General features: G+C 36.3%; 15 protein-coding genes and 1 long non-coding RNA gene across 27 annotated transcripts; 8 read left to right on the forward strand and 8 right to left on the reverse strand.

The window, feature by feature from the left end:
- Window positions 1–2,220: 2,220 nt before the first annotated feature.
- On the reverse strand, window positions 2,221–18,826 carry LOC101895430 (protein wech). 2 transcript variants are annotated; one of them, XM_059131158.1, is made up of 5 exons: window positions 18,154–18,826; window positions 5,623–5,846; window positions 3,663–5,547; window positions 3,436–3,588; window positions 2,221–3,366 (listed from the first exon to the last, which is right to left on the reverse strand). In XM_059131158.1, the coding sequence occupies exons 2-5, from the start codon at window positions 5,808–5,810 to the stop codon at window positions 3,196–3,198; spliced, it is 2,397 nt and encodes a 798-aa protein (XP_058987141.1). In that variant the 5' UTR covers window positions 5,811–5,846; window positions 18,154–18,826; the 3' UTR covers window positions 2,221–3,195. The 2 variants fall into 2 exon arrangements, with proteins under 2 accessions (XP_058987141.1, XP_005184339.1); XM_005184282.4 differs by having other exon boundaries at window positions 5,623–5,887.
- A 5,559-nt stretch (window positions 18,827–24,385) lies between these two features.
- LOC101895257 (uncharacterized) lies at window positions 24,386–26,406 on the reverse strand. Its single transcript, XM_005184281.4, has 2 exons — window positions 25,611–26,406; window positions 24,386–25,337 (listed from the first exon to the last, which is right to left on the reverse strand). The coding sequence occupies exons 1-2, from the start codon at window positions 25,822–25,824 to the stop codon at window positions 24,478–24,480; spliced, it is 1,074 nt and encodes a 357-aa protein (XP_005184338.1). The 5' UTR covers window positions 25,825–26,406; the 3' UTR covers window positions 24,386–24,477.
- A 1,447-nt stretch (window positions 26,407–27,853) lies between these two features.
- On the reverse strand, window positions 27,854–30,613 carry LOC101895083 (mesoderm induction early response protein 1). Its single transcript, XM_005184280.4, has 4 exons — window positions 29,665–30,613; window positions 29,150–29,598; window positions 28,908–29,084; window positions 27,854–28,837 (listed from the first exon to the last, which is right to left on the reverse strand). Exons 1-4 carry the CDS (start codon window positions 30,416–30,418, stop codon window positions 28,403–28,405), a joined length of 1,815 nt encoding a protein of 604 aa, XP_005184337.1. The 5' UTR covers window positions 30,419–30,613; the 3' UTR covers window positions 27,854–28,402.
- Window positions 30,614–37,171: 6,558 nt separating this feature from the next.
- Window positions 37,172–38,987, forward strand: LOC101894922 (elongation factor Tu). Of its 2 annotated transcripts, none has more exons than XM_005184279.4 (5): window positions 37,172–37,261; window positions 37,330–37,785; window positions 37,855–38,391; window positions 38,461–38,689; window positions 38,745–38,987. In XM_005184279.4, exons 2-5 carry the CDS (start codon window positions 37,345–37,347, stop codon window positions 38,945–38,947), a joined length of 1,410 nt encoding a protein of 469 aa, XP_005184336.1. In that variant the 5' UTR covers window positions 37,172–37,261; window positions 37,330–37,344; the 3' UTR covers window positions 38,948–38,987. The 2 variants fall into 2 exon arrangements, with proteins under 2 accessions (XP_005184336.1, XP_011292839.1); XM_011294537.3 differs by having other exon boundaries at window positions 37,186–37,254.
- Window positions 38,988–39,451: 464 nt separating this feature from the next.
- On the reverse strand, window positions 39,452–47,672 carry LOC101894659 (unconventional myosin-Va). Of its 4 annotated transcripts, XM_005184277.4 has the most exons (16): window positions 47,268–47,671; window positions 45,823–46,636; window positions 45,635–45,759; window positions 45,405–45,518; window positions 44,853–45,341; window positions 44,699–44,792; window positions 44,398–44,624; window positions 44,249–44,278; window positions 43,656–43,769; window positions 41,253–43,596; window positions 41,056–41,182; window positions 40,869–41,000; window positions 40,283–40,805; window positions 40,075–40,206; window positions 39,919–40,011; window positions 39,452–39,852 (listed from the first exon to the last, which is right to left on the reverse strand). In XM_005184277.4, exons 1-16 carry the CDS (start codon window positions 47,292–47,294, stop codon window positions 39,715–39,717), a joined length of 5,523 nt encoding a protein of 1,840 aa, XP_005184334.1. In that variant the 5' UTR covers window positions 47,295–47,671; the 3' UTR covers window positions 39,452–39,714. The 4 variants fall into 4 exon arrangements, with proteins under 4 accessions (XP_005184334.1, XP_058987139.1, XP_005184335.1 ...); XM_059131156.1 differs by having other exon boundaries at window positions 39,452–40,011; window positions 47,268–47,672; XM_005184278.4 differs by lacking the exon at window positions 44,249–44,278.
- A 1,255-nt stretch (window positions 47,673–48,927) lies between these two features.
- LOC101894499 (DNA replication licensing factor MCM4) lies at window positions 48,928–52,105 on the forward strand. The gene is made up of 7 exons (XM_005184276.4): window positions 48,928–49,119; window positions 49,172–49,476; window positions 49,534–50,462; window positions 50,533–50,904; window positions 50,980–51,346; window positions 51,409–51,861; window positions 51,930–52,105. Exons 1-7 carry the CDS (start codon window positions 49,053–49,055, stop codon window positions 52,023–52,025), a joined length of 2,589 nt encoding a protein of 862 aa, XP_005184333.1. The 5' UTR covers window positions 48,928–49,052; the 3' UTR covers window positions 52,026–52,105.
- A 330-nt stretch (window positions 52,106–52,435) lies between these two features.
- Window positions 52,436–55,126, forward strand: LOC101896764 (protein inturned). Its single transcript, XM_005184288.4, has one exon. The coding sequence runs from the start codon at window positions 52,519–52,521 to the stop codon at window positions 55,057–55,059; it is 2,541 nt and encodes an 846-aa protein (XP_005184345.1). The 5' UTR covers window positions 52,436–52,518; the 3' UTR covers window positions 55,060–55,126.
- Window positions 55,127–55,560: 434 nt separating this feature from the next.
- Window positions 55,561–57,835, forward strand: LOC101896579 (zinc finger protein 43). Its single transcript, XM_011294536.3, has 4 exons — window positions 55,561–55,997; window positions 56,057–56,260; window positions 56,326–56,685; window positions 56,748–57,835. Exons 1-4 carry the CDS (start codon window positions 55,638–55,640, stop codon window positions 57,687–57,689), a joined length of 1,866 nt encoding a protein of 621 aa, XP_011292838.1. The 5' UTR covers window positions 55,561–55,637; the 3' UTR covers window positions 57,690–57,835.
- A 644-nt stretch (window positions 57,836–58,479) lies between these two features.
- On the forward strand, window positions 58,480–61,980 carry LOC101896399 (GPI ethanolamine phosphate transferase 2). Its single transcript, XM_011294535.3, has 10 exons — window positions 58,480–58,740; window positions 58,798–59,176; window positions 59,249–59,428; window positions 59,496–59,626; window positions 59,689–59,900; window positions 59,963–60,168; window positions 60,237–60,816; window positions 60,876–60,932; window positions 60,997–61,451; window positions 61,522–61,980. Exons 1-10 carry the CDS (start codon window positions 58,592–58,594, stop codon window positions 61,951–61,953), a joined length of 2,781 nt encoding a protein of 926 aa, XP_011292837.1. The 5' UTR covers window positions 58,480–58,591; the 3' UTR covers window positions 61,954–61,980.
- Window positions 61,981–62,060: 80 nt separating this feature from the next.
- On the reverse strand, window positions 62,061–65,429 carry LOC101896229 (origin recognition complex subunit 1). Its single transcript, XM_011294534.3, has 4 exons — window positions 64,142–65,429; window positions 63,781–64,082; window positions 62,699–63,713; window positions 62,061–62,636 (listed from the first exon to the last, which is right to left on the reverse strand). Exons 1-4 carry the CDS (start codon window positions 65,230–65,232, stop codon window positions 62,153–62,155), a joined length of 2,892 nt encoding a protein of 963 aa, XP_011292836.1. The 5' UTR covers window positions 65,233–65,429; the 3' UTR covers window positions 62,061–62,152.
- A 1,997-nt stretch (window positions 65,430–67,426) lies between these two features.
- Window positions 67,427–71,923, reverse strand: LOC101894334 (troponin C-akin-1 protein). The gene is made up of 3 exons (XM_005184275.4): window positions 71,712–71,923; window positions 68,008–68,327; window positions 67,427–67,911 (listed from the first exon to the last, which is right to left on the reverse strand). The coding sequence occupies exons 1-3, from the start codon at window positions 71,724–71,726 to the stop codon at window positions 67,737–67,739; spliced, it is 510 nt and encodes a 169-aa protein (XP_005184332.1). The 5' UTR covers window positions 71,727–71,923; the 3' UTR covers window positions 67,427–67,736.
- A 36-nt stretch (window positions 71,924–71,959) lies between these two features.
- Window positions 71,960–76,817, forward strand: LOC131806554 (uncharacterized). Its single transcript, XR_009344079.1, has 3 exons — window positions 71,960–72,099; window positions 73,475–73,598; window positions 76,685–76,817. It is a non-coding gene; the product is annotated as an uncharacterized LOC131806554 (long non-coding RNA).
- Window positions 74,628–77,285, reverse strand: LOC101896073 (epidermal growth factor-like protein). Its single transcript, XM_005184284.3, has 3 exons — window positions 76,855–77,285; window positions 76,672–76,779; window positions 74,628–75,192 (listed from the first exon to the last, which is right to left on the reverse strand). The coding sequence occupies exons 1-3, from the start codon at window positions 77,241–77,243 to the stop codon at window positions 75,075–75,077; spliced, it is 615 nt and encodes a 204-aa protein (XP_005184341.1). The 5' UTR covers window positions 77,244–77,285; the 3' UTR covers window positions 74,628–75,074.
- On the forward strand, window positions 77,075–85,885 carry LOC101894039 (LHFPL tetraspan subfamily member 2a protein). Of its 7 annotated transcripts, none has more exons than XM_011294533.3 (4): window positions 77,075–77,214; window positions 84,277–84,818; window positions 85,138–85,251; window positions 85,339–85,885. In XM_011294533.3, exons 2-4 carry the CDS (start codon window positions 84,311–84,313, stop codon window positions 85,479–85,481), a joined length of 765 nt encoding a protein of 254 aa, XP_011292835.1. In that variant the 5' UTR covers window positions 77,075–77,214; window positions 84,277–84,310; the 3' UTR covers window positions 85,482–85,885. The 7 variants fall into 7 exon arrangements, with proteins under 7 accessions (XP_011292835.1, XP_019892566.1, XP_011292834.1 ...); XM_020037007.2 differs by lacking the exon at window positions 77,075–77,214 and adding an exon at window positions 77,293–77,432; XM_011294532.3 differs by lacking the exon at window positions 77,075–77,214 and adding an exon at window positions 79,057–79,255.
- Window positions 85,610–88,013, reverse strand: LOC101893865 (dnaJ homolog subfamily C member 21). Its single transcript, XM_005184272.4, has 2 exons — window positions 87,291–88,013; window positions 85,610–87,234 (listed from the first exon to the last, which is right to left on the reverse strand). Exons 1-2 carry the CDS (start codon window positions 87,894–87,896, stop codon window positions 86,134–86,136), a joined length of 1,707 nt encoding a protein of 568 aa, XP_005184329.1. The 5' UTR covers window positions 87,897–88,013; the 3' UTR covers window positions 85,610–86,133.
- A 547-nt stretch (window positions 88,014–88,560) lies between these two features.
- On the forward strand, window positions 88,561–106,815 carry LOC101895907 (uncharacterized). The gene is made up of 11 exons (XM_011294529.3): window positions 88,561–89,844; window positions 90,137–90,687; window positions 95,869–96,405; window positions 96,472–97,470; window positions 97,535–97,727; window positions 97,808–98,228; window positions 98,404–98,712; window positions 101,628–102,068; window positions 102,130–102,330; window positions 102,390–103,108; window positions 106,088–106,815. The coding sequence occupies exons 3-11, from the start codon at window positions 96,070–96,072 to the stop codon at window positions 106,378–106,380; spliced, it is 3,912 nt and encodes a 1,303-aa protein (XP_011292831.1). The 5' UTR covers window positions 88,561–89,844; window positions 90,137–90,687; window positions 95,869–96,069; the 3' UTR covers window positions 106,381–106,815.
- Window positions 106,816–142,496: the final 35,681 nt, after the last annotated feature.

The following is a 142,496-nucleotide window of genomic DNA, read 5'->3' on the forward strand; positions in this document are numbered from 1 at the left end:
GAAGGAATATCCTATCGGGGTTACAAAATCTAATCTGTGCCAATATAGGAGGCTATAGGACATTTGAAACAACCATACGTATGTATCGTGTGTGGACGAACGTATGTTTTGGGAATTTTGTTATTATTGCCGGATTTGGATGATTTTGACAAGAAAATAACAAATGATAAGACAATAGTTAAAATGCTAGGAATATCCTATCGGGGTTACAAAATCTAATCTGTGCCAAATTATATGAGACTATAGGACATTTGAAACACCCATATGTTTGTAACATGTATGGACGAGCGTGTGTTTTTGGAATTTGCTTATTATTGCCCGATGGATTTGGCCATAAAAAATACACCACATATTTAATATGTTTTGCGGACTTTTGCCACACATCATTTAGACGATTTTGGCAAGAAAATAACAAATGATGAGACAATTATTTCTGTTACATAGTATTGATATAAAATAAAATAAAAACATAATGTTAATGAATGTATATAAATTAAAAATAATAAAAATAACTGAAAACACTAATAATTGTTTCTTGTTGTTGTTGTTGGTGTTTATAAAAATAGATGCATGTAATTCAAGTAGGTTTTACGTACAAATATTTTTCTTCATATAAAAATATTTATGTTATTTAGGTTTTACATATAATAATATATAATTTGTTTTATTTGTTCAATATTGTTTCTTGTGTTTTATATTTTTTTATGTTTTGTTTTTCTATAAATTCAACACCAACATTCGCTCTCGCAGAGTTTTAAATGAATGATTGGTTGGCGCATTAAATGCAACTTGCTTCGTTATGTGGAAGGACTTAAATTACAAATACAATATATATAATTATATATTTATTTATGTATAATATACGTAAATTTTTCATCTAGTTATTATTTATATGTTTTGTTATTTCTCAATATATAATAAAGTTGATTTTTCAGTTGTTGTATTTTTACCCAAAAATAAAATGTTTGGTGGTTTTCGTGTTATTTTCCTTTTCTTTTTTTCTTTTTCTAAAAAATTGTATTTATTTAGGTGTGGTTGGTTGTTTATTCGACTAATGCAAGTTGTCTATGATGTGAAATGCTACATAAAATAGCATTTGTTTATAACTCCAATGATTGAACTAACTAATACTAGAGTCACCTTTCATTGTTGTTGTCCTCATATTATAATACACATGTAAAATAAGAATGATTTTTTTTGAATGGATTAGTAAGAGTAACCCATAATTTAGCTAAAGACATGCTTAAATGGCCATGTATTTTTATATTCTTTTTTTGTTTTGTTCAATAGATGAGACCAGGAACCGTTTTGTATTCTTAATGTGTTTTGTGTTTTATTTTTATATTTGTAAAAATCTAAGCTAAAATACGCCAAGGCCTATATTTAAATATAAATCCTGGTTTCAAAAACTCTCTGTTTAGGTTTGAAGAGTGTCACACAATCATTATACACACAAATCTCACTCTCATTCCGTCCGTATATATTTTTGCTATCCCTTGCTAAACTGCTAAATCCTTTCTCTTTTTTTTCCTAGTTAGTTGCACGTTTACGCGCCGCCCTCTCTTTAGTTTTACTTCATGTTCTTCTTCTCTTTCCTTTTTTCTCTTTAATAAAATCATGGATTTTTTGAAGTATTGCTCTTAAATTGTTTTGTTTTTTATCTGTTTCTTATTAATTTAACTAAGTTTAAGTGTATCATTTGTTTTTATTATATTTTATATATATGTATATGTATAATACTAATGAACACATTTAATAAATTTGTTTTTGTTTTAATTTTCTTTGAAAAGTTTTGCTTTCAATTTCTAGTTTAGGTTTTGTTGCTTATTATTTTTCTTGTTGTTTTTGTTGTTATTATTGTTGTTGTTTTTAGGTTTCTAGCTGTTTTTTTTTTTGTTTTTGTTGTGAATAGTTGGTTGGGTTTTTGAAATTGTAGTTTTGTGTCATTTTTAAGTCGGTGTTATTTAGTCACTTTGGTAATCAGTCTTACTAAACAAAAAAAAATACAAACAAATAAGTTTTTTCTTAAAAAACAAACAAAAAATTGAAAATGTCTAACATAAATGTAAATGAAATGAATTTCCTTGAGCTCAGTCTCAATTATTAAACCTAAAACATATGTTTAAAAAATATAGCTATTATGTTTTAAAAAACACAAAAAGTCATATCTAATTGTTGTTTTGTTTTTCACTCTGTGTAATATCGGCCTATTCGACTAACTTTGTTTTGTTAAATGTATTTTAGTTTGCTGCACTTGGTTTTTTGTTAATTTAAATTGTAAATATGTTCTCTTGTTATTGTTGTTATTTTTTCTTAATTATTATTTATGTTTTTTAGCTTTTTTAAGCTTGACTTAAATGTGATGCTTTAATTTTTTTTTTTCTTCTGTTGAACTTTATTTTTTTAGGTTTTTTCCTCTTTTTTTAGGTTATAAAAGTCTGTTAGAAATTGAGTTTTTAACTTTTTCACTTTTTTTATACAATAAATCAGTCTATTTGAAAAAAAGAAATTAATCTTGGATTAATAGAGAATAAAAAACAATCTAAAAAATAAAATAATAATAAAAAATTAATAATTAATGAATTTAATTTGTATATAAGTATGTGTGTATATGGATGTGTGGTGGGTGGGTGGTATATAAGTAAATATATAAATATGAAAACATAATGAATGTAGATGATAAAACACAATCAAGAAAGTACCATGCCTACCTCTTCCATCCATTAATGTATGGCTTCAAGGCGGGCTAAAAATGAATTTATGGATTTTGGTGGTAGTGGTGGTAATGGTAATGGTGGTTTTCAAGTTAATTTGTATTCTTTCAATGGAGTGTCTTCGTCTTCTTAAGTTGAATGTATGATTCATACTAATAACTGATCCCTAAATTATATATATACTATATGCTATATCTTTTAACGAGGTAATCGTTGTAACTTAAATACTAAAAATGTTTTTTTCTTTTTTTGTTTTGCTATGCTTTGTGTTTTCTTGTTCTGCTTTCTTTTATAATCATTTTTTCAAGAAGATCGATGAGTTTTCTAGCTCACAATTATTTGCAATGACATTACCCATAATTATGAACGTGGTATTGGAGGAGGAGGCGGGATTTCTTTCCTTTGTATAACATGATTCTGTAGTTGTAGAATTAGTTGCTGTAGTACCTGATATCCATCCCCTAGACGGATATGTCGATCGTTAGAAGACATGCACGAAACGTTTGTAGGGATTTGATCCCTCTTTAGAGTCTGGTGATAGCTCGATAAGGAATACAATGCGACCGTCTGGCATTAGGGCCACATCGCATGTGCGATCCTTTTCATCGAGTGTGGGAGGCATTAATGGATTCAAAGATGGTCTGATTTCAATCTGGAGGAAAAATAAAATAAAAAATTAGTTTTTTATTACAACAAAAAAAATGCATTGACTTTTACTTACATCCCACAAATAATCCAAAGTCGGACTATAGACCACAATACGTTGATTCTTGGAATCGGCTACTATAATACGACCATCATCGTCACAGCAAATACCTGAAGGGCGATTAAATTCTTGGAAACCGGAACCTTCATGACCCTTGGCTGATAATATCTGTAAGGAAAATGAAATCAAAATCAATCAATCAATAAAGGAAAATGTAACCAATTACGAGATCTCACACTTACATCATTTATGTCAGGATCAATCAGGTATAAACAATGATTGTCAAAGTCGGATACTATTATATTGCCCGTGGGCGTGTAACACACACCACGTGGCGAGGCTATGCCCTTATTGGAACCATGATTATCAAATACAATTTGCCGTATAAATCTACCCTCGGAATCGAATTGTTGGACGCGATGATTACGTGAATCGGTTACCACTATTTGACGTCTCGAATTAACAGCCACATCCCAGGGATATTGAAACTGTCCGTATTCCTTGCCATAGCTGCCGAATTTCAACAGGAAAGCACCAGTCGAGGTGAATATTTGCACACGATGATTATCCTTGTCGACGACAATAATGCGATTGTCAATGTCGACACAGATGCCGGCGGGCAAATCGAATTCGCCATTGCCCACTCCTTTGCGACCGAATTTGAATTTGAGCGAGCCATCCGGATTGAAGACTTGTACACGATTGTTGCGTCTGTCGGAGACCAGAATGTGACCCATTTTGTCAACACACAAACCCCAGGGGCGGCTGACTTGACCATCTTCATGACCCTCGGTGGCAAAGGATAGCGACAAGGCATTGGAGTTACGTGCCTTTACAGGTTCTGTGGTGCCGGGAATTGCTGGGGTCGAACGTGGGGCACCGAAATGTAAACCCGGCGAACTACGCATAACACTGAGCTCCCAGTCTAAGCCTGGGTTGGGCATGCTGCAAGCACTGCCACCTCTAACTTGCATGACTGGCGAAGGATTGCGGAATGAGTTGTCGCGCAACAGAGGACGTCTCATATTAGCCGGAACTACAGCGCCATTGGGCATGCCATTGCCAGGCATGGAGAGTACAGTGCCCACCGACTCGACAGCACCGGTGCCACCCACAATTGTACCACCACTAATAGTCATCAGTGGCATATTCTTTTCATCGACCAAGACAATGCCGCCCTGATTGCGAATGTCCTGCAGCAATGTGTAATCGGGAGCTGAGAATGCAAACACTTCTTGCTTAGGCTGGAGATCTTTGTAGATGGCAGCGAATTGTTCCAACTGACGTTGACCGTTGGTCACCTTCATGGCAATGTCAACCTGATCCATACGAGCACCGTTCTCGGCTACTTTATGCAACATTTCTGAGGTCTCAGCCAGGCCGGCCAAAGCGGATTTCAAACCAGCCATTTGGTCGTGCAACATGGCCAGGCGACGTTGGCGCAGTTTCTCAACAAAATCCAAAAGGAAGCGTTCACGATCCTCCAAGGCAATGAGGAACTGGCGGAAACCCTTGCGAATGTTGTCGCTCAGCTCGGCACAATTGCGCTCAACGTGGCGTATAAAGGCCAGCGCTTTGTCAATGCTGCTCTTAATGCATTTGGTGCCCATGCGACTGCTTTCCAATGCCGACTCAATCTTTTCCCTGGACTCGTCGACAAAGTTCTGTATGGACGAGTAGCAGTGCTCTTTGTGTTCGTGCAGAGTGCAGCACTGGCAGACGAGCTTCTTGCAGTATTCGCATACATAGCGCAACAGCTCGTTGTGTTGATCGCACAAATAGTTGGGACTGGGTACAATGGGCACACTGGTAGACATGCCGCCTGTGGGAGAAGTGCCAATTGGCGTGGGCAAGGATATTATGGAGTGGTTCGAGGATAGCGGTGATTTGCGATGTTCTCGGAGACAGTCGTTGCACATGAACTCATTGCACTCCAGGCAGCGTATGGAGGCGTTCACCTCACACCAGCTACAGCTGATGCTGGAATTATTCGAAGATTCGGGGGACATTTTGGGGGGAGCCCTCATGGGTGCCGTGCCAATGGGAGCCACACCAAGACTGAATTCATTTGGTGCCTCCAAGGAACTCAGGAGATTGTTGAAGAAGAAGTCATTACGTGGTGGTGAACTGTAAGCAAGGAAAATAACAAATTGCGGTTAGGACATGTCGTCGTCTCGAAATCCAGTGCGGCGGAATACTTACTCATTGCGTGGATTGCTGCCCATTATGCCACCGTTTAGTTCCCAAGCTGGAAATGAGTCCAAGATACCGGCCAATAGACGTTCGGCCGTGGTTGCCTGGCCGTTTTGATTTCCGTTCGCTGCTGAAGTATTGCTGGTTGCCGAGGCCATCTGAGTTGGTAGGGAGTTGTTTGACAACAGTTCCATCATAAAATAATCGCTAATCGTTTAAACAATTTCACGGCACTATTGACGGACAAAATAAAGCCGCAATAAATTACAATACACTTGGTGTTCGGAAATTGAAAGAGCAGCCGATAAAGGAAAAAATTGACAATTTTTTTTTTAAATTAATTTTCTTTCTCGACGAAAAATACAAAATATCCCAGGGAGTATCTTGCTGTCGTAGTCGTTCGGTTGTGTTTTTGAAACTTTTAGTTTAAGTTAGACTTTTTTAAACTCGTTACGAGATTTGCCTTAGTTTGTTTTTTTTTTCTCCAGGAAGCGTTTAGAACGCACGCCTTGAACAATCGAATTGTTGTGGTCTTGGTGATAAACTCTAAAGAGATGATGATGACGCCAGATGAGACTGATTGCAACTGATGCCAAACGGGGAAGATGCAATGCCTTAAGTAGTGAAAGAAGGCAGCTTAGAATTTCTAAAAATAGGATCTGTGCTGTCTCAGACTAAATCTTAGGTAGAGCGCAAAGCATTGTCTAAGTGTGTGTGTGTGTGTGTGTGCGGACATGGGATATTGGTCCTGCTGACAGAGTAGGTGCGTTGTGTGTGTGTTTGTGTGGCATGCATCATAAAGGTGCACAATAGGTAGGAAAACTGATCGTTTCCTTTGTTTGCCTGTGTGAGTGTGCAACGCTACACTTTCCGAAAATACATGAAAAACCCATCAACGGCTGCACAATTTTCTTCCTTTCTCTTAATTTACAAACGGAGCAGATGTGTGTCATATTGTATCCTAACAACAGGATATTCTCTGTGGATCAACTACAATGGCTCGAGTAGCAGGTCAACGATTTGGAAACGTTTTCCTTAAGATTTACAGTCGAAACTAAAACGCAACAACAACTGTAACTAATTGATCGAGTTCAAAGAAAAACAATCTTTAGATGACATTCTGAGCACTTTGTTGCGGCCGGAGTGGGATTGAGTATGGAATGGGAATTAAGGATATCCTGAGGATTTCGTAGTTTTGCCTTTCCAAAGAAATATCAACAATTGTTTTACGGGGCCTTTCTTTTGGTTCGTTGCATGTTTAGGAAAAAATGGAAAAGTAGAAAAGAAGAGAGTGAAGGAAAGAAAGCATCTGCCGTCGATAAATCAATTTTTAAACTAGACTCGAGTTTTATGGAACGTGCTTTTCTACATTTGTTATATTGTGGCTGTAGACGATCCGGTTTGTGGAGAAGGGGAGCACCGTTGATGAATTTTCAACCCCCCCAAAAAAATGAAAATGAACACCAGATGTTTATAATGTTCACTACCTATGCTAGAGAGGAGGAAGTGCTGCTTAGGTATGTCTCAAAGAACTGTCAATTAGGGTTCCTCGGTTCGATTTAATGATTGTCTGTCTATCTGTCTGAGGGCATGGAAATAATGTTTCTTTTTTGTTTCTAAAATTAAATGTCCATTGTTAATTAAGTGTAGAAAGTCATTACATTGTCGAAGAAGGCAAATGTGCCCCAACTCCCCTCTCTCTCTCTCTCTCTCTCGCTCTCTCCACGAGTAATAGCACGAGGGAAGTTTAGAGGAAACTCGTACTTAACACTGCTACATTTTTGTCACCTTGGTTTTACGTTTCCAAAAATATTTCCAAACTTAAGTTCGGAGATATATTTAGAAATGCAGAATTTCCATATCACTGATGTGTCGCCGGAGTATTTGCTTATCGATTGATTTAAAGTAAAACACATAAACTGTTTACAGGGGGAAGAAGGGAGGATAGGTGTGATTTTCATTTCGAAATCTGTTGGTAAATATCACCTAAAGACAAATGGAATTTAATAATTTATGTTACAGTAATAATCTCCGACATATCCCCCGGGAATTAAAGTCATTGATCTTAAGAGGAAAGAGAAGGGCATCTGAGAATAGTTTATAAATTTATTTTTAGAACGTGATCGCAGTTTGACAACAGAATACATGGACGAGAACTAAAAAATCGAACTAGTAAACTATGGCTTTTGAAGTTTGAAAAAGTAAAACGACTTCTGAATCATCATTTAATCGACTTTTTGTAATGAAAACCCGAGTAAACCCGTGCTAACAACAGCAGTCCACTTTTCGTAATAAATTTTGAGATCAATAGATTTTTGGCTAATTTTTATACCCTCCACCATAGTATCGAGGGTATATTAATTTTGTCATTCCGTTTGTAACACCTCGAAATATGCATTTTAGACCCCACAAAGTATATATTCTTGATCAGCATAAAATTCTAAGCCGAAAATTAGCGCCGTCCCTCCGTCTGTGGAAATCTCTAGCTTCCGAACGAAATGAAGTAGGTTGATAAAATTTTACTCAAATGTATAGTATATCTGCAGGACTTTTGGTACTGAAAATGGGCCCTATAGGTCCACGTTTTGGTATAACCCCCATATAACGGTACCCCCCACATTCAGTATTTTTATGATTTTAGCGACATTATTCACCGGAATTGTGTCAGATTTGGTATTTGAAGTTCGTAATGGATACTAAAGCCTATGACAGAAAAGTGTCCGTGCAGATCCACGTCTTCTTATAGCCCCCGTAAAATGGTACCTCAATTTTTCGGTATTTTGATGATTTTAGCGACAGTTTTCACCGGAATTGTTTCAGATTTGGTATTTGATGTTCGTAATGAATGCTACAGCCTATGACAGAAAATTGTCTGTGCAGATCAACGTTTTGGTATAGCCTTATATAATAGTACCTCCCTACATTCGGTATTTTGATGATGCTCTAATATAACGGCTACATTCGGCATTTCTAAGATTTTAACAGAATTTTTAATGGATTTAATATTTTTGAAAATTGCCAAATTCGTTTCAAGTGGCGGAGGGTATTCAAAGTTCGGCCCGACCGAACTTATAGCTTTTTTACTTGTTAATTTTCATATGACTACGCAATATCCATTTTAAATTTTTAAAATGACCACAACAAACCTTTATTCTTCCCAACATTTGTCCCTAAAATTATACATCATCTCAAATCGACTTAAGTCAATTTTGGTTTGAGGAGTTCAAATGGAAATTTGATTTTTAACTTAATCGATAAATCGGATAGTTGGCTTTTTTGCTGAAGACAAAAGTCAAAAAGTTCCAAGGTTGACTTTTGCTCTCGGCTAAGTGTCACGAATATACCAAGGAGAACCATATTCACAGACAATTTTATAATTTTGAAAATCGAAATGATTCAACTCAGGAGCGTACTCCTTGCAAATGAATTTGCGTATGCCATTCCAATTTGATGAAACTAGAAAGCAGTTCTCTTATCCAAAACGTAGTAGAATCTATAGCCAACTTTGAAGAACACACAACAAATATCAGGTTCTCTTCAACTGTATTTTTTTCAAATAAATTGAGACGAGTAAATAGTTAGAACATGATTGGCATCTTTAGTGCTCTGTTATAGAACCTGCAAGATTGTATAAATGTTACTATGATAACATATTGTTTCTTTAGGATATCGAAAAATGGATTTTTCAAATTACCACCTAGTTTTGACACTTTTATCAGTTTTCCCCTGCTGGCAGAAGAAGTATTGCTCTCCAAGTCCTATATAAGGTCAGCCAAGAAAACTTCTTTTGGCAACAATTTGACCATAAATTTACTAGTTTTTGCAAAATTGTCTTTTAGGAGTAAACTTATGCTCTCTTCCAGAAACTGCAAGAGTCTACTATAATAGCATTTTTTCGATATCATAAAGAAATTGTCGGTTATCGTAGTGAAAATATTTACATTCTTGCAGTTTTGGAACATACCATTAGTGTTCATATATAAGCCATGATGTAAATCGTTGTAGAATCCCTTGCAACTTCCACATTGTTGAAACCATTTCCAAAAGAAAAGAAAAAACTATTCTCTCTTCGATGTTTCTTTTTTGCATTCAATTTTTGTTTTTTGCCAAAAAATTTTCATTTCCGGAATTTCCTTTTTTATTTTGTGCCAACAACAATTTTGCCATATTGCAACATTTATGAACAGCATCTTCATTTGTAATGGTCGATCGTAAAATGCGATTGCACATTTTTTTACCTGGAAATTATTTTAAATTCTGAAAATATGGACAGGTAAAAGATTTAAATGTCTATAAATAGCAGATTTGAAGAAGTGATTAGAGCTGTGTAAAGCATTAGAAGAGATATTGTAAAATATTAAGAGATTTATTTTACAGCTCTCTTTAAAATCAGCGGAACGCAGACACGAAATTGACACACAGATGTCATTGGTTGTCAGCAGTTTTTGTGTTATAAAATTATGTATGGTAACCCTTTTTTTAGCTCCATCAAAAACAAGTGGTTTTGGGAAAGTTTCATTCGTTTGCTTCCTATCACTAACAAAAATACCTCTCGGAAAATTACGTTCGAGTTCCTTAAGTTATATTTAAACAAGTTAAAAAGTATCAGTCGTTGACCCTTTATGGTGGAAGTTCCGAAGCAGTTGTACAATATAGACCAAATCGAATCTGACCTAAAACTGGCAGATTTGGACTATTCCGACTACTTCCTATACTTTATTTGAAATATCTTCAAATTTTTGGAAAATGTAGAAACATGCGTGAGGTAACAGCTATAGAAGACCGAAGTATTCCATTTTTCATACTTCATCTACTACAGATAAAAATAGTGGTATGTGCAAAATTTGAAGGAAATCGAACATTTATATGCGAAATCATAAATTCCGATAATTTGCATATTCATATCAGATATCTGATTAGGAGAAACCTTGATATAGCGAGATGTAAAGAATCATCGATTGTTTCGCAAGTTATGACAGATATAAATATTGGAAATTGTGACCCATTGTGGGTGAGGTACCAGAAAAGGTTGGCAGATATATATATCATCTTCACAAGAGATCTTGGGTTAGCAAAAATATTTGAATACGTTAAATTTGAAGAGAGTTGGATTTTTATTCCGCTTTCTTTGAACATTTGGTTTTCAAAAATCTTGAAACCAATGTGGGGAAGGTGCCAAAAAAAAGTGGACCGATATATTCCAATTTCACCCCAGACTTTGGGTTAATAAAAATATTGTGATGTGTGTAATTTGAAGAGAACGAGATGCTTATTTCGGATTTTATGATCGTTTTCGTTATTCAAAACGTTGACTTTTTGTGGGGGAGGTACCAGAAGGAATGGTCGAATCTCTAACGACCTTATAATAGATTCAATATTGATGAAAATATTCAAACACCAAGTCTGAATGGAATCGGATGCTAATTTCTTCATGAATATTCAAAATTTTGACGCTTTGTGGGAGGAATGGACCGATATATTTCATCTTCACACTAGACCTTGGGTTAATCAAAATATTGTGATGTGTGTAATTCGAAGACAATCGGAAACTTACATCAAATTTTATAAGTATTCAAAATGTTGAACCTTAGTGGGTGAGGTACCAGAAGGAATGGTTCGATATGTACCTTCTTTATAACGGATCTTGTGTTTCTATAAATTTCTATATTCAAAATTTTGACCCTTTGTGGGGGAGGTACCAGAAGGAGTGAACCAATATTGTCCATTTTAGCACCTGATCTAGCACTGATGCAAATATTAGAATTTACAAAGTTGGAACAAAATCGGATTATCCTTTCTCTTTCTGTGCAGTAAATTATTTTCTTTGAATATATTGACCTTTTTGTGGGGGACCTGCCGGAACTATCTCCGAACTCGATCTCTGTTTGACAACTATATTACAATGTACCGAGTTTGGTTCAAATCAGATACTCCATTCGAGAGTTACCGTGCACACAACTAAGTCTAACTCCTGAAGAATAAAAACTTCTATAAAGACAACAATTTTGATAAATTTGAAAGTATTTTGCCACAAATTTAGACTACCACCAAAATTTATGTAAACGCTTAACATCCATCTATATAATGTCCATAATCATTGATAATTCACTCTATATTATTTGTTATTTTCAATATTATTATTATTGACTTGACGTTATGTCTTCCTCCCCTCAACGCTACCATCCACCAAAAAGTAATATTTGTATATATACTAAGTTTCCAAAAAACAACAACAACCGACAAACCCCTACCTATTCGTACGCACAAAACAAAACAACCAGACGGCAAAAGGACTTGCAGACAGACGAACAAATATACGCATTACTTGGTCCTGCAACTGTCTTATTCCAGTCGTTATGAAAGTGCGTAGCCAAGGATGTGAGGATACATACAAACAACACAAAAAAATGTGTGTGTATGTGTGAGTTAGTATGCCGAAGACCGTTGTGTTACAAAAACATTCCTACCATCGAGATGTGAAAAAAAGGAGTAAGAAACCCAAACAAGGACGGTCTGTGAAAATGAATTCAAGATTACCTTTTTGATTTCTTTCAGAAGCGGCCATACACATTGCTTGCAATTGTGGTAACTTCTTTCGGCACATAAAAATACCCTCCAAACAAACGTACACCAACACACACGCACCCATACTATGACAAAAACAACCCTCCCCAAATGTTTTTTTTTTTTTTTTGTGTTGATTTTGCACTTGAGCGCAGAAATAAAAACTCACCCTTCTGTGTTACAAAAACTACAAGAATAACACGCACAATGTCTGTAATTTTTGTAAATGGCTGAGTGTCTGCGTGTGTCTGTATTTGGGTTTTCTGAACTTTTTTACAAAGGATGTATTTTCAACATCTTACCATTGTAATACAATACTACGTCTACTTGTCCTTACAGGCGAGTAATTTGCAGAAATAAAAGTGTTCTCTTGCGTTCGAGAATATTTTTTAAAACCTATTCGCTTGGTTTTTGTTAGGTTTTAACTAAATGATACATTTTTATTACAAATTAGGGGATTAAACATGTGTATTATACTCAATTTAAATAAATTGGTCAAAAAAAAAAAAATAAATATGTTTTCCAGATCAAGTGGATTGACAAATAAACATGTTTCACATCCAACCACATTTATTTATTTCAATTCAGGATATTTAAATGTAACCAGTTAGGCCACCAGCTGTTTTCTATTTACGTTCATTGGCAACACTATTTTAAGGCTTCAAATTAATTTGGGTATCAGTCCACTCGGCGAATTGAATTTCTTATATCCCCCCATGTGAAAACTGAAATCAACCCAATCATAAATAACAATTCCTTGCTGATTTTCCCTTTTTTGATTTCATAAGCATTTTTAATGTAAAATTAAGAAGATAAAGTCATTTCAAATTAGCATTCGCAGCTCTGCATTTTCTGTAATTTATTTTGTCAATTTTCACTGCATAGAAAGCAGGTTCCCATCTATGATATACATTTTGACAATGAGATGTTGTCAAATGAATAATTTTGAAAAAATTGTAAACATGACTACCTTCTTAATTCTAACCATGGTACAATAAAAAGGTAAGGTAGAGCCACCAGATGATTACAATTTTTTTCGAAGTGTGCCCAACTTCTGCCGACTTTGTGTATTTAATTATTGTTTTGAAAAATAAAAACAAAATATTTTCTAAATCAATTCAAAATTACAAGGTGAGATGAAAAAACTGTAACCAACTTCAGACTGCTGTCATTTCTAAGGCACTCGTCCGACAGCTGTTAAAATTATTCCAGTGACTAACTCACGTGCCACCCAAGAATGGTTACAAAATGAAGTTCCTCGCTTCATTTCCAGCGCACAATGACCACCAAAATCTCCGTATACCAATTCGTTGGACTATTGTGTCTGGAGTATTTTGGAAAGCAAGGTTGGCAATAAAAAATACCAAAGTGTCGATCACTTCAAGCAAGCGCTTCGCCGCTTCTAAAATTTGATGCTATTTCCGGCCTTTTTTTGCTTTCATTCAATAAAATTTAAAAAAATGTAAACATTATGTCGTTTAACTTTGTTGTAGCTTTTTTATCTCATCCTGTATATGGAAACAATGCCAAACTACTTTTGGCAGTAATTTGACATTTGATAAACTTAGTACTTTTTGCGCTATTGTGATTTGACTCTATTTAAATTTCAAATCACTCACTCACTCTCTTTGAATCATATGTATATTGACAGCGAACTTTGTTGTCAGATGGGCTTACTGGCCGACCTTATATAGGCTTAAATGTCAAATAAATTTAGGTCTGGAAGTAGTAGGTAGAGTTTCATATAGTTCAAAAAATATTCTGCAAAGGAACGATTGAAACTATGCGCAGTTTTTACACTGATCTATTTTCTTTAGTTTATATCGTTCAATTTAACTTCGCTCTTTTTGTTTTGCAAATCGTTTGCTTTTAGAAATTAAATAGAGCACTGCTGTATCTATTTTTAATTCTATTATGAAAATCATAATTTAAGGTTTGATGAGTTGCACATTTTTCGACTCTAAAATTGTTCAGAAAAAATTCAAATAATTTACTATGTTCCAGAATTTGTACTAGTTTTGCATTTTTTTATCATAAAGAAAAAATCGGTTATCGCACTAAAAACTTCGTATCGTACTAAAAACATCCTTCCAGTTCTGGAACAGATTGTAATCAATAAATTGTATGCAATTTATTTTACATTTACCAGTTTAAATTGGGTTCTTGAATATAAAAACCAATAAAAATGCTGTCCTTCTTCTTCAGAAAGGATAGAAGCATAAGGAACGATTGAGCTAAAAGCACCAATTTTAGGAACACATTTTTAATTTCGCCATCTAAATATTTGTCGAGCATCACTAAAATAAATAAGCTTCCTCCATTTAAGACTCCAACCTTGTGAAAATGTTTGCTGACGATTTCATAAAAATGATCAAAGTTAATAATAGCTTAGCAAGCTATCGAGACCTGAATTTGGGTACATGTAATTACGGGTCTAACACAACATATAATACCTTACCTCTAATGTATTCTATGGTATAATTATATCTTAAAGGTGCGAGTACATAAAAAGCTTGAAGTCGTGGTTATCATATTAATGTCAAATTATAATGGAAAACGACGGCAGGAATATAGTGCGGCTCTGCAATCGCTTTATGAAATGTCACAGAATATGCCCAGCCATGACTTCAAGCTTCTTATGTCACCCTAAGGCTGGAAATACATAAAGCGCATATTTGGCTGGCTTAAGTCATCGGCTGGCTTCTTCATATATGAACAAAGGAGTTTTAGGTTGACCTAGTTCGATTTTGGCCCCAGGGTCCTTTTTCATTTCCGAAGAAGCCAGCCAAATAAGCGTTTTATGTATTCCCAGCTTAAGGGTGCAAGTACATAAAAGGCTTGAAGTCAAGGCTAGGCATATTAATGTCAAGTTATAATGGATAACGACGGCAGGATTTAAAAAAGAAAGTGAAAAGAAAATATTAGGAAACAGCTGATTTGCTTGGAAATTGTGGCTTTTATTTTCAAAATACCCAAGTACAGAGTTACCGTTATGTAGGGACTACACCTAAACGTGGATTGATATAGTCCATTTTCAACAAGATCGCAAAATTTCATTCATTTAAATAAATGACTCCTTAAATATTGACTCCTCTATTTTAATTTTATGAAATCGAAATAGAATTTTAAGCTAACCACGAAAATATAAATCTGAAGAATATTTCGTTTGAACTTTTGCGAATTAACATACCCTCCACCTTTTTTTGTTCAACTGTTCACACTTTTGTTTATTTACCAAAATGATCCCTCACATATGAGTTTTCTTCATTGATTGGCAACACTGTGAGCCACCGTGTAGATGAGAGCGCGTAATGTGGCTGTGTTATGCGTATGCGTAAATGTGTGTAATTGTATTTACAAATACAAATATACAACAAAACATACACACGTACATATGTTGGAGTATCTGGTGCGTGTGCATGTCATCTAGAAATTACCAACAAAAACAACTACAGGATTTTCAAGTTGAACGGCTGAACAACGGCAGTAGCCGTTGACAACGGCGATGGCGGTGGCGACAAACGGCGGCCAAAGAATAAGAAAGAAAAACGAAATGAAATGGAATGAAATGAATACAAACAAAATACTATGTACATACATACAGACACACATTCAACCATAAACAAAGTCCTTTTAACTGTCTCATGTCTGTCTATATTTTATATATGGGTATGAACGGACGGTTGTAGCCATGAAACTTGTTCTCATTCCTCCTCTTCGCCGTCTTGTTCATCTTCTTCTTATTACTATTATTATTCTGACGTCGAATTCGAGGATATGTTTTTTTTTTGTGTTGTAGTCATGTATTTAATTCACACAAATTTGTACATAGATACGTATGTGTGTGTGTGGAGAGTAGTATTAGCAGATGGATTTTTAGGGGATGTTCTTCAACCAAAACTAAACTACCTATAGAAATTAATGTGACAGAAATAAATGCAATGCAGCCCCAAGCTTGATACATTTTTTCGTTATTTTCTTTTGTTATTTTATTGGTAGGTTGTTGGTACTTGAAAAATCAATATTTTCATTGAAATAAAATTTGGGCAAGAAAAAAAACAAACAAAATAGGCATTTTATTTTCAGATGCATATCCATATTTTTATTTTAAGTATCCATCTGACGTATAGTTAATAGCTACTATCTGTATGTCATTCTGCCCGCCCGTAGTGTGCTTCTAATAGGTAAACAACAACAACAATATCGTAGCAGCAGCAAGATACTCTCCGTTTGAATGGAAAGTGTTTGAAAATAATAAATATTTGTATGTAGCTATCTATGTACATATGCACGTATGAGCGATGTTCGTATGTACACTGGTGGCCAAAACTAAAGCAACTTAAATCGCAAAGACAATAAATGTCCTGTAACTTTTACAAAAATAAACAAATCGTAATTATTTTTCCAGTTTTAAATGAGGGGTTTAATTCACTTTTAAGAAACTAAAAATAAAAATACAAAAATAATTTTGAACGAAGAATAATATGTGGAAATCTAAAATGACCCAATTTTTGCCTGGTCAAAACTAAAGCAACTTTTGATTTTTTATTTTTAAATAATTAAATTTTGGGTAGTAGTCGATAGCATAACCATTATTTTTGATAGCAGCTGCACACCTACGAGGCATTGAATCTATAACACGCTCAATTTGATCCTTGGGTGTGCTTTCACAGGCACCCCGAATTCTTTAGAAAATGTTGTGCTTATTTATTTCCGAATCTCTCTTGATCTTTCTATCTACGATACTCCAAAGGTTTTCTAAGGAGTTTAGGACTGGTGATTGTGCCGGCCATAACAAAACATGAATTTTTGACTTCCGCAACCAATATTTGACAAGTTTTGATACAAGTTTGGGATCATTGTCATGCTGAAACACCCAAATCAGCCAAATATTTTACTCAGCGTAAGGGAACAACGTGATGTCCAACACATCTTTGTAAACAAACCGATCCACAACTTCCTTTAATTTATGGATAGGCCCAAGTCCATAGAAAAAAAAAGCGCCACGCCATTTTTGACCCTCCCTCATGCTTCACTGTACCTTTGCAACACTGCGGCTTGAGTACTTCATTTTTTGGTCTTCTCACCGTAAAATTTTTCACGTCTGAGCCTTTAATATTAAACGTAGACTCATCCCAGAAATAATGTTTTTTTTTCCATTGAGCTTGATTCCACTTAATATTATCGTTTCCGAAAGCCTTTTTGATGTTTTCAGATATAAATGGTTTTTTGATGTCTTACGGGCATGCAGACCAGCTGCCACTACTCGTCTACGCACTGATCTCGAGCTTATATCCAATGATTGCTCTCTCACCAATCCAGTTGAACTCTTATATAGTTGTTTTTTATTTCTCTCACAATTTGTGGATCAGTACGGGCTGAAGTTTTTCACGGCCTTCATCCGTAATAGACTGTTACTACTGATCCAGTTTCATAAAACCGACTTAGTATACAGAAATAATTATGAAATCACATAAATATTTATGAAATATCATTTTCTGTGATATGTTGTTTTGATAGTCACTGATAATTTGCTGTTTTATTCAGGTACTGTATTTGCTTCTAGCCATTTTTAAACTTTTTTTGGCCAGTACTTAAAAAACGAAAAGAAAAACACATGCTGTTGTAAAAAACTTCTCAAAAAAGGAAGCAAAAAGCGATAAATATCACAGTAAAAACAACTGAAATTGCAGCAGTTATATGAATGTACAACAGTTGCTTTAGTTTTGTCCAAGCCAAAAACGGGTTGATTGACTTTACCAAACATTATTTTTTATATAAAAATGAATTTTGGTTTTATGTTTTAGGTTTTTAAAAAGTGAATAAAATACCTAATGTAAAACAAGAAAAACTTTCTCATTTTCTTAATTTTTGAAAAAGTTACAGGGCTTTCATTCTTCTTGTAATTTCAGTTGCTTTAGTTTTGGCCACCAGTGTACATGCGTCTGGAGTAGTTTTGGAGTTAATTCTACTTACACTTTGTGGCCCAGGCATACGCTGTAAGTGTTGTTTTTGTTGCTGTGCCTGGTTGCTGCTTTATAGGTGCTCCTACGGCCTTGATCTAAATGATTTTAGTTTTGTCTGTTTTTATTTGGTTAATTTTTCTTCTATTTTTTTGTTGTTGTTAGTTTTGGTTTTAATTTAATCTAGATTTTAAGTCTTTATAAGACTCGTAATTCAAATATATAAAATTGTTAACACTGTTTAAATCACAAATTAATTTCTATGAATATTTTGTTGTTGTTGTATTTAGTTGCTTGGTTTTTTTTTGTTTTTTGAAAAATGTTCTTGGCTTTTGTTTTCTCTGCGTTACTTTTCTTTTCAGTAGTTTCATTCAATTCATTGGGGTTGTGGTTTTTGTTTTTTCGTTTTCTTTAGTTGTTGCTTAAATCATTTGAATCATTTCTTATCATTTTCATAGAATTTTGGATTTCCGTGTGCATTTGGAGTATTCCGCTTTATTTTCTTTTACTTTTTGGTTCGATTAATGTCACATAGATACTTAAGACTGATTGTGAAGAGTCTCAAGTCACAAAATGTACCGCATGAATCCGTATCCAATCGTCTAAACCAACCAACACACCGACAAAGTTGCGATTACGTGTACTCAGATTGCAGTTGATGAGAGCGACTGTTTTCTTATTTTCTTGCTGCGTTCGTTGCGTGTGTGTGTTTGTTGTAAATAAATACGAATTAAAAGTGGCTGGCAACGCAACAACTCAACACACTCAGGTTGGCAACTAGACAGAGGGGGCTAATTTTAAGTTCCTCAATTTTCTCCCGTTCGCAGAAAGAGATTCAGAGGAGAAACCAAGAAAAATAGTGCCAAGTTCATGAGGGATCTAAATAAGAATGAGTAGGGAATGAAACACAACGAAAAACAAAAACAAGAGAGAGTAGAATGAGTGAAGGAGGGGAACAGTGGGGACTGCTACCAAAATGAATTGCGCTACCATTGCAGCTTTAATCAAATTTTATTTTGTTTTTGTCAAATCGTTACTTGTTTTAAATCATAATTTCGTATGTAAGTTCTGTAATATCATATCTATCATATCTGAAAGCTGCAAGTTTACTCAAAAATCAAGTAAAAAGGAAAAATAGCAAAGCTGGAGCTGGTTCCGTGCTCTTTTGGTGAATGTGTTTGTGTTGTCGGCCGTTTTGTTTTGATTCCTCTTGTGTTGTCCGCCTTTCCCTTTTGATTCCCTTATTATCGATTTTCTCTCTGTGCTGTCTTTCTTTTCTGTGTTGCCATATTGTAGTGTCCTTTGTTCGTTACTTCACTTTTTTTCTTTTCTCGGTGGCGTTCGGTTGGTAATTCATCCAATTGATTTAATTTTTTAATTTTTAAACGTATTTCTATATATAAATATCATAAAAATCTAGAAACATATAGAACAGATGTGTATATGTGTAATTTGAGATTGTGCGTGATTTAAAAACTTAAAAAAACAATAAACAAACCCGACCGCCAACATAACCTCCAATGCGTGGATAAAAAACAAATGGATTAATGGTCCATGGATAGAAAAGCCATATATGTGTCTCCAGCAACTCGATGATATTTTTTCCAGCTGTATTTATTTGTACCCTGATTCCAGGAAAGTATTTTTTCTTGGGGGACGGATTCCCGAGCACGTATATTAACTCCAAACGCCCCAAACGACGGGTTTAAGTCCCGGGTTAGAACCGGATCTGCAGGTTCTGTTCCAGAGCAAATGTATTTCCTATCGCATTGGATACATGAACACGCAATACCATCAGCACATTTGAATTCAAATATCGGAAATTGGAAATTTGTGAAGGAGAAGGGTAATTTGCGTTTTGTAACATTCTGAGTCGATTTATGTATGTCCGTCTGTCCATATATTTTTGTCAACAAATTACAGTTCGCATTTATTACCCGATCCAGATGAAATTTTGCACAAGTCATTTGTTTGGCCCAAGGACGAACCCTATTGAAATTGTTGGAGATAATCTGTCAAAATTTAGATATAGCTCCCATATATATCCTCGTCCGATTTGCTTTTTATTGTGCATCAAACGTGTAATATCAGTCCATATATATATATTACTGATCAGAAAAAAGTTATTGTACGATTTACCGATGTTCACGATAAAGTCCACCTTATTTAGTCAAGAGCTTTAAAATGTAGCACAAAGGTTTAAGTTATAAGTTATTGAAACCAAATCTTGCAAATTTAGTTGTAGTTCCCATATATATCTTCAACCGATTCCGACTAAATAACTCCCACAAACAAGTACGTCAAATTTGGTGAAGATCGATTTAGATATAGCTTTAGCTCCCATATATTGTTCATCCGATTTGTCATTTGTTACCCACAGCCGTAATATGCACTCCGTAACAACGAAATATATGAAATACAGCTCAGAAATATCTTTGCCAAATTTTATCGAGATCGGTTCCGATTTGGATATAGCTCCCTGTACAAAATACTTTGTACATACTTTTGAGTGCGGTTGAGGCGCTGGGAAAAACCAGCAATAAACAATAAATATTCAAAAATTACATATTTCCCAGCCGCCATAAAATACCACATGTGAACAATTCGGTGATCTTGTGCGCTGACGCATACGATAATGTGTCAGATAATAAAGGTTATGACCCACACGCACAGATATCGATGCGCTCAGTAGATGCACAAGATCACTTGAATGAAATGTAAAGCAGCCCTGCAATGTTCTCCATTCAATATTAGAATAGATAAGAACAATTGTGTGGCTGCGACTAGGTTAAGTTAGATTAGTTTCAGTAGTACGTAAGGAACATGAATTTTAAATAAAAACAGAATTGAATCAACAGCCAAACCTTTCGGTTGGTTTTCTCTTCTCAATCACTCCCATATATATCAAATGGGCAATACAAGTCCGAATTTAAAAGATACAAATGCTTCGGAATATTTAGTCTTTAGAACTTTAAATTATAATAATATAATAATCCTAGCGTGTATGTATGTATGTATATTGACAGAAACAGAGACATTAAATCAATACCAAATATCCCCAATATCTAATTGGTGGAATTTGTGGTCAAAGGTCCAATTAGACCCACCAATTGAAGTGGAAGTGTAATAAGAAAGTATATTAAGTTAGAAAATAAAAGGAAGAAATTGCGCAGTGCCAATCCAGTCCATCTGCCTCTTCTGCCGGTTTCGGTTTACACTCAGGCTATGCCTGGGAAGTGATTCAATTAAGTGCATTATCTTAATTATTTAATGTATAATCCGTATTGAATCTGTGCCGTGTATACCCTAATCTGCAAGCACACCTTGATACAAATCGATTTGTAAATGTGTTATCTCCATATTTCCATATTTTCCAAAATGAAAATATTATTAGGTTCTAACATAAATTACTGGTTGTTTTGTTTTTCCATTTTTGATGTTCCATTATGTCTAGAATTCGACAGTGCTGCGTCCCTGGGTGCGAGAACTCTCTCATTAGATTTTGCCCCCAGGAAATAAGTATGCATGGCATAAAGGATGCATGGAAGACAATTCTATTAGAAAAACATGGAATACCAACAAAAAAGACGTCTCGAATATGCGGTAGGCATTTCAAACAGAATATGCGGCTTTTAAAATGTGAAATATTGGTTTTCTTTGCACAGACACATTAGGTCTGTGTGGTTACTTTTCCTGCAGGATTGTCCAGCAACTACTTTCTAAGAGAGTAGACTTCTTTTGCAAGAAAAAAAAAAAACGGACGGAGTCCCAGCAAAATCAACTGATTTATCAAAATAAAACATCTGCAACCAACTTTAGACTGCTGTCATTTCTAAGCCACTCGTCCGACAGCTGTTAAAACTATTCCAGTGAGCGCTCATTACATTGTTTACAAGCGTACAAAATTTTCCAGAAAAAAGTTATTTGTAATGGAATTCAAGCGTCATAGTGTGACTTTGTTATATTTGGCTGGAAAACCACAAGTGGCTATCGTTAGAGCACTCCATCATTTAAATAATCGATCGTGGCATCAGAATAAATGCCGAATATTATCGAGAAAATATTCTGAAAAATATCCGCAGACATCCCAACAGGACTCAGCACCATCGCAGTCGGCATGCGCCACCCAAGAATGGTTACAAAATGAGGTTCCTCGCTTCATTTTCAGCGCACAATGACCACCAAAATACCAATCTGTTGGACTATTGTGTCTGGAGTAAGGCAAGGTTGGCATTAAAAAATACCAAAGTGTCGATCACCTCAAGCAAGCGCTTTGCCGGGAATGGGCCAAAATACCGCAGAGCAACATTCAGGCAGCTTGATTGTTTCATTGGCCGTTTGAAGGCCATAATTCGTGCCAAAGGTGACCAACTGGAACAAATCTAACTCTTTATTCAATAAAATTAAAAAAAATGTAAAAATGATGGCGTTTGACTTTGTTGCAGTTTTTTTTTATCTCATCCTGTATATCTTTGTATGAATTACCTTTTTAGTGTGTTAATTGTTCCAAATAACAGACTATAATAGATGTAAGCTATTTAGGAAACTGCTTGAAATTATGTTTACGAATCGTTTAAAAATGTATTAATCCTTAAAAAACACCTTAAACCGGATAGTATTCTCTTGTGTGTGTGGGACTTCACAAAAACCATGCGATAGTATAAATAACCAAAAAGTTTACATGTCACATTCGACCCCCTCCCCCGTTTGGGTGGTAAGAAGGCTCAGATGACTGATTGTTAGATCCACTCATTTTAACTAGCCGACGGAACAGTTATACATATATCAGCCAAACGAACATATTAGTTGTCAATAAAATAAAATAATTGGTTATAGAACTAAAGTAAATGGTTATAGCATAGAATATTCCATTTTTACTTTGATAATCAACTATTTATATATATTTCTCACACGATTCACTATCACTACAAATGCAAATATTCGATGGAAAATTTACTTTTTTGATGTTGAACTTGGGATGTACAGTATTAAAATAAAATCTTTACACTCTTTAAAACTTCTTGTTTGTTATTTTACTTTTATTTATTTATTTTTATTATTATTATCATTATTTTTTTTTTTTTTTTTTTTTTTGTATACGTTTGATTATTTTAGTACTTTTTTTTAACACGGCATACGAGAAAACACCACTTTCTTTATTGGATTGTATTTGGCAACTAACCAATGACTTCTTTTCTAAGTAACCCTTATGTTTGGAGCACTGTTATTTGTTTGCTGATTTTCGGGGTGGGTGTTTATTCCTTCGTCCGAATTTGATAAGCGAATTCGTGATGGTGGTGGTTGCATTATTCCAAGGGGGTTGATTAAAACTCTTATACTTCTTAATGTGTGTGAGTAATAACGGATAATACTTTCGAATAAATTTTCAAAAAATTAACGTTTTGTAGGCCTATAAGTATACCTTAATAACGGGTGATGTACACAACATTAGTCTTGTACGAATACATTAAGTGTGTCTGGTTTTTTATATTTTTTATGAAAATACATTTTTCTATGTTTGAGGGGAATTATTCTTGTCTTAAGAATTAATACAGGGTGAGATAAAAAAAACTGCAACAAAGTCAAACGCCATCATTTTTACATTTTTTTATTTTATTGAATAATAGCAAAAAATGTCGGATTTATCAAATTTTAGAATAAGTTTAGATTTGTTCGAATTGGTCACCTTTGTCACGAATTATGGCCTTCAAAAGGCGAATGAAACCGTCACACACTGCTCGAATGTTGTTCTGTGGTATTTTGGCTCATTTTCGGCGAAGCGCTTGCTTGAAGTGATCGACACTTTGGTATTTTTTAGTACAAACCTTGCTTTCCAAAATACTCCAGTCACAATAGTCCAACGGATTGGTATCCGGAGGTTTTGGTGGCCATTGTGCGCTGGACATAAAGCGAGGAACCTCATTTTGTAACCATTCATGGGTGGCGCGTGCTGAGTGCGATGGTGCTGAGTCCAGTTGGAATGTCCAAGGTCTGCGGCCAAAATGTTTGTGCTCAAGGCTTTAAAACACCCTCCAGAATACTTTCGCGGTAATATTCGGCATTTATTCTGATGCCACGGTCGATTAATACGAGAGCCGGCGCTTGAGTTCTGGTGGCCAACCAAAGGTGCACATTTTCAGCTGACCTTTTTGGCAAGTAAATTCGATCATTTTGTTTGTTTACAAATCGCTGGACAACGAATGGACGAGTGTCTTAAAAATGCCAGCAGTCTGAAGTTGGTTGCAGTTTTTTCATCTCAAAATAATACTTTTCGATATGCCTACAATAATTAAACAAATACCATTTTTCTTTACAAATACTTCGATTTCGGATTATCTTAGCCGAATTCCTTAATAAAGACATCCTGCAGCTGTTGTCTAACCTGTAGTTTTCTTTGTTCATTCACCTTTCTTAGGTACGGCAGCAAACTTAACAAAAACATACGATCCGAATCTTCTTCGAGAGAATCGAACCCAGGCTCTGTATTTGTGGCCATTTCTTGATGCATTTTAAAATTGGCAATGGTAATTTTTTTCATCGGCTTTTCATCGTTGACATAGTCTAGTTTGTCCGATTGGTTATTCATCTCCTTGCTATTATCGGGATTATCGGGACATTGGAGATTTTCATCTGTCGAAACGGCATCTTCATCAAACTGATCGTCATCATCATCATCATCGTCGTCGTCTTCGTCGCCGCAACCACCACCGCCACCATCGTCATCTTCCTCATTGGCGGGCACACCGTTTGAAGCCATACGTTGTCCATAAAATTCAGTCTTATCGTCTTTGTGATAGGACATGGAGCCAGCCATTGATGTTTCCGAAGATTCCGACACCTCAAGTTTTATACGTTTATTTGCTGTTGCAGTATTGCCTTGAAATATGGCAGCAAACTCGGAAAAATTAAATTGATTTTGTAGCGTATTATCGTATTGTGTTTCAGCCGGACCATTAGTGGTGTTGGTGGTTGGCCGATGCCCCTGACGCTGTCCGGCATTGTGCAGTTCTTGCCAGTAAAATGATTGTTCTCGCAAGCGATGGTGTCGCATGACATTTTCGGCCACTGCTGGTTCCATGAATCGCATGTCATTATAAAAACGCCATGTGGTTGGGGGTTCCGACGACAAGGTGTTGCGTATGAAAACCTTGCGAAAGTTATCCCGCAGATGTCCCCATTTAATACGGCATATGTCGGCTGAAAAATGAACACATTGATTTTTATAGAAACAAGCAAATTACAAAACCCCCATTCGATTTAACGGTACAAATTGCAACTCTGAGCCATTTCAGTTTAGAAGTTTGGAAGTACGTACTTTGTTGTTTTGTACCAGCAGTCAGATGTGTTACGTTTTCAAAACAACAAACGTAGCGACACGGTTTACGGTTGTTGTTTTTGTTTGTTAAATTCACATACGTACACATGCTCACACACACACTCACACTAGCGCACAACCAGACTCATACATACCTGGAAGATGAACTTCTGAGCTAACTTGTTGCCATAGCAAATTGATATCGGATCTCTTCTGGCCATTATTTGTGCGTATCCAGAGATTTGGTCTTTGCGAGACGGATGCAATTAATTTCTTCACCACTTCGATGGGCAGCTTTGCAGTGTTGGTATGAGGGGTAAAGTGGATGTATTTGCTTCCTGTTGCTGTTGCATGATGATGTTGTTGCATATTCTTCCCGTAAACTAACTAACTAACACTTCACTATTCGTGATGATGTGCTGTTGCTGCTGCTGCTGCGAATGCGGCTGTTGTTGATGCGTTTTCCGTCTTCCTGAGTAACAAACAATGCTCCGCGCACATTCACTCTGACACTGATGTCGAGATCAGTTGAAAACTTTAGCTAAGCCCTCATCATGGTCGCGGCGAGCTCACCATGCACAACAACAACAATAGCGAATAGTTTAACCGCTTGCGCTCTATTTGCCAGAGTGAGCTGGGAGAGACGAATAGTCGTCTTGCTTTTTCCGGATACGCTTCCGTTAAAGTTTGGTTTGTTGTCTGTATACGCGAAATACACAGGCAGATTGTTTGTAAAAGCAACTTGTTTTTATTGTTTGGCATTCTTTTTTTTTTGTTTCTTCTTTCCTGGCTAAAGTTACACTTCAGTGTATGAATGTATGTCTGAAAATAGCAAATATGAAAACCGTAAAATCAAAGAAGCCAAGGGGATTCTTTCCAATACGTTTTCAATTAATTTTCTTCCAGCTGCGAAAAGAGATGACTTCATTTCATTGAAGACAGAAAGTAGTGGCTCAGTTAAAACAAAAATAGCCATAGGTTGGATAGAAACTTACGGAAGATCTAAAGAGGTTTACTTTTCGTTGGCAAAATTTTAATATCCAGAAAGTTCGTTATAACAAAAGTTTTACCTATGGGTTTACCTTGTACTGCATGTTCCACAACTAAATAAAAGTTGATGTGTAAAAAACCAGCATCAGAAATACAGGGTGAGATAAAAAAAACTGCAACAAATTCAAACGCCATCATTTTTACATTTTTTTTTTTAAATTTTATTGAATGAGAGCAAAAAATGTCGGAAATAGCATCAAATATTAGAATAAGTTTAGATTTGTTCGAATTGGTCACCTTTGGCACGAATTATGACCTTCAAACGGCCAATGAAACCGTCACACGAATGTTGCTCTGCTGTATTTTGACCCATTCCCGGTGAAGCGCTTGCTTGAGGTGATCGACACTTTGGTATTTTTTAGTGCCAACCTTGCTTTCCAAAATACTCCAGACACAATAGTCCAACGGATTGGTATACGGAGACTTTTTGGTGGCCATTGTGCGCTGGAAATGAAGCGAGGAACCTTATTTTGTAACCACTCTTGGGTGGTGCGTGCTGAGTCCTGTTGGAATGTCCAAGAACTGCGGCCAAAATGTTTGCGTGCCCAAGGCTTTAATACACACTCCAGAATATTTTCGCGATAATAATGCCACGGTCTATTAATACGAGCGAAGAGCGAGTATCGGCTGTTATGGTACGATGGTACGAGACACAAAAGATTTATTCACATTTAAATGCTGCAGTACTCTATCACGCTTAAATTCCATCACGAATAACTTTTTTTCTGGAAAATTCTCACCAAAATGCTTTTGTACGCTTGTAAACAATAGAATGAGCAGTCACTGGAATAATTTTGGATTATCGGACGAGTGGCTTAGAAATGACAGCAGTCTGTAGTTGGTTGCAGTTTTTTATCTCACCCTGTAAACATAAGTATACCAGCGTCACAAAAGCACCACGAAACGTACCATATAACTATTAACAAAGAACTCGGAATTGAAAGTCACTTATAAGGTAATCGATGGAAACCGATTCGATTTGTGGAATCAGAATTGGGTTTATTTCAGTGCTCCTATGGCAGAATGATCTTATATTTTTAAATTTCACTTCCAATTTCCATGAAGGAATCACTCATAACTGAGGTATTGTAAATTGATTTACTTTTATTTTGACATTTTTCGGTACTTATTTATGTATAAAAAAAACCTTAAAGCAGCAAAAACGCAAAATCAATATGGCATTCCTCACGACTTAATAAAATATTTGTCATGATTTTTTACATGGTAATTTTTAGGTCACAAGTTGTCTTGCCAAAGTCCAATGATTGGCGGATTAAAAAAAAAATCAAAGTTGCAGTTCCCCAAAGAAAAAGCTTGTATTTTATAAATAAAATCTTCGGAAAATCATTTTTTAAACACATTTTTTCTATCGCTTTATTCAAAAAAACTCTGTACTACTACTGCAAAAAAATAAATTCATTCATCGAAGCTTGCCACAAAAAGAAAACAAATGTATGTTTCATAAAAAAGTCAAAACACAGCTTCTGTGACATTGTCATTATTTTACAACACTCTTCAAATAAACTTATTATTTCATGTGTACCGATACACAAAAGTATGTATAATAATTACAAAACGATTATTTGAAAAAATAAAATGAAAATCAATTTCACTTTTACACATCCATTACAAACTGTACAAATAACAAAATAAAGATTGTTATAACGCACATGAAATATTTCTTTTCATATTTGAGCGATTTCTCGCCTGGGAATATTCAAATTGTTGCTATACTAGACTTATTACTGCGACATTTCTTCTTATTGCGAAAACATCTCTGCACCACTACGACCCGTTTGAGTCTTCGCTGAAGACGTTGATTCTGTTGCTGTTGATTGCGTAAACGTGTAGTGGTTAAGCGTTTTTGGGGACGTCTAAATTTTGTCTTAGATTGTCATCATTTTGTCAGACCCGCAGGCGAAGTTGATAGGACTATTGCGGTTGGGGTTTTATCCGCAGGGCTGGGCTCCATATTTACGTTATTACTCGAGCGCCTTTTGTGTGACGACGACTTGTCTAGATTTGTGGCAGAAGCGGCATTGATGTTTGTCCCAGCTGCCGATGTCGTCGTACAAGTCGTGGTGTTGGACGACATTATTGAAACATTTTTCTGTGAATTTCGGCGTGTGCCTGTTGCGGAATTCACATTATTTACCGGTGAACCAACGGGGGTTGTTGTGGATGCTGGATTGGAACCATACTCGTTATCTTCATTTAAATATATATCCATATGATCTACAGTATCGGTGTTTGCAAAATTATGGTCCCTACGTTCGCTTTTCTTCCACAAGTAGTAGAACTGTACCAACTCACGCATGGTTCTCGTTCGCACCTTTTAAATCAAACAAAATTATAGGATGAATTTCAATTTAACCCTACTGTTAGAATGAGCAAAATTTCACCTGATTCTGACGAATCTTTAGAAAATCTTTGCCGTACTTTTGTATACCCTCTTCAAATTTTTGACACTCCTCTTCGGACCAAAGACTCATACTGTCGTTCATGGGTAAAGCGTTTAAACGTTTACGCCTTAGGGCTTCCTTAAAGTCGTAACCACATTGGACCAGTAAATGCAAGGCCTTTAAGTTTAAATATTGAATAAGTACCACTGTCTTTGCTGACGTAATTGCATCAACATTCTCACCTGTTCATTGTCTTTAACTACGGCTGGTACGTCTTCCGCTGAAGAACTGGTTTGAGGACTTGATTTCTTTTCGCCGTTTGCCATTAGAGAATTGTTCTCTATATTATCTTGATTTGACTCCAGTGCTTCCCCGTTTTCTTTACTTGTTGCGGCATTTTGGGCCTCAAAGGAATCAGGATTTTCATCATCTGTCCCTTGGTTTCTATTGATGTCTCTTATTTTAAGTAAATAGGCCTCTACTTCACGTTCCGTAACCTGACTTGGTTCCCATATTAGCAAGTCCTCGTTTTCATATGGCAAAATATCACCATATTGGGAGAGTCCAGGAATAAATGCCTGATACGAAGGTCCTATCATTACTTTCTTCTTATATTCCTCATCTTCCTCTTCGTCAACGCCTTCCTCCTCCTCTTCATCTTCAACGCCGTAAAGTGTCTCTAAGGGAATGTCTAAAAACAAACACATACGTATTTAATTCCAATGAAAATATCAACGCTTGTAAACAGAAAATGTACCTTTGTCTGCGTCGATTATTTCACCAAATGTACCCGCAGGATACAAATCCAATAAATGGGTTCTTCTCACTGTGGGCATATCGGGTATATCAGTTTCATTGGTCTTTTTACATTCATCATCATCCACCGTTTCATCTTCTTCCTCTTCCTGTATTTTTTCCTGCTCTATGGAATTTTTTTCGTCATTACTCTCGCTGTTGAATGTGTAGTCCTCAGTGTTGTTGGCAAGAGCCGCATTTGATTTTGTAGCAACTTCTTCCTCAATCCGAATCCTTTCTTTATCTGGATCACAAGTTTCTTCTGCTGTTGCAGTGGCTTGGACTTTTGATTTTGTCTTGTGTTTCTTCTTACTTGATTTCTTGGCTTTTTTCCGAAGCGGTTCTTCAAACTCCATCGGTGGCAACGCCTGATACTTAGCTAACAGCTCTTCCAAAGGAATTTCACTCTCCTCCTTCAAAGTATTGATTTCTTCCTCTACATCCTCCAAAGCGCCTAAAGCTTCCTCTTCATTTAGAGTTTGTTCGTCGTCGAAATCGTTCACCATCATTTCTATTGTGGGCTCGAAAGTTTCATCTTTACTGGTCGACGATGACGAAGACGGAGACATGGGATCGGGGAAAAAATCATTTGAATTGAGGCTTGGTGAGACTTTTCTTTCCCTTTTGACCATGGGGGGTTTTAGCGACACATCGTCGTCTGCTGCTGCCGTTGTATTCTGTATGTCTATTTCATTTATTGTTTCTGCGCCTTCCATTATTCCCTTAGTTTTCGAATGCTTTTTATATTTAAATTTTATACATGAGCAGAAGCAATATTTTACAATTGCAAAAACACGAAATCTATGATGTTTTCAATACTCAAAATCGTTTTTAATCTATGGTTGAATCCTTGCTGGGAAATTCAAGTGTTGTGTGTCGTTCCGAAAAGAATTAATTCAGAATTAACATTCACCGAAAAGAGCGATGGAACTAGTTAAATGCCAGCTGTTTGCAATTTGGCCAACATGTACATTAGGTGTGTATGCTCGATAACTCATTAAGTAGGTGCGTGTGCACTAAAGCTGAATTTTTTAAAATAATTTTTAGCAAAGAGCATGGTAGAATTAAAAAGGTATAGTCATGTATTCACATGTTTCAAAATTATTCATTTGACAACATCTCATTGTCAAAATGGATATTTATAAATCCATTGAACAAACACATTTCAGAGATGGAAACCTGTTTTTAATGCAGTGAAATTTGACAAGGTGAATTACAGAAAATGTGGAGATGGGAATGTATATTTGAAATGACTTTAGCTTCTTAATTTTACAATGGGTTGGATTAAGAAGAAAAAGTCATGCAATCATATTTTTACAATTTTCTCATTGTCAAAATAAATTCATTGTACCTACACAAATCAGATATGGGAACCTATTTTCTATGCAGTGGAACTTGACATGATAAATGACAGGAAATTTGGAGATGGGTATGTTTATTCGAAGTGACTTCCCACTTAATTTTACAATTGTAAAGGAGTCTTACTGGGGAATGTAATGTAGCGTAATGTGTGGACCTGTAACATACGATGGGCAGAAATTTCGATCATCTTCATCAATTAACACCCAATGCGAATTGACATGACTGCACCATCCTGAACATAATTGAGCTGACTTTCTGTAGCTGCAATGGATAAGGGTATGTGACTACTCCGGATGAATGCTATGCTGACCTGCCTGATATGTCTCTTGATATAATGGCCATTGGCGAGAGATCCTTTGTTGTTAGGGCGGTGAGATTGTGGAATCAGCTTCCTTTGGCCTTACGTACTTTTGCCCATACCAATTATCTGTTTAGGTTTAAAGTAATTGAGTACCTTCGCCTAGGCTATGTTTTTGTAGTGGCTGCTCTACTAGACTATTTTTTAGTTGGTGATGGTGAATCGGGGTGTAGAGTTGGAGTTTCTCGTGAATTTTTAAGACAAATTATTAGGTTTAATATGTTATTTGTTAAGTTTGAATTAACCATTGAATTTGCATTATGTTAGGGTATTGTAAATAGATAATATAAGTTATGGGCCCTGTGGACTTATTTATATTTCTTTGTAAGTAAATACATAAAATGAAATGGCTCCATTTAGCTTTAGATCTCCCTTTTTAGTTCGTATAGGATCTTCCTGACACGCTTAATGCTAGGAACACAATTGGAGCGAACGACGAATTTTTTCGCGGCGTATGTTCGTCGTCAAAAATAAAACACATATGTGTATATGGAAGTGCACACAATCACGGCACCGGCGAAAATTTCGTCGGTCGCCACGAACTCAATTAGCTTTATTTCTATTTCATACGCCGGCGACCGGCGAACAAAACAGTACAAGGTGGCCATACTTGTACGAATTGTATGTGTTTTAGTAAATAAAGTTACTTTTTACTTAAAAATTTGTTATGGTCACTCTACTATCTGTTACTCGTATAAAAAAAACATAATTAATTTGTTTATTTATTTGTGCACTTGCGCCTGAGTGAAGATGGATATCAGTGAATTTATAATAGAGAAGATGGACACAAGTGAAATTATAATAGAGAACGTAAAGAATTATGTGTTCTTGTATAATTCATTGTAGTCAACAAATGAGCAAAAAGTAAACAACTTCATCAGCTGTTTTATAATTTCGTCGGTATTGTGTTCCATACGACGAATTTTCGCGGCTCATTTTGTCGCCGCGTAGGGCGAAATTCGTCGTTCGCTCCAATTGTGTTCCTAGCATAAGTGGGTGAGTTTTATCCACCATATGATGGTTTTGATGATGATGGTTTCAGAGGAAACCACAAATACTCATCTGTTCTCTTGATTGGATACCTTTTCTCATATTTTTTTTATACCCAGTATATAACACTATGCCTGAGTAGTCGTTTTTTTTTTCATTGCGGCTGATCATTCGCTAAATTATCTTTTTTATTCGCACTGATCGTTGTTATACATTTCGCTGCACTAAATTCTTGCAATTTATTAATAGTCCGACACAAATTACCTGGAGTTCGTGTGATAAATCATTTAATCATCATTTAATCATCGTCATTTTCATCAACCGGTTTCTTATTGTGGCGTTCTTACGTAACAATTTTGCTGGTTGCTTATTTCGTTGTTCTTGATTGCTTTTGTTGCTGCTATTTCTTGTTGCTGTGCTGCCGTTTGCTGCGCTGTTACGTGTTTAAGTAAGAAAAAATGACGAAGTGTGGTGCTTGTGATGAGACTATTACAAAAACTCAGGGGAGTATATTGTGTGGAGTCTGTAACAAATGGCTACATGCCCCCTGTGCCAAGATTAGTGATAAAAACTTATTAGCGTTGCGTGCTATGAAATATACGCATTTCATTTGTGCTAAATGTAATGGAAACACCCGCACCAATCACAATAGTGACAGCATTGCTGATGAAATTCGCAATTTAAATGCCAAATTTGATGGGTTTATATTGAATAACCAATCAGAACAAAATTCTATAAAGACAGCACTTGATGATATAAAAAATGAAATGTCTTCGTGTTTCACTGAAATTAGGAGTGACATAAAAACTTGCAACGATCGTATTAATCATGTGGAATCTAATGCATCATCAAAACTATCTGATCTGCAAGCTGAGATCAATTTGTTGCATCGGAGACTGAACAGAGCTGACATGTTAATTGGTGGATTGCCAGCGGGAATCGAAGATCTTCTTGCCCCTGTTCTATCCTTGGGCACATTTTTCAACGTACCAATCTCTAGCAGTGACATTAGCCACGTATCTTACATAAGCAAGAAGGCACAGATTCTGGTCAAATTTAATAATGTGCATGCCCGTGACTGTATAATGAAGGAATACTTCAAAACTAGATCACTTAAGGCGTGTGATATAATGGATGGAGCCTGTAGGGATTTAACTAATCGTGTGTATCTTAACGAGCATTACTCGCCAGGTGCAGCTTACCTCAACTCAATTTGTAGAAAACTTCAAAAACAAAATATTATTACAAAATTTAAAATTTTGAACTCACATGAGCTGAAAGCCAAACTAATGTTTCCGGACGGCAAAGTATTGTTTGCTGACGTCAAGAATGCTGCCTCACTTTTGAATGAATCCCCAGATGTTTCCACTTAAGCAGTATTTGACACTTTAACATGTTTTTAAAACTTGCATTTCAATAACTAGTTTCCTAATATTGTGTAGTAGATCTCATTTCTTAGAATTTTATGATCAGCTGTATGAGTATGTTAAGTTTGAATTCGTTTTAAATGCATTTATATTGTATAGTATTAGTTTTTTATTTCGATTCTTGGTTCCCCCCCACAAACTGTTTTTTGATTTATTATGCCCTTACGTGATAAACTAGGTCCAGTCGTGAATAATAACTCATACATAAAGGATGTACTTTGCCCATTTGACCGCAGTTTCAAGTTAGCTCATCTAAACTGCCGAAGTCTTAAACCTTTGTCAAAGATTGAAGAGTTGAGGCAAATCTTAAGAGATGGCATATTTCATATTTTTGCAGTCTCAGAAACATGGCTGTCGGCTGAAATATGTAGTAAAGCTGTTTCCTTGCCTGGATATAAGTTCTGTCGGAATGACCGACATCGTCCTGGCAGAGGTGGGGGTGTAGGGATATTTATACGTAGCGGAATTTCTTATAAAGTTGTGTTGAAAGTTTCAGGATGTGAGTCGTTATTTGTCGTAGTGCATTTTAACACTATTCAAATATTGTTTGGTGTTGTCTATTAGCCCAATGGAAATTTAGTTGAATTTGAATGCCACCATAGAGACCTATTTTCTAAATACTCCAAAGTTTTCATTTTAGGGGATTTTAACATCAATCTCTTTGACACATCCAGAGCCAATGCTTTTCGTTCTATCTGTGCCCAGTATAATATATCTATCGTACATAATTCCATGCCCACACATTTTAACTTAGGTAGAAGATCAACCTCACTTATTGATTATATGCTTACGAGTGATAGTTCATGTGTGAGATATTTTGATCAGGTTCAATGTCCGTCTGTGTCTGACCATGCTCTTATTTTTGCATCTATAGATTTCGATGTCCATTATCTGCCCGATTTTATAGAGTTTCGTGATTATAACAATATTAATTGGATTAGGTTATTTAGATTTCTTGAGTCCTTTGATAATAATGCAATGTCTAATTCAATCGATGCAAATGAAAAATGTTCTTATTTAGGTGGTTTGCTTGCTGATCTTTTTTCTTGTGTACCAATTGTTAGAAAGAAGGTACAGTTTTCTCCAGATCGTTGGTTTATGGCAAGGGACGTTACTTTTGCAAGATCTGTAAGGGATCTAGCATATACTGCTTTCCAGAGAAATAAGTCTCAGGAAAATTGGGTAAAGTATTGTAGGTATCGTAACAAAGCAAGGACAGTTATTCGTAGGAATAAAAGGAGATATTTTTCAAAGCTTTTTGGTAATATGACTTCGTCTGAAATTTGGAAAGTGCTCAGGAATTCGGGATGTGTGCAACATGATAGCGCAGAATTTGATATTGATGTCAATGATATAAATACTTTTTTCGCACAGGCCAATTCTACGTCGGATGATAATTTTGATATAACTCAATTTAATGACACTACTTCGTTTTCCTTTAGATGTGTTTCTGTGGTTGAGATTTTCGAGGCGGTTATTAAAATTAAGTCGAATGCGGTTGGTATTGATGGAATACCAATCCGCTTTATAAAACTTGTCATTCCTTACATATGTGACTATATTCTGGATTTGGTCAATTTCATCTTGACTTGTTCCTCTTACCCATTAGCTTGGAAAAATGCCCGAGTAGTTCCTATACCAAAAGCTAAAAACGTATATAGTCCAGATGACCTACGTCCAATATCAATCCTACCAGCAGTTTCAAAAATTATGGAAATGATCTTGAAGAATCAAATTTTGGAATACACTTCAAATATTATATCTGACACACAGTTTGCATTCCGGCAAAGGCACAACACCACACACTTACTTTTAAAAGCCACTGATTTCATCCGCCATAATATTAATGATCGAAAATTAAGTGTCCTTTTATCTCTTGATCTGTCAAAAGCGTTCAATTCCATTAACTTTGCTCATTTAATCACTAAATTAAGAGATAATTTTAATTTTTCTGGAACTGCCTGTAAACTGATTTATTCATTTATCAGAGATAGATCACAGTTTGTTGCTATCAATGGTAACCAATCTGACCCAGTGAGTTTAAATAGTGGTGTACCGCAAGGTTCTATACTGGGACCACTATTATTCCTTCTTTATGTTAATGACTTGCGTGATACCATGCAGTTCAAATCTTGTGAAACGTTGCAGTTTGCTGATGACATTTTCTTCATTTTAACTGGAGATAGTGATAACTTATCTTTGTTCGAAAGCAATGTAAATGAATGTCTGCAGCAATTCTCTAATTGGGCATCGGCGAATTATCTTACAATTAATCCGTCAAAAACTAAGGCTTTGATGTTTGGTAAGAGGAATAATATGGCTTCTGATATAAATGTCCATTTAAATTACAATAATATTGAATTTGTTACTCACCACAAAATTTTGGGTGTTATAGTGGATAATGAGCTTTCTTTTAGACAACATATTGATGCTTTATCTGGGAGAGTTTGCTTTTTGTTGAGAAAGATCTATTCCGCCAAATTATATATGCCTCTCCGTATTAGAAAATATTTAGCTCATGCTGTGCTGATGTCTAACATCCTATATGGTTTGGAAGTAATCTCGGGGTGTATCGGAATCAGTTTTACACGTTTACAGAGAATTTTAAATTCAGTTGTGCGTTTTGTTTACAACGTTCCCCGAAGGAACCATATATCTAGATATGTTAAACTTTTTCTGGGGTATTCTTTTACCGATTTTGTGTCTTATAGGATTCTTGTTGCCTTTTATAATATTATCAAATGTCGCACACCAACATCTCTATACAGTCTTTTTGTGTTTTCTCATTCAACAAGAAATCCTCAAATAGTTATACCAAGGATTTATAGAGATGATTGTGCGAGATCGTTCTTAGTTAGAATTGCACGGAATTGGAATCTATTACCCTATGAACTGAGGATATTTTCCCACTCTAATAATTTTTATTCATTTTGCTTCTTTTGAGCTGTAGTTTTCTTTTCTAAATAGCCATGCTTCTGATTTTCTGACTTTTGGTGAAATGATCTTCATAATGATTGCATTGTATTACAACTATTTGAGTTATTGTTTGCTTGGACGCTATATTTTTCTTGTCTTATTATATTATTATGGCTGGGGAGCCAATGAAGAGAAATTATTTTATAGTTTTAATTTTTTTTGTATTTAATTATAAGTATTAAATACTCAGGTTTTGCTAGCTATGTAATATGATTTTATGGTCTTAGAGGCCCTGTATTACACAAATGAGTTTGAATAAATAAATAAATATAATAGAATCATTTGAAGTTACTGAATAATACATGATTCGAAAGTTGTCATACAGACCTATTACAGCCACATTCTCCTTCGGCTATCATGTGTATCATGTGTTAAGGTACAATCTTGCAGGGACTAGCTCACATGAAATAGAGGGGTTCCATTCGTCAGTGGCTTGGAGGTAGAAGGTAACTTATTAATTAAAAATTATTTATAATTTACGAAATTATATATTAAATTTCTATTTATCTAATAGATAAATTTGCTGAAGATGAGGCCTCCTTTGTTGGGGCGGCTAACTAAACTGTTGCGTCATGAACAGTACCTGAATCGACATGTATCCCTCACTTATCATCGTTATCTAAGTCAGTATAAAAGGACCGCTACGGGCTGTGCAAAAATATTACCCACTTTATCGTACTCCAGGCTATATTGCACGGCAATCAAAGCTCCAAAACTAGAGGATGCCAAACCACATTGTAATGTTGGTACCATAGGCCATGTGGATCATGGCAAGACGACCCTTACTGCTGCCATAACAAGAGTTCTATCGAAGAAAGGTTTATCGGACTATGTATCATACGACCAAATCGACAGAGCTCCAGAAGAAAAGGCCAGAGGCATCACCATTAATGCGTGTCACATCGGCTATGAGACGCCGCTACGAACCTATGCCCACACCGATTGTCCAGGGCATGCAGATTACATAAAGGTATATCAGCATAAAAAAGCATCCATCCTGGTATCATCGAACATTTAATGTTTTCTTCTTTCGTTAAAGAACATGATATCTGGGGCATCACAAATGGATGGTGCTATTCTGGTTGTTGCGGCAACCGATGGTCAGATGCCACAGACCAGGGAACATTTGTTGTTGGCAAAACAAGTTGGCATTCAGCGAATTATTGTTTTCATCAATAAGGCTGATTTGGTCGATCAAGAAGTTTTGGAATTGGTGGAAATCGAAATGCGAGAAATGTTGACGGATTTCGGATTCGACGGTCTAAACACACCGGTTGTATGTGGTTCAGCATTGCTAGCTTTGCGCGATGACCCTTCACCATTTGGAGTTCCAGCAATAGAGAAACTACTCAATCACATTGATGCATATGTTCAAACGCCTAAAAGAGATATAGAATCGCCCTTCCAAATACCCATTGACAATGCCTTCACAGTGCCTGGACGGGGAACTGTCGTTGTAGGCACTATTAAACGGGGTACTGTCCACAAAAATGCCGAGTGTGATCTTCTGGGTTTCAATCAAAATATCAAAACCTCAGTTGGAGACATTCAAATATTCAGAAAGAGCGTTCCCAAAGTAAGTTTTTAGAAAATTGAAATTGGTTTGATAATGATTTGGAAAATAAGGCATGTGCATTGTGCTTAGGCTGTTGCGGGAGAAAATGTGGGCGTGTTGTTGCGAGGCGTCAAAATCTCCAGCGTAGAACGTGGCATGCTGCTTGCCCAGCAAGGATCCGAAGATATTTCCAACCATTTTCTTGCATCCATGTACTTGTTGTCGCGCAGTGAAGGTGGCCGCACCAAACCAATGCTGTCAAAATATATTCAACAACTGTTTAGTGTCACATGGAATGTTCCCGCCCGCATCGACATGAGTGAGTTTTATATCTTCTCTCTTGGACCGTTTTTAAAGCAATGTCAATTTTGCAGTTCCCCCCGATGGCATGTTAATGCCTGGTGACCACGCCAATGTAAGAATAATGTTATTGCGTAAAATGGTAATGACACCAGGACAGGCATTTACGATACGAGAAAATGGAGCCACTGTTGCCACTGGCATGATTCTGGAGCGTAAAGCCTCCGTTGACGTACCGAAAAATAAGCTATCCAAGGCTATGGTTAATGAGGAATGAGTCGAAAAATAAACCCAAACTTGATTTACACTATGAACAACGTTTTTCTGTTTTTATTCATCCATTTTTAAACAGTTTTGAATAGCTATTCGCTTTCATTTTCTTTAACTAATACCATAATAAATAGAATAATGTATATATTTACTATATATTGTTGTATATAAATAAGAATCGTGTATATATTGAATAATTTCATTTTAAAGTTTCATCAATGTTGTTAGACTGCAATATTTTTGCTGATCAAAATTATTTATCATTTTTTCTTTAAGTACTCGCTTATTGGTCTCTTAACAAAACAAGAAAAACAACACAAGTTGTACAAATGCATGTTGGCATTGATTACAGGGCACAGATACAAACAAAATCAAGGCAAGCTAAAATAGGAATTGAATGTTTACTATGGAATATTGCGGTTTAGAGTATTCTACAAATACGTTACGTACATAAATATATAAATTAGCTGACATTTTCTAAGGGTTAGTGTTAGTACTTTGCATATTTCATATCAGGTATCCATTGTTTCGTTTCGTTCTTTTACAAAGGCAATAAGGCAATTGTTGCATACAAATTTTGAGTTCCACTCATAAGGTATCCAATTACATCTACAATTTTTTTACGGAAGCACTTTACAAAGTATGGTTTTGGAATGTTGTGTTAAAAACAAAACAAAGTGTTTGAAATTTTTGTGTGTGTGTATAAATACTAACAAAACTAATAGGTGGTTTTAGGAATGTTTACGTTGCATGGGAACTACGGCCCAGATTTAATTAAATTTTTTGCAGCAAATCATCTAAGCCCAAGTGTTTTGGGATTTCAATTTCTTCCAACTTAATGTCGCTGTACTTGAAAACAACTTTGAAGGCATGTATAAATTTCTGATCCATGGTAAATTCGTCATTTTGAATCTGTGAAAGGAAATATTCAATGTTTAGAGTTTTTCTTTTAATGGAAAACAAATCGTAGAGACTTACCATATTACGAGCGTTAAGTTTCTCGGTTAGTTTTTCAAGGAACTTATTTGTAATTTCATTTTCATAGTCATCCAATTTATACGATTTCATTATCTAAAAGTCAATTGTAAATTAATGGTAATTTGAACATTTCAATTTATTTCGATGGACTCTTACCTTTAACACTTGGGCTGTATTCAAATGGGTACTCAGCTCGCAAATACTTTGAACATCATTTTCGCTTTTACGAGATTGCAATAATTGTGAAACTTGTTTTAGGGGAGCCAAAGGAGTTAGGACCTCATTGGGCTTGATGAAAGAAAAAGAAAAAAAAACATTTCCCTGTTATATACATCTGTATTTCTAACAACACCATATAACTTACCATTTTCTTGTCTCTCACCCAGTCCTCAATGTGACCCAGGTTGTATCGAATTATCATCCCAGTTTCCCACATGCAGATATCACCCCTGAGCATCAAACAATTCATTGCCACTGCACATATGAAATACATAATTTGATTAAATATTTGCTCTGAATAGCAACGATCCAGTCCAAAGTGGGTAAATTGTTTGTAGAAATGTTCCAACTGATGAATCAGTTGTTTCCAAGCGGCCATTTTGACATGTTCTGGCGAATTGTTATTCGACTGACTTCTGCCCAGTAAACCGGTCTGTGAGGGCCCGCGCTGTATCTCGTCATTGTCCAGAATTGCCGGAACTATATACGGCTCAAGCAATCCTTCAATTTGTCTTACCAGAGCCTCGTATAGTTTCATTATGATTTCCAAGATGACACGACGATATTCAAACAAATTGAAGTTCTTTAGCTGTTGTTGGTTTTGCTTATCCGTATTAAACTTCACATATTCCTCTACATCGCCGTATTGCTTAAGAAGATTCAGTAAACTGAAATATATGATTTTTAAATCTTCTCTGGCCATTCCAAAAAATATACCACACCATACTTACGTTATTGAGTTGACCAACCACAAAATGCGATACTCGGTCACATGGGCATTGCGATGTACTTTCTTGATTTGTTTTACAAATTTACTGAGTAGAGTTTGTACATCCTCATCCGCATTTATGAGATCCGTATAACTGCAAGATCAAAGTCATATAAAACCTAAAATAATTCCAATTTGTATAACCCTACCGTATACACATGAAAAGAACATAGGCTGGGAAGCCTGGCAAAAGGCCTATGGCCACTCTGGCTGTCATGTCGCTGACCAAACGTTGGAAAATTCTATCAATATCTTCACTGCGGAACTTCATTAGCCCTGGAATTATCACAAGAAACAGTGAACAGTGAGGAATTCAACAGAGAACTATTTTTCAAAATATTTATACCTTGATAATTTTTCGGTTTCTGTTTTCCCACAGCCACATCCGAATTGGTCATGGTAATACTGGAGACGGCATTGGTTATATTCGCCTCTTTGTTGGGAGAGACATGCTCCGAAATACCGTGTTCTTGAAGTCTTAGTGTTAATTTGTCGCTCTTGTGTTTCAAAGCTTCAAACTTCTTGATGAAAGCATTCAATTCTTCCTGTACTTGTGAGTATTGAAGCATGGACTTCTTAAGCTCGTGTTTCAAATAACGATTGGTTTGTTGCAAAACATTGGGATCGCTGGCATCCACCGTCTCGTCCACACCGCCCTGCAATACTTCCTGCAGTTGATTGTTCTCGTCACGCAAGTCTTCTATTTGACGTGTCAGCTCAGCAAAGTGGGCGTTATTCTCCTCTGTCAAGGCCCTCAGTTCCAATTCCAACTGTTTATTTACCATTTTTTGTGCTTGGAAAGCATCCATGAGTTCGTTATCCTGTAGACTATTTGTATCCGAGTTCCTCAACGAAAGGCTATCGTTGCCGAATGATTTCAAAGATTGCGTCTGTTGTTGGAGTACGGATTTTAGCTGAATACACTCTTCCCGTCGCCGTTTCAATTCTTCTTGCAAAGCACTGTGTTGGGCTTCCAGTTCGTGCATCTCAGCTCCATTGCGTATGCTCTGACGAAGTAGCTCGTAATCATGGCGCAATTTTTCATTTTCAACCTCGAGTTCGGACACGCGAAGCGAATCTTCGGTTGGCCTGTGCAAACCAATAGCTTTGTCCAGTTGACTCTTGATCGCCTTGTTGTACTTCTTTTCTTCCTCCAAGAGGTTGCGTAGTTTTATAAGGATCACGGTATTCTCGCTCTTAGGCGTTGAGGTCATATCCATATTGCGTCGGAATGCTTCCGGCGAAGTTCGGCTGACATCGTTCACATTTAGCGAGTGATTGTTCTTTTGATCTAAAAGATACTTGGTGGAGCCATATCCGGTATCATCTTCTGTATGGCTCGATGCATTGCTAATGGATCGTACATGATGCGACACTGGAGGAATATAGTCCCCAACTATGCCGGATTGTTTTTGCAGCAATTGCAGATCTAATTTCAAATGATAGTTTTCATTCTCCAAGATTTCTTTTTCTTTCAGGACTTTGCGATACACTTCGTGGATTTCGTTGTTGTCAATGTCGGTAATCACTCGGTCACGTTGATAGCCCGAATCAGCCAGCTTCAATCGTTCAGTCGTTTCTTCCAACTGCTTACGCAGATCTTCATTCTCCGTGGACAAAATCAGCTTCTGTTTGGTCCACTCCTCTTGATTGCGGGCATTCTCTTCTACCAGCTGCATTTTCTCATCTCTTTCTACTTCCAGTTGTTTGGTTAGAGACGCAATCTTTTCTTCTCTCTCGGCAGCAATGACCCTCAAGTTCTTCAAGTCATGTTCCAAGTTTTTCTTTGTTTCCAATTTAATTTTCAGTACCGATATCTCGCTGTTCTTGTGTTTTAGATGGCTATTTTCTTTATTCAAATCATCGATACGCTGTTGCATGGAAATAATCTTGTTCTCCAAACCCTTGTACAAATTCTGTATGTGGGAAATGGTTTTAGCCTCTGCTTTCAAAGCCTTAAATTGACGTTTCGCCAAAAATCTGCGCACCGCCGACTGGCAAATAATGATTTGCCTTCTGCGCTTGTGGTATGCTCTTCGAGCCAAATATCCCCGGACGAAGCGCTGAATTTGTACGGCACGATAGTGGTCCATGGCTTCTTGGAATCGACGTCGGGCCAGCATTCCTCTGGCATATTGCTGAATCCCACAGATAGATCTGCGCAAGCGCAAATAACGCCGGCGACACAGCCAACCTCGAGCATATTTCGATATAACTATGGCAGCACGGGCTTCACGCACAGCTTGAGCCTTCTTTCTGGCCAAATAGCCCCGTGCATAACGTTGAATTCCTAATGCAGTTCGTTGCAGTCGAAGGTAGCGGCGACGACAAATGAAACGACGTATAACACTTTGAATGGTAATTATGTATTTCTTTCGAAGATTAGCTCTTATCTGTTCCAAATAAGCCACTTGGCCGGCTCTGAAGAATATCTGAGTGTTGCCAAACCGATACTTGTCTTCATCCGTTATCCACTTTTGTACAATATTACGGCACGTCTGTTTGAGATCGTTTTTATTGATCAAGGATCGATGGCATAGCAGCTGATAGCGCATATAGAAGTCCATGTAAGACCAACGGGAGGGAAAACCCGCTGCAGAAATACGCACAGTCTCCAAAACACCACAAGCTCTCAGCTGCTGTACAATTTTGGGGGCATCCCATTTGAAGGCTACCTTGTCGTCGTTGGGCTGTAAAACATTGCATTGTAGTTTTATAATGAAAAAGCAAATGGAAATCATATACTTACTTTTATGCAGCGTACATAATGCGGAGTGGTGGCATGCAAAGTTGCAATAAGTGAGGATAAACTATCACGAAATTGTGAGCCCACAGATCGCCTATGCTGCTTCGATGGAGTAACCTAAAGTGAGAGATCGATTAGAAATTTGGCAAAAAAAAAGGCTTAACCTCTTGTTAGTGACAATCATTGCAATTATTATTACATATTTTAAAACATTTAGGGTGTATTAATTCTTTTCAAAACATGCTGCAGTATTAGATTGTTGTTAGTTAGGAAAAAAAATTTTTCCGAAATATTTGATGTTTCAAGCTGATTTGCCGTAAACCAAGTTATCAGTAAAGCATTGTTTCGTTAGTCATGTCAACACTATGTGCCTAAGAAACTTAGTTATGGTTAAACAACTCCTTGTTGTACATCTAATATCGAGTGTTAAATCAAAAACGAATTTTGTGTTAGTAATTGTGTTTAGATGCACCAAAACCATTCTTGCTCACGCATTTTTGCCAAGGTTTGTGGGAAATGCAGTGCAATTTATGTAATCTACATTGAAGCTATTTTGAATTACCACTAGAGGAAAAAATCAAAAGAAAATCACTAACTCTTCGTCTCGGTTCAGTGGCTACCTCGCCCTATTGTCAATGGGAAAAAGTAAAAATATATATTTGTTTCATTTATTAAATAAGAATCAATTTTGGAAACAAACGAAAAAAAAAATAAAACTCTTCATAAAAATTAAACGTATTCATACCTGTTTTCGAGCTGCACTTATAACAACACGACCGCCCAAGGTATGTGTTTTTGCAGCATCTGCACTCAGAGTATCGATTTCTTCCATTTCCATTAATTGCTTGCACAGAGACATCTTCGATGAACGCAAGACATTAACTAGTTCTTTGGAAACCGTGTCACGATTTTTCTCCAGGAATCCCATGACATCATATTCCACAGTATCGGAGAAATGTTTGACAGAAAAACCTTCAATCAAAAAAAAAAAAAAAAAACAATCGAAATTACAAAAGTAATTGCTACTCTAAACGAGGCAAACTTACTTGTATTTCCAAATCGGGGCTTTTCAAAATGTGAATATTTTGCACATTTTTCCACTAATTTCCTAGCCCAACTTTCATCCGATCCCTTGGGCATCTACATGTATGGTCATATGATACATAAATGTTATCCTTTGATATTGCCTTATTCACTTACCCTGCATTCTTCATCCAAAAGATCCAATACGCCCAACTTGGATTCGATCAAATCAATACATGGTTGATTGTCATAGAAATCTATCATGGTCCAACTTATACCCTCTTTCAAGTACTCTTCTTGTTCCAATTTGAAAACATGTTGATTGAATTGTTGTTGCAACTTCTCATTTGCGTAGTTGATGCAGAATTGTTCGAAGGAGTTGATCTCGAATGTCTCAAACCCATATATATCCAATACACCAATGAAGCAAGATTGTTTGCGGTCATTGTTTAAGCCTTTATTTATGACACTGACAATATATTGAAACAGTCGGGCGTATATGTGCTTGGCAAGGGCATCTCTGGCCGCCTCCGCTGTGGCAATATTAATTGGTATTAGTACTAGTTCGTTAACCGATTCAATTTGACGAGTTTTTAGCCATTTTCTCAATTCATCAGAGTTAATTTTCAATAATTCTCCAAGTACACGTAAATGTAAGTCATCATGCTGTAAGAATTTGCCATTAAATATACATCATAGAACCCTGAACGCCAACTTCCAATAACTTACGTATATTTCGCAGCCGTCGGGATCAATTTCCTCGGAATTCTTTTTTAATTTATGGCTAAACTTAACATTTCCCAAGTGCAAAATTGCTGCCAGAATATTCAAAATATCTGAAATCTAAAAAGAAAAAAGATAATTATAATATGTTTTTCCGGCCTTTAAGTTTAAGCTGGAAACGTGCTGATTTTATTTCAAAGAAATTTAACAAAATAAACGATCAATTGGATACTAACCTGTCTGGCGTCAAATCCCAAAATGTCCATAGCTTGTATAGTTTCTTTAAATTGATCCTTGTCAGAAACTTTATCAATATCAGGAGATTGACCCATGTTAAGGTATTTAAATTTATCCTGGTGATCTGAATTAACAAAAACGGAAATCATCGTAGCAATGTAATCGGCTAGCGATTTCTACTACTTACCCAAGATTAGCTCGGGATGATCGTTCCTAGCCGAACACAATTGATAAAAAATATGGTAATTACGCTCTCCCATGGCCTGAAAGACCACTCTCGACTTTTCCAAAAGATATGTATGCATTGTGGCGCCAGTTAAATGCATTACACCCATGTTATTCTTAAATAATAATTTTGTGAATTTTCCAAAACGAGAACTGTTGTCATTCCGTGTGGTCTTTGCGTTGCCGAAAGCCTCCATTATCGGCGAAGACGCCAACACCTTGCGTTCAACCTGAGTCTCCGACTCAGAACCGCCAACTGCAGCAAAATAACGCATAGCATATTTAGCCGACACTGTCTTACCGGCTCCAGATTCACCACTCACAATAATACTTAAATTGCATTTCTCCCTTTCTAGCCGGGTATAAGCCTCCTCGGATAATGCAAATATGTGTGGCTCCAACTCGCCCATGGAACGGCCGCGGTATGCTCTGATAATGTTTGATCCATACAGCGGCAGTTCTGCGTACGGGTTTATGGCCACTAAAATAATACCGCAATAGGTGTATATGATCTGTCGTTCACAAAACCGTACGCGAAGGTTGTGTAACACCCCTGGCTCATGGAGATACGACAGCGACGTCAAATCATTTTGTCCAATAAGAATTGCAGGATTTCGCAGTGGTGGCAAATCGCTGCCATCCTGCTTCACAGGTACATCAAGAAGTTTTCCGTTTTCGAGTTGTACTTTAAGGCTGGTTTTGCCTTTCTGATAATTTTCCTCCAATACTGCACTTTCCCATACTGTGTCCGAGTTTGGTAACCAAACTTTACATCCCTGAAATGGCAATGTAAACAAAAGAATGGTTAGTCATTGACAAAAACTTGACAAAATCATAGAAAAATATTGAAGGGAATGCGTCACCACTGATAAAGAGAACATTATTAAATATACTTTCAAATGGAAGACGGCAAACAATTACTACTACTACGTAGCTATGTCATCTTCAAAGGTTGCCAACAAACGCGCGCGCACACACACACCCAGGAACACGAACAAATCGAAATATAATCTATCAATAAGCATAGATCAGTGCTCATATTTCCAAGCTACCTTCACTGGGGTATGGGGTAACTGTTATTGTGGCGTGAATGGGATGAGATGTAAACCTATGGACATAGCTACAATTTATGTTGATGACAGTAACAATATTGATTTCAACTTGTTAGGCATTTCTAAAAATAATGGTAAATACGTTAGTACGGCGTGATTTTCGAAGTCATAATCAATCAATAGTCAGCCAGCACTAGCAGTTTCGTACCAATGTGAATGTGTGGCAAATTCTGTTTGTTTTCATTACCAACAACAACAGCCTTCCCAACAATAACAACAAACACTTAGCCGAATGCATTAAAGATAACAACAACGATACGATAATACTACGATGAAGATGAATCCATATAAATACCTTTGCATAAAGTTCTTCACTTGACATTATTTCCGAAAAGATTTTTGGAAACTGAGCTAATATCCCAACGCAACTTCTCCGGCATCAGTTGATTTTCCAAACAAACTATCCAAAACCATGAAAATGTGTGTTTGTTTGCCTTTTTGCTGTTACATTCTAAACTTTACACAATTTACTGTTACAACTGTTACATGTATTTTTTTCCTCAAATGTTGTTTGTAATCGCCGATTGGAGTTTATTGTACTACAAGGACTGTTAACACAATTTTTGATCGAAAATTCACAGAGATAATCACTCCGTTAACGGGAAATTTAACAGCAAAAAAAACGAAAATTTAGCTTTAAACTTTATGCGAGACAAGTTTCAATGAAAAATCTGACAGCCGTCTTCAACGTCAGCTACCGCTAAGATGCCAGACTGCTTAAGGTTGAGGTGTGGCCACATAGATTAAAAAATGTAGGTAGCCACATCAACTCATAGTATTGACAAAAACCGTATTTTTACCCGGTGGCTTACAACCAACATCAAAGGTGAAAATACATAAAACGCTTATTGGAATGGCTTAAGTTATTGGCTGGCTTCTTCGTAGATGAAAAAATTGTTTTATGTTGAATTAGTTCAATTCTGGCCATACGCTCCTTTATTATTTCCGAAGAAGTCAGCCGATGACTTAAGCCAGTTCAGAAAGCGTTTTATGTACTCTCAAGCTCAAATTTCTGACAAGCAATAGCTTTTCTACATGCAAAAATTTTCTTCGGATTTATTTGTTTAGTTCGGATTTACTGAACAAAATGTAAGTACGTTTACATACACATTTTACATTTATATCTGGGTAATCACGACATTAACACAAGACAAATTTTCTTGAATCATAGTTGTATTTTACTACCACATTTACACTTGCATTTTTTATTTATGAATGACTTTTTACCGCAAACTTAGTTTTATATATTCTTACACAACAAACAAACAACACTGTGATTCATGGCTCAACCAGAAAGGTTGCTCAACTTCTAGAAACTTTAAAAAATGCAACTCTATACTAGAAACTTATAGTTTCAAATAGACTTTTAAATATGCAACAATTAGTTTTGTTCATTTTACATGTTTAGCAAAATTCTTATATTGGGGAAAAACGTAAATCAAGAATGGATTGTTGGGTTTATTTAACAAAATTGTATTAAAAAAATAGTAGGACAATACATGGCTGAATAATTTTAATAATTTTGCCATGGGAAATTATAGCTTTATTCCAAAATTGTACATTCTTTTGCCCATTAACGTCGAAAATATGTTTTTTTGGAGCTGAATTTGTAATAATTAATTGTAATTTTTTATTCAAAAGAAATAAATATTGTATTTAGGATGTAGCTTTGTTCTACCTTGTGGAATTGTGCATGCAGTGATCGAAAAAGTGCATATGTACTTTACTCATATATTTTACAACTGAAATGTGGTCCATGTATAACACGATGAGTGCCTTTGAACTTTGTGTGCGTGTGTGATTGAAAAAATCAAAATTGGTGTTTAACTAATCCATGTCATTAAAATATTGCAGTGTAAACATAGCCTGTGTTAGATTGTTGTCGCCGTCAAATTGTGTTGTCCATTCAATACAACTCTGTGTATTACACTTTTTCGCGCCAATTCCAGGGCTTGTTTGTGAGTTTGTGAATTTTGTATTTGCATGCTTGCATGCAGTTCATTGTTTTGTTGACTTTTGTGGAATAAACATTGGTGTAATTGTTTTTCGTTGCGCAAAATAAATTTAAGAATTCGTTAACATGTCCAGTCCAGCTAGAACACCGAATAGCGCCATAACATCCAAGGGACAGAAAACCCCTACGCGCTGTAAGTTCCATACAAATGTTTCAAGGCATTTTTACAATTATTTCTATTACAGCTATAAATGCTCCTGATGCAGAAACTCCTATGCGGATGGGACCAAGACATGGCCAGGCATCCGACAATATCAGTTTGCCACCAACATCACCGGGTAATATTAGTTTGCCCGCCACAAGCCCTGCCCGAGGATTGGGAGCGAATATGAGTGAAATTGATTTATCATCTCCATTGAATTATGGTACACCAAGTTCAATGGGCTCGATACGAACGCCACGCTCAGGAATTCGTGGTACTCCTCTAAGAGCACGTCCTGATATACGAACTGATAAAAAGATGCGCCAAGTGGCCATCGGTGGAACGGGGGTAAGTGATGGCCACATCTTGGTTTTCTGAACTCATTTAAATTCTTTCTGTTTATAGCTGGAACCCATTCCCGAACGTCAGTCGGAAACTACTGATCCAGCATCAGAGGTGTCTTCGGCTCCTCAAATGGTAGTGTGGGGCACCAACGTTGTTGTAAGTCATTGCAAGACCAAATTCAAGCAATTCTTGCTACGCTACATCGATCCATTAGCCGAACAAGATGAAATATCGGAGAACACTGACGTTAACCAACCTTTGTATTTGCAAAAATTGGAAGAGATCCATACTTTGGAAGAACCATACTTAAATCTCAACTGTGCCCATTTGAAGACATTCGACGAGGCATTATATCGCCAGCTCATATGTTATCCTCAGGAAGTTATTCCCAGCTTTGATATGGCAGTTAACGAAATGTTTTTCGAACGCTATCCAGCTGCTATACTTGAGCATCAGATACAAGTTAGGCCTTTCAACGCTGACAAGACTCGCAACATGCGCTCTTTGAACCCTGAAGATATGGATCAGCTCATTAGTATCAGCGGTATGGTCATCAGAACATCGAATGTAATCCCCGAGATGAGGGAAGCGTTCTTTAAGTGTATTATTTGCGACTTTGTAACAACAGTAGAAGTTGATCGTGGTCGCATTGCCCAACCCACATTGTGTACAAACTGTAATACAAATCATTGCTTCCGCTTGGTACATAATCGTTCCGAATTCACTGATAAACAATTAATCAAGCTTCAGGAGTCCCCAGACGACATGGCTGCGGGCCAGACACCTCATAATGTGTTGCTTTATGCACACAATGACTTGGTCGATAAGGTGCAGCCTGGCGATCGTATAACCGTCACAGGTATTTATCGGGCTACTCCTATGAAAAACACAAGAACTGGATCGTCCGTAAAGAGTGTTTATAAGACACATATTGATGTTGTTCACTTCCGAAAAGTTGATAATAAAAGATTGTACGAGGAGGAAGAAGGGTAAGGAATAAAATGACTTGTGTAATTTTTAAATGGAATTTGTTAAAAATGTTAACGCATTGAATTGTAGAAAAGATCACATATTTCCCCCTGAAAGAGTTGAACTGCTGCATGCATTGTCACAAAAGCCCGATATTTATGATAGATTGTCTCGCGCAATTGCTCCTTCTATTTATGAAAATGATGACATCAAGAAGGGCATACTTTTGCAATTATTTGGTGGCACAAAAAAGAAGCATTCCACCATGGGAAGGCAAAACTTTAGATCAGAAATCCATTTGCTGCTGTGTGGTGATCCGGGTACATCCAAGTCACAATTATTGCAATATGTCTTCAATTTGGTGCCCCGTTCTCAGTACACATCTGGCCGAGGTTCATCTGCCGTAGGCTTAACTGCATATGTAACAAAAGATCCTGAAACCAGGCAACTAGTACTGCAAACGTAAGTAAAAGCTGGTTATTAACTAAACTTGTATTTTTGGAATAAATATCTAATCATTTCTGTACCTTGTATTAGTGGTGCCTTGGTTCTCGCAGATAATGGAGTATGCTGCATTGATGAATTTGATAAGATGAACGACGCTACCCGCAGCGTATTGCATGAAGTCATGGAACAACAAACTTTAAGTATTGCCAAAGCGGGCATTATCTGTCAATTGAATGCTCGAACATCTATATTGGCTGCAGCTAATCCAGCCGAATCCCAGTGGAATAAAAAGAAAAACATTATTGACAATGTTCATTTGCCACACACATTGCTTTCGCGTTTTGACCTAATCTTTTTGGTGTTAGATCCTCAAGATGAAGTTTTTGATAGGCGTTTGGCTGGACATTTGGTTTCGCTGTACTATGTTACCCGCCATGAGGAGGAGGACACGATGTTTGTAAGTTCACCATTTCACTTCGTTTTATTTCGATCGATCTAATAACATTTTACTTGGTATAGGATATGAGTGTTTTAAGGGACTATATAGCATATGCCAGAGAACACATTTCACCCACTTTATCGGAAGAAGCTCAACAACGTCTTATACAGGCCTACGTTGATATGCGCAAAGTTGGAGCTGGTCGTGGTCAGATTTCTGCATACCCGAGACAGCTTGAAAGTTTAATTCGACTTTCCGAAGCACATGCTAAAGTACGTTTAAGTCAACAAGTTACGGTACAAGACGTTGAAGAAGCTTGGCGTCTACATCGTGAAGCATTGAAACAGTCAGCCACTGATCCTTTATCAGGAAAAATAGATGTGGGCATTCTAACCACTGGCCTGTCCACTGCGGCCCGTAAGAAACGTGCTGATTTGGTGGCGTCAATAAAAGAGAATCTTCAGAAGAAGGGCAAAATACCAACAGTACCATATCAGAAACTATTTAAGGAAATCAAAGAATCTTCACAAATTGTAAGATGTTTTTTGTTGTTTTTTTTTTTTTGGTGATCAGTTCTAATTTAAATAAATTTGTCTTTCAGCTTATCACACGAGAGCAATTTGAGGATGCCCTTAAGGAAATACAAGACGAAGGCGTCATTGTGGTCATGGGCAAAAATACCATTCGTATATGTTAAGTTTTCTGGAAACCATTGTTTTTTATATTTTTCTACCATATTAATCGTTAACTTCAATAAATTTTTTAAAACCTTCTCTACATGTTGTATACATGTGTATTTAATTGTTATTTATCTCTGTGTCTCTGCCATGATGAAGTTCGTCTTAAATTTATGGTTATTTCGTTTTATAAACAAGTTTATTTGAGTCCACATATTTAAATTGCATAGTCAATGTACCAATATAGCAAGAGCGCTACTCGTCTTTTCTTACAATCCGTCTTTCCCTGTAAAATATTTTATATTCTTGCACATTGCCAAATATGGCTAGTAGGAGCCAATAATTCTGCAAGTATTTACTTGGCTAACCGATATGGGGAACGATTTAAGGGAACACAGCTGCTGTCTATGTATTCGTTTACTGTCGCCGTTAAAAATAATTTAGTCGGCATCAATCTCCAAGACTAATTGCACGCATGCGCAGTGTATACATATTTTATGAATTTTGTTTATAATGCGCAGATATCAACCGGAGTATGTATCGTCCCCAACGGCAGAACCAGACTCCGATAGCAATTCCGAGGATGAATCTTATAGTAATTCATACAGTGATAGCGAATTCGCCAACTGGGAACAATACGTGTGTGAAGATGGATCATTGTTTTATGTCGAATACATACCGATAGATATGTTTAAGACTACAACTGCAACAGTCGGTGCAACAGGTGATGGCAAGGTAGAATTCCAGAGGGATCTACCCTCAAGGAGTGGCAAAAAGACCAGTCGAAGGCCAAATAAAGAAGACGATCAGACGACGTCTACGAAAGGAGCAAATGGCCAGATATTATTTAACAACATCAATACCAGCGACGACAACTGCAAAATCCTGGAACTAGTTATAACAGCTGCAGATCGATACCGTTTTGGTCGTCGCTCAACGGCAGTGGAGTCCATATTGGGGTTCAGCGTAGTACCCTTCGTTGATAAACCGGAATGTCTAATGGTAGATGCCTTTATTCATGATATGCCGGAATTCTTCCAGCAGGGCAAACACATTCCCATAGGTAGGGGAGATTGGTTCAAATCCTTGGATAACATTGAAATTCGAGCCAGCAATATTGATGACTTGTTGTTGCAGTTTGACGAACCGACAAACGTTTGCCTTAAGTTCCAGGGCCAAAAAACCGCGCCTTCCGCTGTGGATCAAACAAAGGGTGCAGAGAATAGCGGGCAACAATTCTCCAAGATAGAAAATTACTCACAATTCGCCCAACAATTTGAACAACTGCTAAAATCTGTTGAAAATACACCAACAATGCCATTTGGATTGTTAATTTTACCACCGGAATGCTACCAAAATGACGAACATAAAAAATCGCTTTATTATTATCCGGAAGACCCCGACAATTTTCTCTACAAGGGTCGTGGAAGCTTCCTTACGCTCAGCACGGTCCTTACAGAAGAGTTGAAGACTAAACCGCTTGCGTCCGAATTGTCCTTCAACGACGAGGATTATATTGTGTTTTATCGCAAGATGAATGGCTTCCTTGTGTTGTTTTCTTATCTGGCCTCAATGGTAACACTACCGGAAGGTAATCTACGCGCCGACGAACTTCTGACCTATATTTCTTTTATGCAACCAAAAATGAGCTTGGACAGTTTTAAAGATGCCTCATTTCTGCAATTTATGAACAATTTCTGCAACATCCAACGCACACGTTTGTTGTGTCAAAAAGACCGGCAGCGAGGTGAATTCCCCTTGGAGGAAGCTTTAAAAGAGTCACGGCATCTACCGCTACCAAAAGAGGCACAACTGCGCGTTTTCGATGCCCTCAGCGAAATGGAAGCCATGGACTACCGCAACTGGAATGATGAACCTCTCAATACACACCGAGAATTCTTTATTTACGGAAGCGCACTCTACTATGACAGTTTTATGCTAACTTCACAAATGCCCTTGGAAATGCGACTCTATATGGAGACATATCTTCGTTGCCGTGGTGTTTTGGAATTCGTAACCAAACATGGCACAAAGGAGCTATATATTTGGGAAGAGGTGATGCTTCCGGATATGAGCGATAGACACTTTTTGGCAGTTTGTGGCAGAGGTCATTTGATTTTAACCGTTATTTTAAAGCTATTTTGTCCTCCCGATTTTGATGCCAACTCTAAAGTGCTCCCATCTCTTTTCTATATTGAAGAGATCCAGGAAACACTAGACCATTTACTGCAGTGTGGAATCGAGTCGCTCGCTATGTTCTGGGCAGTTTCAAACAAGCGCCCTGAAATAAATAACTGTTTTGTTGATGGCAAAATAATGGAGTCAGGCAAAGAGGGAAAGAGAAGCGATTTAACATTAATGCGGACCAAATCAGCGTCCACATCAGCCAGTGTAAGTCACATGCAACGCAGCGTGCACTATGAAGAAGATACGCAGCTGTGTTCATCGTTGGGCGGCTCTTCGGTGCACAGTCTGACACCAAGTGAAGATGACTCCAGCAAGAAACGTCTCATATCGAATGCAGACGACAGCGACAGTGGATCTGATTGGGAAAATTTCATGGAAGAAAATATTCTGCGTGGTGCTATCGACGCAGAACTTCAATCCCAAGTCACCGAGTCTTTGTGGAAGGAAATAAGTAATGTCGTGCCCATAAATATTTCTTCGGGTTGCATCAACAACATTTACTATTACATTTATGTGGACGTTACCAACTGCACATCATTTTCTCCATTGAAATCGGCCAAGGATGCGGCCCCCTTTGCCCGGGAAATGCATTTGGCATTTCACATGATACGCAAAGTCCTGCAGCCGACGAGGCACAGACGAGATTTACAAAGGAATCAAAATGTTCGAGATGCCATTATCCCGGTCAAAGAACACGGCATGACAATGGAAGTGGTTGACAAAAATTCATTGGAGAAGTATAAGTTTGCGGTAATAGGTCGTTTGTTTTTGTCACCGCCAAGAGAGGTTTACATTTGCCACAGACCCGATATGCCCGCAAATATGGTGGAGTTGGCATTCAGATTGTCTTTCTTTTCATCGGGTTGATTTAGTATTCTTTTTTTCCACTAATTTTATACAAATGTGCAAGAATTTTATATCAAAGTAAATGTAATAAATAAATGGAAAATCAAAAAAAAAAAAAAAAAAAAAAAAAAAAAAACATTGAAAGATTGTTCAAAATTGCTTTGTCCCAAGATCTGTTAGTTTTGAATTTATTTCAATATATAAAGGAAAAATCGGTTCAAGTAGTAACAACTTTGTGAGAATAAAATTGATGGTAGAAAAAACTGGGGTTTAACTCTAATTCTCGACATTTAGCCATTTTTATTGAAATTTTCAATTTAATCATTCCAAAATAGAAATAGATATATCAAAATACATTTCGATCGTAATTGTTCCGATATTGTATGAAATAATTTGCCCCTGCTTTAATTGCCCTAGTATGAACCACTAAAAGTAACTAGTTCTGGGGCTCTTTTTTATGAATCATTCAATTGAAGTGGCTTATTTGAACTACGAAACACTATTCTTTGAATACGAGAGAAGAACAAGAATACAATTTGATTTGGAGAGGCGTCGAGTGGAAAAACATTTCTGAAAAAATTCAACATCTTATAAACAAAATGATTATTTGCGGAAATATTTATTTGGATGAAATAAAAAAGACATTTATTTTGAAATGTGTTATCTGCGAAAAGAAGTCCAAAGCATACACCGAATTTACAAAGCATATAAAGAAGAAGCACAAATCTCTTGATGGCACTGAAGCTCCGCTGGATAACAAGGAAGATGAACAGAAATGCAGTCTCCAAAACTTACTATCCGAGGATTTTATACCGTCACCAAATATTGTTAAGCTGGAAGAAGATGTCTTGGACACGGACAATGAAGATGAGAAACCTCTTCTGCAAATAAAGCATGAAATGGAATTTGTGGAAGAGGTGCCAAATGAAACGAAATTTGCTATCGAAACCGTGACCGAGGTAAGATACTAAATTCACACAACTTCCCATAGAAGATTTACTAAGTTTGGTTTTGATAGGGTGAACCTGTTATGGATCCGGTGGCAGTACTGGAGGATAATGAAATCTTAGAATTTCCGGAGACAATGGACGATGATGTTAAGGATGAAGATTATGTTCCAGACAATGAATCCGAAGACGACATGGAAAACTATGAGGTGGATGTTGATGAGGATGGTGGATCTGAATCGGACAATGAGGAAATACCAGCGGTTACCGATAAGGTAATGTTGTACTCAGTATTGGACCATGGAACTTGTTATTAACTTTAAAATGATCTTCCACACAGTTTATTCCAACATTTTTCCGTAAAAATCGTTTTTTGAGCGATTTTTTGGATTTCTACAAAAGCCAACCTGTGCTCTGGGATGTTAATCATCCAGACTTCGAAAACGCAACGGTGCGAAAAGAGGCAATGAAGGCCATCATGTTTGCCATGCAAAAGTTCAACATATTTATGAAACCATCTGCACTAAACCGTGCACTCAATAGTGTTCACAAATATTGTGCTATAATTAAGTTCCAGTTGGAGTCTCAAGTTCAGAAAAAAATACCTGAAGTTACAATGGCTTATTATAAGAAATGTGACTTTCTCCAAGAGTTATTGATTAAGAAAAACATCACAGGAGATCAATTTATTCCAAAGGGTGTAAGTAACTATTGGAAACATAATGCATTTTTTTAAGAGATATATATTTTTTTCGTATTCAGAAACCATTGAAATTAAAGGAATGGGATGAAACTACGGCAAACTTCATTGATATTTACGGAACATTCCCAATACTTTACAATGGCGACCATCCATTATATGGCGATGTTGATGGTCGACAAAAGGCTTTAGAGGAATTTTCGGAAATTCTCAAAAACCGGCATAACATTGATTTCAATGTGGATACGATAACATCCGCTATGGAGCAATTGCAATCCTGGTACTATAAGCTCAAACAACGCAGAGTTAATCAAAATTGTAAATTGAGTAAAATGGATGAAAAATATTATAAGAAATGTAGCAGTTTTATGCCCATTGAGCGTCCGCGGTATCGCTTTGTATGTAACGTATGCAAGAAAAATTTCAACCTGCGGCACAATCTCCAGACACATCTTTACAAAATTCATCGGTTGGGGGATTTACCATTTGGATGCGATCAATGTGAAAGGAGATTTGAATCGAAGTTTGCCCTGCATTGCCATGTCCAGCGAATACATGTTGGCAAGACATATGCATGTAAATTTTGCGATAAAAAGTTTGCCATTGCTTCAGAACTGAGAATACACAGCACGATCCATTCGACCGAGAAACCACATGTCTGTGAGTTATGTGGCAAATCTTTCCGACTGAAAACTCAACTGGGCTACCATGTCACCGCTATACACACAAAGATACGAGCATTTAAGTGTACCATGTGTCCAAAGGACTTTCTTAAGAAGCGGGACTTGACCGACCACATAAAATCGCATCTTAATATAAGGGACAAAATATGCGAGACCTGCGGCAAAGGGTTCTCCAACTGCCACTCGTTGATACGGCATCGACAGATTCACTCAGAAGTGAAGAAATTCGCGTGTAAATTATGTGATGCGAAATTTCATCAATTTGTTGGTCTGAATGGTCACATGAAACGAACCCACAATATTGTAAAGAAACCAGCTTAAGTATTTTTTAAGTAATAATTTATTATTTTATGTATTTTCGGATAGCAAAGTAAAGAATAGTAATAAAGTATAATAGAGAAAAAAAAAGATAAAAAATATTTTCTTAAAAATAAAGGAATATATGTACTGAAATCATATGTACTTTCATGGTATAAAGCTACATTCTAAACCGAATTTTTTTCTTTTGGTACCCTTATTCGGTTAAGATATATACACAGATTGTATATTGCAATTTGAAATCATTTCGAACTCAGTTGTAAGAAAACTTCATCATTCACCGATATTGTCCATCTGCCTTGGGTACACTTTTGTGGAAAAACTCCATATCCCATTCATGTTGTGTGTTTTTGCCAAATTTTCGGAATTTTTAAAACAAATTGTAAACAAAACCAATTTTTGCATTTAGAAGTCTTTTACGCATTAAGATCTGTTCATGGTAGAAGAATATAGGTAGACGCGTCGACACAGCTGCTGGGACAATGAACTGTCAAACCAATTTTGGAATTGAAAATGTTGAATGAAAAATTATTTAAATTTGTAAAAATTGTTGAAAAACGCGAATTATAATAGCCTCCGAATGACGTAGTATAAGAAAACATAAAAAATCTACTTAGAAAAAACATTTAAATTTTTTTGACTTATTAATGCTCCTAAGCGTTGATGCATCTACCTGTATTCTTCTGCCATGATTCTGTTATAGAGTTAAAATTACCGTAACTGAACTAATATCATGCTAAGGGACTTCAATGTGAACGTAGTGTTAGAAACTTCTATTATCTTTAACATGTTATCGATTTCAAGTGAATGGTCTTTAAGAAGAAGTGGGTGGTTTGTGGTTGTTCAAACTCCAGCCGGTGGTTTCCATACGAAAAACAACAAATCCTGGCCATAAGTAGTTTTTAATGGATCCATTTAATTACCTATTTCACATTTTAACTATATTCGTTGGTGGTTCTTTACTTTTTCTTGTTGGATTTTTTCCCGTCTCACGAAATCTTACTGTGGGAAATAACTATGGAAACTCCTCGGCACTATCTCTACTTGATAAGAAGTGAGTTAAAACGTGAACACTTGAAAATGATATCATTAAATTTGCTTCCTATTACAGGCTTCCAGAGCCGGCCGTCAAACATGAGCAGATCATTTTAATGATAATTGATGCCTGGCGCTGGGATTTTGCCAATTCCAGCAATATGCCATATTCCTCCGAAAATGCTTGCAATCACATTAACATTAAAGTCGATGTACCAACAGTGACTATGCCTCGTCTGAAAAGCATTACGACTGGTACGGTTTCAAATTTTATTGATATAGTACTAAATCTGGGACATACAGAAAAGTTGGCCGATTCTCTATTGCACAGGGCCCGGGCAAAAGGTAAAAATATTGTATTCTCTGGAGATAGGGCATGGGTGCAATTGTTTCCCAATTTATTTCTAAGACAAAAACCAAACATGGATTCATTTTTTGTCAATGACTTTTATGAGGTAACGTTCCGATAGATTGAATTTCTACGAATGCAAGATGAATGGATGTGCTGCTAATTCTTTTATTTTTAGGGTGACAAAAATATTACGGCAAATATTCGAGATGAACTTCCAAGAAAGGACTGGCAGCTAATGATATTACATTACTTGGGACTAGATCACATCGGTCATGTTGAGGGATCCCACAGCCATAAGATTTTTGAAAAACTTCATGAAATGGATGATGTCATAAAGTACATTACCACTAGTCCAGTAAGATACATCTTTACATGAAACCGCAATGTGCAGGTGGTATTAAATATATGCCTTATTTTTGCAGCAATTTCAAAATTCGGTTTTGTTGGTAACTGGAGATCATGGTATGCGCAATGGCGGAAGTCATGGCGGTAGTGATGAAGAGGAGTTATATGTACCCTTAATGTTGTTCTCCGATAAATGTACAAAGCGAAAGTAAGATAAGTTAACTTATAACAATCCCATTTATAACCACCATAGTTATCTACTATCTTTAGCCGAACTGTGGATTACAATCAAATCGATATGACTCCAACGATGGCTGTGTTGCTGGGTGTTGACATTCCTTTCACATCTGTGGGTTGTTTAATATCCGATTTTATGGACGATTTTTCAAAGGAAGAACAATTGTATTACTATTACTACAACGCTTTACATCTCATAGAAAAATTTAGAAGAAAATATAGTTTAAGTCAAATCAAAGCTCAAGGTAATATCAGTGCAATACAGTAATGAGATCTAAACATTCCTTTAATTCTCTCTCTTATGTAGGATTTTCCGACTACTACTTTTGGCTAACCGAGGCTGAAATGGAGCACAAGCTGTATTTGGAAAGTAATCTGACAAGTTTCCTAGCCTATGAAAAGGCAAAAAAGAATTACATTCGACTATCTAAGAATATTTCAAAGCTACTGTCGGACAGCTCGGTTAAGTATGACAACGACTTGATATTTATTTCGTTAGTTTTAACAACAACGGTAAGTTGGGCAATTGTTTCAATCGTATACCTATAATTATATATAATTAGGTTTTTTTTCTTTTTTAGACGGCAATACATCTTCTAACGAAAGTTCTCTTCGGCACCAAGGACAATTTGAAAAAGTGGCAGCAATTTTCTTCTGGGCGTTTATTTTTTAGCATCGTTGTGGCTCTTGCCATAAATTGCATAGCACATTTTCTCGAGTTTATCTACTCGAGACACTTTATCTATTCAGCGGTGCTTACAGTTCCTATAGCCATAAGCATTTACTTGGCAATTGAAATATTTCTGTTGGTTGTACAAATACTCATACCAATGTCGTATGACCGTAAATGTTACTTCAAGCTCACCATTCCTTGGATGCTGTTCGCCTTCTTTATTTTTCATACATTTTCGTTGGCATCCTCATCATTGATAGAGGAAGAACACCAGACGTGGTATTACCTGACACCAACCATACTGATTTATCTGACAGCTCAAAATGTCTACTATGGTATACGGAAAATGTGGAAATTGGAAAACAATCTGAACATTATAGGCTCAGAGCTATGGAAAATGCGGTACGTTATTCTAGCTCTGTTGACAATTGTCTTCTGTCGTCGTCTCAATCAAACTGGTGACAAATGGCGGCATTTGGAGGACATAGGTATGTCAAGCGTAAGCACTATTTGTAATGAGCTTGCTCGATCGTGTTTTTTATTTCAGGTGATATTTTATCTAAAGAACACAACCACCACTATCGTTTACTGGTCCTTGCATTAGGTAAGCAGCGTAAGATTAATAACAAAATTACTTATTTTCAAAGCTCTTCATCTTTCTTTTATAGCATTAATTTGTCTTCTTCTCTCCCTGAGAAAGTTCAATACAAACGCTCTGCAAACGCTTACTTGTAGTACGGCCCTCGTTTGCGTTTTTATATATCGGGAGTGGAGTCAATCGAGCACTCTAGTATTATTGGTGTTCTGGCTAAGTGTGTCTGCTACTGCTTTAATCAGTTATCGTATAGTTATATGGAAACCAAAACACTATGGCTATGGCGCTAAAAGCAACCTTGTGGATCTGTTGGGCTCCAATTTGACCATAAGTCTGTTGATCTCAGCTCTCTTACACAAACCTCACAATGTTGTTCTGCTGCCAGCCTTGTTGCTTTGTCTAGAGAGCAGTTACTATTTGTGCGACAAATTGCATTTGTACAATAGGAAATTGTACAATCGTTGTTACGTACTAGTATACAAGGCAGTTATAACTATTTTCTTAGGGAATATGTTTTACTTCTTTCAGGTAAGTGTGGCCCATTCAACGATTTGTATGATTTAATGAAACATGTATATATTTAAATGATTATTTTTAGGGTAATTCCAATAGCCTTTCAACTATCGATATAAACCCTGGCTATATTGGCTTGTCCTCCTATAATCCCTTTGTAGTTGGCGTAATGATTACATTTAACACCTATTGTGCCCCCATAAGTGCATTCCTTTATTTAATGTGGCACATGTTTGTTACCAAAAAGAGTAGTTTGCCTCTGCGCCAAGAAAAAGAGCAAGTCTCAAATGCGCAACTGCTTGAAAGTACGGAGGAAGATCTATACCTAGTCATAAGTTTGTTCGCGGCCACCACGGTAATGCCGGTGGCTGTGTACTGGCTGTTGTTGATGGGCTTTCGCTATCATCTTTTTATTTATTCAGTATTTGCACCAAAGGCCTTTTATGAATGTTTTCGTATTTTTGTATTTTATTTAAATTTTATTGTAACAAATTTGTACTTCAGGTTATTCCAATAAAACTTTAAACCGAAACTAAAAAAGTGATGAATTCAATAAATAAATATTATAGTTTGGGGATAAAAAAATAGTGAATATATCGAGTAAGGAGATGAGCCAAAGAAACAATACTGGCAATAATGCGGATATCTGGTTTAAAAATAAAATTCAAATAAACAGCTGTTGAGCCATAAACCAGGGAAATAAAATGGGATTCTGATCAGTTTGTATTGTTAACCTTTAAGGCGTAGTGTATGTCATCCATACTGACGTTGAGTAGAATTTTTTGGAAAACATCATTCCGAGAATGTTCACAAATAAGCAAACGCTCCGAACCCAGTTTGGCGCAGATACGTAAAGCCCGACCAGGTGTTGGTGTAGCGGCCCCCATGAAAGCGGCAATGGTTTCAATTTGTGTATAAACACCCATGAATGAGGTTTCTTCGACCCCTGTACGAGTTACTTCTGCGACCACAGCTTGCAAGAAAATCTGTTCCAACCGTGAACAGTTCTTGATTGCCTGGACTTTGGCACTTGAAATCATTTCGTTGAGGGCTTGCTGCACATGTAACATATTAACACATTGTTGAGTATCCTTGGAGCCCTTCTCCGCCGCTTTAGACGCGGCGGCGTCTGCAATTTCTGTAGCCCTACGACAAATATCTAAAGCTCTACGTGCGTCGCCGGATACCGCAGCAACTTTTCTAGAAAAATAAGAGTATGTTTCAAAAAATTTATCTCGCATAGTACACTTTAGTATATTTACCTCGCAACCAACTGTACAGCATCGCCCTTAAACGCTTCGGAACCCTGTAAACGACCTGTTACGATCTCCTGCAGCTGTTTGTGAGTATAGGGTTGGAAGGTCAAACGTGTCAAACCCAAACGTGATGTCACCTTTCCCATTAGCAAACGTTCTGGCAGATCCATAGTATTGGCTATAGTTACCACAACTAGACGGGCTGCAGACTTGGTTGGCCAATCTAGCAGATTATATACTACGTCCTGTCGCCGGTTACACAATATATCCAATTCATCTACTAGTAAAACGGTTGTAACACGTCTCGGAGCGGGTGTGGTGAATCTTTTCTCTAACAAAGCATGGGCATGTTCCCACGAAACTGTTTTCCCAGTTAGCTGCCGATATATATGCACGTACGCTTGGCGGGGTTCTGTTAAACGCATTCCATTTATTTCCAAAAAATCAAATGGCGGCAAATCATCTTCAGCCACTCTCTGCTGTAGCATTCGTATAACACCCGTGACGGTGGCGGTTTTTCCAGTACCCGGCACTCCAGACACATACATACAACCCCCGCATTGATCTTGAATTTTGCCTTCCAGGAAAGTGTAAATGTTATCAAATTCCTTCTCGCGACAGGGTAAACTTTTGGGCACTACAGAGACGTGCAATCGCTCACGAGCTATTTGCAAATCAGTTTTCCCTTTTTCAGAGCCAGCTAAAGAGTCGCGCTTTTCCAAGGTAGGTTTGATTTCTCCCGATCGTATCATTTTAAGTTTCTGTGAGGGCGTTTTAGGTGTTGCTGGAGCTTCAGTGGCCTTGGTTGTGCTTCTTCGTCCTTTCGAAGGTGTTTTCTGTGTGGTCTTCTTGGGTGTGTATTCCTCATCATCCTCCGTAGTTTTGACATTATCGACCACAGGTAGTGCTATGCTTTTCCTGGCCTTGGAACGTTTTGGTGTGTTTATTATATCATCATCGTTGAAAACCCTCTGCTCAACAATGCTGGACAGCTGTATGCTCCTTCTGGGTGTACCTTCAGCTGTAATATAAAAAGGGGACCTTGTATGGATATGAATTAAAAATTAACATTTCATATTATACCATACCTAATCTAGTAGTGGCCGATTTAAGTATACTCTTTCGGCGGTTTTGCGATGGAGTACCCTCTGCTGTCGTTTCTTTGGCCTTTTTTGTCGGAGTGTGGTAAATATCATCCGCATTTTGAACCTTTTTTTGGGCTTCACTTTTCTTCCTAGCTGATGGTGTACTTTCGGAAGCAAGCTTGGATTTTCTAGAAGGGGTCTGCGGCTGGGAGTCTTTATGTTTAACCTCTCTCAATTCGGATTCTAATTCGGGACGTATGGCCAAGGGATCTTCTTCCATCGAGGATAATCGTGTGGATCGTCTCCTAAAAGGAAGAGCAAATAAAAATGTAAACAGGTCAAGACGAAAGAATTTCAGTATTACCTCTCTGACAACCTTAGCTTTATCTTCATCTCATTTGGAGGGTCCGTTCGATCTGGTGTCCCTTTTACAATTGAGTAGTTTAGACAGTCAGAGTCTGCTGTAGTATCAGCTCCATTATCCAAACTAAGATTAAGGTTTCTCTTTGCGGCAGCTGCTCTGGATCTGGGTGTGACTTTAATATTCTGTTCTGCCAATGGGGAAGCTGGCAAGTAGTTGGCATTTATTTCATCTTCCCCTTTGTACTTTTCACCTGTTGACTGTTTCTTTTTGGCCGAAAGGCGGACAACACTTCGCCCACCAATAATTTTAATTGGAGATACTTTGTTTTCTTCATTGAAATAAGCAAGGTCTACGAACTCCAGAGGGTTGTTGGCACTAACAGAGGAGCGTCTTTTTCGGCCTTCGTCACTTGTGGCACAGGAACGCCTAGGTTTTTTGGCTGATGAAGCCTTAGATTCTGTTGGTATAGCTGCCGTCGATCTTCTTCGACCACGTTCTCCAGCCGCTGCTACATCTTCATTGGAGAACTGCAGAGGCTCAAGGCGGTACGAATTCTTAACTTTAATAAATTTATAACGGCACACAAACATTGGACAATTTGTGCGTTTAGCGTTAAATCCTTGCAAAAGGCCAGCAGCGGAATTTTCCGATGAACCACAAATAACACTGCATTTACGATGAATCGTTTCTAAAGAAATGTCTGCGTCATACGGTCTGTGTTCCTCAATAACCTCGGCATTAAAATCAATACAAATTGTGTCATCATCGAAGTGCTTGTGTGGAATACACTCCGGACGTGAATACCATTGAACTACAGCCCGACACGGATCCTTATCCGGGAGTACTTCCCTCAGCTCGTACAGATAGAGAATTTTGGCGATGTCACAGCCCTCTTCAGTGTCTGGAAAGGCGGAATCAGCATTAGACACTAGGACAAAGTCTCCCACACTTAAAGTGAGCGGTCCGATAATACACTTGGCGTAAAAATAAACGTTTTTGTGTTGCAAATGATCGACAGTAACAAGTGGATCGTGCGCTCCAATCCATTTAACAATGGGAGCATTCGCTGCTTCGATTTGCTTTAACACCATTTTTTAGTGGATACCAATAAAAAAACAGTGTACTAAATTAAATTTAAAAGCTAAGCAAATTTTACTCTGCTTGATCGGTGGTTATTTAGTTATTTATTTGTGAAACTTCAGCGTGTTTTCAGACTTCTACTTCTTTCGTTTTTTCAGGCAGAGACACAATCAACATCTGCTTTGTGTTGGAATGCGATGTTTGTTTGTTTGTGTGTGCAATTTCGCGCCAAAACAACGTCGTTGCGTGTTAAGTGGTGTACACACTATCAATTACATTTCTTAACAATAGGTTTACATTGGCGATCACATAGCAAGTGTCTATCTGTCAATCTGAGAAACGCGTTTTATAAAAATCTCTGTTTTGAATAAAAATAAGCAAATTAAATCATTACAATGAAGAGAAGGTAGGTCAACTTTGAAAAAATTGCAAGTATAGAGGTCTACATATTTGGCTTGTAATGTCAGAATTAGTATCAAAACAATAAAAAATCAAACAACTTGTTGCATTTATTTTGAATAAATAATTAAAAAACGCGATAACTAAATGAAAGGTCAACACTTAAAATCATATTCTATATATTTCTAAAGGATTATTTCGCTACAAAAACTCTAGATTTTGTCGATGCATACGTTGAAATAAACATTTTGAAACACCCGAATTTGAATATTTTCTGAACAATTTTTTTGTTATTGAAAAGAAAACACATACATAAACAAATAAAAATGACATATTAAGCCAAGAATATAAAAAAAATACCTATCAATTTAATGTATGTTTTTTTTTATAGTCGAATTAATTGTGAATGGTCATTTGTCAGAGTTAACTCGAATAAAGATTTGCATGTCATATCTTTATTTTATCGATTTCTCTCTGTGCTGTCTATCTTTTCAGTGTTGCCATATTGTAGTGTCCTTTGTTCGTTACTTCACTTTTTTTCTTTTCTCGGTGGCGTCGGTTGGTTATTCATTCAATTGATTTAATTTATTAATTATTTAATTTCGTATAAAAATATAAATATAAATATCATAAATATCTAGAAACAAATAGAACAAATGTGAATATGTGTGATTTGGGATTGTGCGTGATTTAAAAAACTAAAAAAAACAATAAAACAAACCCGACCGCCAACATAACCTCCAATGCGTGGATAAAAAAACAATTAATGGATTAATGGTCCATGGGCCATATATGTGTCTCCAGCAACTCGATGATATTTTTTCCAGCTGTATTTATTTGTACCCTGATTCCAGGAAAGTATTACTCCAAACGCCCCAAAAGACGGGTTTTAATCCCGGGTTAGGTTATCGGAAATTGGAAATTTGTGAAGGAGAAGGGTAATTTGCGTTTTTTAACGGGCAAAAGGAACAAACAAGAAGACCCATAATTCCTTTTGATGATCTGCATAGAATCACATTCTGAGTCGATTTATCGTCCGTCCGTCCATATATTTTTGTCAACAAATTACAGTTCGCATTTATTACCCGATCCAGACGAAATTTTGCACAAGTCATTTGTTTGGCCCAAGGACGAACCCTATTGAAATTGTTGGAGATAATCTGTCAAAATTTAGATATAGCTCCCATATATATCCTCGTCCGATTTGCCTTTTATTGTACATCACATATATATATTCCTGATCAGAAAAAAGTTATAGTACGATATAGCGATGTTCACGATATAGTCCACTTTATTTAGTCAAGAGCTTTGAAATGTAGCACAAAGGTTTAAGTTATAAGGTATTGAAACCAAATCCAAAAAACCAAATCTTGCAAATTTAGTTGTAGTTCCCATATATATCTTCAACTGATTTCGGGTTAATAGGGCATCAAATGGCTGATATCGGCCCAAATTAACTGAATTTTGGAAATTCCGACTAAATTACTCCTAGAAACAAGTACGTCAAATTTGGTGAAGATCGATTCAGATATAGCTATAGCTATAGTGTTATTTTGAAGACTTACATGTTAGATGTTAATATTGCTGATATTTAATGATGTCTGGAAATAAAAAATACGCAAAAATTCCTTTTAAATACCCCCACTTTATGGTGTAGATGTCTGCTTGCTATTTGCCCAATACATGGAAAAATGTCAATCCATATATCTAGGTATGTAAATCCGAATGATATCGATGAACTTATTCTCCTATAAATTAAATTTTTCTTAGTGAACCAAAGTGAAGCCAATGAAATCAGGACACAAGTTTAAATGTAAGTTGTTTTTATTGTTGGGTCCAGTATTTTGGAAAATGCAATCAATACATATATATATTTATACATAAATACGCGATACTACGATGATCTCTATTTCTACAAATGTAAAAATGCATTTCGAATCACAAATTTTCGAAAGTTAAAAATAATTCTTATTCACTAAACTTATGAGCATGTCCTGCGTACGGCTAAAAAAACTATATAACCAATAGATCCGGAATAACACAATGATCTCTGATGGAAGATGGTAGAGTTCACTTGAGTGAGTCATAAATATACAGATGACAAAACATGTCACGTTTAAGCAGCGGCAGTGGTGTTGTAGGACAAGTCTTCATTGGGGGGATGTTTGTGGTGGCGTTTGTTGCGCATAACATAGGGATGGGCAGGTCCATTTTCATAGCTCGACAAGAAGGGAAGATTCAAAAGTTTCTCAGGATATTTATTCAGCAGATACACATAACAGGGAACGGTTCTGATAATAAAAAATAAGATGAGTAATATTAATGTTAAGTATGTAGAATCATGTACCATGATATGAAGCTATGTATGTATTTGCATTGACACTTACCCCTCACCCACTCCAATGTTCATATCACGCATTTCTCTGACATAAATATCTTGACAGTCTTCAAGGTTATCCAGGGACTTCAACATTTTGTCATCGACCTCATAAATTTCACCAGTTACATAATAACCCAAACCCGGTTTGTTGAGCAAAAATGGAATGTTATAACGGGTGGCGATAACCAATGGATATTTTTCGGTTGTTGTAGCTCTGCACCAGAATTTGGCCAATCCATTGGCATCATTGGCCAATATGGAGTGACTGGGCTGTCCGTATTTAAGTCCACCATATACGAAAAGTTTGTGTAGAGCAGATGCGGCTTTCTAAAATTGGAGAATAGGTAAGAAAACATGTTTAAATTCAAAACGTATTGACAAAAACGTAGCAGACAAAATGATGCCATTAATAGAATACAATTCCAAAAATAGATTTCCAATGACTGTGCTAATTAAATTTGTCTCTCAGAAAATCGGGGCTCTGAAAATCTAACACCTTATGGCGCCTTATCTATAATTAATTACTAAACGTACATACAATAAATTGGCCCGAATGTTCGCACTGTGTGGCTTTTGATGCTAATCTCTTAAATGTCTTAAATCAATTTAACAATTATTGTTTTTGTTGTAGCCACATAATACAAGAACAAAGTAGCAAAAGACATATATACATATATATTTCTATACACACAAACGGAGCCTGTTCTACGTGTCTACAGTCAAGGGAAACGAAAAAATTCCACTTGCCTATCATACACGCGCCTCAACCAAACATCTGAAATTTCTTTTAAATATAGTACATTTTATGCCCAACTGATAAGAACTAAATTTGAATGAAGTTTTGGCATTACTTTGTTTTTTTTTTTGCAGTTTTTAATATTGATAAATCGCGCAACACACACATGTGTATATATATATTTATATATTATAAAATATTGTTTATTTGTTGTTTTTGTCTATATATAGTACTGTGCTAATCAAACAAAACTGTTGTGATAGACATACTAAAACCCGGGGGGTATTTTTTGTCATTTATCGCGGTATATACCTTATGGTGGTGTTATTATTGCAGATTATCAGATGTTGAAGTATTTTATATAGGTAGGTATTGTTATTTTATATTTGCAAATTTCGGAATGCATTGTGGATGAATTCCAATGGTTAAAAGATTATGTAAATAGGTATGTATTTCCCAAATTCTTTATTGTGGGGAGGGAGTTATCATGAGAAGTAAGGTTCAACATTAGATGAATTTGAATCTGACATTTGTCTTAAGTATAAACGGGGTTTTATTTGTCGTAAATTAGTTTAATTCTATTAAAGCTGATTCAAGTTTCGGAATGACAACAATTTCGCCCAAATAAAAATCTACATTAACCAATCAACGAATATTTTTTCCTAGTCATTTGCTACTCATACCTACGAAAAAACGGAAACAAATGAATTACGGCCACATTGAAGCAATCAAGTCATTTAATTTTTGCTTGCATGCATTTTTTCATAAATATGGAGTTCAATGATTGCGTGCTATACGTCGTTCTGAATGCATAACAATGACTTGAAGGGAAAATTGTCTATCTTGCAATTTTGTAAATGTTAAATGCCACAGTAAATTGAACATATTGATGTTTATTGGGTTCTCCTGAAGAAAATTACCACCTCTGCGTGTTGCAGTACTGAATAATTAACACATGTTTATTATTAGCTTAAATGGTTATTAACGAATTTAAGGAAAAATGCAGATAACTAAAATAGCTCTGTTCCAGAAACTGCAAAAACCTACTGGTTTTACAATTTTTTTCTCAACATCATTAAGGGAGAATCGGCTATCGCAGTAAAAAGTTTTACAAACTTGCAGTTCCGAACAGTTTAGACCAGATGTTGGAAGAAAACTTTTAATTTAAATAAAAGTTTCATATCGGAGTGAGATGAAAAAACTGCAACCAACTACAGACTGGTGTCATTTCTAAGCCACTGGTTTCATTGACCGTTTGAAGGGCATAATTCTTGCCAAAGGTGACCAATTCGAACAAATCTAAACTTATACTAAAATTTGATGCTATTTGGGAACAGAAAAAATATTTTTTAATAGATTCTGTCTGGTTATTTCAAATGTAAGTTGCTTCGTGGCATCAACATTTAACATCACATTGAAGATTTTTGAAATAAGTTGAGGATAAAAGCTTGACAAATACAGATCCTTGTTAATTGGCTGTCTTATACCTTCAACGATCACTAAAATATTTTACCAATATTTCATTTGAGCGTATGGTTTCGATTCATAATTGTCAAAAGCCTCACAATGTGCCGACAATGACGTGTCAAGAAATATTCACGCAAAAAATTGTCGTGTGGAAAGTGGTATAAAAATAGACTTTCTATGCTAATGAAAACGCAACGCCTTTAGTGGTCTAAATATATTATGATAACAATCGATATATATTCTTAAGCGATGTACGTACCTACATATAACACAAAAAAGCCCTATATATTTATAATTCATTTCAGATACCAAATGATTTTTTTTCATTATTCGTGCCATACAACATCAATTGAAAATGATAATGGAGAATATTCTTCATTGCCTCATGTTTGAGATCGGTTTTGAGTTCGATGCAGAATATTTATTTGTGCGTATAAATATTATATAATTTTTTTTTAAGAAATGCCAATTGTTTATTTACTTGTCATCGTTGTAGGTCAAGAATCTTGCAAGCATATTACTTAATATTATGGAAATTGCCTTATCAATAATTTTAAATAAAGAGCCAATTGATCTTTATTTTGCAATCAAAAAGGAAAGTCAGAGGAACACCCACCATGATTATTATTTTTTTTTATGTCTTCAAACACATTTCGATTATCGGCACATAAATTAGAAGATGGATTATAAATTTGGCCCAAAATGAATGAATGGCAACAACAATTGATTAGAAATTCTATCAAATATAAGCTGTTAGCAAGGCTTTAATTTATTTGGGGATATCCTAGAGTGGCTTCGATCCAGATAGCTTACACCCATTATACAATTTAATGTGGGCGGAGACAAAATACATTTTAAAACATAACCTGAAATATCTCGACTTGATGAGGGCACAAATATTCCCATTAAAATTATCAACGACATGAAAACTCCTTTAAATTCCAAATTTAGTTATCAGATTTCCCTTTACCTTCATTCAGTTGATTATGTAAAGAAGGGATTTGATCTCCGTCATAAAATACTTTGCCTAATTTCGAAACACGTTTTTGGGAACACAATTAACTATTGTTTTCACTTTGCGGGGGATCCAAATGTGTTTTTAGTTTCATACACTTCTAAAGAATGGCCAGAATTGTTTTTTTATTTTTATATTCTTCCAAAAATGGACAGAAAATTGTCCTTTTTTTCTACCTGACCTGCAATAAATGGTGTTTAGTCCCTTTAGACCCTGTTGTATTTTAATTTAATGTTGTTGTTGTTGCTGCTGTTGCCGTTGCAAAGATAATACAACATGTTACATAACAGTTGAAGATCGTCTTCGTGTGCCACCCAGTTAAACTCGATATATGCCCTTAAGATATTCTAAAAACCTCTTTTACTTTTCTGCCCTCAACATTACTTGTGACCTGAATATCCTTTAAGGACCACTAAGCAAACACGCCAAAGCACACTTTCACATAAACCAACAGAAATTAGGCACACATTACACAAAAATAACAAAAACTTACCCTTAGATTGCACATTTTGTTTTTAATTGATTAATGACGGAAGCAAATTAAGTATTTAATGCAAAATTATATTTTGAAATCTGTTTCAAAATCAGTTTTTAATAATATGTATTTGTTCTCTTCTGCTTCTCCTCCGTGTATAGATATCGAATTGGAATTTACGCGCTGAAACCACCTTGCTGCTACAAAACCAGATGTGTACCTATGGAGAGTTGGACTTCAACTGAATACAAATTTGGTAAGGCTATGCCTCCTAATGTCTGTGTGTGTCTGGCATGGCTGTTGGTTGTCATTGCTTGGCGCGAGGAGAGGCGACAGTGAAAAGATAAAGAGAGCACACTAACCACGGCCTGAGAGAAATGTGGTCTGGTGACTAGTGCCGACAGAGGTAATGGCAGCGATAGCAGCGGTAACAAAAAAGCCCACAATAGGCAATTAACTAAAAGAAGATTGGACCGGAGATGTTACTCCCATACAAAAAGACAAGTTTCTGTTTACACCACAACTTGTTGTGGTGCAACTTACAGAGGGGCTTGTCTCCTTTTGTGTGTTTCCAAAACAAAAAATGCATTGCCTTTGAAATTGTCTCATATTTTTAAAGTTTAAAATCGAGATAGGTTTTTTTTTGGTTTAACAAAACATTTGTATATACACATGTGTACATACTTAATTTATACGTATAACACATGCATACATTTGTATATGTATCGAATTGATCACAGAAATATTTTCTAGAATCGAACACACTTCTTTTTTTTTTTTGGTTTGATATTGCGTTCTATTTAACTTAGTTGTAGAAGAACAAAAGGTAGTAAAAAAAGATAGCAAAACAAAAAAAAAACAGCAATGTTTTGGGAAGACATTTAAAAATTGCTTTGCTGTTATCCTTCTCAAATTTTTACATAAAGGGAGACGTGGATATCTTCAGTTCATCTGTCGGCACGACGCGCAATTGCGTCACGTCATACCTACTTCATTTGTATACAATTCTTCGCACATACACATGTACATCTAGTTATATACTAAAAATACTGCGTACGTCAACTAACAGTCCGTGCAAAAATTTTCCGTAAAGTGAAATTTATATAAAAAAATTGTACCTAAAAAGAAATTTAAAATAGATTTGAAACAATTAAGTAAAGAGTTTTGTATTCAGTACTCGGGGGAAAATAGGAAATTTATTTGTTCTGAGAGCAGGGACTATTAGAAGGCTATATTAGCCAAAGTTTTGGTGGGACTACAACACCGGATCTCTCAATTTTATTTGAAGACAATGCTAAAGTAAAACATCATTTTTTTTGTCAAAACATAATTGTAATTTGAAATGCAAATCACAATGGAGCAAAAACTGCTGAGTTTATAGCATGTTAGAAGAATACAGTTAGATGCATCAACGCTTGGGAACATTGATATGTAAAAAAATGTTAAATGTTTTTTTTTTCAACTATAAGTATATTTATATGTTTTCTTATACGACGTCATTCGGATGTTATTATAATTCGCGTTTTTCAACAATTTTTACAAATTTAAATAATTTTTCATTCAACATTTTCAATTCAAAAATTGGTTTGATAGTTCATTGTCCCAGCAGATGTATCGATGCGTCTACCTATATTTTACTACCATCATTTATATTTCAAGTAGTCTATTTATCCCATATTCCACAATACAATTTTCTCTTTGTTAACAAATTACTTTGCAAGCTAAAGTACTTACTATTTATTGACGTCTGCTGTATATTTTAAGTTTTTATGTATTTTCAGAACAAAGCAACGCAAACATTGTCGCATGTTTTTACCGGTTTGGAAACCAACCAACAACAAAATATTGCCATAAACAAAATGGAAGACAATTGTAAACAATAAATGTGTTTAATACAAAATATATGTAGGTATATAAAAGTTGTATATACATATGTAAGCAGCTTTTGCACGCGCCATAGAAGTCAACGCTGTAAAATTGTATTTTTGTTTTTATTCACATTTTCATAATATCCCAATCATTTTGCGGAGAGTAATGTGAACAAATTATCTTCTCGTTATGATTTTCTCCCTCTCTCCCTCTCTCTCTTGAGACATATAAGGAAACTTTAGTTTTATGTTTTGCATAATTCATATAAAACTATTCTAACATTTTACATAATGCTTAGAAAGAATACAACAAGGGGAGAAGAGGTGGTTATCTTTGCCGTTTTCCAGACGTCTCACTTGCTTCGCAACAAATTGCTATTATGATAAAAATAATATAAATTTATAATGTAATGTGTTCCAAGAACTTGATGACCCAGCAAAATCAATGGAGAACACCAGAGAAATATAGCGTGGCACTTGTCTCACACCCTATTAAGCGGCTAAACTTTCATTTTGTTTTTATTTCATTTTCATAACAACATGTTTTAGTAAGGGAGGGAAATGCCAGTGAGAAGAGAGTTTCATAGACATTGTGGTTAAGAGAAGACAACAGCGTTTTAAGAGAAACTTAACATGGTCAGGTAGATAAGGTATAGCATATTGGCATATAAATAAATTAGAGGAATTATAGAAAACGACACATGGTTTAGGACCATAGATATTTTAATAAAACTAATATTTTAATAAGTCGATTAAATATAGCCAATCAGTAGTCACATTCTGTAATTTTAATCGAACAAATACAGAACAAACAAATAGGATTAACAATGAGTAATAATGTTAAAAAGTTACAGAATAATCCTACAAGTATTTAATTAAATAAAATTTACAATTTGATTTATTTTACAAAATCTGAGGATCTAATTGCTACTAAATTTAAATTATTATTATTTTTTTTTTTGTATATATATTACTATTCGTTGATTATTTTTGTTATTTATTTAGTTTTTTTCTTAGATTAATATTGTTATAGGCTGTGTTAATATAAGATTTTGGCCATGTTGGCTTTTTTATATTGAATTGAATGAAACAAATGAAATGAAATCAGATTTATTCTTACTACTCAGAACATATCTTAAAATCAAAATATGTCTGATAACTGTAAGCACACAAATTTTCGCAGTTAGAAAAAAGCTTATGAAAAATGTCACTTAAACGTATTTTGATATGTTTGAATTTGCACAGCAAAATACAATTGATAATAAATAGAATAAATATAGGTAGATAAACATGGATGTGTACATTATTCATTATGCGTGTGGTTCTGCATCATCAATTTAAAAATTAAATTATATTTGTACTATAATTACTTTATTTGTATAAGAATGCCTAAAAACGCTCTTAATTTGGCGGCAAGTGTAGATTTCTGTTTGCTTAAAGTATCATCCGAGCATTTTATGATTTAAAAGCTATATGTATTCTTTCCAAATATTATTAAGGGAAATTCAGTTCTTTAAAATATATAGTCAACATCGTCGTGATAACATAAACCATTTGGTCCATAGTGTTCGTGTTTTTTACGACAGGCACACATGTTGGGTAAAAAACAATAGCCACGAGGTCCACACTTTCTGGAAATCAATTAATAAAAACAGTTTTATTTAATTTTATTCAATATTATATGTTATCAATGGGATTCAAATGTTTAAAAATTGTATTCTGTTAGTTTGGCTGAAACTTGCACAGGGTGAGATGAAAAAACTGCAACCAACTTCAGACTGCTGTCATTTCTAAGCCACTCGTCCGATAGCTGTTAAAATAATTTCAGTGGTAGCTCATTATATTGTTTACAAGCGTAAAAAAGCATGGAATTCAAGCGTGATAGTGTGATTTCTTTATATTTGACTGGAAAACCACAAGTGGCTATCGTTAGAGCACGCCAGCATTTAAATGTGAATAAATTAGTTGTGTCTCGTACCAGCGCTCGTTACCGCACCGTGATACTGGTAGCGTAGCCAGACGTTAAGGAAGTGGACAGAAGAAAACAGCAACATCAGGAGAAATGGTGCGAAAAGTAAAGAACCGACTTGATCGAAACCCGCGTCGCAGTAGCCGAAAAATGGCTCGTGAGCTGAACATATCGCAATATTCCATTCGGCAAATATTGAAAAACGAGCTCGGTGTAAAGCCATTGAAATTCCAAAAATTGCAAGAGCTTACACCGCAACAGATAGAAAATAGACTCCGAAGAGTTAAAGAGTTGCTTCGATTGGCTAAAAGTGGTGAATTGCCGAATTTGGTTTTCTCCCATGAGGAAATATTCTTTGTCCAGCAGTTTGTAAACAAACAAAATGATCGTGTTTGCTTGGCAAAGAGGTCAACTGAAAATGTGCACCTTCGGTTGGCCACCAGAACTCAAGCGCCGGCCATGATGATGGTGTTGGCCGCCATAACAGCCAATGGTCGCTCTCCGCTCGTATTAATCGACCGTGGCATCAGAATAAATGCCAAATATTATCGCGAAAATATTCTGGAGGTTGTATTAAAGCCTTGGGCACACAAATATTTTGGCCGCAGACCTTGGACATTCCAACAGGACTCAGCACCATCGCACTCAGCACGCGCCACCCAAGAATGGTTACAAACTGAGGTTCCTCGCTTCATTTCCAGCGCACAATGTCCACCAAAATCTCCGGATACCAATCGGTTGGACTATTGTGTCTGGAGTATTTTGAATGCAAGGTTGGCACTAAAAAATACCAAAGTGTCGATCACCTCAAGCAAGCGCTTCGCCGGGAATGGGCCAAAATACCGCAACATTCGGGCAGCGTGTTACGGTCTCATTGGTCGTTTGAAGGCCATAATTCGTGTCAATGGTGACTAATTCGAACAAATCTAAATTTATTCTAAAATTTGATGCTATTTCCCACATTTTTTTACTTTCATTCAATAAAATTTAAAAATTATGGCGTTTGACTTTGTTGTAGTTTTTTATCTCACCCTGTATTGTGGATTGTCAGTTCTCCAACTCTCTAAATCTTGCATAAAGTAAATTTTTGCATGTCTATTTCAAATATTTGTTAAAACGCATTAATTTGTACTTTTCTTACTGTTTACAAACAGGTTCACATAGTTGGCCAAAAATATTATTTGTTGATCTGAACCCCTGGGCACAGGTGCAAATTCCCTCGTGATTACAATGGCCGTAAAGACAACGCCTGAAATAGAGATGATGGAAACGTTGCAATGACTGTTGTACCATGTAGTTACGTTATGCAACCAAATTCTTTTACCCTTGACATTTGTCTCTGAAAATGGAGTGCTTCCAACACTTTCTTGTCACCGGATCAAATGCGGAACCTTTATGCTTGCACACACATATATCTGGCCCAGCACAATAACCTCCTGCCTCTATACACCCTGGTAAACATTGCTGGGCACATATCAGACCATTTTCAAACGATGTCATATATGAATTTTCACACGGACATTCACCATCCTCGAAACAGTTGTCATCGATACAGCGAATGGGACAACGTGAAACACATTGTTTGGTATTTACAATTAACATTTCATAAGCCGAGCACGGTGGCGGCGGATCATTGAGTTCGTAGGCTATACTGTCTGAGAACTTCAAGAGCAGGGTGGTGGTGGTGAGTATTACAATCCATCTAATAATCATCCTCAGTGTGTAACAATGTACTTATGGCCCATAAAGATAACAGCGATAAGATGCTTTTCATGATCAATCTCAAACTTTACTGCCGCCTTGGCTTATCTTTTTCCGATGTCTGACGGTATTCCATGTGAAGATAGTGAAAGTCTGTCGTTTTTGGTCTGCAAACACACATATAGACGCATATACTGATACGTGAGTTTTCAATTGTCCATATGTACATAACTTTATTATCTCAACTATTACGGCATAATTGTTTATTTTTATAATTTGCATTCGCCACAAGGGACCCTCAATTTTTGTTGTTATTTGCATTATTAATAATGTCGAACGAATTGTAACAGTTAATGGTGATTTCAAAAGAAATAAACAAATAAATGAAAATTTACATCGATTTCGGTTGTGCTGAATTTCATGTGGCTTTTAACTCATTTTCATATTTTTAATACCCTCCACCATACTATGGAGGGTATATTAAGTTTGTCATTCCGTTTGTAACACCTCGAAATATACATTTTAGACTGCGCAAAGCATATATATTCTTGATCAGCATAAAATTCTATTCGATTTTGCGATGTCCGTCCGTCTGTGTAAATCACTCTAGCTCCCGAACGAAATGAAGTAGATTGATAAAATTTTACTCAAGTGTATATTATGTTAGCAGGACTTTTGGTATTGAAAATGGGCCATGTAGGTCTACGTTTTGGTATAGAACTCATATAACGGTACTTCCCGATATTCGGTATTTTGAGGATTTTAGCGACATTATTCACCGGAATTGTTTCAAATTTGGTATTTGAATTTCGTAATTGATACTACAGCCTAAGACAGAAAATTGTCTGTGCAGATCCACGTCTTCGTATAGCTCTTATGTAACGGTACCTCCCGATATTCGGTACTTTGTTGATTTTAGCGACCTTATTCACCGGAATTGATTTAAATTTGGTATTTGATGTTCGTAATGGAATCTACAGCCGATGACAGGAGAGTGTCTGTTCAAGTCCGCGTCTTCGTACAAGCCCCATATATCAGTACCTCCCTATATTCGGTATTTTGACTATTTTAGCTACATTATTCACGGTTTTTCCAAGTTTCATATTTCAATATTGTAATGGTTTATGACGAAAGTTGCCTATGCAGGTCCATGTCTTCGTATAGACCCCAATATAACGGCTATATTCGGCATTTTTACGATTTTAACCGAATTTTTGGGAATGTTGTTTGGCGAAAACTTTTATATTCGTTGCAAGGGTGGAGGGTATTCAAAGTTCGGCCCGGCCAAACTTACTACTTTTTTAATTTTTTTTTTACTCAACCTTAAGAACTTCCCACCCATAGCTTGAGGCACCTTAATACCCCTTCCGAAATGAATAGACGCATATTGACCATTCAAATTTCTCTTCATTTGATCACGAATGGATGGCAAAGAGAACTTTGGCAAATGTAAAGCGTATGACGGCTGTGTATTTCCTAAGCTCCTAGGTTTTATTTGTGCAATGCGCGGGCGCATACGGGAATTCGTTTTCATTCTGTGTCGGACTAGAGGGAGTGCTGAGACAAAAAAGCTCAAACATTAGCTGTATGCTTGTGTGTCCGTACCACCACATGTGGTTGGCTGTTTTGCTCGCTGGATGGGATGACTGGCTGGCAGACTAACGGCTGGAGTACCCAGCAAGCATTGTCTTAATACTTTTTTTTCACAATTTTCTTTTGAACATTGCTTCCACACAGCAACTTTACTTCCACTTATGTATGTTGTTGGCATTTCGTTTCGTTTGGGCTCTTTGGTTGTTGTTTGTTTGGTTCTGGATGTAGTCACTGTCTGTCAGTTAGTCAGTAGCCGTTGAATTCTCTAGCAAGTCGGCCGCAAAAATTTACAATTGGTTTTTCATCAAAACAATTCGGCAAAATAAAATAAAACAAAAAGACAACGCGAATTCCAATCATCCAGCAGCTGCCTGTTGAATGGAGAACCTTCTTAGGTAGAGAAATAGAAAAAAAAAAAACTGCTAGTGTGGGTGTGTTTTTTATTATTTAAATGGTTTGTGCGAAAAAAAAAAATATTGAAAAGTATATTTAAAATTGAAGTGAATAACACCCGGAACGAAGATAACCATTTCGGAAAATAGCATATTTAATGTACGTGAGGTGGTCTTGTTAGCATGCAACATAAGTGGAGTGTGTGTTTTATTAGCGCTTGTCTGGGCTCCCTGTATTTAACACCAACGCCATGAGCGCCAATAAAAAAAGAGTGCTCCCCCAGCTGTCTGGTTACTTTGCCGCACCTTAAAGCCAATTTTGCAGCTTTTTGCCGAGTTTGGTTCGTTTTAATAGCTATTTCCTTTTGGATTTTTGATAATTTTACATGGGAGCAATGTATGCTTGATTGTGTATGTCATTGTGATCGTGGCCAAGCTCTTCCCCATTCTCCATTGCCAGCTAAGCTAGGCTATAAATGAATTTTATTCTCAAACTCCTCGCGTTTTTTATGAACATTTAATTTGAATATTATTATGGTTTTCGTTCAAAAAAAAATTTTACTTCCACAGGCATTCTTCAAAATAAACAATAACAACAACAGCAACTACGATGATTACAATTATGATGTTGTTTCGAGTGTGTGTGTGTGTGCGTTGTGTGCCTGTGTTTGGGTCTTACTCCCCCTTTTTTTCTATTGAATGAATAGATGCGTGTGTCACGAACAGTTGGTGGCAAAAGTCTCCACACGTCAAACCTTTTATTTTATAGGTAGGACTACTTAACTTATTAAAAATATCTATAAATTGTGTAATATTTTATAAAAAAAAAAGTTAATTACAAATGGTGTACAGAATAATCTGAGCTAATTTATGGCCATTGTAATGTTAATTGAAAAGTAGAAACAAATAATTATATTCCTGCAAAGTAGTCTGGCATTGGTTAGAGATGCTGTTATCGCCCATTGTTTAGTATTTTGGAAGTCGCTGAAATATCTAATATTATATATCCGTTCTTTTTAATATCCATCCAATTTTAAATTGTTGATGGTTCTTGGTTGGTTTAAAGATGCGTAGCTACAGGGGTTCAGAAAGTGCTTCACTTGGGTCCATTGGGTTCATCCTAGAAAAAAACAACATTTTGGGGATTGGAGTGATACAGAAGCGAGAAGGAGACATTTTGGTCTGCCTAGCACGGGAATGCCTTTGGTAAACTTGTAAGTGATGATGGGATCAATGTCTGGGAAGACCGTTAGAGTTTCTATTTCCCACCTGGCAAAAAGCCAACGTTTCTTGTTGGATAACAGGGAAGATGTTTAATCGTCTCTATCTCTTCGTCATGTTCACAAGGTCTACAGTAGTCAGGAACACAGACGTCCCATCTTAAGGTCAGATATCGCATACAGTGGTCAGTCAGTATGCCTACCACAATTCTTAGAATAGGACCTACTATGAAAATACCGAATATTGGAAGGTACCGTTATATGGGTGCTATACCAAAACGTGGACCAGCATAGACAATTTTCTGTCATAGGCTGTAGTACCCATTACGAGCTTCAAATACGAAATTTGAAATAATTCCAGTGAATTATGTTGCTAAATCATCAAAATACCGAATATCGGAAAGTGCCGTTATATGGGGACTATACGAAGACGTGGACCTGCATACGAAATTTTTTGGCATAGGCTGTAGTACCCATTACGAACTTTAAATGCGAAATTTGTTACAACTCCGATGAATAATGTTGCTCAAATTATCAAAATACCGAATATCGGGAGGTACCGTTTTATCGAGACTATACGAAGACGTGGACCTGCATACGAAATTTTTTGTCATAGGTTGTAGTGTCCATAAAGATCTTCCAATACGAAATTTGAGACAATTCCGGCGAATAATGTCGCTAAAATCATGAAAATACCGAATATAGGGGGTGTCCGTTATATGGGGGCTATACGAAGACGTGGACCTGTACGGACAATTTTCAGTCATAGGCTGTAGTATTCATTACAAACTTCAAATACCAAATTTGAAACATTTCCGGTGAATAATATCGCTTAAATCACCAAAATACCGAAAATAGGGAGGTACCATTATATGGGGGCTATACCAAAACGTGGACCTACATGACCCATTTTCAATACCAAAAGTCCTGCAGACATAATATACATTTGAGTAAAATTTTATCAACCTACTTCATTTCCTTCGGAAGCTAGAGTAGTTTCCACAGACGGACAGGCAGGCGGACATCGATAGATAGTCTTAGAATTCTCCGCTGAAATGAAATGGATATACAGTTTGTAGGGTCTATTATGAATATTTCGAGGTGTTACAAACGGAATGAATAATATACCCTCCATAGAATTGTGGAGGGTATAAAAGGAATAACATTAAGTCTCCACAATAAGCGTCACTCTTATTGTCTTACCCTGCATTTTCAGTCATGTACCAGAACCATAAGTAATAACAACAAATTTCATTTCTCATTAATCGGTTAAGAACTTGACACCAGATACACAACCTCTATGTGTATACTTTGTGCGCTCAGTGTAATTGGCTTGTAATAAAGTTGCATTATTGCCGCTGCAAGATGTAGTCCATGGTGGTGTTGGTGGTGGTTGTAAATAAATTTTTTGAACTCCCAAAGCAGAGCAGCGTAAACATGCACGGGCATACACACGAATGAAGAATGCATTACAAGCAAGCAGCGTACTTCGCTGCTTCCGCTGTTTAGAAAATGGAATAAAGATAGGCAGATAGGCAGCTGTGTTGTTGGCTTGTGTTTAGCTTTTCTTCCAAAACCGAAATGTTACAACAACTACGACAGTATTGGGAAAAAAAACATTACATTTTATTCGATCATCAATTCGATGGCTGGTAAAGTTTTGCTGTTTTCCCATCTGATTCCATTGGGGTGCGGTTGTTTGTGCGGAACCATTTCAAAATCATGCAATTGCAGTGCTTTTTGTTATTGAACTTCTTTTTTGTTTTCTGAAGAAATGATGGCTAATTAATTGACAAAAAAAAAGAAATAATAAAAATCTTATAAAATTCAAGAGAAGTGTGTTTTGTGCGTAAGTGTATTTGTTTAACCATCAGATAAAGACTGCAGTTTTCTTGGATTGAATTAAAAATGCAAGTGTTCTTTTTTTCTACACTGCTTTAATGTGGAACAAGATAAACACCACATCAATTCGTTCGTCATTATCGTTTGCAAGCTTGCTATTTGAAAATTGTTCTTGAATGAATCGCCGAGAGCAAAGAAAAGTGCTGATGATTTCATTTAATTGACAAAAAGATAAGAAATTACATTGATAGCCTAGCAGAGGAAAATGGAACAGATTTTTGTGGTGAAATATTTATAGTTAAAGTGAAAACCTCAGCAATTTTGGGAATACGAAGCATAAAATGTGTTAAGTGTTGAACGTAGTTATTGAAAAATGTACTGATTTTGAGGTGAATATCGTTTGCGATTTTTGTAAATAAGGGCCTGTTAATAAAAAAACAACAATTCTTGATATGCTTTTTAAAAATTTTATAGAACATACCTCAAACCTGGTGTTTTTATTTTGCATTCATTTTCTTACGACATAAATAAACAGGCTCCTGACGCTTGTGACTTTCCATTTGTTCAACTACAGTCATCTTGAGACTTCGTTTGTCTACATTTAATTTGAAAATGCGACGTGATCAACTAATTTCAAATTATATTATAATTATTTAAATTACAGGGTGAGATAAAGAAAAAATGCAACAAAGTCGAGAGCCATAATATTTACATTTTTTTTAATTTTATTGAATGAAAGCAAAAATGTCGGAAATAACATCAAATTTTAGAAAACGTTTAGATTTGTTCGAATTGGTCAACTTTGACACGAATTATGGCCTTCAAACGGCCAATGAAAACGTCACACGCTTGCCCGAATGTTGCTCTGCGGTATTTTGACCCATTCCCGGCGAAGAACTTGCTTGAGGTGATCGACACTTTGGTATATTTTAGTGCCAACCTTGCTTTCTAAAATACTCCAGACAAAATAGTCCAACGGATTGGTATTCGGAGATTTTGGTTGCCATTGTGCGCTGGAAATGAAGCGAGGAACCTCATTTTGTAACCATTCTTGGGTGACGCGTACTGAGTGGTGCTGAGTCCTGTTGTAATGCCCAAGGTCTGCAGCCAAAATGTTTGCGTGCCCATGGCTTTAACACACCCTCCAGAATATTTTTTCGAGATATTATTCGGCATTTATTCTGATGCCATGGTCGATTAATACGAGCGGAGAGCGACCATCGGCTGTTATGGCAGCCCACACCATCACCATGGCCGGCGCTTAAGTTCTGTTGGCCAACCGAAGGTGCACATTTTCATTCATTTTGTTTTGTTTGTTTACAAACTGCTGGACGAAGAATTTTTTCTCATCGGAGAAGTTCACCACTTTCGGCTATGCGAAGCAACTCTTTAGCTCTTTTGAGTCTATTTTCTTTCTGTTGCGGTGTAAGTTCTTGCAATTTTTTGAATTTCAGTGGCTTTATCCCGAGCTCATTTTTCAATATTTGCCGAATGGAATATTGCGATATGCTCAGCTCACGAGCCATTTTTCGGCCACTGCGACGCGGGTTTCGATCAAGTAGCTTCTTTATTTTTCGAACCATTTCTGTTGATGTTGCTGTTTTCTTCCGTCCACTTCCTTCACTTCGGGCTACGCTACCAGTATCACGGTAACGAGCGATGGTACGAGACACAAACGATTTATTCACATTTAAATGCTGAAATGCTCTAACGATAGCCACTTGTGGTTTTTCCAGCCAAATATAGAGAAATCACACTATCACGCTTGAATTCCTTCACGAATAACTTTTTTCTGGGAATGACTTAGAAATGACAGCAGTTTGAAGTTGGTTGCAGTTTTTTTATCTCACCCTGTATAATATTTTCATTTCATTTATTTTTGTGAAATTTAAGTGTTAACCGGGTATACCCAATAAGCACACCTGAAAGTTCAAGACCCAAGTTCCCAAAATGCAATATGAATTAATAAATAAATAATTGTTTTCTTTTCTCTTACAGGTTTACTAACCGACGACGATGAAATGAGCACTGAATGTCAAAGCCAAATTATAGCAGACACAAAACTTCCATCATGTGTTATATGATCATAACCGGAGGTAGCCTCGTATGGTTTCTCCTTAGTCTTATAGCAGATATGTTTGTGGTAACGGCCATTGTTACACCGAAATGGTTAATCGGACCCACAGCCCAAGCTATTACACTGTCAACTGTCAAATATGCAGCCAGCACCGATAATCAAACACTGGCTACCGCGGCCACGACCACTTACAGACATCCCTCAGTTGGCATATATACACGATGTAAAGCCATACGTGAAGCTGGCCACCACTTCACCTTCCATTGTGGATCATTTGATTTGGATGGTTTTTCCACCGATAGTGAAATATATCCTTCGCCATGGAAGGCGGCAATGTTTTTTATTTCATTGGGCTTTGTCTTGTTGACGTTGACGGTCTTGTGTACGTTAATATCGTGCTGTCGGCAATCGATATTTGGAAAAAGTCTTCATAATATGACTGCTTGCGCACAAGTCACGGCAGGTGAGTTGGTCAAATCATTCAAATCTCAAATCTTTAACGACATTCAAAGGATATTTGAATAATATATATTGAATATTTAATATTTATATTTGAATAATTTTTACTTTGATAAGGTTCGAAATTTAAATTTCTTGGCCCATTGAAAAAATATTAGAAAAATAAACGCTTTGTTCCAGAACCTGCAAGAATCTACTAGTTTTGCAAAATTGGTTACATTTTTGCAGATTCTGGAACAGAGCTAATGTCATGTATAATTGATGAAGACAGTTTTTACAAATTAAATTATTCCACAAATGTTTTTCATTTCTAAAATTTTCAGGCATAAGCGTCATGCTGAGTTTATTCCTACATCCCATGGGTTGGTCCGCTTCTAGGGTACAACTACTCTGTGGTCCGGATGCTGAACCGTTCTATGCAGCTGGCTGTTCATTAGGTCTGGTTGTTTTTCCCACATCACATCACATTGGTCTGGTTGATTCCCATTCGATTCTAATGCTTTTTTCTTTTGGTCCAATTTCAGGCATTTCATTTTACAGTGCCATAGCCGGGGTTATTTTATGTTTTGTGTGTGCAGGCATTAGTCTCAAAGCTGAATCGTCCAATATGCGTACGCGTGTTAAACGGCGTGTTGAAGGAGGCGATCGTTTAGTTTGTATTCCATAGTAGATGTAAGGAAGAAAATGTGTCACAAAAATCGAACGACCAAACATCGACATCACTGAAGAGAACACAAAGTGTTTTTTGTTGTTTACTTATTTTCTTTTTTCAAAGAAATCATTAGAAATATCGAATGTTTATATTATTGTTTGTATTTACATACATACGTATACACATAGGCATAAATCGATGTGTACTTAAGCTGCGTACTTTTTGAAACATAAATATCAATTTGTATCATAATAATATTCTTGTACTTATGTGTATGTATGCGCCTGTGGATAGGCCGAATATCAGAATCTTTTTTTTTTGGATTTAGTTTAGTTGACGAAACTTTTTTGACTGTAATTTATTTTAGCTTTTTATACGTATTTACATTTATGATTTCAATAAACTACACTACAATGATGGAGATTATTTTCCTACAAAATTTAAAATTTGATTTCAAGAATTTTGATATAAAAAACTATTTAGGATCAATAAATAGATATACATTTTTACATTTTACAGATTTCATTTTTTAAATTAGAAAACTTTGAATCTCGATACATTCATTAACTTACTCTCGAAAGTAATGTATTTTTACATTTCCACAATGCATCTACTTTTAGCCCTCACAGCTTCTAGCTTCTGAATGGTTTTTAGTATCAAATTTACATTATTTTCTCTTTCCTTTTCCCTTTTTGACAGGCTCATCGCTGGCTTTCGCTTTGGGTATGTACACGCCATGATTTGTAATTTTCAGATGGGAGAATAATTTATTTTTGGATTCGAAATGAGACTTGCATGTGACACAAATATGTTGCGTTTTCTCACTGTCTGTATTTTTGGGAGTCACCAGATTTTCTTGGGGTTTGGATTTTGTTGTGGCTCGGGTGTTTTCTTCTTGTTTTGAACTCTCTTCTTTCGCCCCCATATTTGGAGCTTCTTGAGATGCGGATTTATTTTTAGCAGTTTTGTTTTTATTTTTCGATTTTTTACCAGACTTTTTGTTTGAGCTATCCCAGTCATCGTCGTCTACGTCGTTATCATCGGTTTTGTTAATAGTCAAACCTGCAGTTTGTTTGCTTAACTCTTCATCTTCTTCGACATCATCGTCGGAGTTTATCAATACTGGCAGTTTGGATTTTCTTGAATCCTTTTTATTTTTTGATTTGCGGGATTTCGATTTTTTAACATTGACTTCCTTTTCCTCATTATCTTGTGCCGCCTCCAGCTCTGCTTCCTGAACTTGTTCTTCTTCGTCTTCGACTTTGTCCTCGGTATCTTCTCCTCCCGGATATAAATTCTCTTCTTCGTGCATTTCCAATTTCAGTCTTTCAACATTTTCCCGATGTTTTTTACTAGTTTCGTGATTGGCAAAGGCTTTTTCATTTTTAAATGCCTTATTGCAGGCAACACAATAGAGATCATCATACAACAACTCCTCATAGCTATCATCTTGGTCATCATCTGCACCATCACCAGCAACATTGTCTTCGTACTCAAAATCTTCCTCATCTTCCTCTTCATCCGAGTAATCATCTTCATTGCTGCTGTATTGCTGTTCCAATTGTTTTAGTTGTTCCTCATAGTCATCGCCTTGGTTTGTCGTAATATTTTGTCGCATTTCGGCCAATTCCTGCTGGCGTTTGCGAATTTGTTCAAGGCGATTTTGTTCTTGTTTTTGTCGATTGAAGGCCGCCCTTTCCTCCAGTTGTTTCTTATAGGCCTGGACACGTTTGTCACGTTTTCTTACGAACGATACTAAGTTTCGCACCTGTAAAAAAATTAATATAAGAAAAAGCAAATATTGTATGCCAAAAAAAATTTTACCTCCTCATTTCTTTCTTTTTTGGCCTTCTGGACAACCTTCTTCATATCCTTTTCGATTTCCCTCAAAATACGACGGTCTTTGATTTCCTTAATGTCGTATGGACAGAGCCATGTGTAAGTCCTCTTAGTGCAATATGCACTCCACCAAGCATAAAACGGTCCCACCACTTCCTCATAGCTGCTTGTGGAGTCACCAAATGAAGGTATATTTTCCATGTCCATTTCATCGTCCATAAATTCGGCATCTTCGGCAGCTATTTTCTCAAATACTTCTCTATAGACAGCATAGAACCCTTTGCTATCATCACCATAACCCTTGAAGCAGGACACAGTGAAATACTGGAACACATCCAAACAATTGTCTTCATAGTCGGAATTTTTGCCCCTCAAGATTTGTTCGCGATGATTATCGTACCATGCCCTTTCCTGGGGATCGGATAGCACCAGATAGGCCTGTTGAATCAGTTGAAAGCGCTCCTTGGCCTCTTCCAAGTTGTCGGGGTTTTTATCCGGATGCCATTTTAGAGCCAATTTTCGGTAGGCTGTCTTGATGTCAGTGTCGTTGGCATCCCGTTCCACGCCAAGCTCTTCGTAATAACATTTCATTGTTACGTATTTTCTTTCTCTTTGTTAAGCTGTGAAACCCTTGTGTCCCAGACGAACCTCCATGCGCCAAACAAATTTACAGGGTTACCAGGAGCACAATTTATTGGGACCACGAAGCAGAATGATTTTTTCAACGGCGGTGGCTTATCATGTGTAAAACAAAATCAACGGCGTCACGCATTTCTATCTGTGTACTCTGTACAGAAAAACATTTAAAATTTAAGTACACGTCAATACTTTTAAGGTATGGAAGAGGCAACACTCGGAATGTATAGAAAGTTGAAATGGAACACGCCGCAAGAGCTATTTGTTCTCCCTATGATCAGAAAGAAAAGTGTCGAATATCGTTCTATGTTAATGTTCAAAATGAATATGTTCACTGAATGAACCAAGGGGCAAATGTCATAGAAGAAGCTGTTTACGTTATTCACAGTACCAATTTAAATAATAGAAATTTTCAATGAAAATGACAGCCAACTTGAACCAATCAATAAAATAACACTGATTAATTCAAAGAACTAATTAAATATATAATTTAAACCTAAATACTGCGTAATAAGTGCATAGAGTTGTCAGGAATATAATTTATCATGTTAAATGCAAGTAAACTGACAAAAAATGTCAGTAAAGCATGTAAATATTGACAATTTTTTCTAGTAAAAATTATCCAGTAAAGTGAAAATGAAAATCAGAAATGATAACATAAAGAAATGTCAAATGAAACAATTTATAATGAAAATATTTTTCATTTCAAATTTTCCTGCAGTGCCAAATGAGGCACACATCATCGTTCACACACGTACACACATTCATTATGTGTTATTGTTTTTATGTGGATTTGGCGTATTTAGAAGATTTCCCGCAAAATTTAGATGCAATGACAAACGGAAGACCAGACCAGAAACCGAATAACAGCACACATCCTCTCAAAGGGGTGTTGAGAGTAGCAGTGGCATGTCCGCCCGCCAGCCAGGCCGCTGGAATAAAAAACATTTATCGAAATGCCAGCACTCTGTAGCCATGGCATGTTGTTGTACTATGGCAATGTGTGGAGGCAACAACAAGATGACGGTGAGCATTTAAAAATATCCAGAAACAGATATTTGCAAAAATTGCGCAAGTGCATTACACGGGGAGAAGGAAACGAGACAAAAACAAAACAAAGAGTCGATGAATTTCAATGGAGTATTTCAAGCAAATCCGAACAATGCTCGAGTGTGGTTGTTTGTGTGTGTGTGTGTGGTGTGAGCGTGTGATGATGATTTTGCTCCAGGGAGGACAATTTATCTGGAATACAATTCACACAGAATTCAGTTGCTCACGGTATGCGTTTTGAATAAGATTAACATAACGGTAAAAATATTGTTCGAGAAAGGTTACTTTTTTGGGAAAGAAAGAAAAAAAAAAAAAGAAACAACATAGCAGACATACCTATAACTTGAAATACCAACACCTAGTGTATTGATTGAGTCTGTGGCGAAGTTGGAGTAAATTGGAAAATTAAGAAAGAAAGATTTACTTAAAAATGAATTTTATGCAAGTGATTTAAAGAAACAAAAGAAAAATACAATAACACCAATAAATCAAAGCCAACATTTAAACAAATTCCTATATTTGTATGCAAGTACGTACATATGTGTGTATAACAAACGAGTGTGCAATAAACAATTTATTTCAACTAAATGCTGTAATAAAATACCCAAAACGTGCCGAAAACATTGTGGGCCATTTACCAAAGAGGCCATAATTAAATATTTATACAATGTTTGAAAAGATTTGCAAGGAATTCGTATAAAAGCTCCAGAAGCCAACGCAGTGAAAAGTAAGACATTTTCTTACATTTGGTTTATATAAATCACGATACATCATCACCTACACAACCACCATCGCCATCGCCACCACTATCATCATTTAGCCACCCTTAAAATTGCCAGACTCCAGACTTCCGGTAAGCATGAATTTTGTAAACGTTACTTTGTGTTCTTCAGTGTTCAAGCAAGCAAGACCAAAAAATCCCCAAAAAAAAAAAGAAACTAATGTCGAAGCTGAGCGAGCACAAATCTCTTTTTCATTTCATCTCAACAGTTTTCATTTCATCTCTCATTGTACGTTTCTCTCATTTCCGCTGATGTTGCCGTTATTTTTTGGAAAATTGCCCTTGCTCTCATTATTTCATCTAACGTTAACTTTACAACATCCTTCTACACTTGACGGTCGTCAATGGCTAAACAACAACGCAGGCACACACGCACACAATCTCAGGCATTTGAATGACATTGCCGTTATCTATCTCTCATGCTGTGAATGTTGAGTAAATGTAAACAAAACACCATCACAAAAGGGGAAGCATACTTTAAGGCGGCACACAACATAAACACTGGCATCATTACCGCATTAGAACACTCGCACACACACACACGCAGAGGCAAACAATTGAAGGAACGGTAAAAAATAACGAGGAAACAACGAGACACTGTGCTCTTTTTTATTCCCTCTCCCCACCTCCCTTACTCAGCTGCTCATCATCAGCATCAAAAAAATACGATTTCAACCTACATCACCACCCGTTGTTGTCCACGTTATCCCATTGACACCAACGGCAAGGCAGTCTCTTATGCACCACACAACGGGGGAGTGGAATATAAATGAGTGTACGATAGTGATTGTGTAATAGTGTGCGTGCGAGTGTGTGTGTGTGGAAAATCGCAAAACAGATTCAAGTTATTGCTGGAAAACTGTTATGAGGACAATAAAAAAGGATATGAAGAAGGCTAAGGAAATTGTGAAAAAGGTAATAAAACATTATTCAACGCAGCATTCAATGTAAACGTCCCAGCTTACCCCTCTCCCTCTCCGTTTTCGTAAAGTGAAAAAATCAAGAAAAGTGCTCTCTATGTAAATGTGTGTTCTCCAAGATAGATTGCATACCGCAACATAAGCAGGCTATCTTCCAGCCCCATCTCCTTTTTATTGCCACGGCATGCCGTAACAATAGACCAACTTAGGAATGGAATGACAGACTAGTTTCGTTTATTGCAATGCCATGCAGGCTGAATGGCTGGCTGGCAGGCTGATGTTTTTAGGTTAAACATGAAAACAGTTTCCTGGCATTTGTTTTTGTTGTTTCCAGCTTTTATCGCACTATGGGAATCGCTATTGCGTTAGTACATTTGGCCTTGTTATCTCTGCTTGTTTGGCCATAACCGTTTGCCAAAAGTGATCCCCGGAGACATATTCGTTTTCAAATAACAGCAAAACAAACTACAACTGGAGAACACTTCCCCTTTTGTTTCTTGTTATTGTTGTTTCCATTGTTTGGGGTCTCAGCTATCCGAAGTTAAACTGATAAGCCTTAACTTTTCCCTATGAAGGGATGTGTTCTTGTGTTATTTCGAAAGATATCGGATTTATTGTTAATCGGAAATTCGTGATTTGAATATGACATAGATGCAAATGGCTGAAGGAGTAGGAGGAGATGCTGCTTTCGAATTCTTGTATTGGAAATAGGAGAAATTGATTTAAATTGTATGTTGTCGTTAAAGAAAATCGGGTAAACTTTTCAGAGGCTCTGAGATTTATCTGTTTCCATCAGAAAGGTGAGGCAAAATTGGAAGGAGAATCTTTATTGTTAAAAGGGCTAAAAAAACAAGTAAAACAGTATCAGTCGGTTTAACCGCCAGATGTATTCACCCAGCCTTGAGTTATGATTATTCGAACTGTTTACCCTTCCGAAGTAGTTGGCCAAAAAGGACCAATTCGTATCTGACCTAAGACTGATATAAATATTACAACGTGCCAGATTTGGACTATAGCGACTACTTCCTTTACTTTATAAATTTTTGGAAAATGTGGAAATATGCGTGAGGTAAGAGACATAGCGGACCGAAGTATTCTATTTTCATACTTCATCTAATACTGATACAAATATTGATATGTGCAAAATTTGAAGGAAATCGAACATTTATATCCAATTTTATGCGAAATCATAAATTTCTTTGAGCGTTTTGTTTGGGGAAGGTACGAGAAGGAGTGGACCGATGTACCCCATCTTCGCAGCAGATCTTGTGTAAGTAGAAATAATGGGATGTGTGAATCATGAAGAGATGATTATTTTGCGTTAAGGGAGTGTTTTGTTCTTAAAATTTTGAACCTCTTGGTACCAGAAGAAATTTTTAGAAATACTGAGATGCGCCAATTCTGAATGGAATAGGAAGTTGATTTCGCGTTTTATGAGCTTAATGGATATTAAAACAAATTGACTCTTTTGGGGAGAGGTACCAGAAGGAGTGATCCGATCTCTACCATCTACCATAAAATATATTTTGTTGATGGAAATATTGAGATTTGTCAAGTCTGAACTTCATGAGCTTCATGAATATTTAAAATTTTGACCTTTAGCGGGGGAGGTACCAGAAGGAGTGGACCGATATATTCCAACTTCACAGCAGATCGTGGGTAGATAAAAATATTGTTATGTGTGTAATTTGAAGAGAACCTGATGCTTGTTTCGGATTTTATAATCGTTTTGGTTATTCAAAACTTTGACCCTTTGTGGGGTAGGCACCAGAAGCAATGGTCCGATCCATACCATCATTATAACAGTTCTTTTGTTTATGGAAATACTGAGTTGTGCCAAGTCCGAATGGAATCGGATGTTAAGTTCGTGTTTTATGAGCTTCGTGAATATTTACAATTTTGTGTGGGGTGGTACCAGAGGAAGTGGACCCATTTATCTCATTTTCACACCAGACCTTGGAACAATAAAAATATTGAGATGTGTAATTTGAAGATAATCGGACACGTATATTACATTTAAGAAGGGTCATAATTATTTAAACCTTTGCGGGTGAAGTACTGGATGGAAAGGGCCGATATTGTCCATTTTCGCACCTGACCTAGCATTGATGAGAGTATTAGGATTTGCAAAATTGCAGCAAATCCGATTATCCTTTTTCTTTCCGTGTATTAAAACATTTTTTTTTTTTTTGAAAATTTTGACCTTTTGTGGGGGAGGTACTAGAAGGAGGGGACCGATATTGTCCATCTCAAAACTCGATCTAAGTTTGACAATAATATTACGATGTACCAAGTTTGGATCAAATCGGACTCTCCTTTCGGGAGATATCGTGCGCACCAGTCAGACAGACAGATGGACGGACAAACATCGCTAGATCGACTCCAAATGTCCTGAAACGGATGTTGTCCAAAGAGACCTAGGGTCTAAAACCGTTATAAATTCACCATAAAATTTTATATTAACTTCAATTTCAAATTTTAGATTCATTCAGTTTGGCAACATGTTTTTAATTAAAACTAAATTTTCAGACATTCAAAGACTTTTCAGATTTTCTCGGAAAGAAGAAGAGGTAAATGTTTACCTCTTACACCAAGAAGTCTTCAAAATCTTTTATTTTGAAGTTTACCGAGGAAGACATTAGTAAAATTATTGCAAAAGGGACCAACATCCAACTTTTCCAACGTCCCCATATACAGAGAATTTTTAGAGTTTTACGCCTGTTCCTTCAATCAATACCAAATTTAGTAACATTTAGTACCCATATCCAAAATTATCTACATCTCTGCATCCTCGATACCAAAAGCTATCCAAAATTAGTACCATTTTGTACTTTTCGTATAATTTCAGTACTGATTTGCAAAACCGTTGCATATCTGAATCCTAGACACCCACGGTTATCGCAATATCAAATTTAATAGTTTCAGCTCTATGCCTTTAATTCATTAATTAATTAATTAATTCATTTCACGTCTTCAGCTCTATTCCTTCACCCATTGCCAAATTTAGTTCAGTTAAGTACTTTTCGTACAACTATAGCACACATTCCAAACCCACCTCCAAATCCCAAAGACAGATACCATCAGTAAACTCAGATTCGAGTTTCAGAATTGTATCTTGTTTCAAATTTCGTGATTCCAGCTCTATCCCTTCACCAAATACCCAATTAAGTAACACTTAGTACTTTTCGTACAATTATAGTATACATTTCGAAAACCACCCCCATATCTTAATCCTAGATGCCAAAAGGAACGCCAATATCAAATTTTGAAATACCAGCTCTATCCCTTCACCAAATACCCAATTTTGTACTTTTCGTACAATTATAGAACACATTTCTTAATCCGCCTCCATATCTCAATCTCAGATACCAATCAAGATCACAATATCGAATTTCGGAATCGAATTTCTTCACCAAATACCCAATTAAGTAACATTTAGTACTTTTCGTACAATTTTAGTAATTATAGTCCGAAACCACCTCCAAATATCCAGGCTGTACATGGACAGATTCATGATTCAGATTTCATGCGCTATCTGTCCACCCAATACCATATTGTACCCAATATAGTACTATTTTTACTTTTCGTGCACTTGTAATACCCATTACTAAAACCACTTCTCTATCACCAACAGCGACCCCGATATAAAATTTCAAAATTAAATTCCTATCCCTTCACTTACATTACTGTACATATTTCGAAATCCGCCTCTATATCTCAATCCCCGATACCACAATATCAAATTTCGGGATTTCAGCTTTATCCCTTCACAGCATACCAATTTAGTACTTTTCGTACAATCATAGTACACATTTCCAAAACCGCCCAAATCCCAAAAGAGACGCCGATATCAAATTTCGAAGATTCCAGCTCTATCTCTTCACCAAATACCCAATTATGCAACATTTAGTACTTTTCGTACAATTATAGTACTTATTTCCGAAACCACCTCCATATGTCCAGGCTATACATGAACAGCCACCCTGATAACAAATTTCAGATTTCATGCGCTAAATGTTCACCAAATATCAAATTGTACCAAATATAGTACTATTTTGTACCTTTCGTGCACTTCTAGTACCTACAACCAAAACCATCTCTTTATCACAAACCTTCCAACAACAGGGTCCCCGATATAAAATTTCCGTATTTTATTTTTATCCCTTCACCAGTACCAAATATAGTACCATTCAGTAATTTTCGTACAATTATGGTACACATATCCAAAACCACCTTTTTATCTTAACCACATACAACAATAGAGACCTCAATATCAAATTTCAGGATTTCAGCTCTATCTGATCAAATTCCAAGTCTAGGGACCCCCATAGAAACCCCGATACTCAAAACATCGAAATTTCAACTTCCAAATTTAGTACAATTTAGTACAATACGTACACATTTCAAATATATTAAACTTAATTTCCAACCCTGATTTTCATACTAAATTTTAAGTTTTTAGCTTGAAATAATACCAAATGGTACCATTTTAGACAATTTAGTACCAGTTTAGAACTTTTTGTAACCTGAAAAGTTAAAAACCTTTGGTACATCTATCCTGCACTCCATCAGTGACTCTCATTTTAAATTTTTAGAATTGAAGCTCAATCCCTTTGTCCACTACAAAGTATTCAATTATTAGTAACTTTTAGTACTTTTCGTACCATTTTAGTACGAATTTCCAAAAACCCAGCCTTCGGAGATGCCAAAACAGACCCTCGTGAAAATGTCTAGATTCAAGCTTCAGCCGTTTCATCTGGCCATTGATTCACAGTCAGTTATTTCAATTTTTTAAGAAAGTGTAAATTTGAGTTCGAAATCAGTTTAAGGGGTTCTCTCTTCCTAACTTTCAACTTCCCAAAATTGGCTACATTTGCCGTTTCCTTCCTATGCTATTTTCGACTTAGGCTTGCAAATATCTCCAATTTTTCTCAAAACTCGACTGATCCTTGTATATGAAATACCTCCAAGCTGATACAAAGGATTCCCTATTCCCTCTGTATTATTCCCGATACCTCCGATCTTGGGCTTTCACAAAAATGTCCCTTTTTCGAAAACATCAAACCTCTTTTTTCATACGACTGTCATAAATCAATTAGGTAGTTTCCAAATAACCTCTAACAATTATCCTCTAACAATTATCTTTGTCTAACACATTACCCTTATCCTCCCCCAGTTCATCAAAGGAATTACCAAGGATATCCGTCCAATATTGACAATGGGTAATCATCAATATTTAAAATATCATAAACTCAAATGAAAACTCTCCAAGTCGGAGGAGTTGTCGTTGTCACGTACGTCACGTTAAGAAGTTAACACCTCGTTTCACCGAAAAAATCACTGCCACGACAGACGCTCTCAGACACACACACACAACATGTTTGGCTCCAAGTTGCGATCTTGGATGGAGAATCACATTGTGAGGTCTCGTAAAAAGGGTAATAAGAATAAAAATGCCTTGGCAGAGCAACAAACAGTGGCGACAGGAGCAACAACAACAACAACATCAAACGACCATAAACATAAGCATGCTGCAACAGGATTTACGATTTACCATCATCATCATCAGCAGCAGCAGGGCAATGGCAGCTGTTCATCGCCCTACAAAAGTAATTCCAATTCGCAAGCATCCTCCAGTGCCAATCACACAGGATGTAGCAGTGTCATATCGAGTCCGGTGCGACGCAGAGAGGTGTCGCCCATACAGAATCATGTAAGTGTGCCAAATGGCTTGTTTTTTGCTGGTTATTACCTAACGTTGTTATCTTTTTTTTTTCAGACCCAAAGCCGTTACGGCTGGCAGTCGCCAGATGGTGAACATGTAATGTCTCCCAAATCGGATAATTTCCTCTATGCCCCGCAACACCATAGCCAACAGTATTTGCGTAATCATCACACGGCGCCCAACACCCGAGAAAACTCCTGTGAGGAGAAACCGTACCAACCACCACCATCACTAGTGCCAAACAGTCATCAACATCAGCTACAGCCCCAGTCTCAGCAACAACAACACCAATTGAATTGTTCCACCTCATCGTTTTCTTCGTTGTCATGGTCGACTGGCTCCAAGGAGCCATCTATGCACTCCAACAACAACAACAACAACAATGGTCAATTGAATTCGGCCAATTTGAGTGTCCTGGCAGATGTGACCAATGCCAATGTGGAACGCCACCCCTCCTCCTATACCCCACCGGATGAGACCAAAAAATACGATGACGATGATCCCAATGCCGTGCACTATGAGGAAATCGGCACACTGATAAGACATCCGGAAAAACTGCTGCAGGACATCTTGAATGACATTGAACGACCCAAGTCGGAACAATTTGTCAATGGCGGCCAAAGAATACCAGCCTTTTCGGATGAGAAACAAACCCAAGATGATGCCTCCACCAGATATGGCCGGCTGTTGCCATCGAAAATACCGAATCCCACGGTTATTGGATTTCGCACTGGCAGTGAGGAGTGTATTCCAAGGAATGGTTCCAACACTGCTGTGCAAATGGGGCAGGGTCGTAATGGGGGAAGTAGGAGTAAATTCCGTGGTGGCAATGCACCCATGGTGAGTTTATCTTCGCCCGAGAGTGCCTACTCTACGGGATATTCTACGGATGGAACCTCGCCAGGAGCTGGCTATACTCCACCCGAGTATTATGTGAATATGCGAACAGGTACGCATTACTTTCCCAAGAGTGTCAACTCTTTGGCCATTGAGGCCCAACGTTACAAATTTGGTTTGAATAAAATCGAGGAAATGTCTCCCATAGATCCATTGGTAAGTTCAATAGCTTTGAAGGAGAAGATTTCTTCCACATTTGTTTTTTATCTTCTCGTTTTAGCCCAAAACTTCTTTTGCTCATCGCAATCTGGAGGAGACGGAGAGTGGTCTCGTTAAACACCCCCACGGCCTGGATCCATATGAGAAAATCTTAAGCCAGCAACATCCTCTACCATATGGTGGTGCCTCGGGCCAGCACAGCCCACTGCCAATACGGAATACCATTGTAATACCCACCCTCAAGGGATTTGAATGTAAGCAGATTGTGGACCTCTGGCGGAGGACTTAAATTAATCGCTTATTTATTTTTGTTTTTATTTTCCATATCCCCCAGCACCTTCGCCACGCCAACGAAGTCGCATACGCACCAATCCCTGGTACTCCACCACCGAGACATCCTCCTCCAGTTCCACAATGCAACCGCAACAACAACAAGTGTCACAGCTCAATGATGGCAATCTTATGAACATCTCACAGATCTCCTCCTCGATGACGATGTCGTCTTCCACTTCGTCACACTCAACGTCTGCCTTGTCAACGATTCACTTGCAGGAGCAGGACTTCCAGCATCGCACATCGTTGCCTAGTGGCATTGTCAGCTCGTCAAGTCGTCATTTCAATTCAGGCAGTGCCAGCGGCAGTAGCAGGGGCAACACTCTGAGCATGAAAACAATTCACAACAACAACAGCAGCAGCAGCAACAGCAACACGAATAAAAGCAACAGCAGCAGTGGCAACAACAACAACAACAACAAGTAAGTGGAAAGGCACGTTGTTGCATAAAATGAGGTAACAAGAGAGCAATTAAAGTAATTAAATCAAAATCATTCTTCTCTTCTTCAACCAACCAACCAACCATCCAACCGTGCCACCCCTTGCCTGGCGAATCATTAACAACCACCCGCCCCCCAACACCTGTCCACTTAACAGCCTGACGTGTGTTTCGTCGGGGTCTTCATCCTCTTTGACTGAAGTGGAAAATGCACATCGCCCATACACTCCGAATACGGTGAGACGCAAACGTTCGCTGCAACTGCATCAAAACCAACACCACCACCAACACAACCAAACCCAATCGCATCCTCTGGAACCTGTTGCCGCTGTGTCACTTGCCAGTCCCCATAAAAAACCGGCTGAAGCTCCTTTGGCCATTGTCAGTGACGATGATAATACACTCAACGAAATGATGGGAAAGTTTGATGAGAGCTATATTTACGAGAAGGAGACTGATATACTGAGGTAAGAGAGCTAATCGGGGGAGGGGTAGGGGGGTTACAATAGGGATTCCAATACTCTTTTATGTGAAATGTCATTGATGTTCTCCAATGGAGGTTATCTCTATATTATTTGTGTCGAGGAGTTGAGAATAATTTAAGAAATTGGGAATTTGGCTTTAGAGCAGTAATAGTTTGGTTTCGGAGGGAACTAATATATGCGAGGCATATCTAATTCTGAATCGATTTTCATTAAATTTGACGGAGACATTTTAATCATTAATACCAAATAACATTGCTATAGAGTGCATTCGAGAATAATTAAATTAAAAAAATATATCGGAGCCGAGTTCCACAAAATGGGAACGTACGTCCCGAAATTCACTTCATTTGGGCTGATATTAGCCATTATTTGCACAATAAACCTAAAACATAGGAAATAAATATAGGAGCCATATCCAAGTTGATAAAATTTGACAGAGGTATTTCCGAGCTCTATGGTATTAAATATCATTGTTGCCAAATGCATATTACGAATGTGAGGGACTTAAACACCAATTTGGATGAAACATATATATGGGAGCTATAGCTATATCTGAACCGATTTCACCCAATTTGATGTTACTGCTTCTAAGCTGAATTCGGTCGGATATGCCAGAATTCAGTTAATTTGGAGATATATTAGTCATTTGGTGCACACTTAACCCGAAATAGGTTGAAGATATATGGGAGCTATATCCAAATCTGATCCGATTATCTACTAATATTGTTTGGAAAATTGCATCTTAATCAGATAATAAATTTTGTTCACAAGAATACATGGACAGACAAACGGACTGACATGCATAAATCGACTCAGAAAGTGATTCTATTAAGATCCTCAAAAGAAAAAAAGGGTCTTTCTCGGTTCCTTCTCCATACCTCTATGTGGTGTAGGGTAGGTATAAGTAGATCCAGGCTGTGGGGGTGTTTAACGAGACCACTCTCCGTCTCCTCCAGATTGCGATGAGCAAAAGAAGTTTTGGGCTAAACCGAAAAGGTATAAAAACAATTATGGAAGCCATCTTCTCCTTCGGAGCAATTGAACTTACCAACGGATCTACGAGAGACATTTCCTCGATTTTATTCAAATCAAATTAATTGCGTTGGGCCTCAATGGCCAATGAGTTCCCACTCTTGGGAAAGTAATGAGTCCCTACACCACATATTGGCATACAATTCTATGCCGATTTAGCAATGTTCGTCCGTGGAAATCACTCTAGCTTCCGAACGAAATGAAATGAAATGAAGTATGTTGATAAAAATTTACTCAAATGTGTATTATGTCTGCAGGACTTTTGGTATTGAAAATGGGCCATGTAGGTGCACGTCTTCGTATAGCCCCCATATAACGGTACCTTCCGATATGCGGTTTTTTGATGATTTTAGCGACATTATTTACCGGAATTGTTTCAAATTTGGTATTTGAAGTTCGTAAGGGATACTACAGAGTATGACGCCTGCGGGTCGACGCCTTCGTAAGCCTCCATATAGCGGTACCTCCCAAAATTAGGTATTTGAGGTTCGTAATGGATACTAAAGCCTATGACAGAAAACTCTCTGTGCAGGTTCACATCTTCGTATAGCTCCCATATAATGGTACCTCCCGATATTCTTCAAGTTTCGTTAATATAACAGCTACATTCGGTATTTTTAAGATTTCAAAAGAATTTTTAATGGATTTTTTTTTTTTTTGAAAATGGCAAAATTCGTTCCAAATGGTGGAGGGTATTAAAAGTTCGGTCCAGCCGAACTTACAGCTTTTTTATTTGTTAGTACACAAAATGCACAATTTGTTCAGTTTGACAACATTTTTTAATCATTACTTCCTACATCAATATCCAATGCGAGGATTCCAGCCTTATTCCTTCACCCAATGCCCAATTTAGTACCATTTAGTACTTTTCGTACAAATATAGGAGGCATTTCCAAACCACGGCCAATCTCAAACACAGATATAATCAGTAATCTAAATATCAAATTTCAGAATTTTATCTCTATCCCTTCACCCAATACCAAATATAGTACCATTTAGTACTTTTCGTACAATTATAGTATATATTTCCGAAACCAGCTCCAGATTTTCAGGCTACACATGAACAGCGACTCTAATACCAAATTACGGATTTCAAGCAGTATCTTTTCACTCAACATTAAATAGTACTAAATATAGTACTATTTCGTACTTTTTGTGCATTTGTAGTACAAATTTGCAAAACCATGTATTTATCCAAAGCTATCACTAACAGTGACCCCTATACAAAATTTCAAAATTCCAGCTTCATCTGTTCTACCCTAAACCAAACTGTTACAAATTTTAGTACCATTTAGAACAGTTTTCACACATTTAGTACATATTTCAAAAACCACCTTTATGTATCAAACAACCTTGAATCTCATACCAAATTTAAAGTTTTTAACTCTAACCGTTCAAATAGTTCGAAATGGTACCCTTTTAGAAATGTAGTACCATTTTAGTACTTTTCGTAACATTCAACTTCGAATTTCAGCAAAGACTTTCTTACATCTATCCGGCACTCCATAAGTGACTCTTATTCCAAGAATTTCAAAATTCTAGCTCATTTCATTTGTCCAATACAAAATATTTAATTTTTAGTACATTTTAGTACTTTTTGTAACCTTTAGTGAGAATTTCCAAAAACCCGGACTTATCACACGCCTACCTACCACGACTGACTGATACAAAATGTCAAGATTTTAGCTTAAGTCGTTTCGTCTGGATCTTGATTCTCAGTGGGTCACTTGTACCTCTGGTGTGCCTCTGGTGGCCACAGGGCGGAGGACATACAAATTATGACTTTTTCGAAATAATATTTGCAGATTCATCACTCAACCACATATTCGTTAACCCCTTTACATCTCCTTCTTTCGAAAAAACAGCAGCGATTCAGATCCTACAGATTGTCCCACCGACTTGGATACGGGCCAAGATGCGGGCGATGAATGCGATACAGATGATCTATTGGATATCGATTTTATTGACACGGCATCGGTGCAGGAGATTTTCGATCGACGGGATCAAATTAATATGGGGGCCTGCTACTATGGCAGCCCCGTTATGGCACAACGCCATCAGAGGGCACCATCGACTCGATCGCGGCGCAGCAATCGAAGCATTAAAGTATCCGGTGAACAAAATCTAATGAATGCGGCAGCTGGCAGTGCCCAGCGTAGACGTAAACGTTTTCACAAGACACGCAAGAAGAGCTCCGAGGGTAAGGACAATTGTCGATCGCCCATGCGCAAGCCAAGGGAGACGAGAAGTGTTGGCGGCACCCCGGTTTGTTTGCGTAAAAACGCCAGGAGCAATGATGCACACAGGTGAGTTCTGGACAGATTCATAGATAATTCATTCCTCTAATTTATGTCTGTATTGATCCAGATACAGTCAAACGACTCCCCACCAATTGTCCCACCGTTCCAGTTCCTTGGTGTTTACGGATGTACGAGAAAGTCGTTTCATGACCATAGCCGAGAGTGAAAAGGCCCTACTGAGGGCAGACTTTGAGGCAGATGTGAAATACAAGCAACTGATAATGGAGGCCGAGTCGATTTTGCAGTCCATGCGGAACAGTGTTCAGAGGTGGGTTATGCAATCGCATATTGAAATCGTTTTCTAAATGTGGAGTTAATTTTTTTCAGCATACCCCGTGAAACACCCCAACCAAGTCCACGTCGCATCAATCCCCTGGCCAATAAGCGCGTGGAAATGATCAAAAATTGTGAAATTGATCTGCAAAAACAACAACAGCAGGCTCAACAGGCGAAAAATAAAACTTGCGATTTAACCGAACAGGAGCTAACAGCCGCTGTCAACAAACGCATTGAAATGCTTAAACTGGAAACGCAATCACCACCGGGCAGTCCAAAATTGGGTGCCTGTAGTCCACGCAAAACTCATCTGACAAATTTCATCAATCAAAATATTGCTCCCGAGACGGGAATGCGGAAGCAGCTAAATTCTCCGTTGGTACAGCGAAGAAATTTAAGTCCAAGTGCATCACCGCTGCAACAGCGACGTTTGACCGCCCCCGCAGGAATTGTAGCCAAGGCACAACCAATCACGGCTCATTCCCATCAATTGTCATCTCAGTGGAGTGATTCGGATCAGGATTATAGTGCCATGAAAATCAACGATCATTTGAATCAGAATTATTTGCAAGCCACTGTCTACCAGGAGGCGGCAAATGAATATAACGATGCTCGAAATCACAACAACATTATACAGCAAGCCACAAATATGGGTCCAAAGATAACGCTGAACTATTGTCCCCAAAGTGAACCGCTTAAGAGGAAGGTCTACAAGAGCCACTCAACGTTTGATAACAATAAACTGAGGCACAATGCGGCGCAGAGGGAAGGTGAGTTTTTATGAGGGGTTTCAAATAAATCTAACACAGTTTGAAGAGGAGCTTTCAAAGGAAAATATTGTCAATTGTTTACATTCCAAATTCCTTTTCTGAGAAAAATATGTTCTCCTTCGATTCTTTATCAGATACCTGAATAGTTCTAGAAGTGAATATTTTCATTATTTAGGATATTTGATGTTATTCAAATGTTAGTCAATAATAATCAGGTTATCATGGCGTATACGCACTACAATTGACATGATCTAATGTTAATCATACGACACCTGGCCCACAATAAATCAATTCTATCGCCTCAAACAGGGCTGCATAGTTCAGCAACTATAAACCAGACTCATACTATTACGGAGCCATTCTGGAACGACTCTGTTTCGACTCCCATACCAAAATCCTATTCATTCTATGGGATGAATTTCCTATACCTCTTTGCATGGCATTAAAATCCCAAAACTTTGGGCAACCGATTGTGGCTTTACCCGATTTGTGGTGGAGTGCAGGATAAATGTACTAAAGGGTTTTTGGAAATTCGCACTTTAGGATTACCGAAAATTCCAAAATGGAATATAAGTGTTCGAAAAATACTAAATGGTTTAATTAGGCAAAATCGGTTGGAAAAAGCGGCTGATACTTTTAACATATACTTTTATACCCTTAGCCATATGGCTAGATAGGGTATATATCGTTTGATATGGTCAAAACGTGCCTCATCAAAAAACCCTAGGTCTCTTTGGACCAAATCCGTTTCAGGATATTTGGAGTCGACCTAGCGAGGTCCGTCTGTCTGTCTGTCTGGCTGGCTGGAGTAGACGATAACTCTCGAATTGAGTATCCGCTTTGATCCAAACTTGGTACATCGTAATATTATTGTCAAACTTAGAGCGAGTCTGGAGAGGGGCAATATAGGTCCACTGCTTCTGGTACCACCCCCACAAAATTTCATCATTTTTAGAGAAAATAATTTACTGCACAAAAAGAGAAAGGATAATCCGATTTTGCTCCATCTTTGCAAATTTGAATCAGTGCTGGGTCAGGTGCGAAAATGGACAATATCGATCCTCTCCATCAAGCACCTCCCCCACAAAGGGTCAACATTTTGTATGAATATGACTTTTATAAAGTGTGATGTATGTGTCCGATTGTCTTCAAATTACACACATCACAATATTTTTATTAAACCAAGGTCTGGCGTGAAGATGAAATATATCGGCCCACTCCTTCTGGCACTTCCCCCACAAAGGGTCAAAACTTGGAATATTCATGAAGCTCATAAAACACGAAATTAATATCAGATTCCGTTTAGACTTGGCACATCTCAATATTTCTATCAACACAATATCTGTTATAAAGATGGTAGAAATCGGACCATTCCTTCTGGTATCTCCCAGGGTCAACATTTTGAATATGAAAAATGATCATAAAATCCGAAATAAGCATCCGGTGCTCTTCAAATTACACACATCACAATATTTTTATTAACCCGAGATCTGTTATAAATATGGTAAAGATCGGACCACTCCTTCTGGTACCTCCCCCACAAAGGGTCAACATTTGGAATATCCATAAAGCTCATAGAACACAAAATTATCTTCCGATTCCATTCAGCCTTGGTACATCCTAATATTTCCATGAACGCAAGATCTGTTATAAATAAGGTAGAGATCGGAACATTCCGTCTGGTACCTCCCCCATAAAGGGTAAACGTTTTGAATAACCAAAACGATCATTAAATCCGAAATAAGCATCCGGTTCTCTTCAAATTACACACCATCACAATATTTTTATTGACCCTTGATCTGTTATAAATATGGCAAAGATCGGATCATTCCTTCTGGTACCTCCCGCACAAGGGGTCGAAATTTTGAATATCAATGAAGCTCATAAATCTCGAAATTAACATACGATTCCACTCAGACTTGGTACATCTGAATATTTTCATAAACACAAGATCTGTTATAACGATGGTAGAGATCGGACCATTTTTTCCGGTACCTCCCCCACATAGGGAGAGGAATAATCATCCAACTCTCTTCAAATTTCACACATACAAACATTTTTGCTAACACAAGATCTGTTGTGAAGATGATATATATCTGCGAACCCTTTCTGGTAACTCACTTACAACAAGGGTCACAATTTTCAATACTTATATCTGTCATAACTTCCGAAACAAGCCGGCGATTCTATACAACTTTCAATTTCTGAATACTTTCCTTAGCCCAAAATCTGATATGAATATGTATTTTATCGAATGTGTATTTTAATGAATGTTCGATTTTCTTTAAATTTTCCACATAGCAATATTTTTTCGTCATTAGATGTAGTATGGTCCGCCATGTCTGTTACCTCACGCATATTTCCACATATTCTAAAAAATTGAACATATCTCATATAACGTATAGGAAGTAGTCGATATAGGCGAAATCTGGCACGTTGTAATATTTATATCAGTCTTAGCTATGATTCTTCTTCTTAGCTTCGGAAGGGGTTAACAATTTGAATAATCATAATTTAAAGTTGGGGTTATACATCTGTCGGCAAAACCGACTGTTACTATTTTAGTTGTTAAACAAAATAATGGCTTAATGACTGCCTTGTCTCCGTATTTTTACATTTTAAGTACTACGAAATGTTTAGCAACGTTTTCAACACATTTGCTATATAAAAAGTTCAGAAGGGATGAATTTAGGGCCTCTTTCTGTGTGTCAATACGAAAGTAAATCCCAATAAATACTCTATTCCAAATGGGGATTTCTAATTTTTCAATTAATTAAAAAAAAAAAAAATAATAAAACTATATAAATTTGAAATGACGCATTCACTTTCGTAGCGACTCATAAAAGCAGGTCCTAAATAAAATTTTCATTTGTTATTTACCGTAAATAACTCCAATTTATTTATTTATTAACTTTACATTAACCATTTATTAATTTCACAATTTAACAAAACATTCTACTTTTCTACATTTCCACACAGAGCAATTAAAACACCAGCGCCTAAAAGCATACAACACAGGCAGTGGTGATTTTGCACTGCAGCAACATGGGAACACGAAATTAAGCAGCCATGATTTACAACATTTCTCCTCACACTCAGGCAATGGATTAAAGACTGATTTTCATTCCACGACAAATGTGGCTCACACCAGTGCCAACAACCCGACCGCGGGAAGCACAGACAAAGCGGCCTTAATTCAACGCACCCTTGCCGATTTGAAACGAAATTTGGAACATCAAAGTCTGGAATTGAATGGTTTAAATGAAGTGTAAAAAGTGTCTGCATGTGTCTTCTCATCTTATCGATATTATTTTCCCTTTCTCTCTCTCTCTCTCTCTCTCTCTAACAGTTATTAAATCTCTTACTCAATAACCACAAAACATAATGAATTTAAAACAAAAACAACACTAACACAAACCACCATTAAGAAAATGGTTGTTGAAACTGTAGTATGGAAAAATACCCTAATGGCATTTACACCCGAGTAATTGACGTAGCTGTAGATATTCGACGTCATAATTTATTAGAATTTATTCTTACGCCAACAGGTTTAGTAGTCTAATAATTGCAGTTTTCTTTATATTGTAGTGACTATATAGGCTGGTCATAATAGTTTCCGAGTATTAATTGAAGTATTTGTAGTCACCACCATTTTTTTTTTTGAATTTAGTTTTTTGTTAATTAACTTTGTAGTATTTTGTAATGATTTATTCAGTAATACCCAGCTATATACTCTACTCATATGCTCAAGTATTTCTAGTATTATCTTATATATTGAGAATTAATTTATATATTGAACCCTTTAAGAAATGAAAACGAATATTCCCTCCATACTCCTATTTAAAAAACTCCTTTCAAATAATTATTTTGATTTATTTATTGGTACCCAATATAAACCAGTAAAGAAAGTCTTAAAGTCGGGTGGGACCGACTTTATGATGCCCTACACCACTTTGCATATTTAGTAGAACTTCACATAACAAATAAAAGTTTTAATGGGGAATTTGTGGGAATCAAATCATACCAATTATGATTATAGTAATAATTAAAAGTCCAAAGGAACTAATACAAGGGAAGAATATCCTCCTCTTAATCGATTTATACTAAATTTGTCAAGGCATTTGCGTCTTTCCAATTCGGGCTTGTATTATCCATTTGGTGCACAATTTACTTGAAATCGGATAGATATATATGAGAGCTATATATAAATCTGAACCGATCTCGATAAAATTTGGCAAAGGTATTTCTGAGCTGTATTTGATATATTTCCCCAAATATCGTTACTACGGAGTCCATATTACAGCTTTGCAGGGCAAATTCAACAAATCGGATGAACAGTATGTATGGGAGCTATAGCTAAATCTAGTTTCTAGACTCAATTTGGTCGTAAGTACCAAATTCCATTGCATTTGGGCTAATATTATACGTTTGGTGCACAGTAAAGGCAAATCGGACGAAGATATATATGGGAGATATACCCAAATCCGAACCGATCTCGATAAAATTTGGCAAAGATATTTCTGAGCTATATTTCATATATTTCCCTGAATATCGTTGTTACAGAGTGCATATTACGGCTGCAGGTAACAAATATAACAAATCGGATGAACAATATATATATGGGAGCTATAGCTATGTCTGAACCGATCTTCACCAAATTTAAAATACTAGCTTCTAGACTCAAATTGTGCCAAATTTCATCCCATTTGGTCAAATATTTTGGTGCATAGTAAAAGGCAAATCGGACGATGTTATATATGGGAGATATATCCAAATCCGAACCGATCTCGATAAAATTTAGCAAATGTATTTCTGAGCTGTATTTGATATATTTCCCCAAATATTGTTGTTACAGTGTGCATATTACGACTGCGGTGGACTAAAATAACAAATCGGATGAACAATATGTAATGGAGCTATTGCTATATCTGAACCGATTTCGATCAAATTTGACATACTTATTTTCAGCCCTAATTTGGTTGTATGTGCAAAATTCCATACTATTCGGGCAGATATTACATGTTTGGTACACAATATAATGCAAATTGGACGAAAATATATATGGGAGCTATACCTAAATTTTGACCGATTATCTCCAATTCCAATAGGGTTCGTCCTTGGGTCAAATAAATTATTTGTGCAAAATTTCATCTGAATCGGCCAATAAATGCGACCTGTACTTTGTTCACAAAAATACATGGACAGACGGACGGACGAACGGACATGCATAAATCGATTTAAAATGTGATTCTATGCTGATCACCAAAAGGAACTATGGGTCTATCTCGTTTCCTTCTCCATGTTAAAAACAAATGCACAAATACATAATACCCTGACCACCTTGTGGTGTAGGGTATAAAAGCTTTTCAATCGACAAAATTTACAGAATATGCCTGCAGGGTAATATGGACCTTTCCATTTCCATTCCCTCAGCCTTACGCCCATATACTTTTACCGTACAACAAAGTGTAATAACACAATATTTTTACAATGAACCTATAAAACAAGACTTCAAGTCGAGAATGCTGAAGGTTAAGGTGGTATTGAAACTTTGAAGTTCACTTTAATTTTGTGAATTTTGACTTATTTTATTACGGGATCAATATCTTTCCGAACATTGTACTTTTGAATTTGTTTTATTTGTAATATATATTTATTTAAATTTGAATACATAATTATTTTAATTGTTTTGTTTCCCGTCCTAACGAGTTCTCTCGTGGATTTGTGTTTGGGTTTTAAACGAAAAAATCCAGCATCTCTTTCGAAAATCCAAACATTTTGTATTACGCCAATTGTGATTACGCAAGATATATTTATATATATATTTTTTAAATTAAAATATTATAAAATTACGTCAGTTAATTTTGAAATGTATTTCAGTAATTTTCCAAAAATTGTTTTTGTGGTTTTCCACGAATATAAATTTTATTTCGGTAATTTTGTTTTGAATTATAATTAAAACAATGGGAATGCTTCAACAAATATAAGTCAAAATATGTGGAAAACCTTCGATAAACCTTTAAATTCATATTTTGAAATTGAAAAGAACAAAGAAGAATTATCTTATTATACCCTAAACCACAAGGGGGTCAGGGTATTATATCTTTGTGCATTTGTTTGTAACAGGCAAAAGGAAACGAGACAGACTCATAGTTCCTTTAGATGATCAGCACAGAATCACATTCTAAGTCGATTTATGCATGTCCGTCCGCCTGTACGTCTGTCCAAGTATTTTTGTAAACAAAGTACAGGTCACATTTATAGCCCGATCCATATGAAATTTTGCGCAAGTCATTTGTTTGACCCAAGGACGAACCCTATTGGAGATAATCGGTCAAAGGGTAGTTATAGCTCCCAAATAAATCTTCGTCCTATTTTTCTTTTATTGTGCACCAAACGTGTAACATTGGCCCAAACTGGATGGATTTTGGCAATTAAGACCAAATTAAGTCTGCAAATAATTATGCCAAATTTGATCGAAATTGGTTCAGATATAGCTATAGCCCCAAATATATATTCTTCATCCGATTTGATATTTTTGTCCTCCGCAGCCGTAATATGCACCCTGTAACAACGTTATTTGGGGAAATATATCAATTACAGCTCAGAAATATCTTTGCCAAATTTTATCGGGTTCCGTTTAGATTTGGATATAGCTCCTATATATATCTTTGTCCGATTTGCCTTTTATTGTGCACCAAACCTACAGTCCAAATCCGATGGAATTTGGCACTTACGACCAAATTGAGCCTAGAAACAAGTATGTCAAGTTTGATTTCAAAATCGGTTCAGATATAGCTATGGCTCCTATATATATTGTTCATCCGATTTGTTATATTTTTATACCCTCAGTCATATGCCTAGAGAGGTTATATATCATTTGATACAGCCAAAACGTGCCTAATCGAAGAAACGGTTTTTGACGGTTTTTTTTTTTGAATTTGTAGTCAATCTAGCGATATCCGTCCGTCTGTCTATCTGTCTGGCTGGTGCGCATGATAATTTTCGAAGGCAGTATCCTTTTTGGTTTAAGCTTGGTACATCTTAATATTATTATCAAAGTTAGATCGAGTTCGGAGATGTGCAGTATCGGTTCATTCCTTTCCCCCACAAAAGGTGAAATTTCCAAAAAATATATTTTCTGCACAGAAAGAAAAATGATAAAGCGATTTTGCTCCAACTTTGCGAATCCTAATATTTGCATCAGTGCTAGGCCTGGTGCCTGGAATTATGCCTCTTATAAAATGTGATAAAAGAGTCCGACTATGTTCAAATTACACGCATCACAATATTTTTATAAACCCAAGGTGTGGTGTGATCATGGAATATGTAGGTCCACCCCTTCTGGTACCTCCCCACAAAGAGTAAAAAAATTGGAATCACAAAAGCTATTATAAAATCCGAAATAAGCATCCAGTTCTCTTCATATTTCACACATCCCATTATTTCTACTCACACAAGATCTGTCGTATAGATGGGATATATCGAACTTCCAGGTACCTTCCCTACAAAGGGTTGGAATAGCCATGAAGCTCGTAAAACGAAAAATAAGCATTTAATTATCTTCAAATTTCACATATACCATTACTTCTTCTAACAAAAGGTCTGCTGTGAAGATGGAAAATATCGGTTCACTCCTTCTCGTACCTCTCCCACAAATGGTCAAAATTTTAAGTATCCACGAAGCTCATAAAACGAGAAATTACTATTCGATTCCATTCAAACTCGGCACTTCTCAATATTTCCATCAATAAAAGATCTCTTATAAAGATGGTAGAGATCGGACCATTCCTTCTGGTACCTACCCCACAAAAGTTCAAAATTTGGAATAATAAAAAACGATCATAAAATCGGAAATAAGCATCCGGTTCTCTTCAAATTACACACATCACAACATTTTTATTAAACCAAGGTCTGGTGTGAATATGGGATATATTTTTCCACTCCATTAGAAACCTGAAATGAATATCAAATTTATCGGAATTTATGATTTCGCATAAGCTAGGATAAAAATGTTAGATTGTCTTGAAATTTTGCCCATACCAATGAAAACGGAATACTTCGGTCCGTTATATCTGTTACCCCACGAATTTTTCCACATTTTCCAAAAGTTTGCACATATCTCATATAAAGTTTAGGAACTCGTCGATATAGTCCAAACCTGGCCAACTGCTTCGGAGCCTCCCCCATAAAGGGTCAACAGTTTGAATAATCATAAATCGAGGCGGGGGGTATACATCTGTTGACAAAACCGACTGATTCTGTTTTACTTGTTTATTTTTTATTTGTTATATGTAGATCTACTAAATATGCAAAGGGGTGTAGGGTGTCATAAACTCGGCCCGCCGAGATTTAGACTTTGTTTTCTTTTGTTTTGGTTCAAAAAATATTTTTAAAAAAATTGTGCTCAAGTATTGGACCAAATATGAAAGTGGATTTATATTGGATTCACTGTGGACTCATTTCACTTTTTAAATAGAATTCTGGAGATTGCTGCAATCATGGTTAATTTGTACAGTCTTAATATTCAAACAATAACACACACATACATACATAAAAGAAATGAAATAATTAACAAAAAAAGACTAGTTTGAGGCTTCTGAATTTCTTGCCATTAAATAAGCCACGTCAATAATAAATGATCGTTTTTTTTTTCGATATCGTTTAACTTATCTTTAATTTTAAAATACAATATTTTTTTCCTCCTCTTCTCTACACTTTTATAGAAATATACACCCCAAAGAAATACAAATCTCAATGCATTATTAATGCAACTATAATATATAGCTATACCTATATTAGACCACTTGAAATATTAGTGGCAGTAACAAAACCACAAACAAAGTATTGAATTAATTTTTTTTTTGAATATGCTTATTTTTGATACAATTACTGTTTGGTTCTTATGCAACCGCCACCTGCCCCCAGCCACCTCTTTGAAAAACTGCCGCATGAGAGGAGATCTAATTTGGTTTAATACCAAAAAAACCCCAAACAACTACACCTTACAAACAAACAGATAGTCTGAAATACCGTAACAAGAACCACAATGGCAACAACAACAATAACTAGAATAACTATTATTAACCATTTATATTGAAAAGCCATACAAAAAAAAAACAAATCTTTCGAATAAGATAAAATAAAAGTGCTTATTATACACAAAAGAAAAATATCACATAACCTAAAAAAATACAAAGGAAAAACTAAAAACAATTAAAAAAGCCTAGGTTATAAAAAATATATGGCATTAAATTATTTTGAAATGAAAAAACGATATTTCATTGTTGGTGGAACCCATTTTCCTTTCAAAAATAAAAGTGGCGCCCAAATTGCTGTAACCCTCATTGTGCCACAAATAATCACGCAACCACAAATTATTTTGAATGATAAAACGATATTTTATTTTTGATGTAACCTATTTTCTTTCTAAGAATATAATTGGCGCCCAAATTGGTGTAACCACAAAAAAAAAAAATATTTAAAAAAACAAGTAAGCAAAGGCTACAGTCGAGCGGGGCCGACCGTTGAATACCCTACAACACTATAATAAACGTTACAGTTTATATAGGCGAGATACTCGAAAGAATTCCACAAGATATTGTGACAAATAATAATAAAAAACCATCAGGTTTCGTTCTCTAATTTTCGAATAATAGCAACTTAAACTAATTTGCTCATTTCCAATTTATTGGTAGATGTTGCACGTAAATGGTCTTCCTAGATCTGGAACAAATATTTCCCCAAGACCTATAATCTCCCAGAAGTGGCAAAAGATTAACATTTATTATTGGTTTTTGACTGAAACGCATCTATATGAGAGATAGAGACATTTGACTATATTCTTCAACGAAATCAGCGTTACCGAAATAGTCAGAAGTGCGTCTTTCCTGTATTTGTGAATTCTCCAAAAATTCACTGGAATGGGCATTTTCGTATTTTGTCTACAAAAGTTGGCAAACTATTTCACACATTGAATATTTTTGGATGGCCATCCAAAACTGCTTGGCTTTTGCAATGTCCGGTAACCCCCATTCAAATGTGCGTGAGGATCGGGCGATAATTACGACCTGCCGACAATTTTGCAGTTTTTTGGTCCATTCAACCCCTAAATATATGGCGATCATCTCCAAAAAGAGTAGGCTTCTTTTCTGACCCTCATCTGATCCCCATGCAAAATTTCGTAAGGATCGGCCATAAATGCGATCTGTATATGATATACTAATATCTTAACTACTTAGTTTTGTTAGCTGTAGAAATATTACCAAATGTTTATTTCAAAATGAAAATATGCCAAAAATATAACAAAATTTAAAAAATATGAGAAAATTTTTACAAAACCAATATTTTCATCTTTAGAGAGATATTTTTATGCGATTTTTTAGAGGTTTTTTCTTTCCTGCCAGGAGGCCATTCTGAATTAATGAGAACTGTCGAAATCAGTTCAGCCGTTCTCGACATATAAGAGATCTTTCAAGCATATCTTCTTTGATAGACATATATATCGCACATATTTTGCTATATATCCGTTTTGTTGGATGTTAACATCAATGTAAAGATCAGGAGTAACCATGTCATGGCTTTGTGATTTCGCCGGGATTTAAAATATTCGCGGTTTAATGAAAAATTTTGAATTTTTTTAACAAAAAAGATAGGGTCTATTTTACCCGCTAAATATTATCCGATGACCACCCAAATTGGTAGACATCTTCCCCGCCCTAAACTCTAGCTACATGCGAAATTCCGCGTCGATCGGTCTATAATTGTGACCTGTAGAGCAACTGCAAAATCAGCAAATTTTTCAGTTTTTGGTCCATTTCAACCCCTAAATATTATGCAATCCTCTCCAAAAGAAATAGGGTTCTATTCTGACCTTAACCCCACCTACATTTTAAATTTCGTGAAGATCGGGCCATAATTGCGACCTGTAGAGTGATTACAAATTAACATGGACAGACGGACAGACGGACAGACGGACAGACGGACGGACGGACATACATAGCTAGATCGACTCAGCTCGGCGAGATAGGAAGATCCATATATACTTTCCTATGTGGGAAATCAATATTTCGTGGTGTTACATAATTTTTGGCCCAATCAAACTTATAATACCCTCAACACATAGTGTTGTAGGGTATAATTATCAAAATTATTCATTTGGCATTGTATACACAAAAATCAGAGATGTAAACCCTTTTTCTATTAAGTGAAATTTGACAAGGTAAATTACAGAAAATGCAGAGATGGATATTATTATTTTAAATGACTTTACCTTCTTAATTTTACCATGGAAACCACTTTCCTTACAAGAACATAATTGGCGCCCAAATTGGTGTGGTCCTCTTTGTGCCCAAACAGTTATGCAACCACAAATTATTTCGTACGAAAAAAAAGATATTTCATTGTTAGTGGAACCCGTTTTCCTTATAAGGACATAATTGGCGCCCAAACTGGTGTAGCCAATATTGTGCCGTAAATAATTATGCAATCACTGAATTGCATGTTTAATTAAGCCATTGGACTGAACTTGACTGCTGCCAGACTTCAGGAAAAAAGTTAAAGCTTAAGCTTACATTTCAAGATTTCAACTTCTTCATTTTTATACCCTCCAAAATACATAGTGTGGAGGGTATATTAAGTTCCTCATTTCGTTTGTAACTCATCGAAATAATAATTTTATACCTAACAAGGAATATATTTTTTTTGGTCAGGGTAAAATTCTAGGACGATTCAGCCCTCTCCGTCCATCCGTCTGTGCGTGTATAGTAATCTCGCTAGAGTCAAAATTTTCAATGAAATTGTTTGAAATTTCACACAAGGAGTTTCTTGTGAGTACATTATCCCCTGAAAGAGAATTGTCTACGATATCATATGTCCCCCATATAATGGCACCTTCCGCTATTCGGAATTTTGATGGTTTTAACCATATTTTGTAATGGAATTGTATGAAAATTCACACAAGGAGTTCATTGTGAGTACTTTACCCCCTGAAAGAGAATTGTCTAATTAGGTCCACGATATTGTATATCCCCCATATAAAGGCTCGGTATTTTGATGTTTTGAGCCACCTTTTTTAATGGAATTGTCTGAAAATTCACACAAAGAGTTCTTTGTGAGTATTTTATCCCCTGGAGGAGAATTATCTCTATAGGGCCCATATAACGGTACCTCCATACATTCGGTATTTTGATGATTTTAGCTACATTTTTCAAAGGAATTGTCTAAAAATCCATACTCCTCTTATCCTCTTATCCTCTGAAAGGGAAATGTCTATATAGATCCACGATATCGTATAGCCTCCATACAACGGTATCTCCCAATATTCGGTTTTTTGATGATTTTTGCGACATATTCACCGCAGTTGTTTCAAATTTCGTATTGAAAATTCTTAATGGATACTACAGCCTATGACAGAAAATTGTCTATGCAGGTCCAGAACTTGGTAATGGCCCCATATATCAGTACATCCCTATATTCGGTATTTCGACGATTTTCGGGACATTATTCACCGGAGTTTTTTCAAGCTTCGTATTTAAAGTTCGTAATGGAAACTACAGTCTGTGGCAGAAAATTGTCTATGCAGGTCCAGGTCTTCGTATAGGTCCCATATATCAGTACCTCCCAATATTCGGTATTTAGACGATTTTAGGAACAATATTCGGCGAAATTGTTTCAAATTTGGTATTTGAAGTTCCTAATGGGTACTACAGCTTGTGGCAGAAAATTGTCTATGCAGGTACATACAACGGAACCTCCCAATATTCGGTATTTTGATGATTTTATAGACTTTATTCACCGCAGTTGTTTCAAATTTCGTATTTAGAGTTCGTAATGGGAACTACAGTCTATGACAAAAAATTCACTATGCTGGTCCAGGTCTTCGTATAGGTCCCATATATCAGTACCTCCCTATATTCGGTATTTTGACGATTTTAGGAACAATATTCGGCGAAATTGCTTCAAATTTGGTATTTGAAGTTCCTAATAGATACTGCAGCCTGTGACAGAAAAAAAAATGGCTATGCTGGTCCAGGTCTTCGTAATGGCTCCATATATCAGTACCTCCCAGTATTCGATATTTTGATGATTTTAGGTATAATATTCACCGGAATTGTTTCAACTTTCGTATTTAGAGTCCGTAATGGGAACTACAGCCTGTAGCAGAAAATTGTCTATGCAGGTCCTGGTTCTCGTATAGCCTTCATACAACGGTACCTCCCGATATTTGATATTTTGATGATTTTAGCGACATTATTCATACATACATAATGGAAACTACAGTCTGTGGCAGAAAATTGTCTATGCAGGTCCAGGTCTTCGTATAGGTCCCATATATCAGTACCTCCCAATATTCGGTATTTTGACGATTTTAGGAACAATATTCGGCGAAATTGTTTCAAATTTGGTATTTGAAGTTCCTAATGGGTACTACAGCTTGTGGCAGAAAATTGTCTATGCAGGTCCTGGTTCTCGTATGGCCTCCATACAACAGAACCTCCCAATATTCGGTATTTATATAATTTTAGCGACTTTATTCACCGGAGTTGTTTCAAATTTCGTATTTAGAGTTCGTAATGGGAACTACAGTCTATGACAAAAAATTCACTATGCTGGTCCAGGTCTTCGTATAGGTCCCATATATCAGTACCTCCCTATATTCGGTATTTTGACGATTTTAGGAACAATATTCGGCGAAATTGCTTCAAATTTGGTATTTGAAGTTCCTAATAGATACTGCAGCCTGTGACAGAAAAAAAATTGGCTATGCTGGTCCAGGTCTTCATATAGCCCTGATAAAACGGTACCTCTCTATATTCGCTGTTTTAATTATTTTAGCTACATTATTAACCGGATTTGTTCTCTAGTTTCGTATTTGAATATTGTAGTGGCTTATGACAAAAGTTGCCTATGCAGGTCCAGGTCTTCGTATAGATCCCAATAAATTTCCAAATTCCTTCCAAACTTCGTCCCTGCCGAACTTACAGATTTTTTAATTGTCTAAAGTACGATTGGAATCCGTTGAATATTATTTAACTCCCCCACAACTCATTACAATATAATACCCCAAAGTATGCTCTACACAAGGCAAAAAATATGAAGTATAGATGGCGCTTGCTTATAAGGTATTTAATGCCCTCGTCATAAGCCACCCCTTAAATTGTCAAGCAGGCGTAATTATACGATGCCTGTTTGAGCTGCTTCATTAGGGCGGCGCCTCATTAAATTTTAATATTTTTGCCAAGTTTTTATCTTCAATAAAAAAAAAATATAAATAAAAAAGGTTAAATGGGTTCCACGTGCATTTATTGCCACAAATTGCATCGGCTTTTCTGTTAAAAAAAATCGAAACTTACTCACACACAGATATTTTCAATTAATTAAAAAAATGAAATGAATTACGTACATATTTACACAGCTGTGCAATAAAATAGTGATTTGTTTTACAGTTAATAAAAAAAAAAATAATTACAGCGACTTATGACCTTTTATATTTTAGGCTGAGGTTGTAATACACAAACTTGTTTCCATGATTGTGCTATTTTATTGCACACAGTTGTATATACACAAAATAATTATTATGAATAATAGATTAAGGTAATATATAATTAAGGAAAAATCATTAAAAAATATTAATACGAGAAGAGGTAAAAATTCTTCAAAAACAAATTGAGGCAAACATTGTGCAATACACATACATACATACATATATATTCGCATAGAATTTCCTTTAGTCAATTGTAATACTTTTTTTGTTGTTATACAATTATGTTGGTTTTTTAAAAAAGCAAAATAAAAAAAACAATTATTTATAAGATTTATTACACAGATGTAGAAAAATTTTGTTCTCGGTTGTTTGTGAAACTCCCCCCTCCCTCCAAAGAAAAAAAAATACTCAAACAAAAATGTTATTTAAATGTAGTGCAATAAAATCATGAGATTTAGTTAATTTTTTCCAACATTGTATTTATTATTATTATTATTCTAATTAGAATTTAATAATTGTATTCTAAGTTGTAACCGGCAGCGTGAAATTTGCACCCTCAGTTCCTTATTTGAGTTGTTGTGTTTGTTTTATTGTAGACGAAACCAAAAAAAATCAATTTAAATATATTTAGTGTTAAAAGTATTGGTAGACATTTCCAACTACAATTAGTATTAAAATCATATGGCATATCTCAAAACTATATAAAAAAGTATTATTAATTTAATAAAAAATAAAAACAAAAATAAAAAACAGAAAAATGAATTTAGTAAACCATGAACTCATGAATGATGCTACATCCCACTTTCTTTCCATCCCCAAAGAACCCACAAGAAAGTATTTAAGAACTATAAAAACATATATAAAAATAATTAATTAAAATCCGTAATAATAATAATATTAATTTATATAAATGATTATTATACAATACACTGAACAACAGCCAAGTGATAATAAATTACATTGAGATTGAAAAATAAAAAAGAAAACATAGTTGTGTTGTTTGTTTTATTGCATTTTTTATAGATAAAAAAAAAAAAATATTGAATTTATAGCTGTAGCAAAAAATCCCGTTAAATAGTTTCGTAGCCTTTATATAATATTAGAATAATATTTGAATTTTAATTTGTATTTTTTTATTACATTTAATGATTTATTTTATAGATTTTTTATAACCTCCACCATCATCGAAATAACAATTCTTGATCTAACAAATAAAAAAGTAGCTAAGTTCGGCCGGGCCGAACTTTTAATACCCTCCATCATTTTGAAGGATATGAAAAATTTCAAAAAAAAAAAAAAAAAAAATCGTCGAAAAATACAATTTAAATGAAAACCGTTATATATGGGATATACGAAGATGTGGACCTGCATAGACAATTTTCTGGCATAAAATCAAAAATTTTACTTAAATCATTAAAATACCAAATATTGGGGAATACCGTTATATGGGGCTATACGATATAGTGGACCTATATGGACATTTCTCTTCCAGAAGGTAAAGTGCTTAGAAGGAGCTTCTTGTGTGGATTTTCAGACAATTCCATTAAAAAATGTGGCTGACATCATCAAAATACCATATAGCGGGAGCTACCCTTATATGGGGGATATACGACATCGTGGACCTATATAGAAAATTCTCTTCCAAGGGGTGAAGTACTCAGAAGCAACTCCTGTTGTGAATTCTCAGACAATTCCATTGATACAGTCATCAAAATAACAAACATAGAGATGTACCGTTATATGGGCGATATGCGATATCGCGGACCTATATAGACAATTCTCTTTCAGGGAGTAAAGTACCTACAAAGAACTCCTTGTGTGGAATTTAAGACAATTCCGTTGAAAAAATGTGCCTAAAATCATCAAAATGCCGAATATCGGGGGTACCGACATATGGGGACGGACAAGGCTAAATCGTCATAGAATTTTACGCTGATCAAGAATATGTAAACTAAGACGATTTAGACCTGTCCGTCTCTTGAAAAGATAGGAAGCTAAAATTTTGCTCAAATCAGTCTTTTGTCGGCAGGTAAGTCAAATTCGAAGACGGGCTATATCGGTCCACGATATCATATAGCCTCCATATGACGCTACCTCCGATATTCTGTATTTTAATAATATCAGCTACATTTTTCAATGGAATTGTCGGAAAATCCACACAAGGAGTTCCTTCTGATTACTTTACCCACGGAAGTAAATTGCCTATATATGGGTCCATGATATCGTATAGCCCCCATATAACGGTACTTTCCTATATTCTCTATTTCGATTATTTTAGCAAAAATTATTTACCGGAATTGTTTAAAATTTCGTATTCGAAGCTTGTAATGGGTACTACAACCTGTGACGGAAAATTGCCTATGTATGTCCTCGTCTTCATATAGCCACCACATAACAGTACCTATTCGGTGTTTTAACGATTTTAGGTGCAATATTCCCCGGAATTGTTTCAAATTTCGTATTCGAAACTCGTAATGGGTACTACAGTTTATGACAGAAAATTGTCTATGCAGGTTCATGTCTTCGTATAGACCCCATATAACGCTACCTCCCGATATTCGGTATTTTAACGATTTAAGGTACAACATTTACCGGAATTGCTTCAAATTTCGTATTTGAAGTTCCTTCGTATAGCCTACCTATATCGCTACCTCCCTTTATTCAATATTTTCATGATTTTAGCTACATTATTCACCGGATTTTCGTATTTGAATATTGTAATGGCTTATAATGTCGACTTTCCCTATTTTTAAGATTATAACCGAATTTTTATGGTTTTTTTTTCAAAATTTTCAAATTTGTTCCAAATGGTGGAGGGTATTAAAAGTTTGGCCCGGCCGAACTTGCTACTTTTTACTTGATTTTTTTTTATTTTGAGAGGTTTATACTCTGCTAAAATTTGTTTTTCAGGATAAAACTAAGGAAACGTAACATATAGCAAAATATGATATTTTATGTTCTATCAAATTTAATAATGTTATCTCTATCCCTTTAACCAAGACCATATTTTGTATCATTTAATAACTTTTGTAAAATTATAGTTCAAATTTCCAAAAAACACCTCCATATCTCAATATCAGATACAAACAAGACCACAATCTCAAATTTGAGGATTTCAGCCATATCCCTTCACCCAATACCCAATTTAGTACCAATTGATACTTTATAGTACACACTTACACTTTATCGTACACACTTTCATAACCACCTCCAAATATTAACGTCAGATACCAACAGTTACCTAAATATAAAATTTCATAATTTTTTCTCTATCTTTCCACAAAGACCAAATTTAGTACCAATTAGGAATTTTCGTACAGTTATAGTACACACTTCCAAAACCGCCCACATATCTCAATCCCAGATACTAACAGAGATCTCGATCTAAAATTTGAGGATTCCGCCCTATCTCTTCGCCCAATATCCAATTTAGTACCACTTAGTACTTTTCGAACAATAATAGTACAAACTTCCAAAACCACCTCCATATCGTAACCAAAGACACCAACCGTGACATTTATATAAATTAGGCCTTTAGCTCTATATCTATATCCGAAACTATATTTAGTACTTTACGTACAATATAGTACACATTTGCAAACAAAAGTTGGTACTATTTAGTACTTTTCGTACAATTGTTCGGGCTACACATGAACAGCGACTCCAATACCAAATTTCAGATTTCAAGCACTATCTGTTCTCGCAATACCAGATTGTGCAAGATATAGTTATATTAGAAGTTATTTTTAAAATAACTTCTGAGGAGAATATCCCAGACAAAAAACAAGGGAACTGATGAGGATTGGTGGCTCTTTCCGAAACTTAGGTATTCCCTGCCTTACCCTCTGGTAAACATTATCATCGTTCTCCACTAATAAACAAACGTTGTTTTTATAAAAACAACAATAAAGGGATTAAGCCTGACCTTTCCACAACCACCTCTTTATCACAAACCTACCACCAACAGGGACCCCAATACAAAATTTCAGATTCTTTCGTTCACCCTAAACCAAACACTTCCAAATTCAGTACTGTTCGCACACTTAGTACACTTTTCCAAAACCATCCTAATACATCAAACATACTTTCCAACCTTCCAATTTTAGTACAATTTGATAACTTTACGTGATCTTAAAGTTCGAATTTCCAAAAACCCTTCAGTGACTCTCATTCCAAATTTATGGTTTCTAGCGATCTTTCCGAGTACAAAATATTAAATTTTTATTACTTTTCAAACCTTTTATAACGAATTTACAAAAACCCAGCAACATCAGAAGCCTCAAAACCAAGACTGACCCTGTAGCAAAATTTCAAGATTCTAGCTTCAGCTGTTTCGTCTGAGTGTTGATTCTCAATAGAATGTTGGTTCCGGAAATTTTAATTTTGATATAATAATTGGGTCTTTTACTATGCGACTCCTGAGGACGTGTTGAAAAGTATACCCTTTGTTCCAATCATTCAAATTTGGTTTTTATTTTAGTTTCTATTGTTTTCCTTTTCAATTTTTATTTTTTGTTTCCATTTAAAAATCCTCTTTGTAAGGTGTTTTTTTTCAAAACCCCCACACACCGCCAGCCCCCACAAAAAATGCAATTAAAAGCAATTTTTTTCGCTCATTTCATTCCGTTTTATTTTCCTTTTCGTTTCATTGACCTTTTAGTTGTTGTATTTATTTAGTCGTGGTCTTTGTAGCTGAAATTCTGCTTACTAAATAGCTTTGGCAATTAAAACGATCCCGTTCTACTTAAAAACAAAGTTCTGCTGGACATTCATTGCTAATGATGGCCAGCGCAAAGAGGTAAGTACCTACCCAGGCTACAATTTAAAATAAAATGAAAAAATAAACACAACAACATATTACAATAAAGAATTTATGCGTTTGTGTTTTTTTTCGTTTTTTGTTTTTCAAAATCAAGCACAACAGAAAGAAATATTTTAATTATACTTTGGTATAAACAAAACGACAGAATGGAATTGTTATCCAATGTAGACTGTAGAGACCTGATTGGTTTAATGCTTCTGTACTTTGATTGGTTTGGGGTCGAATTTTTGTGAGAAGTGAGGTTAAGGAATTTAATTTTTTTTATTAGAATATCTAATTTTTGTTGGGAGTTTTTTTTTTTTAATAATTATATAAATTGGTTCCTATTGGAATCAGGTCAGCTTGGTATAATTTTGTAGTAATCTTTGAACATGCTTTGAACATTTATTGGTTCTTGCTCCCAAAAAACATTAGTGCTCTATTTTTTTTGTTATTTTTCCGGGGAAGAAGGGCCAGTAATAACTTGGAACGAAAAAATATAATAAATCATATTTGTTTTTATACCCTCCAGCGTAGTATGGCCGAAATGTTTTTTTACTTGTTTTTTTTTTTTCATGGTAGAATTAAAAAGGTAACCTCGTACAATCACATCTTTATAATTTTACCCTCCCTCATACATAGTATGGAGGGTATATAAAGTATATAATTCCGTTTATAACTCCTCGATACTCATGTCAGATCCAACAAAGTATATATATATTTTCGATCAGCTTAAGGTTCTAAGACGATTTAGCCCTGTCCGTTCGTCTGTAGTAATCACGCCAGAGTCAAAACGAATACAGATAGGAAGCCAAAAATTTTGCACAGATCAGTCTATTGCCTGCAGACACGTTAAGTTCGAAGACAGGCTAGGCTGACATAAAAAAAAATGCAACTGCAAGTCAAAGGCAATAAATTTTACATTTTTTGTAGATTTTATTGAATAAAAACAAAAAATGTCGGAAATAGCATCAAATTTTAGAATAAGTTTAGATTTGTTCGAATTGGTAAACTTTGACACGAATTATGGCCTTCAAAAGGGCCAATGAAACCGTCACAAGCTGCCCGAATGTTGCTCTGCAGTATTTTGGCCCATTCCCGGCGAAGCGATTGCTTGAAGTGATCGACACTTTGGTATTTTTTACTGTCAACCTTGCTTTCCAAAACACTCCAGATTTTGGTGGCCATTGTGCGCTGGAAATGAAGCGAGGAACCTCATTTTGTAACCATTCTTGGGTGGCGCGTGCTGAGTCCTGTCCGAATGTCCAAGGTCTGGTGGCCAACCGAAGATTCACATTTTCAGCTGACCTTTTTAGCCTCTATGTTTACAAACTGCTGGACAACGAATATTTTCTCATCGGAGACGGAGAAAACCAGATTCCGAAGTTCACAACTTTCGGCCAAGCGAAGCAATTCTTTAGCTCTTTTGAGTCTATTTTCTCTCTGTTGCGGAGTAAGTTCTTGCACTTTTTAGAATTTCAATGGCTCATTTTTTAATATTTTCCGAATGGAATATAACGATATGTTCAGATCACGAGTGATTTTTCGGCCACTGCAACGCGGTTTTCGATCAAGGCGCTTTTTTACTTTTTGAACCATTTCTCCACCACATTTGAAGTTCCGAATAGGTACTACAGCCTGTGACACAAAATTTTTTATGCAGGTCCAAGTCTTCGTATAGCCTCCATACAACGGTACCTCCCAATATTCGGTATTTTGATCATTTTAGCCAGATTATTCACCTGAATGGTTTCAAATTTGATTTTTGAAGTTCGTAATTAATACTACAGCCTGTGACAGAAAATTGGTTATGCAGGTCCAGGTGTTCGTATAGGCCCCATATATCAGCACGTCTCTACATTCGGTATTTTGACGATTTTAGCGACATTTTTGACCGTAATTGTTTCAAATTTCGTATTTAGAGTTCATAATGGGAACTACGGTCTATGACAGAAAATTGTCTATGCAAGTCCAGGTCTTCGTATAGCCTCCATATATCAGTACCTCCCTATATTTGGTATTTTAACGATTTTGGGAACAATATTCACCGGAATTGTTTGAAATTTCGTCTTTGAAGTTCCTAATAGGTACTACAGCCTGTGGCACAAAATTGTCTATGCAGGTGCAGGTCTTCGTATAGCCTCCATATATCGGTACCTCCCAATATTCGGTATTTCGATGATTTTAGCGATATTTTTGACTGGAATTGTTTCCAATTTCGTATTTAGAGTTTGTAATGGTAACTACAGTCTATGGCAGAAAATTGTCTATGCAGGTCCAGGTCTTCGTATATATCAGTACCTCCCGATATTCGTTATTTGTACGATTTTAGGAACAATATTTCGTATTTAGAGTTCCTTATAGGTACTACAGCCTGTGACAGAGGAAAATTGTCTATGCAGATGCAGGTCTTCGTATAACCCCAATTTGACGGTACCTCCCTATATTCGATATTTTGATGGTTTGGAATTCGGGAATATGGGAATATGTTTTCCATGCAGTTAAATTTGAAAGGGTGAATTACACAAAATTTGGAGATGGATGTACTCTTCTCAAACGAGGTTGCCTTCTTAACTCTACCTTGGTATAATTCTAAATTAGTACCATTAGTGATAGTCCCGAATTTAAGTAGTTCCAATTATATAAGTAGTGAATTATTATTGTTTCCATTTTGATTTTCAATATTTTAATGCAAATATTTAACACCCTGGAGGAATGTCGGCAATGTGGCGCTTCCCGCTGAACTACTTATCTCGGCGTATTAATTATTTTTCCGTTTTATTGAATTATGCATTGGATTGGCGTATTCGATTGGCCTTATTTAATCATAACGCGGTGTATGCCATTTGCAGCAATTAGTAATCGGAAGTGGATTGGAACGAGTTTGGTCTGCGGGAATAGAAAATCGAACGGCACACGACTCAAGCGTACAGTTGGTAGTTTTTTTCCCCCATTTAATATACAATTTTTTTTCTTCTCAATTTTTGTTTTGCATATTATTAACTGAATTTATTTCCTATATTCAAAGAAGATAGTTGATAAAATATTAGAAATAGTTAGTTTGTCTCTCCGTATGTGTGTGTGTGTCTGTTTAGTTATTTAAATTTCTCTTTCATCAAAAGTCTGATACAATTAAGCGGAAGTCGAGTCGAGAGAGACAAAGCATTTAAGGCACACAATAATAATCATATTTATATATATTTTTCTATACAAATCATTAACTAATAATACTATAAGGAGATTAAAAATAGATTCTCATATACACATACACACTCTCACATACACACCCATTAATATTAAAACAATAAATATCGAAAAAAAATAGTATTTACCACTCAAAATATTCTCAAATAATGCAACTGACCCACCTGTCATTCCCAAAAAGCTCTTCCTCAATTTAAATTAAAACACGACAATCTGTGGAGCTTAAGAAATGAAGAAAAAAAATAGAAAACACATGAAACAGTAATCCCTTGATAAACAGTAAAAACTATGAAACCGATAAAATAAATATTTCAAATATATATTTTTTGTATGGAAATAAAGGACCAATCTATACTTTTTTTGCAGCAAATTGAAAACAATCAAAAGCGTTTTATTATATTTAATAATGGCTAGCATTTAAAATAACACTTCTGAAGAACTCTTCTAGCCATAGAAGACTTAAAAAAACTATTTTAAGTATAGAAAACCTTAACAGGTCTTTCATGTATCTATGGAAAGAAGTCTGGCACTTATAGAAGGCCTGTGGATATATTACATTTGTAGTATATCTGAAAGGAATTAAAATACTGAAGTCCTGAGAAGGTTTTCTATGCCATTCAGGCCTGTAAAGGTTCTCTGTGTACAGAAGAACTGGTTATGTACACTATTTATAATTGAAGAAGTTTTTCTTTTGAGGGGTTTTTATGTTTTGGGGTTTTTATGTATTGGAAAACTGAGAAGGCCTTCTTTGTATAGAACCCAACATACCAAAAATACAATACAGCTTGAGAATAATATTATGAAAATAGTTTATCATAAGAATTTTTCAACAATGCTTGAGAAACACTTTTTTGCACAAACTTTTCTCAAATCTGTCCTTTGCTGACAAATTTGTTTTGATTTTTTTTGTGAAAATTGTCAACAAAAAATTATTTTCTTTGGTTAAAATCAAAATCACGCGAATTTAGGACCCATTTCCGGACGAAACTCTAAGGTAATGATGAATAATAAATCTGGGAATCTGTAGTATAAATTATTTCAATCTCATTTCAGAATGGAGGCGTCAAAAAGTTGCAGGAATTCAACAGAAGTGAAGAATAAGTGGAGGAGATACAGAAGCTCAAATAAGGGGAAAGAAAGCATCTAAGTATCAAGGCAACATGATGCAGTGACAGCTGGGATGGCAATCAATGAATGAAATGTGTAAAATAATTAAAAAATGAATAAATAAATATTTTTTACCATTGAAAAATAAGCTTTATAAAATATTACTTTCGTAAGCTTATTCTGCAATTACAAGAATAAGCTTATGAATAAGGGTTCCTTTTCGATTATTCTATAATTGTTAAACAAACATTTCTCAATACATTCTCAAGATTTTCTCAAGCTTTAGGCTTATGTTTGTAAGCTTATTAAAATATTATTCTCAAGTCAATTTGGTATGTTGGGAAGACATTAAGAGGTCGTCTATGTCTATGTAATACTCACGGCTCTACCAGAAAGGTTGCTCAACTCCAAAAAACTAGAAAAAATGTTACTCTTTACCGGAATCTTATAGTGTCAAATAGACATTTAAATATGCAACAATTGGTTTCGTTTATTTTACATTTTTTTGCAAAATATTTATATTGAGGAAAAATCAGGGAACATGAACGAAATATTGGGGTTATTTCACAGAATTGAATCTAGGATGGTAGGACAATATAGTTTTATCCAAAAAAAAAAAAATTAATTGCCCATTCATGTCGAAAATATTTGAATTTGAAATAATTATTTGTTTTCTTTTTTATTCAAAACAATACACACATATACAAACTGTCGATATAGGAGCACCAAAAGAAAAAAAATTGTATTTAGGAGGTAGGTTTGTTCTACTTTTGTAATTGTGCCATGATAATACTTATGTTCTATTTACATAAAGCCAGATAAATTATTTTACCTTTAGAAGACCTGAAGAAAGAAACCCTTTCTGTGGAAGATCCGAGGAGGTGGAAGATATGAGGAGTTCTATATATCTAATACGGCCTTTTCAGTACCTTATAGAAGACATAAATTGCCTTTTATGGATATATATCTAATACGGCCTTTTCAGTACCTTATAGAAGACATAAATTGCCTTTTATGGATAGAAATACTATCTCAGCAAGTAAAAAAGTATCAGTCGATTTGGCCGACAGATATGCAGGCTGAGATGACAAAACTGCAAAGCCTGACAGCTGGTAAAATTATTCCAGTGACAGCTCATTATATTGTTTACAAGTGGTCAAAAGCATTTTGGTGAGAAATTTCCTGAAAAAAAAAACTTATTCGTGATGGAATTCGAGCGTGATAGTGTGATTTCTTTATATTTGGCTGGAAAACCACCACCAAGTGGCTATCAGACGATAGAGCACTCCAGCATTTAAATGTGAATAAATCTAATTGTGTCTCGTACCATCGCTCGTTATCGTGATACTGGTAGCGTAGCCCGACGTCAAGGAAGTGGATGGAAGAAAACAGCAACATCAGCAGAAATGGTTCGAAAAGTAAAGAAGCAACTTGATCGAAACCCTCGTCGCAGTGGCCGAAAAATGGCTCGTGAGCTGAACAATCGCAATATTCCATTCGCCAAATATTGAAAACTGAGCTCGGGGTAAAGCCATTGAAATTCCATTGAAAAAAGTTCAAGAACTTACACCGCAACCGAAAGAAAATAGACTCAAAAGAGCTAAAGAGCCGAAAGTGGTGAACGGCCGACTTTGGGTTTCTCCGATGAGATAACATTCGTTGTCCAGCAGTTTGTAAACAAACAAAATGATCGTGTTTACTTGCCAAAGAGGTCAGCTGAGAATGCGCACCTTCGGTTGGTCACCAGAACTCAAGCGCCGGCCATGGCGATGGTGTGGGCCGCCATAACAGCCGATGGTCACTTTCCGCTCGTATTAATCGACCGTCGCATCAGAATAAATGCCGTATATTATCGCGAAAATATTCTGGAGGGTGTATTAAAGCCTTGGGCTCGCAAACATTTTGGCCGCAGACCTTGGACATTCCAACAGGACTCAGCACGCGCCATTCAAGAATGTTTACAAAATGAGGTTCCTCGCTTCATTTCCAGAACACAATGGCCACAAAAATCTCCGGATACCAATCCGTTGGACTATTGTGTCTGAAGTATTTTGGAAAGCTAGGTTGGCACTAAAAATACCAAAGAGTCGATCACCTCAAGTAAGCGCTTCGCCGGGAATGGGCCAAAATACCGCAGAGCAACATTGGGGCAGCGTTTGACGGTTTGGTTGGCCGTTTGAAGGCCATAATTCGTGCCAAAGGTGACTTAATCGAACAGATTTAAATTTATTCTAAAATTTGTTGCTATTTCCGACATTTTTTGCTTTCATTCAATGAAATTTAAAGAAAAAATTTAAAAATTATGAGATTTATTGCAGTTTTTTTTATCTCACCCGTTATGTATAAAAACCATATGGTTTGCTGACATGCATACACAAATTAGCAAATAATACTTTTTTTCTACTCGATTTCACTCTTAAGCAAACACGTTTGCACAATAAGCAAACGCTTCCTCTATTTCGAGCGATTTGCCTCCCACTCTAATTTCTCAAACAAAAGTAATACGGGATAGCTCCTACGCAGAGCAAAAAAATTAAAGAGTGAAGAGTAGACTTTAATACTCCCTCTCTTTGAGCAATCGAGCTCTCTCGCAAGTTTTACTGACGAAGAAAAATTAGAAAAATCCGTGCTCTCTTTCAATGAATTATGTTGAAGAAAAATGTGGCTAAAATCATCGATTGTCAAATATTGAGAGGTTCTGTTATGGGGGCAGAATGAAACTGTAGACCTGTATGGGAAATTTTTTGTCATAAAAGATGATGGGTACCATCTTGTCACAGCAAATTAAAAGAAATAAGAAAAAAACTATTTTCGTCTGGACCCAAATTTTTAATACACCCAACCATTTCGAAGGAACTTGAAAATTTTCACAAAAAAAAAAAAAATAAATAAATAAATAAATAAATAAATCCGTAGAAAAATACCTCTCAAATGATACCCTTTTATATGGGAGTTATACGAAAACGGGTTAATTCATAAGTATTTTTTTTTGCCTTTGTTGGGTCTGACATGAATATTTCGAGAAGTTATAAACGGAATGACAAACTTAATATGCCCTACGTGGCATGGTGGAGAGTATAAAAACCTTTGGCTGGAATTATAAAAATAACGAATATGGGCAGGTACCATTAAAGGAATGCTAAATGGTAAAGGTGAGAGTACATGAACAGCTTGAAGTCTTCGCATGGCATATCTTGTGACATATCTTTAAGCGATGCCAGGATACCGCACTCAAATTCTGCCGTCTTTTCCCTTTATAATTTGACATTAATATGCCTAGCCATGATGCCAAGTTTTTATGTACCCTCGCCTTAAGTTTTGCTAGCCTGAAAAGTTACGGCAGATGTTTTCTAAAATTTCAAAATTTTATTTTTTTTCATCCAATAACTTAAGTCGTTTTCATATATATAGAATTCCTATATATAGAATATGTATTTTCGTAAACATTATTTTTACAAAATTCGTCCAGAAACCTGTTATGGCCTATAAAATACCAGAAAAAACACACACACGTTTTTATGTAAATTTATTACAGGTATGGGGAACATATTATGTAGTTTTTTAAAAAAAAAATTAGGATGAATATTCAAAAAAAAAAAAAAAAATAAAATAAAATAAAAAACCTATTAAAAATATTCCAGCATAATCAATTAGCTGGCGGACTTTATAACTGTTGGCGGTCACTTGGCTTTCTCTATTGGTTTTCAAATATCGCCTGATTCGGTGGTTTGGCATCACGTGTTGTTCAAACCAACCGACCAACCAACCAACAAAAAAAGAAATAACTTTCGAATCAAAAGAAATAACAGACTTGCTGTGATATTTCCTAAGGCCGGTGATGTCATTCCGCCTTAGCGGACAATAAAAAAAACCCCGAATTGTCTGCGAAATATTTTATCTTTTTTTTCTGCTGCTTTAAATTTAAAATTTTTTCAACTGTCCATTGAAATGGCCATTGAATAAATGAGTTATTTGATATAAAATAAACTGGAGGCATAACTGATTTTGACACCCGGTACTATTCCATCTCATTCATATTCATGAATCCCCCTCCTCAAAATTCCCCCAAAAAAATCTCAGATTTTTTTGTCAACATCTATTTTGGGATGTGGTTGGTGGGTTTCTCCGGCAGGAGAGTGTAATGTCGTCGTGTGCTGGCCTCTTCGATGATTATGTTGCCCCGTACCATTAGAAGTGTGGAATTTTAGAATCAATTCTCTTGAATAATTTAATTCAATTATTCAATTGTGTCAAGAATATCAATGAATTGTTATTGGACGCGTGGATACCAAACCTAGTTCAATTAATGTGCGAAACAATACACACTGAAAGAAATTGAACAAAAAAGAAGAAATACACTTCGTGTGGGGTCTCAGAGATTAGAGATGGTAGACAAAATAGTCAAGATTTTTACTAAATTTCCCATATTTACACGTTTCAGATTTTTCCCCTAAAATCTTTTCAATACATCAACGATTTTTCTAGTTCGAATTGAAATACAAAATCTCTAAAATATCTTCAATATTCGAGCTATGAAATTAAATTTCAAAATCTTGAAATATTCTTGTTCAGTTCAACTTCAAATGGGTGACTTAACTACCGCTTCAACCCACGCCCATGCTGAAACTTCTGAAACATTCCATTGCATGCAGGAATGGTGCAGTTTTAAAACCTTTCAAAACAAAACTGGATGAAATATTCCATTCCATTCGGAAAACAAAAACAACACAAAAACAAAAACAAACAAACTTTAAATGTACTACGTCATCAGAAAATATTCCAAAGCTGCATCGGCAGCAGTATCAGTGGCAACAGCAACAACAATAACAACACTGAATTAATGACAATAAAAAACGCCGGTAATAATCAATTCAAAATCATGTATTCTGTCTGGCGACTGGATGGATGCAGGCAGGTACATGTGCAAATGTGACTTAATCTGTTGTGGTCAGGAGACGAGAGATGGGCGTGTTTCAGAAGAATCACAGCAACGCGCGAAGTACAAAAGCAAAAAAAAAAAAAAAACAAATAAAAAAACATCGCACCGTGGTCAATAAACTGAAGTTTCTTGAAAAGCCTGCATAAACAGAAGTCATTTTAAGTTCCAGTAAAGGGAAGATTTTTGGTGGAACTTCGTAGAGTGTAAGACAAGGGCAAGCCGTTTTTTTTTGGATAGAAGACTGTTAGAGTCTTCCGCCAGACGTTCTATTAACAGAAGACCTAATCTTCAATCAAGGGGTTTAACATGTCCTGTATTTTAAAAAAAATACTCTCAGCAGGTCTTCCCTTAACAACAATTTACAATTTTTTTGGTCTTCCACCAACAGAAGGCCTTCAATAAGCCATAGGTAAAAATACTCTCTTGTTATACCACATTTCATACAAATAACGTTAACAATATCCAATATAAGGTAATATGAGGGCTATCCTGGAAAACCTGGACCTCTATAGATATTTTGCTAAAATATGGAATGGTGCCGATTACGAAATTCAAATACGAGATTTCAAAATATATATTCAATAATATGGCTAAAATCATCTAAATACCAAATCTAGAGGGTTTACGTTTTATGGGGATTGAAAAATGTGGACCTCTGTAGATAATTTTCAGTCATAGGAGGTAGTATTTATTTCGAATTCCAAATCTCTAATTTGAAAAAATTCCTTTGAATTTGTCAAATTACCGAATATCGGGAGGTGTCATTATAGGGGTGCTATACGAAAACATAGATCTGTGTAGAAAAATGTCAGCCCGAGAAAGAATCAATCCAAAATTCCAATCTAGAAAAGGTTCTGTTAAAAAATTTGGCTAAGTCATTCCAAAGTCGCATTTTTCGGGAGGCCCTCTGTAAAGGGACTCCTATCAAAAAAAAAAAAACCTTTAACTGTCCACCTACGAATTAAATTACCTTTAACAAGCCTTCAATACACAGAAGATTTTTTTTGATGACTTTTACCAACAAAAGACAGTTAACGGATCTTTAACAGACCTGCTATCAAGAGAGTGACTTCATTTAACAGGAATCTTTAACTGTTATTCTTAAAAACCTTAAAATATTTTTATACGGCTAGTTATACCCTCAGCCATATGGCTAAAGAGGGTATAAAGGGTAAGATGAAAAAACTGCAACCAATTTTAGACAGCTGTCATTTCTAAGTCACTCGTCCGACAGCTGTTAAAATTATTCCAGCGACAGCTCATTATATTGTGTACAGGCGTTAAAAAGCATTTTGGTGAGAATTTTCCAGAAAACAATTATTCGTGATTGAATTAAAGGGTGATAGTGTGAAAACCACTATCAAAAAACCACAAGTGGCTATTGTTAGAGAACTCCAACATACCGTGATACTGGTAGCATAGCCCGACATCAAGGAAGTGGACGGAAGAAAACAGCAACATCAGCAAATGGTTCGAAAAGTAAAGAAGCTACTAGATCGAAACCCCCATCGCAGTGGCCGAAAAATGGCACGTGACCTGAACATATCGCAATATTCCATTCGGCAAACATTGAAAATATGAGCGCGGGGTAATGCCATTGAAATTCCAAAAAGTGCAAGAACTTACACCGCAACAGAGAAAATAGGCTCAAAAGAGGTAAATAGTTGTTTCGCTTGGCCGAAAGTGGTGAACTGCGGAATTTGTTTTTATCCTTCTCCGATAAGAAAACATTCTTTGTCCAGCAGTTTGTAAACAAACAAAGTAATCGTGTTTACTTGCCAAAGAGGTCAGCTGAAAATCTGCACCTTCGGTTGGCCACCAGAACTCAAGCGCCGGCCATGGTGATGGTGTGGACCGCCATCACAGCCGATGTTCACTCTCCGCTCGTATTAATCGACTGTGGCATCATAATAAATGCCGAATATTATCGCGAAAATATTCTGGAGGGTGTATTAAAGCCTTGAGCACGCAAACATTTTGGCCGCAGACCTTGGACATTCCAACAGGACTCAGCACCAACGCACGCGCCACCCAAGAATGGTTTAAAAAGAGGTTCCTTGCTTCATTTCCAGCGCACAATGGCCACCAAAATCTCCGGATACCAATCCGTTGGACTATTGTATCTGGAGTATTTTGGAAAGCAAGGTTGGCACTAAAAAATACCAAAGTATCGATCAACTCAAGCAAGCGCTTCGCCGGTAATGGGCCAAAAATGCCGCAGAACAAAATTCGGACAGCATGTGAGGGTTTCATTGGCCGTTTGAAGGCCATAATTCGTGCCAAAGGTGACCAATTCGAACAAATCTAAATTTTTTCTAAAATTTGATACTATTTCCGCCATGTTTTGCTTTCATTAAAAAAATTTTAAAAAAAATGAAAGAAATATGGGGTTTGACTTTTTTGCAGTTTTTTTATCTCACCCTGTATATGGTTTGTAGAAGAAAATGTCCAAGGAGTTTATGGTTCTCATGGTGTTTTCTCATACAAGCAGAAACGTATCCATTACGGAAGGGACCTATCCCGGCCCTGACCGTGCGTACACCCTGCCCTGGTCCATTTTTTAGTAGAGCCCCTAGATAAATAAACCCCTAGATTCTAAGTATTTTTCACTATCCAAAAACAGACTTTTAATCAACAGAATACCTTTAACAGCTCTTTAGCATATCTCTCTCTCTCTCTCTCTCTCTCTCTCTCTCTTTTGTTAGCAGAAGTCCTCTTTTAAGTATTCTTTTATTATCAGAAGTCCAAAAGACACCTTCTATCAGCATAATACCTTAACATATTTTAAATAAAGAAGACTTTTACAGGACGTCTGTCAGAATTTTGAGGTTTAACAACTCTTCTTTGGTTCATCATCCAAAAAACACCCTCACTTACCATTTTGACCACTGTGCAAGGGGGGCAACATAAAAAAAGCAACAAAACCAAAACAAATTTTTTTCGAACAGATCTCGTGAGTTTTTAAACATTCCATGCACGGTCATTAAGCTTCCACTCACACTCATGCACGCCGGACTGACTGACTGACCGTGGGTCAGTGAGTCCATGGCAATTAAAAAAAAAAAAAATACGAATACCATTAAGCTTTGCTGAAAGCTCTTGATACCCCTGGCTACCCCGCCCAAAGTATGACTGCTGCTGTTTATTCATGCTACAATTAATGTCTCACTACCGCTGTTCACGGTTTCTTGTCAATTTTGACCTGCCAAGTGGTGTGTGGCTTATTCCACCTGTTTGTTGTTGTTGTTACTGTTTGCGCTTTACTTTGAAAGCTACAAAAACAAACTTGGCTAAAACTGACTAAAGTGGTGACTGGCCAGCAAGACGTCTGTCTGTCGACGATCAGTTAATTTGTTGGCTACAGCATTGATGTTCTCTTGACTTCGTCGTCGTCGTAGTCGGTGTTATTGTTGTTGCTGCTGTCGTCGCTTGTTGTTGACTTCAAGGTCATTGTAGGCTGCAAATTTTGCTGATGATTTCCAGTTGATGTGATTATTGGTTGTCCGTCGAATGGCTGCAGTCGCTCATCATTTGCCGTCAACGTCGCTGTTGTTGTCTTTGTCGGTGAGGGGGGCTTTTGTTGGCTGTACCTTTTGGCCGAAGTCGAAGTCTTGGCGTATTTTTCGTTGAGTTTTGTTTACTATTTTGTGGTCATTGTGAAACTAGTCCAATGACTTGGTACCTAAATACAAACATACACAACGACAGACGCGCTATGAGATCGGTATGTCGGAAGGTATGCGTGTATGCGTGCAATATAGAAAAAAACATAATAAAAACAAAACTATAAAGTTGTTTTTGTTATTCATTCTTTAAAAAAAAACAACAAAAAAGAGCAACTCTGACGTATGCAGTTCTTTTTGGAAATACCAATTACGACTTCCACTATCAGCATCCAGATAATGGAATAATGATTTGTTTTTTTTTTATTTTTTCAAAACCTGATTCATGCCGGGGAGGTAGAATCTTCCAAGCTGTGCTTTTTAATGGCCCAATACATTTTACGAGCCTCCATTATTTTTCTACATGGATTTTTCTGGATTTTTTTGAGGTCTCGTGCAAATTACAGAGTTTTTGTGCGCTGGTTGTGTGTAGCCGAATAATAAAACCTGAAAACTAGCTTATGCCCAGCTAATTTCACAATCAGTTTTGAGATTTACATTTTGTTATGGTGTAGATCTTATGAAATTGAAATTATAATTTATGAAATATATAATATAAAATGTAATAAAAGGCCTAAAAACAAACAGGTCAAAGCTTTGGTGGTAGACCCTTCACCAGATAAAAGTTGTTTGTTTTTAGGCCTTTTATTATAAATTTATATAAATTTTTAGGTTCATAATTTAATGGAACTTTCTCATTTGATTTAAAATCGAAGAAAATTATTAGCTGGATTATAAATAAATATATTAATTAAAACAAATGTGTAAACATTTCTCTTATAAATTAGTTGAAGAAATAAAATAGTGTCTGTCGGTTTTGCCGACAGATGTATACTCCCAGCATTGAGTTATGATTATTCAAACTTTTGACCCTTGAAGGGGGAAGTACCGAATCTGTTGGCCAATATTGTCCAATTCGTGTCTGACCTAAGACTGATATAAATATTACAACGTCCCAGATTTGGACTATATCGATTACTTCCTATACTTTATGCAATTTTTTTGGAAAATGTGGAAATATGCGTGAGGTAACAGACATATCGGACCGAAGTATTCCATTTTCATACTTCATCTAATACAGACAAAACTATTGATTTGCGGAAATTTTGAAGGACATCGAACATTTACAACCAATTTTATGTGAAATCATAAATTCCGATAAATTACATATTCATATCAGACTTCTCGTTAAGAGAAGTATTTAGATATAGCAAGTTGTAAAGAATCGCCGACTTGTTATGACAAGTTATGACAGATATACAGGGTGAGAAATAAAAAAATGCAACATAGTCAAACGCCATAATTTTTGCATTTTTTTTAATTTTATTGAATTAAAGCAAAAAATATCGGAAATAGCATCAAATTTTAGAATAAGTCACCTTTGGCACGATTTATGGCCTTCAAACGGCCAATGAAATCGTCACACGCTGCCCAAATGGTGCTCTGCTGCTCTATATTTTGGACATTCCCAGCGAAGCGATTGCTTGAGGTGATCTACACTTTGGTATTAGTTATTATTAGTGCCAACCTTGCTTTCCAAAATACTCCAGACACAATAGTCAAACAGATTGGTATATGGAGATTTTAGTGGTTATTGTGCGCTGGAAATGAAGCGAGGAACCTCATTTTGTAAACATTCTTGGGTGGCGCATGCTGAGTGCGATGGTGCTGAGTCCTAATCTAATCGTAGTTTCCAAAACATCACTTTGAGTAAACGACCATACTTTTCAGCACGTCACTTTGTGTAAACAACCATACTTTTTAACGAGTCACTTTGTGTATACGACCGTACTTTCCAAAACATCACTTTGTGCACACGACCATACTTTTCAACAAGTGCAAACGAACATACTTTTCAACACGTCACTTTGTGCAAACGACCATACTTTCCTAAAATACTTTCCATAACATCACTTTGTGTAAACAACCATTCTTTCCAAAACATCACTTTGTGCAAACGACCATACTATTCAACAAGTCACTTTGTGTAAACGGCCATTTTTTGCAAAACATCACTTTGTGTAAACAACCATACTTTCCGAAACATCACTTTGTGTAAACGGCCATACTTTTCAACACGTCACTTTGTGCAAATGAAGCACTCAAAATATGCTAAATTTGATAAAAATATTACGATGTATGAAGTTTTGATCAAATCGGATACACCCTTCGAGAGTATCACGCGCACCAGACAGACAGACGGACGGACATCGCTAGACCATTTCCAAATGCCCTGAAATGGATTTGGCCCAAAGAGACCTATGGTCTCAAACCGATATTTCGATGATGCAAGTTTTGAGGGTATAACTAGACCTACATACAAATCCGCTGAAGGTATAAAAATATACAAAATTTCGCCAAGTACCGACGTCGACCTTGCATTGCTGTCATCTGTTTTGTCACTGTTTTGACAGCAACACAAGGTCGACGTCGGTACTTGGCGAGCTTTTGTATATTTTTTTATATGTTTAAATATTATTGTCCTCCGTCGAAGGACGAAATATCGAAAATAATAAGTAAATAAAAAAAATGCAAAAAAGTCCTCGGGCTTGAGAGGATTTTTCCAAGGGTCGTCTTTCCTTAAGAGGTCTTTTACACGAAAAGGCCAATTTACACATATTCTACACGAAGAGCACACTTAAATAACATTTCACAGAAGGAAGACCCCTGAAAGATAAGGTGTAATACCCTAGAAAGTGCTTAAAATGCCTTCTTGGCTGTGAAGAGATCTAAGAAAAGACCCTTAAGAGACCTTCGAAATGGAGTCTTCTCCGAAGTTTCTTCAGAGAAAAACCCATGAGAATATATATTTTATAGAGAGACGACTCAGAAGATTAAATCCAAAATGAAAATGTCCTTAAATAGAGTCGTATGCAGGAATGCTCAGTTTTAGAAAGTATGGTCGTTTGCACAAAGTGACGTGTTGAAAAGTGTGGTCGTTTACACAATGTGATGTTTTGGGAAGTATGGTCGTATACACAAAGTGATGCTTTGGAAAGTATGGTCGTTTGCACAAAGTGACGTGTTGAAAAGTATGGTCGTTTACACAAAGTGATGTTTTGGAAAGTATGGTCGTTTGCACAAAGTGATGTTTTGGAAAGTATGGTCGTTTGCACAAAGTGACGTGTTGAAAAGTATGGTCGTTTACTCAATGTGATGTTTTGGAAAGTAGCAGAGAATAGAATAGTAACAATTTCTGTAGAGGCCCGGCCCACAGTACCACATACTTGAACACAGAGAAAATCTTTTACATCTCTGCTTTGGACCACATTGTCTTTTTCTCTTCTATAAAGTCCTAAGAGTAGACCGGCGGTGTTCTTTATCACAGCGATGTTTTTAAGGGTACTTCCATTAACATAAGACTTTCAGAAGATATGAACTGGATTAAGAAATTTCCCTTTTAATTTTTTTTATTATTCTCGAAGGCTTTTGGCTAGTGTTATTCGGTTCTGAAACAGTTCATGTCAGGAGAGCTTTTCGCAAGACATCTCCCGATAGGAAATGCTCTGGATTTGTACAAAGGTAAAAAGGGCTTTAACAAATCTTCTGTGATCGGCAACCTATTTACAGAACGCTGATTTTATGCAGACAGAGCACATTTAATAAAACTTCTAGCTGGGTACAAAGAGGGTCGAGTCTAAGACCATTACACTTTTTTGGAGGACCTTTACGGATTTCTTTGTATAATTAATATCTATGAGAAATTAAAATAAACAAAATAAGTGGTTAAATATTATATTTCATTACCATGACCCTGTCAGGTATAACCAAATTGGCACCGCTTAATCTAAAAAAAAAAAATAACAGTTCCAAAATGTACAAAAAAAAAATAACGAACCAATAAATAAAACAAAACATAAATAATTTCAATGGTAGAACAAAACTTATTGACAAAACGATGTCGTTCAATGTTTTTTCTATTTTTTGTGTATTTGAATTTCGATGTTGGAGGTTGGCTTGGATATTCTGATTATTTCATTGATATTCAATGGCAGAATTGCAGTGACAGCAGAAACCAACCACCCACCCCAAAAAAACAGCCGATACTGCAAAGCCAACAACCGGCTAAGTGAGGTAGGGTGGTGGTATGTAGGCGTCGTTGTGTGGTTAATTGATTGAATGCTGCCGTTTTTGGTCGGTCGATCGATCGGTCGGGGAAGGGGTTGGGGGCCTTTAACCATAATTCAGAATTCTGCCAATAAACACCTCAACGATTCTTCTGTTTTTGGCCAGGCCTGACTTGGCAAATCAAGAAACTAGCCGTAGTTGCCGAAAACCGTAATTCGATGGTGTTTGTGTTTTTATTTTTGTGTCTTATTTCTAGATATGCAAGCACATGTGTATGCATGCATACAGACATACATACATGCCCCCACACACACACAAGTGTAGCCAAACCGTAAAACCCGTGTTTCGTATCGTCCAGCCAGCAGCCATACCCATTTTGTTTGTACTACCATTTACAGCTGTTTTATTTTTGTTCTCGAACATTTTTTTTTTTTGAAAGAAAAAAAGAAAACAAAAACATCAAAACTTTTGCACTTTTATTTTTTGGTTGTCGGGGCGTTGGTTTTGTTTACGAATTTGTTTTCTAAGCCCGGCTCGTTTTGTTTGTTTGTCGTTTCAATGATGGATAAAAAGAAATCCGATGTTATCGCCTGATATCGCATTTCATGGCTTGTCATAAATAAATCATCCTCCATTGCTGCTTTGTCTGTGATGGCGCGATGGATTTCGAACATCAAACGATAGAACGCGTCGTTTTATGGCACAGTGGGTGGTTTTGGGGGGTGAAATAAAGTTTCTATGATGGAATACCAACAAATTATATTTTGAGAAAACGTGCCATTAAAGGGACTTTTATGAAGAGAATATCATCAAGAGTCCTTCAACAAAGAGAACGAGAAAGATATTGAGGATGGATAAGAAATAGTTAGTAATTGATTAGCTGGTACACAAATTCGCTAGCCGGTATGATTTGTATTATCCGCATAAATTCAAAATATTTTGTCCTTGAACATTTTTAATTTTTTTTATTTTAAGCATTCACTTGGTCCTTAAAAATGTTCGTACAAAATAATTGAAAAATATTGCTTCTTTATACCCTCCAACATAGTATGGAGGGTATATTAAGTTTGCCATTCCATTTGTTACACACCGAAATATACATTTCAGAACCCACAAATTATATATTTTCTTGATCAGCATAAAATTTTATTTATGTCGATTTATCGATGTCCATCCATCTGTGGAAATCACTCTAGCTTCCGAACGAAATGAAGTAGGACTTTTGGTATTGAGAACGGTACCTCCTTTTTTTCGGTATTTTGGTGATTTAAGCGACACTATTCGCCAGAAATGTGGTATTTGAAGTTCGTAATGGATACTACAGCCTATGACAAAAAATTGTCTGTGCAGGCCCTCACGGGTACCTCCCTATATTAGGTATTTTGATGATTTTAGCTACATTATTCACCAATTTTTTTTCAAGTTGCACATTTGAATATTATAATGCCTTAACGCAAAAGATGCCTATGCAGGTCCACGTCGTCGTATAGACCCTAATATAACGGCTACCTTCGCTATTTTTAAGATTTTAATAGAATTTTTTTTATTTTTTGGAAATTGTCAAATTCGTTCCAAATAGTGGAAGATAGGTCGGACCGAACTTAAAGCTTTTCACTTGTTTTTAAAAACTTTGAAGTTTTTCTTTTCTTTAGAAATGGCCATTATATCCTCGAACTTGACCTAAGTTTGGTAAAAAATAGTACGACATGTCAATCTTAAATCAAAATCAAATAATCCCTAGATGTACTTCAAATGTCCTAAAATGGATTTCTTCCAATGAGACATTGTGTCTTATATCGATGAGATGAGGCCAGCAAAAATTGCTACAAAAAATACTCTTTGGAAATCTTACTATTTTCCCCCTGACATGGCTTTCCGAACCTTTAATTAAAACAATTATGCAAATGAGGACGTTGCGTACGTCTTGTATGTGGCTCCTATATACAGAGTGAGATAAAATTACTGCAACTGCAAGTCAAACGGCATAATTTTTACATTTTTTTCTTAATTTTATTGAATGAAAGCAAAAAATATCTGAAATAGCATTAAATTTTAAAATAAGTTTAGATTTGTTTGAATTGATAACCTTTGGCACGAATTATGACCTTCAAACGACCAATGAAACCGTCACACGCTGTCCGAATTTTGCTCTGCGGTATTTTGGCCCTTTTCCGGCGAAGGGCTTGCTGGAGGGGATCGACACTTTGGTATTTTTTAGTGCCAACCTTGCTTGCAAAAATACTCTAGAGACATTAGTCCAACGGATTGGTATCCGGAGATTTTGGTAGCCATTGAGGGCTGAAAATTAAGCGAGAAACCTCATTTTGTAACCACTCTTTGGTGGCGCGTACTGAGTGCTATGGTGCTGAGTCCTGTTGGAATGTACAAGGTCTGCGGCCAAAATGTAATGCGGCCTCCAGAATATTTTCGCTATAATATTCGGCATTTATTCTGATGCCACTGTCGATTAATACGAGCGGAGAGCGACTATCGGCTGTAATGGCGGGCCACACCATCACCATGACCGGCGCTTAAGTTCTGGTGGCCAACCGAAGGTGCACAATTTCAGCTGACCTCTTTAGCAAGAAACACGATCATTTTGTTTGTTTACAAACTGCCGGAAAACGAATGTTTTCTCATCGGAGACGGAGAAAACCAAATTCGGCAATTCACCACTTTCGGCCAAGCGAAGCAACTCTTTAGCTCTTTTGAGTCTATTTTCTTTCTGTTGCGGTGTAAGTTCTTGCACTTTTGGGAATTTCAATGGCTTTACCCCAAGCTCATTTTTCAATATTTGCCGAATGGAATATTGCGATATGTTTAGCTTACGAGCCATTTTGCGGCCACTGCGACACGGGTTTCGATCAAGGCGCTTCTTTACTTTTCGAACCATTTCTGCTGATGTTCCTGTTTTCTTCCGTGTACATTCTTGACGTCGAGGTAACGAGCAATGGTATGGGACACAAAAGATTTATTCACATTTAAATGCTGGAGTGCTCCAACGATAGCCACTTGTGGTTTTCCAGCCAAATATAAAGAAATCACACTATCACGCTTGAATTCCATCATGAATAACTTTTTTTCTGGAAAATTCTCACCAAAATGCTTTTGTACGCTTGTCA

Source organism: Musca domestica, unplaced genomic scaffold (assembly GCF_030504385.1).
Source record: "Musca domestica strain aabys unplaced genomic scaffold, Musca_domestica.polishedcontigs.V.1.1 8, whole genome shotgun sequence".
NCBI lineage: Eukaryota > Metazoa > Arthropoda > Insecta > Diptera > Muscidae > Musca > Musca domestica.

Coding starts and splice junctions, on each gene's coding strand:
- LOC101895430 (XM_059131158.1), bottom strand. CDS start 5,810: ATGATGGAACTGTTGTCAAACAACTCCCTACCAACTCAGATGGCCTCG. Junction 5,548..5,622: donor GGCAGCAATCCACGCAATGA/GTAAGTATTCCG, acceptor CCTTGCTTACAG/TTCACCACCACGTAATGACT. Junction 3,589..3,662: donor TTGATCCTGACATAAATGAT/GTAAGTGTGAGA, acceptor TTTTCCTTACAG/ATATTATCAGCCAAGGGTCA.
- LOC101895257 (XM_005184281.4), bottom strand. CDS start 25,824: ATGCAACAACATCATCATGCAACAGCAACAGGAAGCAAATACATCCAC. Junction 25,338..25,610: donor CTCAGAAGTTCATCTTCCAG/GTATGTATGAGT, acceptor TTCATTTTTCAG/CCGACATATGCCGTATTAAA.
- LOC101895083 (XM_005184280.4), bottom strand. CDS start 30,418: ATGGAAGGCGCAGAAACAATAAATGAAATAGACATACAGAATACAACG. Junction 29,085..29,149: donor TAGTTAAAGACAATGAACAG/GTGAGAATGTTG, acceptor TTAAACTTAAAG/GCCTTGCATTTACTGGTCCA. Junction 28,838..28,907: donor TAAAGATTCGTCAGAATCAG/GTGAAATTTTGC, acceptor TTGATTTAAAAG/GTGCGAACGAGAACCATGCG.
- LOC101894922 (XM_005184279.4), top strand. CDS start 37,345: ATGAGGCCTCCTTTGTTGGGGCGGCTAACTAAACTGTTGCGTCATGAA. Junction 37,786..37,854: donor GGCATGCAGATTACATAAAG/GTATATCAGCAT, acceptor CTTTCGTTAAAG/AACATGATATCTGGGGCATC. Junction 38,690..38,744: donor TCCCGCCCGCATCGACATGA/GTGAGTTTTATA, acceptor TCAATTTTGCAG/TTCCCCCCGATGGCATGTTA.
- LOC101894659 (XM_059131156.1), bottom strand. CDS start 47,294: ATGTCAAGTGAAGAACTTTATGCAAAG. Junction 44,793..44,852: donor TTTTGGATGAAGAATGCAGG/GTAAGTGAATAA, acceptor CCATACATGTAG/ATGCCCAAGGGATCGGATGA. Junction 41,183..41,252: donor GAAACCGAAAAATTATCAAG/GTATAAATATTT, acceptor TGATAATTCCAG/GGCTAATGAAGTTCCGCAGT.
- LOC101894499 (XM_005184276.4), top strand. CDS start 49,053: ATGTCCAGTCCAGCTAGAACACCGAATAGCGCCATAACATCCAAGGGA. Junction 49,477..49,533: donor TGGCCATCGGTGGAACGGGG/GTAAGTGATGGC, acceptor TTCTGTTTATAG/CTGGAACCCATTCCCGAACG. Junction 50,905..50,979: donor AGGCAACTAGTACTGCAAAC/GTAAGTAAAAGC, acceptor ACCTTGTATTAG/TGGTGCCTTGGTTCTCGCAG.
- LOC101896764 (XM_005184288.4), top strand. CDS start 52,519: ATGCGCAGATATCAACCGGAGTATGTATCGTCCCCAACGGCAGAACCA.
- LOC101896579 (XM_011294536.3), top strand. CDS start 55,638: ATGATTATTTGCGGAAATATTTATTTGGATGAAATAAAAAAGACATTT. Junction 55,998..56,056: donor CTATCGAAACCGTGACCGAG/GTAAGATACTAA, acceptor TGGTTTTGATAG/GGTGAACCTGTTATGGATCC. Junction 56,261..56,325: donor TACCAGCGGTTACCGATAAG/GTAATGTTGTAC, acceptor TCTTCCACACAG/TTTATTCCAACATTTTTCCG.
- LOC101896399 (XM_011294535.3), top strand. CDS start 58,592: ATGGATCCATTTAATTACCTATTTCACATTTTAACTATATTCGTTGGT. Junction 59,627..59,688: donor GATAAATGTACAAAGCGAAA/GTAAGATAAGTT, acceptor TACTATCTTTAG/CCGAACTGTGGATTACAATC. Junction 61,452..61,521: donor ATATGTTTTACTTCTTTCAG/GTAAGTGTGGCC, acceptor GATTATTTTTAG/GGTAATTCCAATAGCCTTTC.
- LOC101896229 (XM_011294534.3), bottom strand. CDS start 65,232: ATGGTGTTAAAGCAAATCGAAGCAGCGAATGCTCCCATTGTTAAATGG. Junction 63,714..63,780: donor ATCGGCCACTACTAGATTAG/GTATGGTATAAT, acceptor TTTATATTACAG/CTGAAGGTACACCCAGAAGG. Junction 62,637..62,698: donor GCTGTACAGTTGGTTGCGAG/GTAAATATACTA, acceptor TTATTTTTCTAG/AAAAGTTGCTGCGGTATCCG.
- LOC101894334 (XM_005184275.4), bottom strand. Junction 67,912..68,007: donor AACATTGGAGTGGGTGAGGG/GTAAGTGTCAAT, acceptor TTTTATTATCAG/AACCGTTCCCTGTTATGTGT.
- LOC101896073 (XM_005184284.3), bottom strand. CDS start 77,243: ATGATTATTAGATGGATTGTAATACTCACCACCACCACCCTGCTCTTG. Junction 76,780..76,854: donor TTCAGAGACAAATGTCAAGG/GTAAAAGAATTT, acceptor TCTCTATTTCAG/GCGTTGTCTTTACGGCCATT. Junction 75,193..76,671: donor TGTGAACCTGTTTGTAAACA/GTAAGAAAAGTA, acceptor ATTGATTTCCAG/AAAGTGTGGACCTCGTGGCT.
- LOC101894039 (XM_011294533.3), top strand. CDS start 84,311: ATGTCAAAGCCAAATTATAGCAGACACAAAACTTCCATCATGTGTTAT. Junction 84,819..85,137: donor TTGCGCACAAGTCACGGCAG/GTGAGTTGGTCA, acceptor TAAAATTTTCAG/GCATAAGCGTCATGCTGAGT. Junction 85,252..85,338: donor TGCAGCTGGCTGTTCATTAG/GTCTGGTTGTTT, acceptor GTCCAATTTCAG/GCATTTCATTTTACAGTGCC.
- LOC101893865 (XM_005184272.4), bottom strand. CDS start 87,896: ATGAAATGTTATTACGAAGAGCTTGGCGTGGAACGGGATGCCAACGAC. Junction 87,235..87,290: donor AAAAAGAAAGAAATGAGGAG/GTAAAATTTTTT, acceptor ATTTTTTTACAG/GTGCGAAACTTAGTATCGTT.
- LOC101895907 (XM_011294529.3), top strand. CDS start 96,070: ATGTTTGGCTCCAAGTTGCGATCTTGGATGGAGAATCACATTGTGAGG. Junction 96,406..96,471: donor TGTCGCCCATACAGAATCAT/GTAAGTGTGCCA, acceptor TTTTTTTTTCAG/ACCCAAAGCCGTTACGGCTG. Junction 103,109..106,087: donor CAATGCGGCGCAGAGGGAAG/GTGAGTTTTTAT, acceptor ATTTCCACACAG/AGCAATTAAAACACCAGCGC.